This window comes from Neodiprion pinetum, chromosome 3 (genome assembly GCF_021155775.2).
Source record: "Neodiprion pinetum isolate iyNeoPine1 chromosome 3, iyNeoPine1.2, whole genome shotgun sequence".
In the NCBI taxonomy this organism is placed as follows: domain Eukaryota; kingdom Metazoa; phylum Arthropoda; class Insecta; order Hymenoptera; family Diprionidae; genus Neodiprion; species Neodiprion pinetum.
In genome coordinates, this window is record NC_060234.1 from 17627048 (window position 1) to 17743425 (window position 116378).

Here is a 116378-nt window from a genome sequence, read left to right on the forward strand (position 1 = left end):
CATTGTTTGAACAACTCCGGCCACCGTGCCTTGAATATCCTCATACTGCTGCATCATGTCGAGTTTCAAGGTCTCAATTTTTTGCTCAAGTTTAGCATCGAAGGCAATTGTAAGGTCAATTTTAAGTTTATCGATTTTTTTATCGAGTTTGGAGTCAAGGGCCACAGCATTAGCCTGTAGCTGGCACATCACATCGTCGATCGTAAAGCGACGTGCAGCAGTAGACCATATATGTAATACTCCTATATGGACAGTTTATATGGGAGAAAACGTCTTACCATTACGGTGCTGACAATATTTATTTTCTCTCTCGTCCATCATCCCTCGATCATGCTGCGCATGCTTGTGAATTCTCTAAAATATCAGTAGTGGGGAAAGAATTGAGGGGAATAATATTGTGGTTAGAATTGTGTTTACAAATGTATTTATTATTATAATTCAGAAAAGAAATTCTGAATTTTCAAAAATTTGTGTTTTTAATTTATTAATGTTTTATTTTCAACAACCAATTATTAAAAAATGGTGAAGTTGTGTTATTTATGTAATAGAAAAGCATCAAGAGCTGACAATATTTCATTGCATCAGTAAGTGCAAATTATTTCTAATTTTTTTAATTAACAACTTCTTTATATTCAAAATAATATTTAAGTTTTGACAATTATAGATTTCCTAAAAATTTGGAGATTCGTATGAAGTGGCTAAATGCTTGTGGATTAACTATAAATGATGATGTAAGGAGAACGTGCATGTGCTCCAGACATTTCAAAACTGATGATGTTTGTCAATCAAATGTTTTTGGAGCTGTTAAATCTTCTATAAAACGTAATGCAGTTCCTACACTTTATCTTACAAACCCACTCAGTCTTGATACGATTAATAAATCACCGCCAAACACACCATTGTCGGAACTATTTGAGGACAATGGAGTCTCGAATCAATCCTCGTCATTTTTTTCTGACAATAATATTGTCGACGACAATAATGTACTTAATATTTTGGAAAAAAGTAAGGAAATAATATTTATGTAAAAAACTAAAAAGATAGTACGAATAAAATATTTATTTATTATTTTTACTATTTTTTAGGTTCAGATAAATATTTGGAACCAGACAGTATCGAATTTCAAACGTCAAATAATAGCAGTATTAATTTTGGTAAGGCTATTATAAGCATTTTATTAAAAGTTAATTTTAAAAAATTGTTAAATATTTTAATTTTAGCTGACTCCTATAAACAATCTGATTCAAATGAATTTATGGAAAATGCAATCACAAATTCTGGCAACGATGACAAAAATACTGGTAAGGATAGAGATTTATGTTATTTAATTATTTCTCCGAGAAATTTTATACTGTTTTATATTTGTTTTAAGTTCCAGACGAAAATACTTCTCCAAGTCAATGTCGAAAGCGTAGATTTTTCGAGCCCCGTCATGTGTGTGAAATATCGGAATTAGATTTTGCAACACCCAAAAGGGCTAACAGAACCATTTCTTTGATAAAAAATACTGATCAGAAAAGAAGAGAAAAAATAAGACAGCTACAGAGGCAAACAAGGAATCTCGAAAGAAAAATTAAATCTTTGAAAGATTTAGTAAATCATCTTAAGGGGTAACGCCACTGTAACGGTCCAAAAAAAAAGGTTTTTTCACGAATTTTTTGCTTCCAAAATTGAAAGTAATTGAAAAAAAACTTTTAAGGGTGTTATCGGGCATACATTAAACTTTATTATCAAATTTTTTTACAGCAAAAAAAAACAAAATGGCGGTTCCACAGCTATCTTCCCGGGGCATGTTTTGCTTGCAGGGCTCCGCGGCACGCAGCACCACTGGTGCACTTTTGAATCTAGAACAAAAAAAAAAAAAACCATCAATCTAGAGGGTTATAGCTAGAGAATGTCGATCGGATTTTAAAAATTATCAATTTTTGTGGATTTGGCGTGCGTTTGAAAAAAAAAATTGATTTTTGACGAAAAAACGGTTAGTTTTTTGTTAATAAAAAATCAATAAATAAAGTTATTGAAAATCCCGATCGACATTCTGAAGATAATGTTAATGTTCACATCTGGTCAAAATTTCAAGTAAAAAAAATGAAAATTGTTCGAGTGATGCTGCGTGACATTTTGAAAAACCGTGTTTCGAGAAAAACGCGTTTAAAGTTTTGCGAATAGTTTTTTATTGGAAAAAATGAAAAAAAGAAGGTAAAAAAAAATTTTACCGTTAGTCTGCAATCCCAGCACCATACATTTGTCCTTCGATGGCCAAATTTTCGTCTTCTTCGTTTTTCCTGGTGGATTTTTGGAGCGCGCGCGCACTTTTTTCCGCGTCGCTCGGAGATGTCTCCGCGTGCGTAATGCGTTTGGCGTTGGCTTCGATGCAGAAATTATATAACTGTACACCAATTTCCACCTCCAACATCTTGAATATTTAAAGATATAAATTTGAAAAACTGGTAAATTCGAAAAATGAACGACGGAGCCAGGAATCGAACCTGGTATCTAGCGATGCCTTACCGGAGCCTTACTCCACTAGACCACCTAGCCGCCCTGACTCTGATGTCGTTAATTCCTCTCATCACCAGTTAGTTCAAATTTGTTTTCTTGTGCTGTTGTATGTGAATATCTTGTATGTATATCTTGAATATTTGCAAGACGTTGGTAAGGCCGCCATTGAATGTGCAAACAGCGATATCCATCGCGATATCTAGGACAGTTTTTCCGCTTGAAGATGATTTGGGGGCCAAAAAAAAATTTTTCTCGCACGGGACCTTTTTTTCCTTATTCTAGAGGGTTTAAACTATTTTTGAAGCCAATAAAAAAAAAATCGATTTTTCAAAAAATTTACAGTGGCCATACCCCTTAAGGAGAACCGTATGTTAACTGATGAAAGTGGTGATGCTCTGATGGTATAGTATATTCTAACTAATATAAATTGTATAAATATAAAATTGTATATATTTTACACAAATGTTATCGACGACGAATTTTATTCATAATATTGTTTATTGATATTTACATGATAGTGTGTTTATTATCTAAGATTTGAAACAATTGTATATATATTTTCTTTTAACTTTTATTGACGGGTTTCGGTACAATATTTTCATTAATATTAATTAATTCACTTATCAATAATTACACGTGACGTGTTTTTTTTTTTTTTCATTTTTAAATGGAAAGATCGCAAAATGAAAAAAAATCTCAAAGTTTTTCTTCGGTCATATACTTCATAATATTTCTTTCTACGTAGAGTATGATGTCAGAAGATATAACAAGTATAACAAGTATGAAAGTTAAAGATGGAAGAGGATACACACCGCAAGTTCGTTCTTTTGCATTATCTTTACATTTTTATTCGCCCAAGGCTTACAAATACGTTCGAGAAAAATTCAATAAACATTTACCATCTGTGTCAACTATAAAATCGTGGTACAGAGTAGTGGATGGCTCACCTGGGTTTACAGATGAATCGTTTAAAGCTATTGAATTGCGATGTAAAGAGAAGAGTGGCATAGTTAATTTGGTTCTGGATGAAATGTCAATAAAAGAAGAAATAATTTATGACAAAAAAGAATTTCACGGAGGTATAAACTTCGGGACAATACAAAATACAGACTCCGCTTACTCTGATAACGACAATCCGATCACAGCAAAAAATGCATTGGTTTTAATGGCTGTTTCCTTGAATGAAAACTGGAAAATTCCAATTGGTTATTTTTTAGTTAGATCATTGAATGCTGAAGAGCGCGCAAGTATTTTGAGATTGGCATTCGAATTATTACAAAAAGCTAATTGCAAAGTTTACTCAGTAACTTTCGATGGAGCTGCATCGAATGTAAGTATGTGCAATTCTTTAGGTGCTAATTTGAATTTTGGACCGAATTTTAAACCTTACTTTACAAATCCGGCGACATCTGAAAAATGTTACATATTTTATGATTTTTGTCACATGATTAAATTAATTCGGAATACTTTAGGAGATCACAAAATAATAAAAACTGTTGACAATAAATCTATTTCATGGTCATACATAGAGAAATTGCACGATTTACAATGCAAAGAAGGATTAAGAGTAGCAAATAAGTTAACTAAAAAACACGTTCATTATCAAAATAACAAAATGAATGTAAAATTAGCCATACAAACACTTAGCGAAAGCGTCTCAAAAGCTTTAAACTTTTTACAAATGATAGATAATACAGAAATCCAAAAAGACTTTCAAGACAGTTCAGAAACAGCTTTATTTTGCTTAAATTTTAACAATATGGGTGATATGCTAAATTGTAAAAATAAATTTTCTAAAGGAGAATTTAATACCCCGCTGACTGATGATACCTATTCCAAAATGAAAGAGCATGCTCTGAAATTTGAAAACTATATTATTAATTTATGTAATGACAAGGGGACACCTTTAATTAATTCTCAACGAAAAACTGGATTCATTGGAATGATTATAGCTTTAAGGAATATATTTCCTCTTTATGATAAATTAAAACAGGAAGGGATGAGTTATTTATTAACTTATAAGTTGTCTTAGGATTATATTGAAACATTTTTTAGCGCCATCAGAAGTCGTGGAGGTTTCAATAATAATCCAAATGTTTTACAATTTAAAAGTGCGTATAAGCGTTTATTAGTAAAGCACGAGTTAAAACAATTTGAAAATGGTAATTGTGCTTTTGACAATGTAGATATTTTACATGTATCATCTAACACTAAAAATTGTCACGATCAAATTGGGCATGCAGATTTGCTTCGAGCTACTGAAAATCCTGATATTTCAGATCATGATCATATTCGTTATTGTTGGGAACTAACGCCATTCGTCGAAAATATCGTTTTGTACATAGCTGGTTATGTTTCACACAGAGTTTCTAAAATCATATTCTGTTCTGTATGCCAAAACCAGTTAATTTCAGATGAATCACGAGAAACCATGCCTCTATTATCTCTAATAAAAAATAGAGGACCATTTAAAATACCATCAAAAGATGTTATTAGTATTTGTAAGATTTCAGAAAAAATAATTAGACAATATTCGCATGAATTACTGAACAAAAATATTAAAACTACTGTTACAAATCAAATATGTCAAAAAATTGGAATAATGTTTGATAATAAAGAGATGAACGAACATGTTTTACTCCAAAATTTTTCTGATAATCATCGTCATCAGTTATGTAAATGGATTATTGAAGTATATTTAAACACGAGATTTTTCTACGAAGCTAAAAAATTGTCGGTTGAAGATAATTATGTTCGGCAAAAGTATAATAAACTCATTTTATTTTATAATCAATAAAAAATTAACAAACTACATTATATAATTTTTTGTGTTTAATAAAATTGTATTAGCTGAATTTATTTTTATTTCCAATTTTACTAAATTGTTACGTCCAAGTACTTGATATATGTTTATTAACTTGTCATTTTTCAGAAGCATTTGCGAAAAACAAAAGGAATATGAATAAGGTTTGTTTGATTCTATTTTTTAAGAATACTTCTAGAATTTAATAAAAATAAATTATTTTTTTACATTCTTCCAATCAATAAGAACTTGAATATTTATTATCATTTTATATTATCATTTATATTTCAAGAAAAAAATTTTTTTCTTTAAAAATCATAAAAAAATTATTGCCACGATATATCTCATTTGAATAACTTGCCTTTTTCCCCTTTGCGCACAAAAGAATGCGCAGAACTGAGTTGGGTCCACGGAGGATAGAGAAAGTGATATCATCTGTTTCACTTTCTCGAAACAGCTTCCACTTATAGAAACTGTCCATATAGGAGTATTACATATATGCAGTAGACACTGCAGTCGCAGTGGTGGCCATTGCAATTGCAGTAGTTGGCGCTGCAGTCGCTTGCATCAAAGTGGGAAGCTCCAGATTCAAACGGTCAGGTGATGGTGGGGGCGAACGCTCGAGTATGGTCGACCGACGTCGCATGCATTGTTCGCATTTGAATGTTGACGAGCCGAATTCCGAGGGGTCGAAATTATATGCAGATTTAATGCATGAAAGGTGAAAGTCGCGCGAACAAACACCCGTACAAGAGGCAGAAGGCTCTTTGCGTTTGATAGCGACATTGCAGATCGCACAATTAGGAGCCATGGTAATGTGAAAGAGAAATACTCAATCGATCGATCAGCGATCGATAAAAGTGTTCGCAAGTAGGTGATTTGAATTCTTGTAGTCCCAGATGATAAGAGAATGATCCGATAATCGACAGAGCTCGTTATCGATAATTGCTCGTAAAATGAATCCCAGCAGATGACGTCACGGTCTCACTCAGTGTGGCGCAAGTGATAGAAGGATCCCGACAGATGGCGCCACCAATCCACAATGGAGAAAAGGCGAGATTGACAGGTGAGCAAAAAAGCGCGCCAACGAGCAATCCAAAGATTGAGGTTAGGAAAACCGTCAAATCCAAAACCAAAAAGCGCCGTGCAGAGGAAGAAAAAATGCCGATTTCAACAGTGCAGTTTGAAAAAGGCAGAAAAAGAGCGTGCCATACAATCTGTAACCAAAAAGCCCGGAGGCAAAAAGCGGCAGAATTTGAGCTTGAAAGACGAGCCGAAGAGACACACACAGGCTGTACTTACAGTTTGGAGAGAGAGAGAGGTGATCTTTGGTGATCTTTGGAGATGTTAATTCCTCTTATTTCTTTAGCGAAGGACCAAGAATCTTTAACGTAATATCCAGTTTTGCCCATAATATTGGATAAGATTCCTGCACATACTTTAGATATCTTATATGTGGGAGACTTTATGATTAACACAATCGGTCTGAGAGGATGATCTTTTTTGTGTACCTTAGGTTAAAAATAAATTTTTGGTGGTAATGCGTTATGTGTTTTAAGCATTTTACATGTCTGGTCACTTACACCCCCCCCTTTTTCGCTATGTTATTGATTATGTCGTTAGTTTGTTTCTCTATTATATTGGTCATGTCCTTACATTTTTTATACGTACTGGTATCATTGAGTATTTCATTAGTTTTTTGGTTATACTTTTCTCTGTCCATAATGACAGCAATGTTACCTTTGTCTGCCTTTGTGATAATGTCTTGGTGTGTCTCTAGGAATACATGTGCTTTTTTATATTCAGCATTGCAATCTCTACAACAAAAATCATGTAGACAAATGTATGACATAATATCATTGTTATTATAACTAACATTAAGCAGGTCAAAATGACAGACGGATAGTCACTTCCTTCTGTATCACCATGTAAGCAACAACTGTTAAGGTGCCGCTGACCTGGATCTAAAAGTTGTAATCGATCGAAGCGCCCTCTGCGTAAGTTTTCTCGGTTCCAAACCATTCGAAAGTGGTACTCTCCACCGGGGAGTAGCGCAACACAATATTAGACAAAACGCGGTCGGTAAAAGGCCTGAATCTGAGTCGGTAACCATACCACCAGGATTGACCCGAATTTTGCATGCAAATGATGACGTCATGTGTGTAGCGATTGCATCACGACCGAACTGATTATTTTGATAGTTTTACGGTGAATATAGCAAATTCAATTTATTGTTCCGTGAAACACCCTTGAATATGGGACATTCTTTGACGAATCGGAGAGATTTAGATAAAAATCGACCGACACAATTTTGATGTAGCTTAAAATTGTTTCACGGGTTCTATATCGAAAAAATAGGGATACGTATTCGAGGATTTTTTTATTTTACATATTTCGTAACATAGAGGAGATCGAAAATTTGATAATTTGGTGTTTTCTGGCACGGAGAACTCATTTTCAAAAATTCATAACGCCGGCTCTCTTTGAGCTGAAAAGTTCGTTTTTTCAACCCAAAGCGAATAAAATAAATTTTAATGCAACAATTGTTTCATTTACGAGTATTCCGAAATTTATATTGTTATAAATAATTAATATGTTTAAATCGATTTTTAGCTATTGCCTTCACCTCGTAGCGAGTTCTCAGCACGACCATCGTATTCTCCATCAATTCAAAATACGTTATGGATGAAAAATTTGACGTAGAATACGATGGTTGTGCTAAGAACTCGCTACGAGGTTGGGGCAATTGTTAAAGATCGATTAAAACATATTAATTGTTTATAACAGTATAAATTTCGGAATAATCGTTAATGAAAGAATTGTTGTAATAAAATTCATTTCATTAGCTTTGAGATGAAAAAAACGAACTTTCCAGCTCAAATAGAATCGGCGTTATGAATTTTTGAAAGTGAGTCTTCCAAGCCAAAAAACACCAAATTATAAAATTTTCGATCCCCTCTATTTTACGAAATATGTGAAATAAAAAATCCTCGAATACGTATCCCTATTTTTTCGGTATAGATCTCGTCAAAAAAAATTTCAGCTGAATCAAAAATGTGTCGGTCTCAAAGGTGTTTGGTTGTAAAAGAATGTCCCATATACATTAAAACATATCGCGCAATATTAATTTTACACAGCACGAAGTATTTTCAAAATGATTTCATAAATATCACCATTCACCATTTGTAAATATTTGGAAATATGTTCGAAAAATACTATTGAAAGAAAACGGGTACGAATCGTTGTGGTCTCGTTTTATGAAGTTACGCCATCGGTCGCCCCCCCCCCCCCCCGCCCAACTCCGCTTCTCCTTGTCGGCAAACTTGAATGGTCATGTTTATTTTCCGTCCGTGCATTACATTGTATTCGATTATTCGTTCAGTCTACGGATAGTGACTGTGCGCGAGAAAAAAAAATCTTTGTGTCGGCAGACGACTGTGCTCGAACATTTTCTATTTCCAAAATAAAGAGTATTTCTCATTCTTCTTCAGAGGTTTTCTATGAGGTACATACATGATTATCTCTGGTGAGTATTTATACATATATATATATATATATATATATATATATGTACACTATACAGTTGTATAAAACGTGCACCCCGACTTACGTTTTTTTCGACATACGCCGTCAATGCCGGAACGACCCATAGCGTAACTTCGGGGTATTACTGTATTGGAATCATTCTGGAATTGTACATCGCTTGTTACACACAACTCTACTGACAATAATGAAATAATTTTATGTTCGAAGCTATTTTACTAGTGAAAAGGGTTTCAAAAAATGATTATATATAATATTGTAACACTTTATTCATGTTACTATGGATATATGAAACAATTGTTGACATCGACGTTGAGGAGTATTTTTATACCCTCTGAGATATTAAATGCAAGGAAATAGTATCTGAGATTCGAGGTAACTATGAAGCTGCGGGTTGTACGAAACAGTTCCTTCTCCCGGTTGATGGGAGTTTCTAACATCCTTTGCGAAGTAATGTAATTCGAACATAGTTCACCACTCCACGAAGATCTCCTCGCGGCATGTGACATTGCGTCCGTCCAACGGTTACGACGGATTATCCTGTAAAATATAAGCGTGTTCATTTGGTTGTTTCGCTTTTTCAATGCAGAATCCATAACATGATTAGTACTTGTCGATAAAAATATACTTTGGCAGAGAATTCATGCTCTCCCCTCCTTATCATATAAAGACACATACAAATACATGGGTCCTCTTCTGTTCTCTTATAACCATGTGTCCGCGCCATCTCACTATACACAAAAATGTTGAAAGGGAGTGGTCGAATCTGATGAAATGGAATAGTGTGATTAAAAATTTTGATCATCTTGAATAATCCGAAAAGTTGAGATAATTCTTTTAAAATTAAGATATTCATTTTTTACGAATCACTCTAAATTTCACCGTGTTCAATATTTTACTACCGATAGCAGATATCTAACGTATGGTCGTTCGGAATGAATATGAATGGGAAATTCCTCGTCAAACCCGACGGATTATTTGTAATCGGAAAGATTTTTTACAGAATGTATAAAATGGTAGAAGCCTCGCCAAAAAATGGTACCATTAAACAATTCGTTCGTTAATAACAATTACAATGTTCAATGTTTCCGGATAAACCAAAGTTTTCTACGAAAGCTTAGCCTCCCTGCTCGCGAATGTGCTGTGAATCATTTTTCTACGTCAAATAGAACCGGAGATGAGATATTGATTCTTCAAGTTTACTGCGCGCCCATTTTGCAACAAAATTGAATGACTCGGCGCTTTCGGAAAAAAAAATCGTAGAAATAGGTTTTGACTTTTTATGCTCACATATCACTTCGAAAAAGCTTTCATTGTTTTGGAAAATACGCGGTCATTTTTTGTCAGAATGATATTTCTGATTCAAGAACCTAAATTTCGTTCCAACTGACTTTTTATGGTTTATATGATGAAATAATAACAGTCGTAATATTTATTTTCCTTAAGATTTGAAATTTCTCGCATATTTGCATCGTACTTAGGGTATATGTCAACACGTGTAAATTTCTCCTATTATCGGAAAAGAAAATTACCGTACGATTATAATAATTGAACTCTCCGAGCATTCGAATCTAGGCTCCGATAAAATTGTGGTATTCGCAACGAAGCATTCAGCAATTCTTATGTTCTGCACACTCCTAACGAAAAATCAAAATGATTATATATGAAGAGAACAGAGAAAAGAAAATTTGAAACACGTATACAATTTGGTTACTCAATATTTTGAAAAATGTATAACAGAACGACGATCGAAACAAATGTCAAAAAAACGACGATCTTTCGAACGCCACTCTTTCGAAGTAAACGTAAACAAGACGATTTGTTTTCTACATTTTTTTTCTATACTATGAAAATGCCGGAAGTCCCTCCCCACTCCTCAACGGTGTACATTTTCGTAGAAATACAATGAGCATCATGGGTACAGTGAGAACAATCTGGGGCGAGTGTTTCCATACTTATGAACGGTAGTGTATATTCATTTGAAGAAAAAAACGGCAATTTCTCAAATAATAAATTGCAAAATCTGAAAAAATTCACGCAGAGTACCTTTTAGTAGTACTTTGATTTAACCAATTATGGGTCGAAAAAAAAGTGGCCGAGTTGACGGAGAATCCTTCCTTTTCGGGTTAAATTCCGAAAATATTGATTTTTGGAAAAAAAGGTGAGAACCGAAGTTGTTCAGAATTTGATTATCAACAAGTTTGTTGCTATTCATTTATGCCATTAAGTTGAAAATAAACGAGATAATGGAAATATTTCGAATTTGCCGCTTTTTTCAGGTTTAATTCCAAAAATCTTGATCCTGGAAGAAAAACTGTAAGAACTAAACTTGTAGAGAATCAAAATTGATACAACTTTTGTTCCGACGGTTTTTCTGTAAAATCAAAACCGGCCGAGTTATTCAAGAAAAACCATTTTAACCTAAAAAAACCATTTTTCGAATATACGCATAAGCATGATTTGGTCGCCACTTTGAATTTACACTCCCAGTGACCCCCCCGAGACAGCTGTGAAAAAAAAATTTTCGTACAAATTATTTACAAATTAACCGGGGAATTTCGATATCAATTCTGACGATGACCCAAGAAATTAAAAGGTTGATCGAAACAGAAATCCGAAAAAATTAAATTTCCATTTCTTTGAATGAAAAAAGGCGTTTTCCCGAAAAATTTCTTAGGAACTTTCGACTCCAATTTTGACAAGGATTCGCCCTGTCAAGTATTTGCTGTGAATTACGAATCACCCTGCATAGCAAGTGCAGATTTGGCAGGATTCTTGTAAATGATATGTATAATTGCATAACAGAAATTTGCAGTATAAAACACTTACCATTGCAACGAACGATTCGTTCGTCGGTGCGTCAAATTTAACCTTTTTTCGGTTCAGCCGTGCGACGTAACTCATCCATTGTTGCACTCGCAAGATTATTGTTGTTTGTAACAAATATCTGTATACACACTGGCCGAGTGAAAATTTGCACGTGATTAGAACTTGTGACACGGCAAATTACCAAAACACTCGCGTTTGCTTCGTTCGCCGCGAAAAGTGAATGTGGACGGTACACGAGGAAACGCAGAAGTGACGGCCGCGCGGATAGTGGGGACAGTGGGGTGTGAGGGATAGTACTCGGAATCCGAAGAAGTTGATTCCTTCGAGAGTTCCAAATTTCTGTGAAATCTTATAGGATTGTGCCGGATTTGATGTACAACAGTAACACATACCCTGACTTTTCGTAGGTCGTATACGATGCAGAAACCAACCCAAAACTCGCTAGCGTATCCGTAGCGTATACCATCTACGAGAAGTCACGGTATGTAGTTTTATAACGATTTCCACCTAATGAGTAACTTTCAGGTAGTTCGTCTAATGTAAAAAAAAATTTTGGTAGCATCATTCAGAACTAGGCGTAATTGACAAATGAAACGAAGCAAATAAAGTATGAAATCCTTATTTGTTGAGAATTAAAAACAGAAAAAATTGGCAAGCAAATTCTTCATCAGAATTTTAACAAGGATCGGCCCTGTAAAATATTTGCCACGAATCTTGAACCGTTGTATGCAGTAATTTTATGTATGTACAATGACATAGATTTTTTGCGGGATGTATTTCTAGTATTGTTAAACACATCCGGTTCAGAAACAATTTCGCGTATGTATTAGGGTAATCTTTAAAACAGGCTCGGACGATTATCAACCGGCCCCCCCCCCCCCCCCCCCCCTCCATATTTGCTATAAATAAATAAATATTGGTCTGTTCAAGAGCACAATTTTTTATCTCAACCCTAAACACTCACGCCTATACTTGCGTGTTTCCTGCAATTTCGGTATTTATTTTACTGCCGCATCTAATCTTTCGGTCAATAATCTGTAAGTATGACAATTTTGCGGACATTGATGCTACTATTAGATGAGGATATCCGGAGCGTATATGGGGCATTCTATGTCAATTATTCGCCATTTATATCTGCCTTTTCGACGAACAGGAATTAAAGGATAGGTATTTTCGTTTTTGTTAATGATTTTCTATCAAATCGATGAAAAAAAGGTAGATTTAAGTGGTGCGTACTCGATGTAGAATGCCCCAAAACCCTTCAATAAAATAAAAAAGAATAATTTTCTTTGCGGAACTACGACTCAAAACGAGAAAAGAAACAGTATGTTATTTTAATTAATATCGGGTTTTGGAAAAGCCATGAGCATTTAAAAAAAAATTGTGCGATATTTTGATAAATTTATGGTGTTTGGATGGGTTGAGACAAACATCTAAAATATTTCAGAAAGACTGCTTTTGGCAGGTACAAGAAAGTGTAAAATTTTCAATAGAATAAAAATTGGTCGAGGTCACGGGTTGGTCGGTTTCGCATGGAATGCCCCGTTCACGTATAGTCGGGCTACGTGCGATTACGAATAGTTACCGCGATTGTGAACTGATGTTACCATTTCCCAACGATGCCTTATAATATGCACGAATTTCAAAATCTAACGGTTATTCTGAGTGAGTTGTACATTTTTTCGTATCCACCTAAAAGCCTATGCTCTCGTCGGCACTGCAGATTGTTGCTTTAGCAGAAACATAGGACGTGTGCGTATTACCATGTCATTTTACCATCTGGTACCGCTTCGGTCGACTACAGCGCTTCTGGAGGTTCAACGTTGAACTAAATTACAGACTTCTCGTGCATCAGAACGGGCGCCTGTCACCTGAAAATCGCCCGCACAAATCGTGCCATATTTATAGAAAACTGACTGGTGCTATAGGTTTTCCCGGATTACGTGTGTGTTTTTGTACGTCGGTATCTCCTTGGCAAAAGTGAAAGAAATTCTGATATCGTACAAACGGTGAATATTCAACAAGTCGCTAGCCCGATCGGCCATGTTTGACGCGACGTGATTTTATTGAGTTCATCATTATTTTTATTAGACGTTATCAATGATCTGCGATAGTAGTGACTGAGATACAGACGTACAATTTTATTCAAGCTATCTTTTAAAAATTTTCCCAGTCAGATTCATATCCCCGTTTTATCAGGATTTGTGCGGGCGATTTCCCCGCTTCTGACGTCACGAAATATATATAGGACATGCCAGGTCAGCGGCACCTTAAGCTAAGAAATGTCTAGAAATGTGAGTTTGTAATATTTTATTATCTTATGACAACCTAATAACTATAACTGATGGTGGCATTTATGTATAATAATTTTAATTGAAAGCTTCAATTGTAAAATGTGTTTAATTTAAATTAGTCAATTTTTTATTTTTATTTATAATATTTATTAAGAAATCTGATGATGGCAGGTGGGGTCCTGCCGAAACGTCGTAATAAAAGCATCATTCTATGAATTGTATCTTGTCATTATTAACTGTTTCAACCAACGAAAATTTAATCATACAACAAACACAATCACGAACTTCAAACATCATAAAAATAGGACGTAATAACATCACGGCTGGATGTGGATGCGGTCATCGATAGCCGCACATCGTGATCACTATGATCCACCCCGTAACAACTCTACCAATTATCGTTAGAAATTGTATAAACTCAAAAAATTGCTATTTATAATATCATATAATGTATCAGGAATTCAGTTTTTTAGAAGTCACATAATAAAGGTAATGCTTTTGGGTGATTTATAGTTTATTAGTCGATTGCTGTCAAATTGTTCACTTTAAAAAAGAAGAAAAAAAAAAAAGAAAATTGCATACCAGTAAAAACCAGTTTGGACCACTGCCACTGATCCAAAAACTTCACCCACCGTCAGTCGACCCTGTGTCAGGATTAGCCCAATGATAGACTAATAATGAGCTGATTGTTTACTTATACATCGAATCTTCTTTGATAGCGTCCCTGGTTGAGAAAGACGATACGAAAGGAAGGATAATAATGGAACCATTGGGTTTATTCACTCTTGTTTATTCAAGTCAACACTGCTCAATTTCAACGTGTGATCGTAAAATGAGCATGTTCCAATCAGCACTCTTGTATCTATAGTACAATCCGCAATCCCCAGACGTTTAATTTCACTACTGCTCAAAGATGACCAATCGCTGCCATAAGATATGCTTTCATGTTCCGTGTATTGGGCGATAACATTAGGTGCTCCTTTATCAAGACAATCGATTATCTTGAACCCGCCATACATACATGCAGCCAACAAACATGTATGATGCTTGGGTTCCCATTTCAAACGCCAGATACCACCGTTGAGATTCAGCTCGGAAACTGGATTACGCAATTTTCGCACATCCCATAATCTCAAGATTTCGTCGTAGCTGCAAGTACAAAATAGATATTGATTAGAACAATAATGCATTTTCTCTCCGACCTTATCCAACCTACATATATGAGTGAATATAGAAAGTGTTCTTCCTCTTCGAGACACAAATTTGTAAGAATGTCTGTAAGTGTTTACATTTTGGTATCTTACGCTTCTTGGTGCGAAGCTCGTAAGACAGTCAATGACCGTCTAATATTGAAATGCGGATATGCATCATCAACATTAATATTAATCACGAGGCAATATTCATTTTGTGAATCGTATATAATTTTTGAACTACTGGTAAATTCGAAAAATTAACGACGGAGCCAGGAATCGAACCTGGTATCTAGCGATGCTTTACCGGAGCCTTACTCCACTAGGCCACCTAGCCGCCCTTATATACATATATGAGTGTAGATTCTTGATATCTTAAGTCCAAATGAAAAAACTGTCCATTACTTGACGTTTCGGCCCTATAAGAGGGGTCCTCCGCAGAAACTACATGTATATTGTATAGATATAAGTATACAGATTATAACACATATACACACACACACAATTTTACAATCAAATACTGACATCAATTATAAGAAAGTATCGAAAAAATCATCATAGAATTCCTAAATGGAAAAAGCTATCAGGTAAGTAGAAAAAGAATTTAAGAATAGTCAAGTTAAAAAAACAGCAAAAGGGAATCAATCTGTAACGGCAAACAAGGTTAGGAGCTGTTTCAAAAGAACACTGCACTACAAAAAGAAGGAAAACTAATACTACTTGCAATAAAAAAACCGTGAGAGTATGCTTATGCTTTATCTGGCTTCTTGGGAAACATATTAATTAGATTTGCTAATCGCGAGTACAATTAAATCTGTAAAAAAGCGGGATCGAAACTTGGTCGTGCAGAAGCCGGGAACAAGTGGTCACCTGAGCAGTGCGCATAAGAGAGTGGCAACTCATAACCCCTAAAAGCATGGTATCACTGTCATGGCGTTAACAAATCTAACAAGTCATAATAGTTAGGTCGCTTACCATTGAAGAAATTATCTACTAGTCTTATTCAAAATCAAATTATGAAATTACTTAAATTGTTAATGTCAGATCTAAGATTAACGCTACTATTATCACTAACAATTTTACACATCACTACAATCAGTCTCTTTCTTAATCCTTTTCATGGCAAATCCTTTCCTGATGTCTTTTCCCATGTTGGAATTCTATGACGACTTTTTTTTATATTTTCTCGTAATTGATGCGAGTATTTGATTGTCAAAACTCTTTCCTTTCCTTTGGTTATATATATTATTTTATGTATAACTTATATCTATATTATAATATATATTGTCACGTTCACGGGTTTTTCACGGCAGGTTGCCTTGGCAAAACGCCGTGCCCGTGAGTTTCCTGTCCTTATTCAGGTGATAATTGAGTTACATTAAATTTATTTGAAAAAGAGCTCTGTTCAGATTCGGAAGAGGGTTGGTTAGTTCCCTGTGTTACAATCCGGTAGCAATCTGGCTTAGTTTAAAAATGAAGAATTACAAAAGGTGGAACTCATGCCCGAATTTATGCGATAACAAATGTTCTTAGTGCTACTTGCCTACTTATTAATTGGAACAAAAGAATAATTCAAATAATAATTTTCACGTAATTAGCTGGTTATGCTCCTGCAGTGTTATGATTCTACATGGTTTTCTAAACTCTTCTATCATCTTTCTTTTACATTGAGGCACATTAGCCACTTTTTCTCATTACCTGCATCTGAATGTGATTGTATAGAACTAGGCGCTTTGCTAAGATTTTGCTAAGCTGAACTTACGTTAGAGAGTGAACTCTCGAAATAAGCATCACCTCTTCAGGTAATAATGAGTCAGCCTGGCGCTATGCGCAGGATTTGTTCTTCAACAGAGTTTTGTAAATAACGAGTCAGTGGGGCGTTATGCAACAGATCTGTTAGCTGTCCATTGGAATCCTGCCTGGGTTAAATGATTTCTGTGGTATTGTCATCGTGAACGCGTCAGCGATGTTCCTCTGCCTGGCGGTATGTCTGCGTCACTACGTCCTTACGTCGATGTGCCGGCATCTCTGTTGCGTGATGCCGTTTGTGTCGTCGCGTCGATATGCTAGCATTCGTATGAACGGTGTTCGGTCCCCGGTAAGATAACCAAATTCGTTACCATGTGTAACTTCTAAGGAGGGCCCTCCTCAAAGGGCCTGGACCGCAAATAATTGACAGTTTTTTCATTTGGATCTAAGACACTGAGAACCTAGATTCATTGATAAAAACACGTAGTATACATGTTCCAGCTTTCCATATCAAATCAAACGACCGATTCACCCGATCTCTCTCTATTTTTTTGCTATTTCATGTGATTCAAATACGTATCGAAAGATTTAACCATGATTTTTTTTTCGATTTTTCGGATCTAATGTGTTCCCATGGCACCCGTGCGAAAGATCGGATTTCAGCAATTTAATTACTTGTGTGGATAAAGTTAGTGAAGTTGTCTTAACGATGCATCTTTAAGAAAAATTGTTACTCCACGCCCTTGGCTATCTCTGAAATTTAGTAAACCATAACAAACAACATAGGATCTTCTTTTGAAAAGCCAACTCCTTCAAAGCCATTCTAAAATTGAGTAATAATGATGTTTTCTCTGATGTTACGTCAACGTTACTAACTTTAGCCTCATAATTACGTTCCAGATCCATGTAGCTCCAAATCTAGGTGACCTATGAAAATAGTTTACTTGCAAAAGTTTTTCTATTTTGTATGAATTTTTGGCTTGTCACTTAAGAAAAATGTCTTCTCCGTTAAAGTGTGCCGAAAATCGGCGTAAATCATTCGTAATACAAAACTATCTAACAAATCGCGCTAACTGAAATTTATAGATATCATGCAAAATATTCGTTTTTTGCTAGGATCCCAAGTATTTTTGTATACACTTGTTTATTTAATGAAGTCATGTCAAAAATAAGTTTAAATAATAATTTCTGTATTATTAAGGGATCTGGTCATATCTCACGAAAGTGCCGAGCTACGCGCACACCACTAGTGCCAACGCATGGACAAGTTTTCTTTGGTAACATTTGTCTGCTACGCTTAGTTTACGTAAAAATTGTGCGTGTGTTGAAGACGTCTTAAGCTATCCATCAAATTTGGGCCCAACATTCTGCACGCCATTCTTTATCTTACTATGAAAGCTTTTCTTTTAAAAATCTTCATATTTTTTTAACGAAAAAGAGTACAAAATATAGGCGAAATTGGATAATTTTTTTCAAACCACCGCCATTTTGCTAAAAAAATCGTCCATAGGAGGATAGGAACATTCAGCATAATTAATGATCTTTTACGAATTTTGCTTCAGATAATATTTACGCCCACAACCTTGTACACCTTCGGGACTACTTTTTATTCGGTGACATTTTCAATCGTTTGAAAAAATGTAAAAAAGAAGTTAAAAAATTCATTTTCTGTTCTTCATGAGTGCTTTGATTTGACTTATTATCGTATCTTGACCATCGGTAGAAAATTACGAAAATCATCTATTTTTCGACCCATCACACTAGGATGATTCCCTAATGAAAAAAATTAGACATCCCCGGTTAAGAATGACAACATATTTTTGCAACTTTCTGGTCGATATATATACAGGGTGTCCCTAAATTGAGGGACACGGACCAGCCAGCGTGATACCTGACTGAAATGCAACCGAGAATTTCTTTACCGGAAGCTCGTCCGACGCATAGTTTTTGAATTATAAGCGATAGCGTTAGGCCAATCAGAGTGCACCATTTCATCTGGATTTGCCGCCACGGAAATTGCTGTTTTGTTCGTCTGGGTGAATTATTATTATTCGGTTACAAAGTAAATATCGGCACCTCCCCTCACTCGCTGTTGTACCCCTTCTCGAGCGCTGACCTCGGTATTGTTGCCGCGGCACACGCTGCCGGCCGCACACCCACGGACGCACACTCGTGTGTGTGAAAATAAGCGAATGCCCAGCTCCACAATACTACGAAACACACATACACGAGTGAAAATAAAAATAAATCTCGAAATAAATCAGCGGATTTAAGATTTAATGTTATAAAACACTTCCAATCATCGATGTATGCATAAAACTAGAGATTTTAGATGATTGATATGCCGTTAGGGTTCATAATTAGTCATTCAATCAATCTGAATTATGCTTTCCGAACATTTTTTGTGTCTTTGCAACATAATTTTTCCACTAGCTTTAAATTCATCGTTGACATCCGATTTTTCAATAATGCGAGGGAAAAATAACTCGCTGAATTGACGTGTCAATAGGTTTGTAAATCAATTACGATTCACCTGAGTTAACACAAAATAACTGAATAAATGAGAATTCACTGAATCACTAAAAATGATTACTGAAATCATGAGAATTATTTGAGATATAACTGAATTAGGAAGAGTTGTAATAAGTCAAGTTACTTTGAATTACTTTAGATTCGTGCCAAAATTTTGTGTTTGAAGAGAAAAATAATTAAATTCAAATAAAAAAGTAATTTTAAATCGAGAAGAAGGAAATTCCCAAATACCTGAATTCAAATGAAGCAATTTCAATTTAATAAATCTATCTGAATTTGAGGAAAAATAATTATTATTATTTGGAATAGAAAAATGAAGTCCAATTACATGAATAAATTCAATCAATTCAACTCAAAAAAATATGGTGTCATTCAAATTCCTAGTTATTTCCTCGTCGATTCAATGTGGGTCTGGAGCCGCTTGTTTACTCACACGAACGATGCAATACAGTATCGATGTATGTGATTTAAGTATCAATTACTCAAAATTTATCAAACTTAAAAATATTTTGCATAAGACTATGAATTATCGAAATATCTCTTCTGATATTAAGACTACACGCAGAAATTTACCAAATTGATTAATTTTTACAATTTAATCGAGCCGTGTCCGATTATTTTGTTGAAATCGATTAATCGATACATCGATTATTCTCAGATAAGTGGCCATCACTAGCATTGATCTCAACAGTTTCAACGTTACTTGCTACTCCAGACCCACATTGAATCGACGAGGAAATAACTAGGAATTTGAATGACACCATATTTTTTTGAGTTGAATTGATTGAATTTATTCATGTAATTGGACTTCATTTTTCTATTTTCGGCCGGACACCTGTATATATATCTTTTATTAAACGTGAAACAATTGCATGCATTCGCGGTAATTTGTAACCCGATTGCTCAATTTATGGGTATATTACGCAGTATTTTGTATTTTAGATACAATCGTGAAACTGTTTTATATTTCGATTACAGTCGTTAGAGCATAATTTTACCTAACTCTAGACACAAGTGTCATAAATGATAATAATTGCGCTAAACCAGGTAAGCTAAATTGGACACTCAAAAGCATAGAGAAACCTATTGAAATCGATAGTAGGGATTATCGCATTTGCGAGATACTTAATTGTAACAGTTGGTTTGAGGTTACTGAAGAAGGCTAGTAAATATAATACGATAATTCTGGGACACAGTAGCGGCATACCGACAAGATCATCCCCGATTCCTTCCGTACCGACAGTCAGTATGTTACCCCGCGATGGTAAGCCTTACCTACGGTGGTGTTATAGACAGGAGCGTTATCATAGGTAGCGCCACCGGTGTTTTTGCTCGATTTCACTGACACAGTTCAATAACGAGATTTTAGTATTGTCAGATGAGCAACTATTTTTTAATTTTTGCCGTCAGATGAGCAGACATTTCGAATTTTTGCTGTTAGATGGCAAACATTTTACCGACGGAAGTCCTACCTATAAGAACATCAATCCAGATGGCACCACTAGTCACTTTTTTACCGATCAGGTCTGTTGTGCGCCCAATACCCACGGCAAGATGGTGTTATCTCCAGTCTTACCGACAGTCGGTGTTACTGGCAAAAGTGTTACCGCAGGTGTTGTCACAGGTAGCGCCCCCTTCATAGATTAACCGATGTTCGATCGATCGACTTTGATTTGTTTCCAATGTCCACCGCAAGATAGCTACTTTTTAACGTCCTGGTAGCTGCACCAGACAAATCAGTCCACTAAAAAAAAATCAAACGGGAGATTTTCTTACGTTTTATTACTAAATTATTACTGCAACACTAAATTTATTACCCCTACCAGTTCAGCGTAATCGTCTTGTGGCGTAGCATTGGTCAAAGTTGCACCAGCAATATCGTAAATTACCTATATTTAACACCATCAAGGTGTACCCAAGGTCAACATTTTTTACTTTTTCATGACTTTTTGAGGATGTCAACCTAACATAAGGAATATTAACCCATAAGGGGGTAAACAACCCTTATTCCCTAATTCTATGTATAAATCATCTTTCAGGCTGAGAACTGACCGAAATAGATTACATTCGACGTTTATTCACACCTGCAGACATACATTTATGCCCTGAAGCATTTTCAGACATTAGGGGTGCAGTAGGATGCGGTAATAAACAAACATGCCCCGACAATGTCCGTTTTCACCGAATTCCGTTGACATTTCGCGCGACTAATAATTTTTACCCACCTCTTAGGATCTTTCAAGTTTCAAAAACCAGAGCACCTTTTGTCTGGGAGTAAGTAGTTGTATCGGGATGCATTTTCGGACGTTTGGGCTGCAGTGGGGTGTGGTAATAAAATGACTGACCCCAAAAACATTCATTTTCACCCAATTCCGTCGACATCTCGCGCGACTGATATATTCACTCACCTATGGAGATTTCTCAAGTTTCAAAAACCAAAGCACCTTTTACCTAGAAGTATGTAGTTGTGTCGGGAATCATTTTCGCACGTTTGGGGTGCAGAGGGTAGCGGTAATAAAATGATTGACCCTAATAACATCTATTTTCACCCGATTTCTTCGAGACCATGTTTCAATCAAGAATTTGACAGATGAAAATGTTCAAATATCAAAAATATAAAAAAATTGTTAATTCAAAAACGCGTTTTTAAATTATAGGGAAATTGTTTGGAGGAAGGGTTTTTTTCCTGGAAATCATTGTGTTTACCGACGATGCGATTGTCAAGAATGAATTTTTGATGATGTCATAAACAATGCGTTTGTTTATAACAATTTTTTGAACAATCGAAACATTGGGAAAAAAGTTTTTGTTGGTAGCTCTATTTGATTTAATTTCGTTTCTTAAATTCTTGATTAAAACATGGTCTCGACGGAATTAGGTGTAATCGGAAGTTTTTGAGAAAAGCGTCATTTTATTACTACAATCCACTAAACCCAAAACGTTCAAGAATGCTTTCCAATACAACTACATATTGCTACGAAAAAGGTGCTTTGGGTTTTAAAACTTGAAAGATCTCCATAGGTGGGTAAAATATATCAGTCGCGCGAGATGTCGACGGAATCGGGTGAAAACGGATGTTATTGGGGTTAGTCATTTTATTACCACAACCAACTGCACTTCAAACGTGCAAAAATGCTTCCCGGCATAACTGAGTACTCTTGGCAAACAGTTGCTTTGGTTTTCAAAACTTAAAAGATTGTAAGAGGTGGGTAAAAAATATCAGTCGGGTGAGAAGTTGACGGAATTCGGTGAAAACGGACGTTGTCGGGCACGTTTTTTTAATACTACATCCTACTGGACCCCTAATGCCTGAAAAAGCTTCAGGGCACATAACTGTATGCCTGCAGATGCGACAAAACGTCGAATGCAATCAATTTCGGTCAGTTCTTAGCCTAAAAGATGATTTATCCATGGAATAAGGAAAAGGAAATATGAATATATAATGTTTACCTCATTATGGGTTAGGATTCGTTATGTTTGGTTGATATCCTCAAAAAGTAATAAACGCGTAAAAAATTATGACGTAGGGTACACCTTGATGGTGTGAAATTTAGGTAAGTTATGATATGACTGGTGCAGCTTCGACCAATGCTACGCCACAAGACGATTACGTTGAACTAGTAGGGGTGATAAATTTAGTATTGTGGTAATATATTAGTAATAAAAAAAGTTAGAAAATCTCCCGTTCGGTTTTTTTTAGTGGACCGATTTGGCTGGTCCAAGTACCGGGACGTTACTTTTTATTAGGTGGAGGTGGTAGTGGGTGAAATAGAACGTTTCAAAATAACGGTTGAATGCTTTGAACAGATCGTAAACATTGTTCACACGAAATGCATACGAAGACCTGTGGAGTAGGTTTGTAAAAAAATATTCCCACAAAATGCATGTCGAGACTTGTCCGGTGGAAAATCGGAGTAGGGATGGGTGGTATGTAACACGCGAGCTTATTTCGATGGTCACTCTGTTCTGATCGTCTCTTCACGTTGTGAACTGTTCTTACTTGTGAAAGAAGGAACTCTCATCGAAACACGATGGGTCTGACAAAAGTCAACCACGTCAGCCGCCTAGAGAATTTGCCGACCAAAAAGATGTCGGAACTCGAAATTGGGGAGATGTAAGACGTCACTGGGCTAAGACTGGTCAAAACGAAATACGGGGTACGCGTTCTGGCAACGATCAAGGGAAAATACAACGTCTTCTTGCCACCGAGAATCGCGAGGGTTCTACAAGAAGATTCTCATCAGCTGGCCGAAATGTGTAATATAGCTAAGGAAAATCATTTGCAATTGAAATGCCATGGTGAGGAATTCAACTGGTTTGAATTGTCATGCAGTTATGTACCATAAATAATCTATGTCATCCCCTCCACTTCTACGAAATTCATCCGCAACGAGATAAAAGCAGGTGCGGGAGGCTGAATAGCCAGTCTTCTACCTTCAGTATTTGAGAAAAATCGAGCGCAACATCCCTCTTCAACGTGGTGATGATCCTAGATGTGCAATGTTTCATCAGCCATGGCAAGAAGCTTGTACGAAATGAAGTCGCAGTCATCAACGCAAAACAGACGGGGCTTGGTTTACATCTTTATCAAGCCACCCTGTGATTTGGCTAACTTACCGCTTGAATGTGGAACCACTAATGCTTGGTTAACACTCAATCACCATGGAATACCATGGAATGCTGGCAATAAATCTCAGAAGGATGTATCGAAGATTGTGAGAAAAAAGGTGAGAAATGCGTGTTACGTATACGTCAAACGGGAGGAGAAAAAAGCATGGCTGAGGGAGATCCTCGATCGTACAACGAGGGGCATTAATATGAAAGATTTGCACATCACACCCCTGCACCGAAAAAATTTAAATGTATGGAAGCTGCACCCTGGCATGACTTAAACCATGGATACTTCCCATCGGATTGTATCTGGAAGCATGCGGGGGAACGATCGATTTGGTATGATGACAACCCTGAATACGTCCCGACATACAACTGCGCCTTTGAAAACGCGCAGCGGCTGAAGAGTTGGTATTTGAAGAAGTGTACCGGCTCTTTGGAGAAATCCTTCCGTTTGTACCAAGAATAGGGCGGTTTAAGGGCAATGAGGTCTGAGGATATCGCTTCATTGCCAAAAGAATTCATATACATGTTTGCATCAAACATTGTCAGTGGTGTATGGGATAAACTGCGGGAGAATATGGAAATGGACGACAACATTGCCAGTTGCCGCAGATGCCTCCTGCATTGTACACAAGAACCTGATGGTGATATAGCGGATGGAACAAACCCTCTGGTAAAAAACTGTCCTGAAGGCAACCGTCTGCCTAAAAAATACCCGCAATATGTACATAAATACCAATAGAATTCATTACAATTATTACGATTATATCCTGGTTTATACATAGAATTAAACTGAAAGATTCAATAAAATTATTTGCTTATCTAGATAATAGAATTTATTACAATTATATCCCGACTTATACGTAGAATTAGTGAGGAATATTAAATAAAATTATTTACCTATCTAGAAAATAGAATTTATTACAATTATATCCCGGCTTGTGCATAAAATTAAAATGAAGTATTCAATGAAATTATTCACATACTTGGAAAAATAGAATCTAACACAACTATACATATATCTTTATAGCTTTCACACGTTCTTGTAATATAAATTTATTTGAGGGAAAATGTAAAAATATTATAAATCTTATTTGCGGTAAAATACATGATGAGTAATTGTGAATTTTATGTAATTCATAGATTTATTCTTCAAAACATCCTTACACTTCCCCATTGCTTCGTTTCCAGCCAAGTGCCATTAACTAGCGTGAACATTGGTCTATAAGCACGTGTTTGAGGGTTCGAATTTCTCTGAATGGTTAGTTGTTAACTCTAGATTATGCGGATGTGACTTTTCCTCAAATGGTATGAACATGAATCACTCGGCCAAGAATCAAGAATAGCAAATTTTTTTCACGTCAGATATCGCTCACTACCTGCTTTTCGCTAGCCGATTTTTCCCGTGACATGGTCCTACGCTGATTAGGGTTGGGGGTGTGCAGACTCAAACGTGTTTGTCATAATTTTGTTTATTCTTTTTCGAAAGGTGGCAGAAAACTTGGACCCCCATCCCCCACACCTAAATTCTCACGATCAGCACATCCGATGCAGACTTCTCAGTATTACACGATACGTGCAAGTCAAACGTTTTGCAGGTTGAAAGTTCGAAATATATCGACATCATCGTTAAAATGATGGCCGCCGAAGCATACTCGAACCTCGTCAAGATGATGGATAATACATACAATTTGTTGAGCGAGCTACATCCTGAGTGAGAGAATGACGATATCTTCGAACATTCGATTGACGTTGGAATGCAAAATCTTTAATTGCTGTGTGATGTTTCCATGCGTCTGAGAACGAGCGTGGGTACGAAACTACAGATTCAACACACAATCTCACTCGTGCAATCCTGTGTGACGGAAGATCCAGCAACAGCTACGGCAGCAGCAGCAGCAGCAGCAGCAAGCTCTAGTGACGGGTGGTAATATCAGCAGTCCTGCGGATATACAGACGGATGATGTCGATAGTACTTTTGCCAACCGGATCCGAACAGGGGTTGTCACAAATCTGTACCACAAGAGTTTGGCGGCCTTTCTGAACGATGCCCAGCGGGTCATTGTTGAGTGATTGAGGATGGTACTGCGCAAGGAGGGAAATGGGAAAGTTAACCTCACATTATCGTGCAAATTTGAAAACACAAAGCTCGATGTGATTGCAAAAAAAATTGAAAGCTTCAACACCCCCAACGCAACAATCCTCCCCTCGAGCGATATACAGACGATTAGTGTACATGCGCACGGAATGATCTGCTTGTGAAGGTTGAAGATTTTGAAAAACGCGATTCATGGTGGAGCATAATCGAGATCCTCAATACTACCGTCAACACCAACCAGTACCAGCCTATCGCTGCGGGGCTTTCAACGTTCGTTGAGCTGCCCAAGGATATTCAGCTGCAGAAGGCTGCAGAAGGCTGTGAAAGATGTCTTCTCTGGTCCATCACTACAGCCCTTCACCCAGTCAACACCCACGCTGAGAGGACTCACCACATCGTCGGTATATTTCCGAGTTGGACTGTACAGGTATTAAATTCCCTGCTACTCTGCACGCCGTGAAAAAGTTTGAGAGATTGAATAATTTGCGAATTAATGTATACGGGATAAAGTCTCAAACTTTTTCACACCATGCAAAATCAGAAGACAGCGTCAACGTGCCAATTTATTTAAGTAAAAGTTTGCATATTGTAAACATTAACACGATTCATCTTCTGAAGCTTCAAAGTAATGATTGCCTCAGAAATTATATGACGCGCGAGTTCACACCAAGATTTCACTTTGCTTGGATTAAAGATTTCTCACGATTGGTGAGCAAGCAATTGTGTGATTCCAATGGCCACCTGTTTTTATGCGACAGTTGTTTGTGTCACTTTGCCGTGAAACACGCCTACGACAGCCATCGGCAAGATTGTATTATGTTAAATAAAGTGCGTATGGAATTTCCCGAGTCTAAAGATTTAGCATTTTAAAATTATCAAAACAAGCGCACCGTCCCATTTGTCGTTTATGCCGATCTCGAATGTATATTAAAGTCCGTACCGGTGGTGAATTCCAAAATCATGCCTCAAACCGTAGAACACATGAATTTTGAAAGCATGTCCCGCACAGTGTAGGATACTAAGTATGTACATTGCGCATACGATGAGACTTTATCAGAGTTCCATAGTAAACGCGGCGCTGATTGCATGGATTGATTCATGCAGTAGATTAAAGATTTATCAATTCAAGTAGAGTCACGCATCAAAATATAATTCCGATGGAGTCTCTTACCCAAGTGCAACGCGATTCTTACATGCGCGCAAAAAATTGCTATATTCGCGAAAAGCTATTCACCCCTGAGGAGAAAAACTGTCTCGATCACTGTCACTTCACAGGTAAATATCGCGGTCCTGCTCATAATCGATGTATTCTGAATTTGAGAGAGACGCATACAATTCCAATAGTTTTTTACAATTTATCTGATCACGATTCGCACTATTTACACTGCTACCCACAAATAAGGAAGAATATATATCCTTCACAAAGCGAGTTGATGGAAGAATGATGCGTTTGAGATTAATCTATCCATTTCAATTTATGGCTAGCAGTATCGATGAACTTTTGTCATATTTTGACGATGCAGATAAACTCACAACGCGTAAATTTTATAATAATCCTACAAAGTTCAGTTTCATAACCCGCAAAGGCGTTTTTCCCCATGAATACGTCGATTGTTGGGGGAAACTCTATGAAACGCAATTACACGCAGAGAAGCATTTCTACTCACACCTCTGCGATACAAATATTTCAGACGCCGATTATAAGCATGCTAAAAATGTTTGGGGGGGAATTTCATTTAGAGTAAAATGTGTATTAATCGTATGGGAAAATTGTATATTATTGTTATTATTATTATAATTTTTATAGTAATGGATGGTACACAGACGGGTCTAAAAATGAGATGGGCACCGGGGCCGGCTTCTGGTGAGGGGGACCAAGAACAAGCACTTTGCTCGCCCTGGGCCCACGGCCTCGGTGCTACAAGCTGAAATGTTTTCCCTTGATGACCTGTGCCAGGCATATCCTGAGTAACGGCTACAAAGGGAAACACATAGACATCTGCAGTTACAGTCGGACGGCACTTGAACACCTGGACGCATACGTCTTAAGGTCAGTGCTGACTTGGGACTGCATCACTCTTCTATCGCGGCTGGCAAAGAATAACCGCATAAGCTTTATATGGGTGCCAGGACATAGTGGCATCCAAGACAACGAGCTGGCACACAACCTAGCCAGAGAAGGAGCCTCTCCCGAACAAGCGATGAGGACTACCTCGCTGGCCTATCTCCAGGGTACGTAAAATGCCTATCTTGACAATGGACGGAGACTCGCTTTGCGGAACTCTGGGGCAGAGCACCGGGCGTGGATCATACTAGGGCCCTATTCCAGGAACCATTGCACGTACTAGCAGCGACATTCATCAATCTAAACAGGACCGAGCTGAGAACCGCGATGGGTCTCATTACCGGTCGCCGGTACACGGGCAGGCACCTCGTACACTTGGGGCTTAGAACAGAATCCCTGTGCCCCAGATGCGGGGAAGAGCAGAAGACTCCCCTCCACCTCATCACCCGGTATGGTGAGCTCGAGGGACGGCGTAAACAGGCCCTTGGAGCTAGCTACACCGGCAAGGAAGAAATTGAGGAAATAGGGGTGAGCAGGCTGCTTCAATTCGCCAAGCTGGCCGGCCTCACGTCGTTTCCTACATCTAGAGTGCGCCAACGGGCCCAGGCAGAATGGTCCAGCAGGACTGAGCGCCCAGTTACCCCCGTCTAACTACAATACAATACAATAGTAATGAATATGACTCATGTGTGTACAAAATCTTTTATTGTAATTCTGAAAATACATAAAAATCATGTTACATGTCTGGTTTATTTATCTGACTATTGTGTGAACTGTCAAACCCCAACCACTTCATATACAGCTGATTCCCACGTTTGCGCAATATTTTCTCCATAGTTTATGTTGCTGCTGTTGCTGCTTCGAAGTATCCATCAATTCTTGCAACGGTGTTTCTAAGGACTTAAATACTTCTCCCATACTGCTCAGTCGTGTCTTTGTTCAACTTAATCACCTCATGCTTCGGACGTATGGCAGCGCATGCTTCGGACGTATGGCAGCGCATGCTTTCGATATTTCACTCAACGTATCGCTATGCTTACGAATCTTGGTACTCTCCATGTTAGCAACCTAGTTTTCGCAATGAAACTGTACAAGTTTGCGTTAGTTTATGCTTATAAAGCAGTAAACCCCTTCCTGTATCTTCCGCCGTTGATTTCACTATCCTTGTCAATTACGGAAAAACTATAATTACCGTCATTCCAGCATTCGAAGCATGAGTCCTAAAATTGTCATGTCGGTGTTTACGTGATCATTTTAGATATGTTTCACATTCATTTCATCCTACCGAAATAGCATCAATAAGTTTGCATTGTCGTGCACGGTAATTGGTAGCAATTTTTCGTGACATTTTTTTATCTTCCTCTTTCCTCGCTGAACCAATTTATTGAAATTATCGACAGACAGTTCATCCGTCTGATATTGAAATCTCATGATGCTTGGTTAACGTGACAACGAGAACTAAGATGAGCGCATATAAATTCAACCTTTTATGCGACTCTCGTTAGTTGTTACTCAACTATGAAGACATGCACACCCAAGAGACGCGGCGGAGGTTTGCTAACTAAAATCATCAATCATCTCGCGGTTGAATTGCACGTGCCTGGGTATCAGTATTGCGGAGCGGAAAAGAAATTGACCAAGAGGTTGGCTCGTGGTGATCCGGGTATCAATCCACTGGACGCTGCATGTAAAGTCCACGACATTGCATACGCAGAATCAAGATATCGTAGCGACAAATCTGGCGAACGAAGTGCTCGCTGAGAATTTGTGGATCGCGTCCTGGCTAAGAACACTAGTGTGAGTAAGAAGTGGTAGCCTGGGGCGTCAACAGCACCATAAAAGATAAATCTAAACTCGGAATGGGTTTAGCGGTGAAGCTGTCACAACTTGGAGCGGGTACGAAGAAGAAATCCACAACGGTTAGGAAGAGTAAAAAGCGGAAGAAGACAATAAATCTTAAATCCATCCAGAGCTGCGAAGGCCTCCATGTGACCGGGTCATAAAGCTGTCGAATCGAGGTTGGCAGGTGCCCGTGCGGCCGCGCGTCAGGCAGGGAAGAATATCCGTGTGCCTCGCTTTATACTGTAATAAACTCGCGTATACCTGATAAAATTGGGACCATCCTTCCGCTCCGCATGCAAATTCTGGCTGGTCTAAGCGCTACTGGGGCTCCAGCGGCTGGTGCTGCGGGTATAGTTAGAACAGTCAACGAGGCTAGCACCAACAAACTCCACTTAAACGAAAACAAACAGCACAATGCAACAGTGAAGGCGGTTGCACAAGGAATTATACCTGAGCCCCTACCGGAGCAGCATGGGTCTGTATTTACGGCAGGCAAAAAACGAACAAAGCTATCACACCGAGCTTTCACGGATATTGTTTTACGCAAATATGCTAAAAATGCGAAAATTTCACATTTTCGTGGCGTGTTTATGCGGAATCATCTATCGCAATCAAGGCGAAAAATGCGAGAATCTGCAATTATTAATCTTAATGATAAAAACGGTCAGGGACACATTGCATTGTGTACAAGAAAAGTGACGATCATGTTGTGAATTTCGATAGTTTCGACGATTTCCAACCACTTAGGGATTTAATGAAGTATCTCGGGGTTGGTAGCGTAAAATACAATCATAATACGTATCAGGAATATGATACGTGATTTGCGGCTACTTATACCTCAAATTTCTCAGCATACATCTATAAAAAGACGAGTACCACATGAGCAAGCATTGTTCATCGTACAATCATTGACGGTGACACTGTTGAGCACATCCTTCGTGCTAGAGGCACAAAATTTTCCCGCAACCGCGTTATCGTCAGAGAAAAACTGTGTTCTCAGACTCGTCGAGTTCCTGACATTGAATTCGATACCCAATATGAAAGAGAGCTGTAATAAATTTTACCTGGAACGAGCGGACAACAGCAAGGAAGTCATCACGATACCCACTGGAAGCTACGAAATTGAGGATATTGAAAGTTTTTTGCAAAAGGAGCTACCCTCCAACATCACCCTCAGTCTGAGAGTCAATAACAATGACCTGAGCGGTGAAGTCACATGCGATCATGTAGCAGAATTCAAACCCAAAGATTCCATCGGTCGATTATTAGGATTTGAAGCGGTTGAGCTAGCACAAGACGTGACCTACTTATAAATCTGAATCACCGGTGGCCTTACTGAAGGTTGATACTTTGCACGTTAAGTGCAATATAACCACAGGGGCGTACGTAAACGAGCGTCGATCTCACACGATTCATGAATTTTTCGCTACCATTCCATCAGAATATAAGATTGTTGAAGTGCCTGCCAACATCATTTACCTGCCAATCGCCGTACAGTCGATACATCATTTACAGCTGAGAGTAATCGATCAAGACGACGAATTGATTAATTTTCGCGGAGAAAATAGAACTGTGCGTTTACATGTAAAATCTCTCAAATAATGAGAATCGTGTTCGAAACGAAAAAGTTGGGCAAGTTATAAAAGTGAGACGTCATAGCCAAAAATCATCAGCCGCCCCGCACCTTTGGCGGAGCTTATCTCCAACGAGGCTGACACCTCTGAAGTTCGGTTTCTCCAAAGCCTAGGTCTTCGATTATGTGGAGATTCTGGATAATAAGAATTCGTGTTCACTGCATCCTGTCCGTATTACCATGGAAGAAATAATAAGAATACAGAAACCCGTGACATTCGGCAAATCGGTCGCGCACTCTGAGATCCACACCATCAAGCGTTTACATCATCTACCTTCCAGAACAACGTTGAAATCCATATTACTGTTCAACATCAAGACTTGCGTCTACTGCCCGGTAAAAGCTCTCGGCGTATTCATGGAAAAATTACAAAGGATGATAGTATGACTGCGGGGGTGACTCCGAAATTGATCAATATGGCTGTTTGTCATTTGTTTGAGGAAGTTCGCTACGAGTTGTATGGTGTGGAGAGTGATCGGAATAAAAATGTTGGTATCACCAGCGTTATGCAGGGGCACTTATCCTTGAGTCCGGGCCAGCAATATAGTATGGAAAATACCGGTTGGTTGAGTGGAAATAATGAACTAACCGATGCTGTTGGAAATTTCGACTTTGTTGTACCGTTGAATGATGTCATGGGCTTCGCCGAGGATATTGTCGAGTCGTCGCCAATGCTAAACATGAATTGATTCTCACATGTTCCAACACTGATTTGAATGCTGTGATTCAAACCCCACCCGCGGAAAACTTTAAAATTACCCTAAATAAAATCGAATGGTTGTTGCTCTACATTAAACTAGCCGATAAACCGAAAATCCAGCTACTCAACTACAATGCCAAGGATCCGGCCATATACATGAGTTTTCGTTCTTGGGAAACGTACGTGTATCCGATGCTCCCGTCAACGACGCGGCATGTATGGGTGGTCAAGATATTGATACAGCTGGAGAAGCGGAGATATGTCGTTCTGGGATTCCAAACTGCAAGGAGAAACGATGTACAGAAAAATACTAGCGACTTTGATCTTTGCCGAATCAAAGATGTAAAACTCTTCCTCAAATCACAGTGTTATTCCTATGGAAATTTGAATCTGGATAAATCCAATAATCAAAAGGTCATTCTCTATGATATGTATGTCCGGTTTCAAACAGCCTGCTACGACAAAGAAGCTGAACCTTCGTCATCGGAGCATGAATTCATAAACTAAGCTCCCATCATCGTTATCAATTGCTCGAAACAGAATGAATCGTTACAAATCGGACCGGTGGATATTCGATTAGAATTTGAAGCGAGCGTGGAATTTCCTGCGAACACTGCAGTCTATTGCATGACCTTGCACGATCGTATTGTCGAGTACAGTCCGATTAGTGGCACGATAACGAAATTAGTCCAAGTTAATTTTGGAATAAGATGTTTAATTATTATTGCGTCAATAAAAAAAATATGTATAAGGTTATTTGTTCAATTCAAAATAATATGATTTATTATTATTGCGTTACACAAGCTGCATTCAGAATGTAATTGAAAAACATCTATTTAGAGTATCCAACCTTTATTTTGAAACGTTCTATGCTACCCACTACCACCTCTACCTAATAAAAAGTAGCCATCTTGCGGCGGACATTGGAAACAAAGCAGAGTCAATCGACAAAAATCGATTGATCGATAAAAGGGGCGCTACATGTAACAAAACCTGCGGTGACACTTCTGCAAATAACACCAACTGTAGGTAAGGCTGGAGGTAACACCATCTTACGGTGGATATTGGGCGTGCAACAGACCTGATCAGTAAAAGAGCGACTGGTGACGCCATCTATATCAATACTCTTATCGATAAGACTTCTTTCGGTAAAATGTCTCCCATCTAACGGCAAAAATTCGAAAATGGTTGCTCATCTGACAACACAAAAATCTCATTATCGAACCGTGTGCCGGTAAAATCGAGCAAAAATACAGCTGGCGCCACCTATGATAACGCTCCTGTCGGTAACATTACCGTCGGTAAAGCTCACCATCACGGGGTTACCTACGAACTGTCGGTAAGGCAAGAATCGAGGCTGACCCTGCCGGTACACCGCCATTGTCTCTCAGAACTCTTGTATTATATCTACCAAGGCCAGCAATGGGTGTTTGTTTAAAGCAAATGGAAGGTTGCTGAAAATGTGAAGTAATGGCAGTGACGTACATCCATTGTCACAGTATATACCGAGCAAATATCTTGAAAGATCGAACTCGGTCACCGCCGACTCGACACCACTCAAGTTCTTCGTCTGTTTCTCGCAGGCTGGCCATCCCCTCTTTAATTTTAAACTGTCAAAAGCCGTAAAATGATTGTATCGACAACAACGACGATTGTGTATTGACAAGGAATGCCCCATAAGTGAAATGAAAATATAATCGTCGTGGTCTTCGATGCAATCATTTTACGACCTTTGACAATTTAAAATTAAAGATGAGATGGCCAGCCTGCTAGAAGCAGACGAAGAACTTGAGTTTCGCTTTGTTTTCTAGCTACGGCGAGGTTCAACAGGCTCTATTTAGCTAGCTCTCTTTAGCAATCTTTTGTCAGTATTGTAATGAATCTATGAGACGTGCAATAATGTGTACATGTAAATACTGCTGTGAATATGAAAATATTCTTTTTTAAATCATCTTCTTGCCCTCAACTTTCAAAACTTCATTCAACGACCTTACAGAACGCACGGATGCGTTTGAACCAGTTCCAAACTCCATCAAAAACTGTTGTAACTTCATTTATTTTTGCTATTTTCTACTCGCCTCCTTCCCCTTCTTTTGTAGTGGAAGACAAAGTTTAGCTACACATTTTTTGTTAAGCATCTTATGTCTTGAACGCATTCTCTTATTTATAAAAATGATCTTTAACAATCCTAACAGCTGAATTTATAGTAATTCAACTTCCAGCAATATAATCTAACTCGACTTAGATTTATTTTGCATTATTGTACTCAATTACGTAGACTGAAATCTTCACCTTCCAGAAGCCAATGTAAATTCTTGAGCTGCATTACTATGGAGACTTGTAACCCCAGCGCCATGTATTCTATTATTTCCAGCTGGTTGTGTACCCATTCTTATGTCGAACCATTGAAGTCTACAATCGTCTCCACCTGTTTGGAATAAAAATGTTGTATAGAAACAATTGCATAGCTAATTAAATTAAATATTATCTAATCATCTACTTTTTCCATGGATCTGCTTTTTTTTTTTTTTTTTTTTTTTTTAATGAATAAACTATTTGAGAAAACAGCAAATGAAAGACGATCACCATAAACGTATTATTTGACCTAGCAACCAACAAATTGGCGGTTATGATAGACATTCTATTTTCTTTAAGATTAGAAAAGTGTAGCCACAATTGGACAGAGATCAGCGAGTTATCAGTGCTCGATAAGTTAGTGTCCAGGTGACGCTATAACAACTAGTCTTTCCTACTTGAGAAGAAAGTTTTTAGACTCATTTCATTATATCTATTAATTGCATTATTACACAGCTGACGTTCAGACCATAGAAAATGCATACATATTAAACGGCGCAGTTATTGAAGATTTCTAAAATCTCTGCTGCTTTTACGTCAATTAAACGTAAAACACCATCAAATTCAAAAAAAGACATCCGTAAAGCTGGCCCCCCACTTGCTCGAAAAATTTTCAAAAAATCATGTATTAAAGAGCTATTTATGTGCTCTACAATGCCGCAAACCACGATTTTTGAGCTCATTTCTGTTACGAGAAAATCAATTTTGAAAAGTGACGGGGGGGGAGGCAGGGGGGGAAGCTTACCGGAAAGGTAGCCCCGCGAAGTGAAATATTTTTTTAAAATTATTTTGAAAACGTGACAATTAAGAGCTAATTAGGAGCTCCTCATCAGGGTTGCAAATAATGCATTACTTTTTTAATTGCATTAGTGTTTTCATTAAAACATTAAATTAAATTAAATATTTTAGTGGTAATTATTTCCATTATGAATTGAAAAAGTAATGGTTAATGAATTACTTTTTCATTAAAAAATTTGCAACCCTGCTCCTGATATACGTTGAAAACAATGTCGTAAAAATAACCCCTATGGATATATCCACGCCCGATCACGACGAAAGACAAAAAAAATAAAAAATTCCAAATCATAAGTACTGGCATGTTACGTGAATTGGGAGCTTTTACATATCAACGATGACAATTTTTGATATTCAACCCTTGATGAAAAACGAAAAAAAGACACCCTTGAAATTCATCGCAGCGAATTCTTTCTTACGACAAAATTTCCAGCGATTTCAGAACTAACAGGATATGCTGTAACGCTAAATTCTGTTACCCTCGGATGAGGACTTACCGTTGACACTTTGGCGCGATTCTCTACTTATCCGCAATATCAAACTATAATAAAATAATTACGTTGGGCGCCAGACGCGTTAGCGTCAATTTTCAAACAATAATGTAAATCAATAAAGTTAACACAAAACCGTACAAAAGAGATAAATAGAGAACCCGTTGTATGGCTGGCTAGGCACAGGTACGATCGCGTACAGTACCCGTCAAACTTCTTGGCCATCGCGCGAGGTGGTGGGGGAAAGTTTGCGCATCGTACACTTACGTCCAAAAATAATATGTCAATGAAAAACACAATTTTTCATGATTGCGTTAGCTAATATAATAACGTTTACAGTAATTGGTATTAGTAAAGTGAGGAGAGTATTGTAATGATAAAAAAATGGGTAAGAACAGAACATAATATTTATTAAAAACTTATAGTACTGTAAGGACTCCAACCCCCTCCTAATCAAATTACTGCTAATCATCGTCATCAACTGGGAGGATAGATATGCCTTCCATTATGTCGAAACCAGCCGAAGCCGAGCTGGTGCCAGGGGTTGGTTTAGTTGTTTCATCATCATCATCAATTTCATCATCATCATCGTCGCTGTCACTTTCACTGTCGTCATCAGCGAAAATAATAAACTGTTCAGTGACCACGTCCACCACATGATCACTTTTAATATACTCATCTTCAATTTCTTTCACTTTTTTACAGAGTTTTGCCCATTCGCTAGGACCCATTGCAGCAACTTTCTCGTTCACCAGCTCTTTCACCTTTTCAAAATTCCACGTCACATTTTTACTGCTGACATATCCTTTTATATTTGCCCATGCCATCTCAATAGGATTCAGATCAGGATGATATGGCGGCAAACGGAGAACGGAATGGTTATTTTCAGCCAGAATGTTGTCCACGCTGAATTTTTTGTGCAGGTCTTTATTTAATTTTATTAAATTATATAACTCCGGTTTTAACATATTTTCGCGATATTGAATGTCTCTATCTCGGAGCCACTTCTGCATATCTGATTTTTTCGTATTGGATGTGGGGGCCAACTCACTCTGTTTATTGTGATACGAGGCGTTATCGACGATCACAACCGAATTCGGTGGCAGATTTGGCATAAGTTGGGAACGCAGCCATTTTTCATAATTTTCATAATTCATATTATCATGATAATCTCCAGACTTCGTGCCGGCTTTAAATAAAAGCAGTGCATTAGGCACGAAGCCGTTCTCGGATCCTGCGTGGACAATAACAAGGCGCTGCCCTTTTGATATTGGTTTTTTCAAACCTTGGGTTGATCCATCTGTCCAAGCCTTGGTGCTAGCATGAGATGAGTCCACATAAGACTCATCGGTGTATATGATGGGCCTACCTTCTTCCCTGAACTTTTTAATTTTTTGTAGGAATTCAATCCTAAGGAACCGAATATTAGTTTTTTCAATTAGCAGCTTTCGATTATTTTCTGTTTTCTTCCATCGAAAGCCCAACTGTTTTAAAACTCGTCGTAAGCTGCTTTCAGATCCGGTAAAATGAATGTCTTGTTTTAATTTTTCTCATAGCTTTTCTACGGTCGGAAGCTCCTTATTTGTAAGATGGTAATTGTGGACGCATCTCCTTATTACCGTTTGGTCAAAACTGTCAATGTCAGTCACCTTTTTTTTCCCCGATCTTTTTTTACCGGGAGTCCGGAATACGGCTAGCAAGCCAGACTTCTTTACTTCGTCCACAATTCGTCGCACTGTGCGAACAGAAGTTTTCGTGGCTTCTGAAGTCCGCTCCAACGCTTCTTTATCACTCTTTGCATCTTTTTTAAAAAAACAATAAACTTCGTAGACCATTTTTCTACTTTGTCTTTTCAAAACAATGTTCGTTTTTCGTGGCATCATGGAGTAACAAAAATCACAAAAGTCAACTAATGAAATAACAAAAACAAATTAACAACAACAAAGTCAACGAATTATAACAAAAAACTCAACTAAATTAGAACAAAAAAAACGACGAGTCAACAAAAATAACCTTAATCACTGAACGCGAGTGTACACAAGAGACCAGCGGGACGTTACAAACTAATCAGAGCGCGCCCCGCCTCCGCGTCCCGCACCGCACCGCCAAAGAGACCTATTTTTCGTTTCTGCGCATTCAAGGTCGTTTGTCCAAGAAGTTTGACGGATACTGTACATCCCGGTAGAGTGGCGGAATTCAAGGCAGCTAACAGTAATTCCAGAATTGAAGAAAATAACAAAATAAAGAATAAACTCCAGTCAAAAGGGAAGATGAACAGGTCAATCGATCATATATTGTCGAGAAGGTTACATGAGTGAGACAGGCAAATAAGATGATATCGACAACGGTAGTTAATAAAATAAATAATCGTTGTTCACAAAAATATCGGTAGAATAGCAGTAAATGGTAGCTTTAACACGAGAGACGGTAGCTAACAGAGAAAAATAGACGTAGGTCGAGAGATGCGATATAATGCAAGAGTTGACTTAAAACTACACGTCACTGGGCGACGTGATCTTACCCAAGTTGCAAATGACGCTACGAAAATTATTATTCTGTCAATTAGAACGAGAGAACTTTACTGCGATCGGTATAAAACAGCGTGACGATAGTTCGGTAGATGATACGACAAATTTACCATAAATTATATCCAGTAAGAGAGATTGACATTCGGTAACAATTTACCAAGTCGGCAAACGATCGACTAGATAGCCCTCGGTAGAATTATTCAGAAACGGTAGATTCGACAATTTAGAGTTATTACGTACTTGAGGAATTAAATAATGAATTCCTAAATATAACTTTTGAGAGAATACCAAAATACAAAGTTATGAGAGTGAGAGAATTTCGGAGAGTTTACAAAATAGAGAAATATACTAAAATACACCGCAATACAAAAGAATAATTCACAGAACTTAATTTAACAAAATACGGAGAAATAAATAACAGGCAAAAATAATATAAAATGGTCAATAGTAACAAAGAAAAATGTGGTAATATCTAGAGGTGATTCTACGCTCGCTTGTACTCCAAGGAACTCGATATACGATACAATAGGCACAAAAATAAATAAAAATATAGTAAGCGATAAGAGAAATAAAATATAAAGCACACTACTATTACAAAAAGAGTATGGAATAAACTATGAAGCCAATAGGGCTCAAAATACGATAGAAAATACAGAAGCAGGATAATAGAGATTCACAAATAATCAGAAAAATGATAAATACAAGAGAAATAATTATTTGGCAGCTACGAGGTCGCTCAGATACGAAAATAACAAATTACTGAAATCATGCAGTCACACGGCGGCTTACTGCAACTTTAAGTCGTGGACCATGATTCACACAAAACTGGCATCACACGATGCAACCAAGAAACAATAAATATAATATTAATGACCGAAATCATGCAGCCACACGGCGGCTTACTGCAACTTTAAGCCGTGGACCATGATTCACGCAAAGTCGATAAATACCATGAGAACGAATAGAATTTATGAGCAACTTCGTAACGGTACAATTCAAAGGCAGAAGCCTTACCTTAACGGTTGACCTCAGGCACACAAACTGACTCTATTTTAAATTAAACTTAGAATAATAAAATGAAAGTAGAAAGAAAGGAAAGGACTTGAATTTATAGGAAGAAGTTAACGGTAGTACAATGATCGAGAGTATGGAAAAACGGTAGATACAATAATGGTAGAATGAAAGGAAGAAGGATCGGTAGCTGAAATCGAGAGAATAATCGGAAGGATGCGGAAGAACGATGCTGTCACTCAGCAGGTCAAGCGTAGAATAGGAGGTCGTAGTTCGTCTCGCCGATCTCGCGGTTGTCGTGAGGTGATTCTTCTTTGATTGGTGGGTTGACCCCACCGCAAATAGGCCATCCCCCTGTGGCGAATATTGGTTACTGCGTGGTCATACGTTTTCCAAAAATTACCGCTAGATGTGGTGTAATGCGCTGCTCGCGATTTCGTCGTTGACACCAACTCGTACGATTTTGTAGTCGCTTCAATTTACGGTCCAGGCTGCCTATCATCGGGGACTTCTTTGACAGAGGCATACAGAGGGTGCCTCTCGGTCAAAGTTACCGGGTGGAGAGTGACGCCTCATTGTTCACCTCCACCGGCTTTTGTATAGGCAGTAGCTAGCTGCCTATACCTGAGGTCGTGCAGTCAGACGGTTGGCCAAACCGTGGACCACGACCCACACAATTAGTCCCTGCCGATAGGGAGGCAGCGTCGATCCTCAGAATGATGGCTTTATCAACCTGGACGTAGTGGTTTGGGGTCGGTCCGGCACCAGGCCGGTAAGTCGGAGGATGGCAGGCTACGGTCTGCCCTTCACGCCATCCTTACGGCATCCGATAGAGTTGGCGGCTGGTTCCTCTTCGAGGAATGATGACAAATGATAATTTTTATTGATTTTTTTTAGGTAAGTAAATATTTTTCGCTAAAAATCAATAAAAATTATCATTTGTCAAATTATTAATAATTTCGGATCTGCATTCCGTCAAATATATGCATATATTTATTGTTCAGTTGATGATTCTGGGTTTATAATACATATAAATTAATTTTTGTTGTATTTACGAAAAAAAAAGCATAATTTTAAACAGTCCGAAGTTTGAGGCTCGATATTTTTGAAACGGCTGGATTTACGCAAAATGTCAATCAGACCTTTTTTGTAGAGCATCAAATTTCCTATAAGACCTGATTTTGTCATACTTATGAAGTAGCTCGTTATCCCATCACAAAATTCCAAAGTTCAAAAAAAAATTTTCCCATGTTATTTAAATGGGAAATAGAAAATTACAAATCGCCACCTCTAAATATTAATATTAAGAGCTTATATTTTCACAGGGTCATTTTCTAGAGATACTCTGACGATTTTTCAATGTTCTTTGAAAAAAAAAAAATAGTCGGTTTTTTTGGGACACTCTAATGTGCATGGCAGTTAGTTGTTTTGTTACGTGCGGAGCGGTCTCGCACACGACGACTTAACCCTCTAGATAACCGTAGAGGTTTATATTTAATTTTGTGTGGGTAGGTTGGTGATCGTCCTCTACAGGGCGATCCTTGTGAATAGGGTGGAGGATTTATTATTAAAATTTTAGAAATGTTTACGATAGAATGCAAGCTTTTTAATGATCAAATAAAATTGGAAAGCAAGAAAATTGGTGACGAGGAAGCTTACAGGAAACGTTCTTAACCTAATGTTTCATTCATTCGTCTACTCACTCTTGGGTGGTTTCTACTCACTCTCTCACTTGATTATGATTACACTTATCACTACACGGCTCGACTGAGTTCGTGGCACAGCTTTAAACACTTATTCCAGCTTCAAGGACTAACGCCACGACGCGAGACGCTTTTGAGTACCGCTTCTAGATTTAGAGGGGCTCCCACTCTAATCGTCGGTGACTCTAAGTCTGATTCTCTTTACACAACAGCTTTGAAGGAGCCGGGTTCCGTAGATGTCGTTATTAGGCTGTTTCTAACGGGACTAACTTCGCTCGCTCGTCCAACACTCCTTGGAGCGTCAGACAGCGAGCGAGGTTTTTGCTGATTTTACAATGCAGAACAAAAGCTCGCCTCGCGATGATCATTCTAGAAGCGCGTGATCTCGCGCTCGCCTCATCCCGGTGTTGATTACACCCGGAATCTGGCGGGCGCGGGAACGCTGACGGTGCATCGGTCAACTGCGCCGCTGCGGTTTCGTCGTGCCACGAACTGAATTATAAGATGGTTGAATTATATGTATTTAATTGTGAAATTAAGGCTATGCTTCCTCGTCTATTTTAAAAGCGAATTAATAATTAATGATATGGTTATACAATGTTATACTTGGGTATATGCAGCGTTCGTGACAGTTTCAATTTTTATTTTTGTTCATTCTTTGATCGTTGGCCAACGAATTGCAGATTGCATGAGGCACGTGCAAGTACAAACAGACAAACGAGTTTCAAATAATAATAAATAATGATAAAAATAAAAAATATTTCAATTCCGTATCTGAGTGACTTCGTAACTATCGAATAAATAATTCTTTCGTATTTGTGTATTTCTTTGCTTATTTGTAAATCTCTATTAGTCTACTTCTGTAATTTCTACCGTATCTTGAGCCATATTGGCTTCATCTTCCTTTTCTTAATTTTTTGTGCTAGTACTGCTTATTATATTTTATTTATATTGCGCTTATTGTATCGTAAATTGAGTTCCTTGGAGTATAACCGAGCGTAAAGTTAGTCGCTAAATACTGCCGAACCTTTCCTATTGCCATTGACAATCTTATATTATTTTTTCTTGTTATTCTTTTCTTTGTATCTTTCCGCAGTACCGTATTTCTGTGTTGAATTAAGTTCTGTGTATTATCCCTGATTTTATTGTACTCAGGTGTATTTAATGTATTTCTTTATTTTGCAAACTCTCTGAATTGCTCACTCTCTCGAAATTATATTGTAAGGTTTCTGGATGTAATTTCTCGAATTTTCAAATATTGTAAATTATTAATTCTCTCGTCTGCGCTACCACTTTTGTAAACCCTTAATGAGTGTCAATTCTTCATACCAGTTAAAATCTATGGTAAAGTTTGTCTTATTCTTCCGCTATTATCTCTCGCTATTGACCCGTTCATTTTCCCTGACTTGAGTTTATTCTTTATTTTTTTGTTTCTTTAATTCTTTAGTTATCGTAAGCCGCCTTGATTACTGCCACTCTACCAGTTCGTGTGAGTACCTTAGCCTAGCCAGCCATACAACGGGTTCTCTAGTTATTTTTCGTATTGTTTCGTATTGTCTCATATTGATTCCAATTATTGTTTGAAATTCGACGCTAAAGCGTATGACGCCCAACATTTGATTTTGTTATAGTTTAGTAATTTCGAGTTATTGGAGAATCGCGCCAAAGTGTCAAGTAAGTAAGTTTTGAAGATAGAGTAGAGATATGCACAGTAGGTAGCTTAGGAAACTAAGAATGATTTATTACCGACGTACAGATATTCCTGAGATGTTCAATATCTTGACGTAAATTAACTGCAAGAGGATGTGCAACAATATTACACATCGCAAGAAGAAGACGTTTGTAATACACCGGTTCCACAGCTAAGACGCTAGCACGTTCATAACTAGAAACATGGTCTAGTTCAATAGTGTTTGGTTATAGCAGTGTAGTTTTCATCTAGGCCATGAATGTTCCGTTTGTGCTCCTTAATTTTAGTGTGTAGTTTTTTAGACGTACTAATCATCAACGATAATCAGTTCATCAAAACTGTCTAGTACCACAAATCCACGTGGTCACCAAGGTATTCACATTATCGTTCGCACCACCCTAGATCATACAAGACCGGTACGATCAACTGCTTGGTGGACAGAGCCATTAGATTGTCTAGCTGAGAATTTCATAATAAGAATCTTTCTTTGATCTATGACGTATTACGCAAGAACGACTATCCTTTAAACATATACAGAAGAGGCACCTCTTGATCTTGTCATCTAATGACCCCAACAACAATGATCTTGATGACGTTCCAATCATTCCAAAAAATTTTGTGTCTATTCCTTATGTTGCTGCCTTTTTTGAGTCGTTAAATAGAATTTTCGCTAGGTACAACATCCAATTTGTTGGAAAAAACAAGCATGACTTATGTCCATTTTTTGACTCAGGCAAAGACCGTTTACGTATTAAGAATTTTCGTCTCTTCAAGCACCAGTAAGAATATAATGTGTAGGTGAAATGTTGTAGGGCGGCTGGATGGTGTAGTAAAGTAAAACTCCGACTAAGCATCTCTAATCGCCAGGTTCGATTCCTGGCTCCGTCGTTAATTTTTCGAGATCACCAAATTTTCGAATTTACACTCCTTCAAAGACCGTTTACCTTTGGACAAGCGTTTTTGTGTGGTTCACAAAATTCCCTGCAAAAACTGCGATAAGATATACATTGGGCAAACAAGTAGGCAATTACATACTAAAATTAAGGAGCACAAACGCAACATTCACGGCCAAGATGAAAATTACACTGCTTTAACCAGACACTCCATTGAACTAGACCATGTTTTTAATTATGAACGTGCTAGCGTCTTAGCCGTGGAACCGGTATATTACAAACGTCTTCTTCTTGAGATGTGTAATATTGTTGCACATCCTCTTGCAGTTAATTTACGTCAAGATATTGAACATCTCAGTAATATCAATACGTCGGTAATACATTATTCTTAGTTTCCTAAGCTACCTATTGTGCATATCTCTATCATCAAAACTATCTTGTTTCGCTTCTATCTTCCTAAATCATATCTGTGTCTGTTACTAGCCGGTAATCCTTTCTTCTAGTCCGACCGTTGTTGTCTCAGCGTCTCTAACGGTTATCTAATTTCAATGTCTGTCCTTCCTTGCTAGTAAATTTGCTCCAAGATGCGAGCTTGGGAGTTTCGTATTGCACTGTATAATTGTAATGTAGCAGTGTATTTTGAAATTTTATTCTGTGAATCTGCTTCATCGTTATGTCCACATCAAGTTTTATTATCCAAAAAATTCTCGCACCAGGTGGATATAACCCCTTTTCTCTGTTAAATTAAATCGCATTTACTTGGTGATGTGCTTTTTATGCTATTTTAAGCTATTTTTTAAGTTGTATATCTTTATTCATTATTTATCTATTGATTGATTTATTTTTTTGTTTTTATTTTTTCTATGTATGATGTTTTTTTTTCTCCTTTCTCTCTTTCTGTAGAGAACCTCGGCTTGTTATTGTGACAGATTATTTAAAAAAATTCGTTCTAAGGAGGGCCTGCACTCAGGCCGACACGTGAACAAGTTGGAGATTTTTCACTGACCTGCATATCTAAGAATCAAATAATTATTCGTCAGTATCGAGGTCAAGAAAATCATATTCGTACAATAATTTTATTTAACAGTATCGTAACCAGGATGATATATTTGCCAGAAATGCGGGACCGTTCTTGTAGATGCTTCTGCGCAGTAACACGAATCGTACACCCTCGCCATCCGCACAGTATGATAATTTTGTAGCCAATTTTGAAGTATCAAAACGTTTTGTGTTGCACAGATTGCGTTGGGTACTATATGCACGTCACATCTTAGAGACACAGCTGAAGTTTTTTGCAAGGTTTGAAGCGATGGACAGCGAAAGTCCGGCAAATCGATGATTTGAACTTTAAGGACAATTTTAGGCGACCAATCTCGTTTTTCTTCTCCTTTCACGTACTCGGTTTCAGCTTTGCACAGCCTGTCTGATGGTCAATTGAACTTCCTCAAACGGTATGTTTCCACAGCTCCAAGGTAAGCCGTGAAAATCGCGTTCCAATCAAGAATTTTGGCTTTTGTGTTTAACGTCCATAAAATCACATCCGTAAGGTGGCTTGAAGAAAAAAGTTGATAGAGGTACTTCCGAGTAGATTGGAATTATAGCAAATTATTTCAATATGAAGGTATCATTGTAAGGTCTATGGAAGACTTTTATGTCAAAGATAAGCTTCACCTTTAAATTGTGCGAGATAGTGGAACCGGGTCAGCTTTTATACGAACTTTTTCACCCCGCCACTGAGTGGGTTGTATTCGACAATACGATCGCGAACAATCAAGCAATGCGCCGATGTTTCAGCGGGAAAGTTGGCTTTAGCTTCAAATTCAAGACGGATGTCGACAGGTCCGTACTTCAGAGATTCGTTTTGTTTTGAACAGTCGATAACGAATGGGGGGCGTCTCGAAGAAATTCACTCTTTATCAGCAGCGGCTCGGGGTTCTTGTCGTAGTAGGTAGCTTGGAAATTTGCGTACATCTCGTACAGGAGCGCGTACAGACTATGACCCATGTTGAGGTTCAGGTTACCGTACGGATAAGATTAAAAGTTTGAAAACAGCTTGACGTCCGTGATATTACAATGATCGAAATGACTTGCGTTCTTGCCAGTCTTGTTCTTTCGACTTGTTTGGAAACCCAAAATGACGTATCGAGGTTTTTCAAGCTAAGTGGAAGTTTTCACAGTCCAAACGTGTTTCGATGTTGTGGGAAGTAAGGGATATTCGTACAATTCCCAACTGCGGAAGCTCATCGAAATAGGCGGATTTTTCTGAATGAAATTTAGTAGATCAACTTTTTTCTGATCCGCGAGTTTCAAGTACGGTATTAGCCATTCCACTGCATTGATCATGATTTTGAATTCCTCCTTTTGAGTCTGCACGATTGCGTTGACGTCAGTTTTTGATCTTGTCAAAATTAACTCACGTTTAGCGTTGACAACGATCTTGCGGTAGTCTTCAGCGAAACACAATATCATACTGAGCGGTATTAGTACGTCAAAATTACCCTCGGCATCGGTTAATTTTTTCTTCTCTTCTACATCAAGCCATCCAGCGTTCTCCATCAGCCAAGTCTGGCCAGGGTGCAGGGAAGCGTAACCCTTGATAAGACTTGTCAAGCCAACGATCTTGCTTCTATCAATCTCAACTACATCAATTTCAGAGCGAATTTCTTCAAATAAATGACAGATCGCGTTGTTTACGAGCTGTGTGTTCACAGTAGCTGTACCATCAGGTTTGAGGAGTCGTCCATGGATATGTACCGAACTTTTGCTGGGTAATATGCATAAATCCTAGTACTGAACGGTAGGTCGAATTTGATCGCTGTTGTTGAAAGTTGACGAAGCGTAAGGTTTGTGAGCGTAAATCTCGTAATGCGCAACGGATTCGTCAAAAATGACTGATGTTTGAATGTTCAAGATTTCTTCCTCCATGATACGTAGCAGATGATAAAACAGCAAAATCGGATTTTTAGTTGTCGGAAATTCTTCTTCCAAAAGGTGTCAGTTCCGGACCCAGAGCTATCAGGAACTCCACGTTTCGAGGTGTTGAGGGTTTGAGAATCGATCGATGACTGACTTAATCGGGGCATGTCGATTTATTGATATACCTACTCTTTGACAGTCTGTTATATACAATTCCCATCGTTTATTGCGATCTGATATGTAGTCTCACGGTAATAACTTCTCTACGAAAATCAACCAGGTCTCCGTCTTGATCAACCAACCGGATTTGAACGTAATCTATGGTCCTGACGGCGATCCGAAGGTAAATGACGTGCGACGGTAGGTACTTCCACGATCTTATATCCTGGTGGGATAGTCGGGAAAAACTCGTGAATAGTGTGTACTTTGTGTCCATTGACGTAGGCGCCTGTTGAAATGCTACACTCGACTCGCAACGCGTTGACCTTGAGTATAGTTACAGGCACGTCTGATTCGTGAGTTTTATCAACCTCCAATACACGTGGTGTAAATCCCAAAACTTGAGCGATGGAATCGTTCGGCTCAAAATTGATCGTGTGGTTGCATGTGATTTCGCTGCGTAATGTATTATTGTTGGGATTGATGCTGAGCCTGATATCTGTATTTTTTAGCACGTTTTGAAGATACTTCTGTATGTCCTCGATCTCGTAGCTGCCGGTAGGTATGGTGATCACTTTATCAGCTACGTAAATTTTATTGTGACCAACATCAACGTTGGGAATCGAATTAAAGGTTAACAATTCTACCAAGCTAAGAGCATAACTTTTATCACGAGCAAGTTCGATCGGTGGGAAACATTGTGCCTCGAGAATCGAAGAGGTTCCCGAAATCGTTAACGTTGATGAATCATCCATGACTGCGAGTGGTAAACTAACTTTGATGAATCATGCACCATATTTATACAGCTCACCACTCAGAAATTTCAGACACAAGTGTCCGCATTCAAATGTATCATAATCCTGGTACCTTTCATGATTGTATTTAACACTACCAACGCCGAGGTATTTCATGAGGTCTGAGGGTGCTTGAAGGTTGACGAAACTGTCAAATTGAATTTATTGTCGCGTTTCTTGTATGCAACCCAGTGTGTTCCCGGACCGTCTTTGTCGTCAAGCTTGATTATAGCTGACTCGTTTTTCGTGGACCGTTTTTGGGCATTTCATTACGCATGAAAACACCGCGTAAATGCGGAACTTTGAAGATTTTTGCATATTTTAACAAGTCCCAATCAGTCAGAGCCCGACGTGGTAGCATCGCATCTAGTTTTTTGAAAGATGGAGACCAAGACCTGTTTTGTACGGTTTCATATCAAGCCCTTCGCCCAACGCGATAGCTTCCATAGTTGTGTCGTTTGCTCTCTTCCTGTTCTCGTTTAGCAGCATTTGCATAGTTCACAGCTTTTGCTATACCTGCCACACCACCGGCTAACGCGCCTGTAGCACTGAGTACAGCGAAAATAGGAATCAGAAACGGTAGAAAACCACCGACTTTTGACGATACTGGTAGGACGCGAGGTGTTCGCACTTTACATTTACCACCCGCTTTTTTAACGGCGTTTTCAGCTTCCTTTAGCGCAGATTCGATAGCTACTTTTGCATCGTTGCTTGGAACCATAGAACGTTTTGCAGCATTTATAATTTTTCTCAAGGTCACATTTTTTGGTCTTCGAATTCTCATTCCAAGTTTTGATTTTACTTTCATTGTATTAGCTATTGCCCATACGGCTGCTTTTTCACCCAAATTGGCGTTCGTCGCGAAAACCTATTTCCAAGCTTTCTCAGCCCACACCCTATCAGCCTCGTTTTCAACCTCAAGATTTTCGCGATTCTGCGAGCAAGCAATGTCGTGGTCCTTGCAACCTGCGTCGAGAAGATTGATTCCCGGATCACCCCGCACGAGTCTCTTTGTTAATTTTGTACCAGGACCACAGTACTGATAACCAGGTACATGCAATTCGACTGGAAGGCTGTTGATGATTTCATTCACCAGACCCGTGCCACGATGTTGCCGCCTGCTACTTCGTTTACCTCTACACACGATCATGTTCGTGCGTTGACTGAAGAAAACTGCTTCAAAACGGAATATTTATAGCAAATCCGATCAGTCATGTCCGAGATGCGGTTTGAGAAACAACCTACTAAGCTTTCCGTGATGAATTTTGACGAACTTTCGGAGCAAAATGTCGAAACGCACAAACGGCACGGTGAATTACTCCCGAACAGTGTACGTGCAAGATTCCTTGGACCGTCGAATCGTGGTAAAGCTAATCTGTTGCTCACACTTATAACCCATCCCAACGGACTTAGATTTGAAAATATATATATCTACTCAAAATCTCTCAACCAACCGAAATACCAATTATTGAAGCAATTGTTGGACAATGTTCGGAATATGGATTATTTTGCGTTTACCGAGCGTGAGCAAGTAATTACACTGGGAGAAACACGACCCAAGTCAATAATCGTATTTGACGATGTAGCGTGCGAGAAGCAGGTCAATATTAGAGCCTACTTTTGCATGGGTAGACATCACGACGTTGACTGTTTCTATCTCTGTCAGACGTACACGCGTATTCCCAAACATCTCGTGCGCGACAACGTAAACTTATTCGTGTTATTCAAACAAGACGATATGAACCTGAGACACGTATACAACGATCATGTAAACACCGATATGTCTTACACAGAGTTTAAAAGTGTGTGCTCTGCATGCTGGAACGGTGAGAAGTACGTGTTTCTGGCGATCGACAAAGACAGTGAGCTTAACGAAGGACGATACAGGAAGGGATTCGATTCTTTTGCTAGCCTGGAAAAGAAATGAAATCTAACGTTTTCGAGCAAGAGACGCAGTAGCATTGCAGACTCAGTTGCGTCAACATGCAGACCTCAGAAATTTCCAAGGAAAAAGATGTCCTACATCAAATCGCTCAAGCAAGTGCTGCGATCCGTCGAAAACACAGATTGCTCATATCGGGCAAGGAATCTACGGTTCAGAAATTGAGAGACGTTTTCAAACCAGTAGTGACTCCGTTTCAAGAACTGGTGAATCGTACAAAAGATACTAAACCTGTGAAACAAAAGGTGGAAGAAATTAAAGAAGAAATGAAGCAGATGAAAAATGAAACCAAAAATGAAACTGTCTCGGAAATGGACGATTCCTTTGCTTCGGCAGGAGATGAAACAATCGTAGAAACACCGGTCGAGAAAATCGAGGATGACTATTTTGCACTGATGAGAGATGCGAAGACGAAAGGTGAATTGGACAACGTGTACGGTGTACGCAACCTCTCAAACGGACTTATGATTGGTGATTCGTTGATATCTCTCGAGAGTGACTACATCTGTATTGGCGATACGCTTTACCCGAAAACAAAGGGTGTGCTGGAACTTTTGTTCAAAAAGAAGCCTGACGGGTCTTATGGGAACGCCGAAGATCGGGAAAAATTTCAAAAACATAATCCTCGCAACGAACGCGCATAAAAAGTATTACTCATCAGATGGGGCTGTTCGGAACGATAACAGTTAGAAATTCATAAATGTCAATGCCGAATTGATGGATTATTCCCCATCACCTCGGCGAAAGGGTAAAGGTCTACTTTCGCAAGCTATGATCACTCGACAAGGTGTTGAAACGGAATACGTTTTCTGGGATGATCCAAACGAGTTCGTGGAGCGTCTTCGTTTACTCCTGGCATCTCAGGCAGCAGGAAATCCGAGTCACAATAACAAAATAATCTCCATTATCGAAGAACTACGCGACGCAGGAATCATTTATTAAGCAGCTCCCATCGCTTTAGCATTCATTTCCGAGATGAGCGTCGCGGTGTTTGGACGGCATCTGGATAAAAACACGGGTACAAGCATTCGCGGTCCTCTGGGTGTCGGATTTCAAATAACAGTGGACGGGAATTACGATATACAGAATAAAAGACTGTGCAATGTCTCCGATTTCGTAGAGCAAACCAATGCTGTGACTTTAAAAATCTCACGTCGAAAATTCAACGTGCTGCAAAAACTAATCAACTACCTCGATCAAATGATCAAAGCTTTAGAGATCACATCGGAGAAAGCCTTGGATACCTTTTACACAGACTTTAAACAGGCAGAGACCTGTCGATTCGAAACGCTGAAATCAATTCCAAATTGGACACCAGACTAAGAGCGATAATATATGAACGAGAAAAAGCTAGCGCTGGTGACGGAACTGCATGAGCCGGCGCGTCGGAATTACCCGCGTCGCCGCGTAGACGTGCGCGGCATCGACGAGACCTGGCATGCAGATCTTGTTGATACGACTTCTTACGCTGGACAAAACAAAGGCTTCAAGTATATGCTCACAGTCATTGATATTTTTTCAAAGTACGCGTGGGCTGTACCGATAAATAGTAAGTCCGGGGATGATGTTACAAAGGCGATGGAATTTGTGCTAACGCAAGAACGTATACCAAAAAAATTACACGTGGATAGAGAAACGGAATTTCGCAACTCAAAATTTGAAACCCTTATGTCACGCCACAGAACTGAACTTTACTCTACGTACAGTAACTTGAAGGCTTCGATCTGCGAACGCTTCAATTGCACGCTCAAAAGTCAAATGTGGAAACTGTTCAGTATGCAAAGAAGCTATAAGTGGCTCGATATCTTATCTGATTTGGTATCGGTTGACAACAACGCTAAATACCGAACTATAAGAATAAAACCAACTGATGTCACCGTTGAGAACGGAAGGTTGGTATTACGTCAGACATACGGAGGGTTTCGAACGAAAGGTACCAAACTGGCAAAGTTTAAACTGGTGACAAAGTTCCAACCAGCAAATTCGAAAACATCTTTGAAAAAGGTTACACTACCAATTGGACAACGGAGATATTCACAATCAGCCAAGTGGAAAATACTCATCCTGTGACGTACAAGCTCAAAGACTATCAAGATCAACCCATCGCTGGTGGTTTCTACCAACAGGAGCTCCTTAAAATTGAACAACCGGACATCTATCTCGTGGAGAAGGTGCTCAAGAAGCGTGTAAATAAATTATACGTTAAGTGGTTTTGACGATGCGCACAACAATTGGATAAATTAATCTGATATGTAATATTGAATAAGGACACGAAATTTTTTTCAAGCATCTGTCCTTATTTCACAGCCTACATGTACATATATATATATAATATGTTCTTCTCGAATTAGGAATTAATGGCGAGTAAATAAACGGATGGTTTCTCTGTAAAACAAAGATTTTCTTTCATCACGTTTTCTCTACAATCTTACAAACTTGATAATCAACAATATCTTATATTCTAGCTTTTAACCATTACCTGTAAAACAAAGAAACAACATTCAATGTTTATTTTCCACGCTGTTCTTTCTTTATTTCACTTCTTGGAGGTTATATTATTTTATGGAGCTCTTCTTCGACCAACTTTTCTCCCCACGTCTCTCCTTACGTAATGCCTCTCTGTCGCACAATCAGATGCCTGTTTTATCTACCCGCACTTCGTGCGGGAGATTTTGAATTAAGAGATTGAGGGAGTGCAATGCGTCTACCTTACATCTCCCTCCACCGTGGAAGAAAAAAAAAAAAAAAAATTTCGTTTACTTTTTTTTTTTTTTTTTTTCGTTCGGTCTCTCCGTATCTTGTTATGCTGGGATCAACTTCGCAATGTGGAACAAGTTCGATTCCGATTTTTTGTGACCTGTGTCCACGCTATATATTGAATTCGACACTTTTTCTAAAACTCGGAAAGGACCGATTCTTAGTTCGTCTAACTTTTTCCTGTTTAGGCGATTACCATTTTCGACATACACATATTCTCCTACTTGAATTGTGTAGTCTTTCCTATTTTTGTCGTAAATTTTCTTGTTGTATGCGTGATACTTAATGCTATTTTCTAGAGCGGTTTTTCGATCTCTTTCTAGATCTTCGTTTATTGTTGGTCGTCTTAATTCTAATGGTAGTGTTGTCGTATCGGATCCTTCTAATAGGTGTTTTGGGCTAAACTTGGTGACCGTGTGTTCCGTTTCGTTGTATCTTCCTATGCATTCATGTGCTATGGTCGTCCATGCCTTTCTTTTGTTCTCTTCTTCATTTATATGACATCTTATTTTGTTTACTATCGTCTGGTTTAGTCTTTCGTTTAACCCATTCGAGAATGCTGTATTCACTGCCGTGAATACGATTGGTATGTTTTCCCCGTTTAAAAATTGTTTGAACTCTTTGGAGTTTATACCAGGGTATTGGTCCGATAGTATCATGCCAATGTTATTATTCTTTAATACTTTCTGAGTTAATTTGATAAAGTCGTTCGAGTTTTGTGTCTTTGATGTTAATATATACCCAAATCGTGTGAAATGGTCTACCAATAGATGTGAGTATTTTTTTGTAGATCGTGAACCACCGAAGCCCCCGATAGTGTCGATTGAAACTATTTCAAACGGATGTTTTGCGGGGCCTAATTGAAACATTAGGCCAATTTTTTTCTGCCCTCTTGACTTATTTTTTATACAAATCTCGCAGCATTTACATATCTCTTTTATATTTTTTTTCAAGTTCTTAGCTGTATAGTGTTTTGCGATTTTGTTCTCCAGCTGGTTTATTCCTAAGTGGGCGAAGTTCCGGTGTGTTTTTTTTATCAGTTCCTTACTAAAGTCTTCGGATAGTACAATTTTTTCTCTTTTTTGACTTTTTTTGTAATATATTTCATTTTTTATTTCTAGTCTTTTGTCGTTTGGCAGTAAATCTTGGTTTTGTTTTTGATCTTTAATAATTTCTTGTAATGTTATTAGATTGACAACTTTTAGAATTTCTTCGTCGTTTTCATGTGTGTCTAGCACTGGATTTCTGCTTAGACAGTCCGCTTCTAAATTCTCTTTGCCCGGGCGGTATATTATTTCCATATCGTATTGTGATAAGTAGTAAGTCAGATCTCCTAATTCTTCGTCCGTTCTTGCCTTTATATTCAGTTTTTCCAGTGGTTTGTGGTCTGAAAATACTTTAAACGATCTTCCCATCAACCAGTGCTGCCAATATTTTACTGCCTCTTTAATTCCTAGACATTCTAGGTATACTGCTTTTCTTTTCTTTTGGGCTTCGTTAAGTTTTTTTTGAAAAATACGCTACCGGTTTTTCTATCTCTTTTCTCATTTCGTTCGCGGGTTGTGGTTGTTTTAGTACCGCTCCTACCCCTTTTATTGATGCGTCTGTGTAAATGTGTATTGGCAGATTTGGGTCGAATATGGCGAGAACTGGCTGCGTGCAGAGGTATTGTTTTATTTTTCCGAAGGCTTCTTGGCAGTCCTTTAACCAAATGAATTTTTGTCCCTTTCTTAATAGGTTGTGGAGCGGATCCAGAATGGTCGATATGTTGGGCACGTATTCATTGTAAAAATTGATTTTGCCTAGAAATTGACGAACGTTTTTTTGTGTTTGTGGCACAGGGAAGTTTCGTATTGCAATCAGATTATCTTTAATTGGGGCAATAGAGTTGTTTTTTATGATGTGGCCCAAATATGTGACCGACACTTCTGCAAATGTGCATTTTGCAAATTTCAATCTGAATCCTTCGATTTTGATGGCTTCTAATAGTAGCGATATTTGCTTCACGTGTTCCTCAAATGATTGTGAAAAAACTAAAATGTCGTCTATGTAGTTGACAGTGAAGTCTGAAAGTTTATGTTTTCGAATGATATTACTCAGTATTCTTTGAAAAATAGCCGGTGAAGTTTTTAATCCGAAAGGTAAACACGTCCACTGAAAGTGGCCCTCTTGAGTTATAAACCCTGTTTTCGATCTATCTTCAATTCTTAGTGGGATTGACCAAAACGCCGAATTGATATCGAGTTTCGAAAAGTATCTGCTATTTCTTGTTTTTGCCACTAAATCCTCGATTAATGGAAACGGCTGTTTCTGGGGTATTACAATTTTATTCAAATCCCTGAAATCTATGCATAATCTTGATCTCTTATTTTCGTCTCTTTTGTATGCCAGTGTCACTGGGGCCGCGAAAGGGCTATATGACTCTTCTATTAGATTTCTTTTCAATAGTTCCGAAATTTGTGATTCTATTTCTTTTTTATCCTCTATTGTGCATCTGTATGGTCTTTTGCTACAGTATTTCTCCGTCGTTAATTCTATTCTTGCTTCATAATCCCTCACCGAGCCGATGTCGTATTTGTCTTTGGCAAACAATGTTTTGTATTTTTCTAAAAGGTTTTCTATTACAAATTTCTGGTGGTGGTTCAAGTGATTTATCGAAATGTTGAACTTGTCTACATTTAAATGTTCATTGAAATTAATCTGTCTTGTCTCGTTGCTTATTGCTTTTGGGGTTTCCCTGTCTTTCTGAGAGTCGACTTGTAATTTTTCTGTTTTGCCGGCAGTGTCCGGGGTTTGTTGTTCTATTTCTAATTTTTCATTTTGTTTTAGGTTGAATTTTTGGATGCAATCTAAACCGATCAAAAATTCGTAGTTGAAGTTATCGTTATTCACTACAAAAACGTCCATTTCTCTCTCTATTTTTAGAATTTTTATTTTTACTCCGATCGTGCCTTCAGTCTGATTCACACCATTAATCGTTCTAAGGTTAATCTTTTTTTCATATGCGCTGTTGCTGTCTTTTAAATTCAGTATTTTTGCATTTATCAATGATACATTTGAGCCTGAGTCATATATTCCAGTTACTTCTAATGTGTCATTCAGTAATATTTTGAGTTTGATTAATGGTGGGATTCTGAGTTTTTTGGCTCGTAATTGAGCTCTGTTTCTAGCGTCGCGTTATTCACCATTTTTATTTTGTTCTCCCTGAACCAACAGGATGATTCAGGGTGAAAACGTATACCTTTGTTTCTGTCTTTGCAGATTTTGCACGGCGTTTTATCTGCTTTTTCTTTGGTGTCGGGAGTTTTGTTTTTTCTTTCGAACTTATTTTTTTGAACTAGGTGTTCCAATTTCCCTATGTCGTTATACAGGTCTTCGGTTTCGGTCAGGGTCTCTCTGTCGATTCTGTCGGCTACAAAGTTTGGCAGGCCACTTGCGATGAGGTCTATCAAAGTACCCGTATCTATCGTTTTTATCACTTCTAGCAATAATTTTTCTTTTTTTATCGCGTATTCTAGTAGAGAGCCTGTCTGATATTTAAATGAAAGCGCGTATCTGATAGGGGACCATCCCTTACTTCCAAAGGTTTCGCAAAAGTTTTTTTTCCATTTTTCCCATTCTGATTCTACTGTGAGTTTCATCAACATGCAACTGTACCAGTCCGTGCTCGGTTTTTCAATGAAGAATTTCAAAATTTCGATTTTTTTTCTGTCTTGACCTATCTCAAAGCGCTGGCATTCTTTTTCGAATTCGTTGATCCATTGGTGCGCATTGGAGTTTTTTCCCGTGAACTTTTCGAGTGTAAAATCTTTCGATATTTTTCCCAAATTTTGGATTTCAGATTTTGCCGTTTTTTCTTACAGTATTTTCTCTAGCAGAGCCATCATCTTTCCGTCCGAGTCTTTCGGCTGGGGTGCGGCTGTAGCCTTCTCTTCTTTGATCTCCTCCAGGAAATATTCTCCGAATTGTACATTGTCATCTTCGTCTAGATATGTTGCTTTTAATTCTTCTGATAAAGTGATCCAAACCTGTCGTGATTGGTGTCTCTTCTTCAGCGTATTCTTTACCTTAGCAAACGTCTGTGTTTTGGCTAACTCGGTGTGTAGAGTGGTTGGCTGGTGTTCGTCTGGAACTCCGAATGAGCGGCCGTCCGGTGTCTCGATTGAGGTTAGGCACAGCACGTTCGTTTTCCCATCCGAAGTCCCTCTTATCGTGAACCCGAATCTCAATTTATCCATCGCGGGTTTTCTTTACGAGAATGTTGTTTTATAATATGTTCTTCTCGAATTAGGAATTAATGGCGAGTAAATAAACGGATGGTTTCTCTGTAAAACAAAGATTTTCTCTCATCACGTTTTCTCTACAATCTTACAAACTTGATAATCAACAATATCTTATATTTTAGCTTTTAACCATTACCTGTAAAACAAAGAAACAACATTCAATGTTTATTTTCCACGCTGTTCTTTCTTTATTTCACTTCTTGGAGGTTATATTATTTTATGGAGCTCTTCTTCGACCAACTTTTCTCCCCACGTCTCTCCTTACGTAATGCCTCTCTGTCGCACAATCAGATGCCTGTTTTATCTACCCGCACTTCGTGCGGGAGATTTTGAATTAAGAGATTGAGGGAGTGCAATGCGTCTACCTTACATATATACATACAATTCTATTTCACACCGTAACTGCTATAAGATTCAGTTTATCTGCAGGTCTTGTAGCCCCACGGAAGCGTATCGGTCGTGTTTGGAAATACCGCTTATCGTCGTTCCAGCTCAGTGCTATCTTCTTCTAGTCTATGGTACAGAGCTGATGCTTTTGACTTTGACCAAATTTTGATGTTGAAAAGCGCACATTAAGTAATCATCAAAAGTTATTGTTTTTAATAGCGATTCTTCAACACCCTTGGCCCGATTTTTATCTTTTTTCCTCCCCTAACACTCTAAATGAATACAATTTCGCTCTCGATCCTATAAATTCTGCTATTATTTTCCCGTTACACTCGTCTTTCATCACACCGAGGACTTTTTTGTTAACCAACGGCATTCCGTAGACATTATCAGGCGGATAGTTGGAGTCGTCAAATTTATTCAAGTCCTGTATGATGCAGTCGTACATGTCAGGGACGGTAAAGTGATATATCAAACTGTCCGTGTCAGTATACATTAATTATGCCTGATGTCCAAATTTCTTTTCAACATAATTGTAGTGGAAATCATGAATGAAGTTTTTCGAAAGATCTAGAATGGAGAAGCCTGCATATAATGGTTTGTTGAGTTTGACTTCAGTTTTACGCGATTCAACTATTATCATAAGTTTACCAAAAATGGTGCAATTGTGGAAACTCGGTTTGGCAATAGTAGCTCTAGCACCATATCTACCATGCCATTTTGTGATCAATCTGACATCTCTGTACTTTCTAACATTATCCATGTTCTTACCGAAAACTGCATTATTCGTTAATTTATAAAAGTTTTTTTCGAATTCGTTGCTCGATTTTTTTCTCAAATCGGTATTCAAATCCATGTACTTTTTAAGCCACGGGGTCTGCCTAAATTTAAGAACTCTGTGGATTTTAACTAATTTTAAACCTAGCTCTAAACGCTGTTACAAAACGCGGTAATGAATAACATAGTTTTGCTTGGTAAGTAATGTGGTCGTGAATGTCGGCTGCTTGCTATTCGAAATCGGAGGTATGTAGTGCTGCGGACACAGTGGCATATCCTTGTGCATTTCATGCAGTTCCTCAGGATATTCCAAATCCACCTCTAATACATAGCCAAACTCCGCTTCGTCCAAGATGGAGAAAACATCAAATTTTTCGAAATCTGGCATCCATTCAAAGGAACTGCATGGTAGAGTAAAGCTCATAGCAGCACCGTATAAATTGTTCACATCGAAGTATATGAAATACGACTCTTCTAGTTCTGAATTGAAAGCTTCTCCCATGTATCTATTATTAGCCTTTGCATATCAATTAGAGCATTCGGACACGCCACCTCGAATACCTTTTTCAATAAACATAACCATATCAACATCGGTGAGAAGCTCGAGTTTAATACCAGTACATTTCAGCATCGCTTCAAATGAAAGACCGGGCGCTGTGTAATAATGTAAAGGGTCCAAATTGTACGTTGCCCAACAACTCTGCCGAAAGTTTTCAAAAAAGTCTGCCAATAGAAAAACGTCAGTTTGCAAATATAAGTCTGAGTACTCTCCTAACGTTTTAATCTTGAAAGCGTGCCAAACTTTGCATGCGTGCTCGTAATCTTCATCCGAAATATCTGGGTTGTTCAATTTTGAATAAAATCTCGCTTTAGTCGGCGACTTGACGTCCTCGAGCTTCTCCCAACCATCCATGTACTCATACGGGAAAACACCTTTTCTGGTTAATAAAAAATGTGGCCAATGCTTTATTCAGCAAATGCGAATCGTAACTTGACTGATTATGGAATATCACCGAGATAGTATGTGAGTTCTTATAATTTATATTACAGTCTCGGCGAGCAGCACGACGATACTTTCCAGTGAAATGACAGTGATCACGATGTTTGATGTCTTCGAGCGTGAACGGTTTTTCGCAAATGTGACATACCGTTGATAAATCAAATTCGTTAAGCTGATTGCAATTGAGCGGTTCTAGGGGTACAACAGTTGTAAAATATGCTTGTCACGAATGTGCCAATTTCTCCAACTCATTCACAAACTATTGGATGCAAGTCTCTCCACGGTTAATTTTGAACGTTGAAATAAAATCGTCGAAGACGCAATGGAGGTAATATGCTACGCTATAAGAAACATGGTCTGGTGAATTGTTCTATTTTCTGACACTTGAATATGAGTAGGTTGCAGCAAACATTCAAGATCCGCGTAAATGCAGAATGGAACAGTTACTTTGTGCTTAAAAATTTTTGAATTTCAGAATCTTTTCCTCCTCTGTGGGTAATTCAACTTTGGTCTCATTCAAACTCATGCGATAAACTTGATGCTTTGTTAAACATGTTTCAGATTGAAAGTCAGTCAAACATTTATCACACAAGCAAATACGACCATTACGGTTAGAAATTTGAGAACTTGTTAATCGAAACAGATTTCGAATACAAGTAAAATGAAAGATTCTATTGTTTTCATAATTTTCCATATCAACATCATCGTCATCGTCAGTGATTTCAGTTTCCATGGCTAAAAGATGAATTACAGGTTTATCAGACTCATTCTGACTCAGGTGAATCGGTACTATTTCACTTTTTCTCCGATCACCTTGATCTATACCATAAACGTTGGTGGAAAGTCCGTTAAGTTTCTCAAATTTTGAAACGGTGTTTTTGTCTAGAGACATAGGAAACTTTATATCATCAAACCGTAGCACTGAACTGAAATGCGGGTACAAGCTGGTCGCGTTGGGATTGTTGTTGTCGGCTGGAAACAGAGCTGCGGTGACCGACCAAATAAAGTAGTAGGAGTCGTTGTTTCTGATATTTACCACAGCCTCCTTATCACTGATATGTTTAGGTAACGAGGTGTGGGTATACAGACCACCTCGTAGTGGTGTATACTTGTTAACCCTTTCGGCCCGATCGGTGACTATAGTCACCCAACGCCTGACGCTAGCTCTGTACGAGCGGTGACCATGGTAACCCAACATTTGACGCTCATTATGTACGAACGGTGACCATTAGGGTGGTCCTTATTTGGGGTGTTGATGAATTTCGACAAGTGCGCCCCCTAGACACGTTCGAAATAAATGAACAAAAAATGTGTGCGAAAACGGAGCGCTGTAGTCCAATTAGAAGACGTGCCTCTAAGCTCGTTTTGTTTTTCATTTGAATAACATGGGATTTTTAGACTACTTCAATCATTATGTTTTAAAAAATTCTTTTTTCACATAAATCTATTGTTCATGGGTACAACTACGCGTATATTTTTCCACAAGTCGTTATCACAACCTTTACGCCCCCCATCCCTCTGATATTATACACGACGGCAAATTGATCAACGTGAGGATACCTCTTTTTAGCCGCTTGGTGCTTGACAGTATTTCACCAATTAAAAGGCAGTCTTATTTACGTCATAAGTTTGTAAAAAAAAATAATTGTACATGTGGGAAAAAATATGTATTTCAATTAGTGTATTTAAAAACACATCGTTTATACTTTATACTTTTTTAAAAAGTAATAATTAAAATTAAAATGTTTTGATCGCCGTCTGTTTTTTTGGATCGGGAAAGATTTTACGATATTCCGAGATCCATGAACAACAGATTTATGTGAAAAAAGAATTTTTTGCGTTCATGGGGACAACTCAAAAACATAATGACTGAAGTAGTCTGAAAATCCCATGTTATTTAAATGAAAAACAAAACGAGCTTATAGGCACGTCTTCTAATTGGACTACAGCGCTCCGTTTTCGCACACATTTTTTTAAATTTATTTCAAACGTGTCTAGGGGGCGCACTTATCGGAATTCGTCAACACCCCAAATAAGGACCACCCTAGTGACCATGGTAACCCAACATTATGTTATAATTTTTTAAGCATTTTTTTACGAGCGACTGCACTCGCTCTGCGTAAGATGGCGTGGTATTGTGCGTCTGACGGGCGCTTGCAGTTGTTCCGCAAGTACGGACGCCTGCCGCGACTGCTCGGTCAGCGGGGACGGCGCGACGTAGAATGCGTCCGTACCGAAAGGGTTAATGTTGACGGCAAGATTTATAATTTCAAGTAACGACCAGCCTGAATCCTTTTCCTGGAGATCTTCCACCGTTTTCAACAAACACCCTGTCTCGTTTTCGATGAACCATTCGTTAATATTCGTTGTCTGGAAGATGATTTCATTTCTTGTATTAAAAAATTTCATCTCTTCCACCGTGTGATCATCTTTTCGAACTTCAAATTTACAAGCCAGGATAACATTGGCTTTCAAGCTCCTCGCTTTCTTTAAAGCGTTTTTTAGTCTTGTCACAGCAAGTACCTTTGCGTCTTATAGAAATCTCTCCACATTTTTATGTGTCAAATTGACGATGGATCCAGTTCGAATTCTCTCCTCAAAAGCTGATTCCAAATCTTCCCAGTGAACTCGATCGCTTCTTCTTCCTTTCCGCGTACCTCCACCCGTTTTCTGAAGACGTTTGAATTTTTCCGCGCGCGCTTTCAACAGTCCGATCGTTGTGATAATTCTTGTCTTTTCTCCAATCGTTGAAGCCTTTCGCAAAATTTTGTTGAGAAGCCGAATATTTTGACTTCCGACTTTTATCCATTTTCGAATATCTACTGTTGATGATGATGATTTGCCCAAGATTTTGTACTGCGATTCCATAATATCGATCAATCTCAAACATTTTGTGGATTCCATCTTTAGCTTTTTCCTCATGTATGCTTGACAAGTTGATACTGAATGATCATTTGAAGTGATGAGCGTCCTTTTTATGAGGCAGCTGTACATATGTTTGTGTGTGCGCGCGAAGCCGTCCGTGTGCGTGGAACAGTACGCACTAGCACAATTACATGAATCGAGGTAATTACATTCGGCGAACACGGAGACCACCCTGCGATATCGCATTTTTTCGTTTGCAAAACATCAACACACTATATAAGACTGTGGATCCTGGACCTGATCATTGTGAGTCGAGTTGAGCTACGTTATTGTGCTTCAATTCTCTTAGAACGTAACCGGTAAGTACTTCAATCCTACTATTGTTACCATCAACATTTCGAAAATCTATTTTTCGTTAGACAGTTACCCAAATCACTGTAGTAAAAATATTTCCAATTAGTTTTAAAACCCTCGAGTGGGATTTGTTTGCCATATGTATCCAATACGGTATAGCTCCTTCTGATTTTTTTCTTCTAGTTTTAATGTCACTTATGATTGGGAGTATTCAACTTTCAAATTTCACTAAATGAAATCAAATAACTCCGAATTTCTTTTCAGACCATGGTTCCTGAGATGCGGCGTGAATATTCTTTACCCACAACCCCGGAACCTCTATTTCTGGATCTGGATTTACCGAACATCCAAATAATTTACATTCACGAAGAAAGACAGACCCGACTAAACGATGAGCAAATCGGAAAATCTCCGTCTTTGCTGATTGGTGTTCAGAATAGCACTTTCTTAGATTGTAAAACTCGATTCGAATTACTATTACAAAAATTTGTTGGGTTACAGGTGGACAGGATGGCTCAGCGCTCAGTGACAAATACATATAATTTTTGATATTTTTTATATAATATCGAATGTCGTACTATTAAATGGTAAAAAATATGTGTATGTGATACTTAGATTACACATAACCAAATTCGAATTGATTATATGGCCTACCAGATAGCGTAGACTCGACCAAGTGTCGTTACTTGCTATCACCATCTTCTGAAATATATCTTCATCTTCTTGAAGAGCTTTCGTCAATCGATTTGGTAGAAAAATCGTAAACGAGTCCTCCAAATCCAGAACGATTTTATCACCAAATTTCGTTTTAACCCGACGAACACCGCTGACTCTGTATTCGAAGTAGGCTTCAAGATCCGAAACTTTTTTCAACGGCAGAAACGTCTCCAGCCGCGCGATTTCGTTCAGTTTTGAGAAGTCCACGATCGTCACTGTTAATTCGTGGTTGCTCAAAATCTTTGTGAGTTGATTTAGTTGAGTTCTAATTTGCAGTAGGTGTTGAGCTTCTTCAATGTTCTTGATTTCACGTTGTTGTTGTAGAGTACTTTTCATTTGCAGGAAGAACAGCTTCAGACTGACGTTGAAGTTTTCACTTTTGACTTTTATAACGTTCTCCCACCACATAAATTTGAAATTTGGTGGGGAAAAAAATATCACGTGATTGATATCAAACCGGCATCCGGGTAAGTGGATTAATTTTGAAATGTCACGTGGTTGATATCGTGAAAAAGATTGTGGGGTGGTTGATATCAACCCGGCATCCGGGTTAGTGAGAAACAATTCTCAAAACCATTAATTTTGGAATGTCGCGTGGTTAGTAACGTGGGAAAAGAATATGAGATGGTTGATGTTACACATCAGCAGTCCTATCATGGGAAAAGAATTTTCAACGAAAGAATGTCACGTCGATGAGAACGTATCGATATCCGAGTGGGTAAAAAACAATTCTCAGAACCATTAATTTTGGAATGTCGCATAGTTGGTAACGTGGGTGTGACGGGTTTTGAGTCCGCACGAATAATATGGGTGGGGAAGACAATTAGAGACGGGGCGGATATGATCGGTAAAACTTAGTGTGTGTATTTTTTTTCTTTTGCACCAGGGCTCGACTTAAATTAAGATTTACAAAAGGGTTGTAGACGTAAGCGGTGGCTGATCACGCCTCAGCCCTTAGCGTTGCTTAATACTAACTTACAGATACGCGCGCAGGGGGGGGGGGAGAAGGAGAGTGGGAGGTGACGGGGAATGTGGGGTCGGAAGGGTTGATATGGCGAGGGGAGGGTGGTGTAGAGTGACGGGGAGTGTGTGGTAGACAGGGTTGGTATTGCGAGGGGAGGAGCAGATCGGCGATAGAAGGCAGGCTAACCTGGTTACGTCGACGTGTGTGTGTGGAGGTCTTGAGGTGCGGTGGAGGGTAGCTGGGTGGTCGGTGTGTGTGTGTGTGTGTGTCGGTGACTCTCTCTCTTTCTTTCTCTCTCTCTCTCTCGCTTTCGCTCTTGGGTTTCGTCTACGCCGGTGTGGCTGCTGCTACGGCCGTGCTCGTACTGAATCTCGCGCTCGGCTCTGCCGAGCGTCGGGGGGCTTCGATGATGTTCGGGTCTTTTCCGACGGGACAGGGCTCACCCGTTCGGCTCTTCCCCGCGGGTTTGGGGTTTGTTGTGACTTGCACTCTAGGTGCAACGTCACAACTCCCCCCTCCCCACGCGGGGCGAGGCCTATAGGGTGAGCCGGTTTCGGTGACGGATTTTGTGGTCCTTTCGTCTGTGTATTCTCTTTTTGTTATTTTTGTTGTTTCTGTGTTGTCTGCTCCGATCTGTCGGGGTTAAGGGATGGAGGTTGGGTTGTATTTGCGGGGTGTGTGTTTGGTGTGGGTTGTGGGTCGTCTTATATCTACTTATTCTACTTAGTCTCGTGTGTCTTAATCAAAATCATGTTATATTATTTTGTACTTGAATTTTTGGTTTTGGTACGGTGGCTCTCGTCGGTGTGGGTCTTGGTGAGTTTTTGCGTTGTTCTTTGTACCTCGTGGCTCGTGGTTTCTTCTCCCTTCTCTTCACTCTTTTTGGGTTGTGTTCTGTTTCTTTGGCCTCCGTCTGTCGTTGTTCGTCCGTCGGTTTGGTGTTGTTAGTGTATTTGGTGTTTTCTGTTTTGTCCCTTTTTTTTTTTTTTTTGTATCGTATTGCGTCCCGTGTTGTGTGTGCGTCGTTGTTCGTCCGTCCGTTTGGTGTTGTTAGTTTGTCTAGTGTTTCCTGTTTTGTTCTTTTTTCTGTTTCCGTATTGATTTTCGTTTTTTGTATCGTTTTGAGTCTCGTGTGGTGTGTGTGGCTGGTTGGGGTGTTGGTGTATGTTCGACTGTGTCCGTGAGTGAGGTGGTGTCGGTGTTACTGTCTGTGTCGTTGTCCGTCGTTTGTGTTTGTAGCGTGTCTGTGTGTGTGGTTTCGATGTGTATCACTGTCTCTGCGGTGGAGGTGGTGGAATCTGTGTCGCTGTCGGTGTCTGGTGTGTTGGGGGGTTGTGTTTTGTGTGGTGCTGTTTGATGTGTGGTGTGTGGTTGGTGTGTTGAGGTGCTGGCTTCTGTTTCGTCAGTGTCTGTGCGTTCGTGTGCCCGTCTGGTCATGTATCTTTCTTTTTGTGCTCGTAATTCGTCGTGTAGGGTGCTTGCTGGTTCTAAACTTGCGATTATGGCTATTATCTCGGGGTGTGGTCCTGTGTATTGTTTGCATGTTTGTTTTGTCTGTGTCGATTCTGTGTGTCTGTCCATGTTAGCGAATGTCTGTAAAATCCTGTCCTCTGTCGTCTGTGGTGGTCTCGCGAATCTGGTGCGTGTCCATTGGGGGGTTGGTGTGGGGGGTGGTGTGTACCGTGGTGTTGGTGTGGGTGTGGGGCGTGTGGTTGTATGGGGTGTTTGTTTCTTGGTGGGTGGGTGTGTAGTCGTGTGTGTGGCCGTGGTTCGTGTGGTGTGGAGAACTGTTGGTGGGTGTGTGATAATTTGTGGTGGGTGTGGTGTGTCTGTGTTAGTTTGTGTGCATGTTTGTATGTGTTCTGTGTATTTGGTGCCCCGGACCAGCCCGTTGCATTTCGGGCATTGCCTTGGTCCGGAGGGTGTAATTGTGTGTGTGGTCATCGTTGTGTGTGTTTGTGAGTGTCTCTGTGTGGCTGTGGGTGCAGTGGTTGTTAAGTGTGTTGTCGTCGTGGTGGTCAGTATTACCTTTCTGTATGTGGGGGGTGTCGGTAGTAGGGTTTGTCGGGTCTCCGTCAGGTGTGTGCCGTCGCGTCCGTATTTGTGTGGGTGTGGGGCCTGTCCTGGTGTTTGTAATAGTGGTGTTTTTTCTGTTGGTGTCGTCGTTGTCGTCGGTCTCGTCAGTCGCAGCGTCATCAGGGCCGGTATTTTTGTTTGTTGGTTTTCCATGTTGTGTTTCTGTGGAGTGAATACACATGTTAGTTTATTTTCGGGGCGTGTTATTGGGCGTGGTTGTTTTGTTGCTTATTTGATTATGTATATAATTTTAGGTCTTCTATGTGACATTTTCCTATATTTTTACCGCTCTCAGTTGTTAATTCGTATATTGTGGGTGAGACTTTTCTAGTGATTATGTATGGGCCTATGAATTTTTTATTTAACTTAGCTGTCGTTCGTTCTGGTCCGGATGAGAGTGTGTGGTTCTTTTTTAGTACTCGGTCTCCCTCCTTGAATTGAATGTCTCGTCTTCGTAGGTTGTAGTAGTGTGCTTGTTTTTCGTTTGCTTCTATCAAGTGCCTCTGTACTTCGTCTCTAAGTATTTGTAGTCGTCTCAAGTGGTCTGTCCATCTGTCTGTGTCTTGTAATTCTACTTCGTCGTGGTTCTCTAACTGATTTCTTAGACATTGTGTGGGATTTAATTCCCTTCCTAGGTTTAAAAAGGCTGGTGTGTGTTTAGTTGATGTGTGTGTACATGTATTGATTGCAAATTGTAAGTCTTGTAAGTGTATGTCCCATTCTGTGTGGTCGTTGTTTACGTAGGCTTGGATCATTGTTTTAGCGGTTCTGTTGACTCGCTCTACGGGGTTGGCTTGTGCGTGGTATGGGGGGATTGTTGCGTGTCTTATGTTGAATTTTTGTGTCAGTTCGCGTATGAGTTTGTTTATGTATGGTGTGCCGTTGTCTGTCAGTAGTATGCGTGGTGTACCCCATCGTGATATTACGTGTGAGTGGAATGTCTGTTCTACTGTTTTGGCGTTTGCTTTGCGTGTCGGTATGATTTCCACCCATTTAGTGTATAGGTCTTCGAACACTATGATGTATTGGTTTCCTTTTTTTGATCGTGGGAGTGGGCCCATGATGTCGGAGGCTACTACTGTCCATGGTTCTTCGATAATTCTCATGCCCATTAGTCCTGCCGGTCGCGCTTGTATTGTTTTTGTTCTTTGGCATGTGTCACATTTTTTTATGTAGTTTACTGTGTCTCTGTACATCCCTGGCCAATAATATGTTTTTGCTACTCGTTGGTATGTTTTTTCGATCCCTAAGTGTCCTGCTTGTGTTACGTCGTGGTTTTCGTGTAGTATGTGTGTTATTTTGTCTTTGGGTATGACTAGTTTCCATGGGTTTGTGTCTGGTAGGAGGTTTGAGTGTAGGGGGTTAGGGCGGTGGAAGTATAGTTGGTTGTTTCTGATTCGCCACGACTCGTTTTTCTCTGGGCGTGTTTGTACTTGTGTTTTTTTTGTATGTGTACCACTTGTCTGTCGTGTCTTCTATTGTGTCTATGTGTTCTTCGTCTTCGTGTCGTCTTGAAAGTGCGTCTGGCACGTCGTGCATTGTACCTTTTCTGTGTGTAATGTCAAAGTCGTATTCTAATAGTTCTAGTGCCCATCGTGCAAGTCGGCCTGTGGGGTTTTTTAATTGTCTAAGCCACTTCAGTGCGTGGTGATCTGTAATGACTTTGAAGTGGTAACCTTCCACGTAGGGTCTGAATTTTTTGATGGACCAGAGTACCGCCAAACACTCTCTCTCAGTTGTTGAGTATTTACGTTCTGCCTCGCTTAGCGCACGGCTAGCGTAGGCTATGACATGCTCTTCGTCATCGAGAGATTGTGTTAGTACGGCACCTATCCCTGTTCCGCTAGCGTCTGTTTGTAGTGTGAATGTTTGTGTGTAGTCTGGGCATGCGAGTGTGGGTGGTGATGTGAGTGCGTGTTTGATTGTGTTCATTGCGTTTTCTTGTTCTTCCCCCCAGTGCCATTTCTGGTCTTTTTTCAGTAGTCGTGTTAGTGGTTCTGTAATGTGTGCGAAGTTAGGTATGAAGCGTCTGTACCATGATGCCATCCCAATTAGTCTCCGTAATTGTTTTATTGTTTTTGGGCTTGGGTAGTTTTCTATGGGTTGTGTTTTGTCGGGGTCTACGTGTAGTCCGTGTCTGTCTACTATGTATCCGAGATATTTTACTTGTGCGCATCCGAACTCGCACTTCTCTGGGTTTATTGTCAGTCCTGCGTCTGTAATTTTTTTTAGTATTTGCTCTAGTCTTTGTAAGTGTTCGTCGAATGTTTGTGTTACTATTATTATGTCGTCTAGGTATGCGAATGCATATGGTTCGCATTCTGGGCCTATGAGTCTGTCTAGTAGTCTTTGGAATGTCGCTGGTGCGCCTGTCAGTCCGTATGGCATTCTTTTAAATTGAAATAAGCCCATTCCCGGGACTGTAAAGGCTGTTATGTGTTTGCTGTCTTTGTCGAGTGGTATTTGGAAGTATGCTTGGCTTAAGTCGATTTTTGATATGTACTGTGCTGTCCGTAGTTTGTCTAATATTGCTGTCATGTATGGTAGTGGGTATGCGTCTTTTTTTAATACTGAGTTAACCTTCCTAAAGTCTAGGCAGAAGCGATATGTGTTATTTGGTTTTCTTATCATGACAATTGGGCTCGACCATTCGCTTTCTGATGGTTCTATCACGTCTTCTCTCAGCATTTTGTGTATTTCTGTGTGGATGGCTTCTCTAATTTTTGGTGATACCATATAGTATCTTTGTTTTATGGGTGCGTGTCCTTGTGTGTCTATTTTGTGTTTAATTAGGTGTGTTAGCCCGAGTTGGCCTGGTAGTGTTGAGGTTTTCTGCTGTATTATCGTCTGTAGTTGTGTGTGTTGTGATTGTGTGAGTTCTTGTATTCCTGCGCATATCTGTGGTTCGGTTTCTTTGTCGGTTTGTGTGTCGTCTGTTGTTTGTGTGTTTGTGGGTATGATTTTTTGATTTGTGATTTGTGTGTTCTGTGGGTTGTCTTTTTGGGGGGTGTTTTCCGGTGGTGTCTTTGTGTTGGGTAGTGTTGGTGTTAGTGGTTTTTGTTTTATGGTTGTTTTTTTTTTGTGTTTTCCTGTCTTTCTGTTGTTTTCGGGTTTGTTTGTTGTTTCGTTGCTTCTAATTTTTCTGCTGCTTTTGCTTGTTTTGTGTGTGTTTGTGTTGATTGGTGTCGTGATTCTCGTGTTTGATGTATTTGTGTGTATTCTTTGAGTGGTGTTGGTAGTTCTTGTGGTCTAGTTTGCATGTGGTAGTGTGTCTGTGGGTCGTCTATCAGTGACCATGTGTTTTTTCCATAATTTATTAATATTCCAAATCTTATTAAGTCGCTGTTACCAATGATACATTGCGAGCCTAAGTTTGATATTAATCCGAACTTAATTTCTTTTGTTATGTTGCCGAGGCGTATTGGGAGTGTTACTGCTCCTTCTATCGTCACCTGTGTTCCGTTTCCCATTGTAGCTGTTCTGTCGGGTGTGTTGTTTATTTGTGTGTCTGTGTTGTGTAGTATTTGTATTACTTCTGCGCCTAGGTATGAGTGTGTTGCGCCTGTGTCTATTAGTGCGTTAAATTCGTGACCGTGTATTTCGATTCTGATGTGGAATCTACTTTCCGTTATGTTGTTGTCTGTCGTAGGTGCTACTGTTTCGGGTGTGTTTGTGTTGTTTGTGGGGTTGCCCTCCACCCTTGCTGGGTCAACCCTTACTCGTTTCCCTGGTTCTGTGTTTGTGTGCATTGCCATCTGAAGTGTCCGGGTTGGTTGCAGTTAAAGCATCTGCGTGGTGTTGTGCCTGTGTTTGGGTTCGTTTGCGTTTGTTGCTGAGTGTAGTGTGGTGAGTTATACGTGATTGCGGGGTATCGAGTCTGTTGTGTGTTTTGGTTTGTTTGGTTTCGTCGTATGTTGTATGTGAGTGCCGGTGGTATATTTGGTGTTGGGAGTATTGCTGGGCGGGGTTGTGTTTGTGTGTACTTGTATGGGATGTATTGTGTGTGGTGTGTTTGGTGTGTGTAGGTTTCTCGCGGTTGTGTGTAGTTGTTTAATATTGTTTGTCTCGTGTTTTCCCATTCGATATTTGCTTCCCATTCTTTTGCGGCCATTTCCAGTTGGTCGAAGTTCGCGAAATCGTATGGTTTTATGTATGCCTTGTATTCTATTTTCATGTTTCTGTATGCCAGGTCTAATTGTGTTCGTGGGTGGTATGGTGGTTTTAGTTGTGATAGTAGTGTTCTAAATTGTATTAGGAATTGTGTGATTTTTTGTGTTGGTCCTTGTACGTAGTTTCTGATTTTTTGTTCCAGTCTGTCCCTATGTTGTATGTCTTGAAATGCATGTGTAATATCTCTCTCGAATTCTTCCAGTGTTCGCCATTTGCCTCTGTTTAATCTGTACCAGTTTTTTGCGTCACCTTCGAGTATCGGGCTGAGGTTGTTGATTAATTGTGTATCGTGTATTTCATAACCCGTTTGGTAGTCGCAGAGATTTTGTAAAAATTCGTCTATGTCTTCGTTTGTGTTTCCTGAGTATTTTATGTTCCATGTTTGTATTGTTTTCATTGCCATTGCTGGCTGGTTCCAGTATGTACTGTTTGGGTTTGATGTGTGGTTTGTGTTTGTGGGGTGTATTGACTGTGTGCTGTATATGTGTGGATCTTCGTATACGTTTCTGTCGCTTGGTGATGCTTCGAGGTCTATTAGGTTTTGCATAAGTCGTGTGTTACGTGTGTTGGTGGCTAAAAATGTGTCTGTTCCTGTGAAGTGTCGGTTCGTTTGATTGGTGGTTACCGTGTTAGTTTGCGTGTGTGTAGGTGTTGGGATTGTATTGTATGTTTGTGTGGGATTTGTTGGTTCTGGGCTTTCTTGGTGTTGAATTTGTGTACTGTGTAAATTGTGTGTATTCTCTATGATAGCTGCATCGATTATATTTATTGTGTTTGGTGAATTTATCGTGCATCGTCTATTTATTTCCTGCCGTTGGGTCGGTGTTTGTTGATCTCGTGTCGCGCGCGGCTCGCTCTGTGTCGAGTTGTTTTGGTTGCGTTCGGGTGTGTGTATGTCCATGTGTTCGCGCGCTAGGCCTTGCGGTTCCCTGTGTCCTTGGTCTGCCATTGTGTGTATCGTGTTTGGTAGTGTGTGTGTTCAACTGTCTTTATTTGAATTTTCGTCACTGTGTAGTTTTGTTTCGTGAGTCTATGTGTACTTTGTTAGCGTTTATTCCTGTGTTTTGTCTCTTAATTGTTTGGATTTGGGGTAAAAATGTGGGTAATTTACGTTGGGCGCCAATTTGTGACGGGTTTTGAGTCCGCACGAATAATATGGGTGGGGAAGACAATTAGAGACGGGGCGGATATGATCGGTAAAACTTAGTGTGTGTATTTTTTTTCTTTTGCACCAGGGCTCGACTTAAATTAAGATTTACAAAAGGGTTGTAGACGTAAGCGGTGGCTGATCACGCCTCAGCCCTTAGCGTTGCTTAATACTAACTTACAGATACGCGCGCAGGGGGGGGGGGGGAGAAGGAGAGTGGGAGGGGACGGGGAATGTGGGGTCGGAAGGGTTGATATGGCGAGGGGAGGGTGGTGTAGAGTGACGGGGAGTGTGTGGTAGACAGGGTTGGTATTGCGAGGGGAGGAGCAGATCGGCGATAGAAGGCAGGCTAACCTGGTTACGTCGACGTGTGTGTGTGGAGGTCTTGAGGTGCGGTGGAGGGTAGCTGGGTGGTCGGTGTGTGTGTGTGTGTGTGTCGGTGACTCTCTCTCTTTCTTTCTCTCTCTCTCTCTCGCTTTCGCTTCTGGGTTTCGTCTACGCCGGTGTGGCTGCTGCTACGGCCGTGCTCGTACTGAATCTCGCGCTCGGCTCTGCCGAGCGTCGGGGGGCTTCGATGATGTTCGGGTCTTTTCCGACGGGACAGGGCTCACCCGTTCGGCTCTTCCCCGCGGGTTTGGGGTTTGTTGTGACTTGCACTCTAGGTGCAACGTCACATGGGAAAGGAATGTGACGTAGTTGATGTTACACAACAGCAGTTCTATCGCTGGAAAAGAATTTGAGGTGGTTGATGTTACGCATCAGCAGTCCTATCGTGGAAAAAGAATGCGGGACGGTAACCGACATCCAGGTCGGTAGAAAAGTTCACCCCCCCGCCCCGCGCTGCACCCTCTACCATTGGCAGGCGAGCACAACATAGAATCCTTAACCTTCGGTCGATAAGATTGTAAGTAAAGCAGCACGATTTTGACCCTTGATCGATAAGAATTGACAGTAAAGCCGTGCGATTTTAACTGACGACCGATAAAATTGTCGATAAGGTAGCACGTTTTTGACCTCAAGTCGGTACGGCAGACTGTGTCGTCATCGCGGAGAAGGGTTTGAGTCTGAGGAGGATGTCGGTAAGTGTCAGTAACAGGAATCTACAAGTAGAACTCTCCTTGTATTGCTACTAACAATTATCGCATTTTTCGGGGAAAGATTGTTCTACGCGTCGAACAAGTTTCAGGACATTGCAGTAATCATTGACCGAATTACTTACAATAAAGAAAACAATAGATTCTTTTGTTCACTTGCGATTTACGGTTAAAGTACCTATGCTACGTGATTTTTGTAAAGAACTTATTTTGTAGAAGACAACATGGCGCACAACTTTTTGGGAAACGTTTTTCACTAAAACTTACAGAAAAAAAAAGTCGCTGATTTGGCACTTTTTCAATTTTAAATAACTTTCAGCGACCAAACCCGGACTTAACTTTTGTGGATAATTTCAGGATAACTTCCTGGCCGCCCAATTTAGCTATACACAAAGTTTCAGCGATGCCCTCTTTTTCGATGAAAGTCAGGTACTTCCTACTGGAATATTATTTTTCTGACCTTACTTAGACCGATCACAATTATACTCACCCTACGGGGTAAAAGGCGAGCGGTAAGCGTGAAAGCACTTCGCTCACCATAAATTATTTACTTGCACTATGTTCGCGCAACTTTATTATTATTATGTTAGTTTGTAAATTTATCACAGCAAATACTTTAGTTTCGTTATATTCGTATGTTGTACCTATTTACCACGTATAAAGTGACTAAAGGGTCACAACAGTAGATTTACTTTCTTATTCCACATGACAAGTAGTTCAACGTTATAGTAATTCAAATTACGTACTTATTGTCCACGCCAGAAATTCGTGGGCCGATACTCGAATCGGCAGTTACGTACGTTCGCTTGGCCGGTGAGGGCGCAGCGCAAGTTAGTTAGTCTCGAGCGCTCGAATAGGTAGGACGTGTTAGGTTTTCCTTAGACACGCGCGTCGATTATTTCGTTTCGCGTAGTTTTAAGAATTATCCGTTCAAGTTGGTTGGGGGAGACGCGGTTCACCCTCCAGTTGGACCGGAGGTGCCCGTCTCCCGGGCGAGCGTCATCGCGGCGACATACATTGTCGCCCGAGCACTTCAGCGTTGGTTCCCGAGACGTCGAGACCGCTGTTTGCACGGCATTGGGCCACCCTGACGCTCCCCATTCCCTGCTTCCACGTTAGCGTTGGAAGTTGCGGAGCACGGTTTCTCATGGAGACTTAGATAAGTTGGCTTAAGATTATTGAATGATCATTCAATCTAGTTGACAAGGAACGCACCAGCGACTATATTATCCTGTATTATGATAATCTGATTTGCAGTTAATAAACACTTGTCTTGCTTCGGCTTTTCCCTCTGCACCGCGAGGGTTTTTATGCCGAAGCAAGCGTCTCGTCTTTCCCGCGAAATCGTGTTATTTATTTATTCACCCTCTCACTCACTCATCCCATCCCGATTGAAGTTAGAGAAGAACTCTGGTCAAACGATCTAAACACACTATATTACTTGCTGGTCGTTCAAACGATCATTATTCATTAACTTACCAGTGTATATGATATTAGTATTCCAATAATCGAACGCTGCAATCCATGCTTCGTAGCCATGAGCATTCCACAAATACTTGTTCACTAAACTTTCGCCACGAAATTCGAAGATTGAAATAGAACCATGCGAATCACTGACCACAGCCTTCACATCTTGATCCGCGTTGTTACATAATACTCCGGATGACCAGTCCAAAGACAATGCTAATATTTCACCATGATCTGGGTTGATTTTTTGTTCTGTGAATAATTTCAATGATATATTATTCACATCCGACAGTTCATAGATTTGTATGCAGCCCGATGCATTGGCAACACCGAGTAGTATTTTGTGATTCATTTTTACGTGCATCCACTTCATATCTAACACAGCTGGAACATTCAAATGCTGTAACAAGTTCAGTTTTCCGCTATTTTTCACACGGAATAGATAAATCCTTCCAAGACGGTTCGGGCACTTTGTATTTTCCGTATCACCTCCAACTTCAGTATTGGAGAATTGATATGTACCGCATACAAACACATCGGTAAACGGTTCGATGGGACACCATTCCACAGAATCTGCAGAAAATTCTGTATCAAACGTATCCAGCGTCGTAAAACACATTGAAAACATATTTCTGAAACAGAGAAAATTATATCATTTATATTATATTAGGTGTTGATTAGATATATGAAAATATTGATGTGGCCGCCATTTCGCTACCAGCAAGCCGGCAGCTTTCTTAGAATATTTCATTTTTTCTATTTCTGTCTTCAACAACTTTGTCTTTTACAATTAACTTTCAAGTGTCCAGGCCTCGCCTCGCTAGCTGAGAGTCAAGGGTTTATGTGTGGGGAACACACATCTAGCAAGTTAAGGTTAAAATTTATATTAATTTATCATTTATTTGCGAGGGTGAATCTTCGCGTCCTCTAACGAAACTTATACCGCTATTTTGGGGGTAAAGAAAGGAACGATTCTGAAGTTCTTCAGATTTCTAAAACTCTTCAGATTCGCAGGCCATGGTTCCGAACTTGGAAATTCAATTTTCTGATGAAGGAAATAACAGTTAGACAATAAGGCTAAGCTAGGTTAGGCTAGATATAGCAGTAAAAAAAATGCACTTAATAAGAATCAAAATCACACAGAAACACAGAAAAGTACGTAAGAAAAGGTGCCGAGTGTATCTTGCAGAGAGAGAAAGAGAGACGTAGTAATAGCTTTTCGCTCGCTGGGACTCACACAAGTGCGCGCGCAAGTATCCCCACCCGGCATTTAAAGGGAGGGCTCCACCACGAGCTCTGACACAGCCGGCCTGCCTCGTATAGTAGCAACATAACAAATATACGACGAGAACATTTGTTTTCCCATGTGAATGATACTTTTATTTCTTACTTGCTGCAAGTCATACTTATCACGTGAATTTTATTCGTTCCTATTATTTCTCCGTCGTTGGAATTGGTTTCCACATCACTTTACATTGTAAAAATCTACGTCGTTTCATTACCGTTCAGCGATTATTGACATTGTTTTTTACTCATAAAGTTGTTTTCCGATCAGGATTATCATTATTTATCAAGTATTAAACTTGACGTACACCTATTTGCATGCCCGAATGCATGCACCATGCATTTCATTCATGTGATATCCTACTACTTTCGTACTATTCTGTGATCAGCTTTAAAAGTCAAACAGGAATTACGTCATATGTTATCTAACAACGAGCGATTAGCTCAAGCCCGGGTGATTTTTTGCCAGGAAAGTGGCGAGCTAGATGCATATTTATTGCAATTGTTACGAATCGAGTCGTATAAAAAAGAAGGCTGCATTTGGTTCGACATCTGCCGAAAAATCATCGGCGAAACATGCTGTGATAAAACTGTTAAAAAATGTGTGCCACGATGGTACAAAAGATTCCTGAGAAATTATGATTGTATTAGACTGGTATTGCTTGCAAATTTTAAATGCAAGCATGATATATCCGTCAACGGTGTGGAAACTGTTTAGTGTTATCGAGGAAAATTACCCCGGCCCACAAAAAAAATGTGGTCTGTACATTTGAACAGACCCACCTACCTTTATGTATTTAGACGCGCTGAATCCGAATCTGAAGTCCGTTTGGTCCGGAAACGCCCTCAAAATTTTGAGAAAAGTGCAAAAAACCGTACAAAATGGAAAAAACTGCAGTTTTGGTGAAAAAAAAATTTCTAAATATAAATCATATAAGTTTTACATGAGATTCGATCCGCTGAGTATAAATGTGAAGTTTATTTTGCCTGTAGGAGCTTGAAAATATAAATAAATTGCAAAAAAATCCGTGAAATTTGCTATAAATTGTATTTACAGTAATAAAAAAATTGATTCAACATGATTAAATTTATTTCTCACCTATTGTGATGCACTAAATCCAAATAAAAAATCTGTTAATGTGAATCAGTTAGAAATTTACCAAAAATCGTTCAAAAAAGCATAGAAAGATAAGGTAAGAAACGAGCTTTATCGATTTGCAGCTGTTCTTCGTTTGTGTCGAACTCTTTTGTCTTCAAATGACCTACGCAACGAGTTTCTTTTTCGTTTTTTATTGTCCTTCGTAACTTCTTTCTTCAGCGTCCAGCAAAAATCTGCCATCATGTTGACATTCCACTTCCCTTGATATCGACTCTCCATTTCACTTATGTCTTGATGGAATCTTTTTCCCTGTTCTTCACTGTACTCTCCAAGATTTCCAGGGAAGTAGTCAAGGTGAGAATGTAAAAAGTGCAACTTAAGATTCATCAAGCAATCCAAATCTTCATAATTTTCCAGCAGCTCTTTCACTAAAGCCTCGTATTTCTCACTTTTATTATTTCCCAAAAAGTGTTGTGAAACATTAACCAGACACATGCCCAGATGCCGATACGGGGTTTCCGAATCCCTGCATCGTAAAGCATTTATCGCTTGTGCCTGCCATGACGTCATACACGCCGTTATCCCATGGACTCTACCAGACGGTTCTGTTGCCCACCATCACCACGTGGAGGTGCCCTGGTTACAGGCGCAAGCAATCATTGTGTCCAAATTACTACTCATTGGAATACAAACTAAAAATAAAATCCAATATGCCAACGTTCCATTAATTGTAAAACCAGAAAAAAATGTAACCTTCAAAAAACTATAAATTCCCCGCTATAAGTGATGCTAATTTGAAAGAGGGAATTTTTGATGGACCCCAAATTCAGAGTTTATTTCAGAACGGTGAATTCGTTGAAAAAATAAACGACAATGAGAGAGTAGCTTGGCTAAGTCTTAAAAATATTTCCCAAAACTTTTTGGGAAATGACAAAAGTGAGAATTACGAGGCTTTAGATGAAGAGCTGCTGGAAAAATCCGAAAATTTAGGTTGCTTGATGAATCTTAAGTGACACTTTTTACATTCTCACCTTGACTACTTCCCTGAAAATCTTGGAGAGTGCAGTGAAGAACAGGGAGAAAGATTCCATCAAGACATAAGTGAAATGGAGAGTCGATATCAAGGGAAGTGGAATGTCAACATGATGGCAGATTTTTGCTGGACGCTGAAGCAAGAAGTAACGAAGGACAATAAAAAACGAAAAGAAACCCGTTGCGTAGGTGATTTGAAGACAAAAGAGTTCGACACAGACGAAGAACAGCTACAAATCGATAAAGCTCGTTCCATACCTTATCTTTCTATGCTTTGTTACGTCCAGCATACCACTTCTCTCTAATTTTTCCTACTCGCTAACTTTCTCACAGTTCTTATATGAATCTCATGGTCTCTGTCCTGTCCTCTTATCTCTACCTAGTCTCGCGCTATTCACTATCGCGCTTACTCATCTAATTTTCCATTTTTTTTACTCATCACCTTTTCTGCACCCCGTACGTTTCAAGTCTCTAGCGACATTCCTTTTCTAACTCTCGACAACTTCACATCCAGACTATCAGCTTTCTGAAATAAATATATAAGCAAGACATAGCTTCATACAGTACACTTCGTATTTTATTAATCCTCATACTGATTTCCAGTTGACCTGGAACGTAAAAGTGAAGCGAACCGGTTTATTCCTACCGCTCAGGAGTAAACTCTACTCACGGACGTAACAACTACAATTACGAGAAAAACTTAAACATTTTCTATTAAGAAACATTACTATCATATGCCCCGCGATTACCTAAAAAATAAGTTTTACGAACCTGAAATAACCTACATTTTTCGACTATTTCTGAAGAAAAATTTGTAAATATAAGTAAAACATTCATCTGAAACAACACCCACCTGGGGGTCAGGCCTCAAATCAGACCGGCTCTGATGTTTTGTACATACTTGTCAATCGGTTACATAATATATGGTCAATGTGCAATTGCTGCGAGCCAAATGATCGACGAAGAGTTGGTAGCGGAAGACACGCCAACCGAAGACACGATAACAGATAATGTTATCGAGTTTGACGAGGTCAGATCTCCAACAGAATTCGTCGCAGTCGATCTGTTTTGCTCGGAGGTGATACCCAACTCTCCGATTTCTATAACGGGAGCCCATAAGGAGACGGCAGTTGTAGGTACAAGCACATCCGTAAGTTTTTCGCCCACAACCAATAATAATGTGGTAGAAGACCATGAGTTACGATTTGAAAGGATAATGGATCAATCTAAGATCGTGTGATAGAGCTGGAACATTTCTAATAAAATGTAACAGTTTTATATCCTCTCGTAGGAACATGCCGGGGATCATTTAAATGAGTACGAAATTCATCGTGCAGCGTAGCCCGCCTTGTGCGCTTGGCTTCCTTATCGGCAGCAGTGCTCAAATTACGCGATTATGCACTTTGTATGCACTGTCGCCGAGCCCGGCGAGAGGCCGTGTGAGCAGTCTCAATACTGCTTCCAGGCGTAACGCACGCCTAATTAAATTTTAATATAACGTTAACGCCCGCACTCACCATTTGTTGTTATCAATTAGAACTCAATTCTCTGTTTGAATAAACATATAAATACAAATATAATCGTTGCGTAATATTCGCATGACAATCGAATCCACTCCACCATTCGAGTTGGCCGGCAGAAGAATAGTGGATATAAATCACTTCCTGAGCAGTATCAAAAAATTAGCTTTTCATCCACCTTATGATTGTACGTTTGCTGACATGGAACACGTACGTTAACTTAGCACAACGACTTACAAAAATCGAAATAGTATCTCTTGGATAATTTGCCGTTAATTAGCCGCTAATTAGCCGTGAAAAAATTTATTTTGTCGCGTGTCAAATTTTCGAAAAAATCGATGGCCCTGCAAACTTCACAAAAAGATAGCACAACCACGAGTAAAAAAACTACGACGGGTTAGTGATTGGTGATTTTGAATGGAACTGTAATTTGCCGCTAATTAGCCGCTGATGATCAGTTGTAGTCATAATTAGGTTGGAGCCCAAATTTTCGAAAAAACTTGAGGGTTATGGCAACTTCACACTAAGGCAGCATAACCACACGAAGAATAACTACTCAGGGTTGATTGTAGGGTATTGTGAAAAGCACCGAAATTTGCCGCTAATTAGCCGCTACTGACCCATGGAATTTTGAAATTTGTCGGAACATGATTTTTTTTAAAAAATCGATGGCAGTGCTGACTTCTCTCGGAAACAGTACAACCGTGTGCTGATTCTGCACGGAGGGTTGATCGTAAAAAAGTTTCCAAAGCACCGAAATTGGCCGCTAATTAGCCGCTACTGACCCATCGAATTTTGAAATTTGTCGGAACCTGAATTTTTTTAAAAAATCGATGGCAGTGCTGACTTCTCTCGGAAACAGCACAACCGTGTGCTAATTCTGCATGGAGGGTTGATCGTAAAAAAGTTTCCAAAGCACTGAAATTTGCCGCTAATTAGCCGCTACCGACCCATGGAATTTTGAAATTTGTCGGAACCTGAATTTTTTTAAAAAATCGATGGCAGTGCTGACTTCTCTCGGAAACAGCACAACCGTGTGCTAATTCTGCATGGAGGGTTGATCGTAAAAAAGTTTCCAAAGCACTGAAATTTGCCGCTAATTAGCCGCTACCGACCCATGGAATTTTGAAATTTGTCGGAACTTGAATTTAAAAAAAAAAAACTGACGACAGTGTTGACTTCTCTCAACCTGAAACTCTGTCGAACCGTCCCCTCGCCTCTCGCCGCTGTTTCAGCCGCCAAACTGTCAGCTGTGAGTTTTTCCGTGTGAAAAATAATACTGTACATTTGTGCCCTACAACAAAAGACCACGCCCTGTAAAAGGACTAATAGGTGAAATAATATGAACATCGCGGTCTGATTATATCTCGAATAAAATTCTATTTCCACGTCCATATTTTCTGCCATCGTATGTATTAATCAACCAGGATAACAAAACCAAAATTCCAATTTCACACGTCTGAACTCACTCGCAACTTCTTTATTCTCAATAAACAATGAATTTCTTTTTAAAATTATAGGTCATAGTAAATGACCACAAAAGATATCAATTGGAGAGAGAAAGAGAAATGTGATATAAATGATATAAAATTGTAAAATTCAGTTTGGGCGAAAAAAATTAAGTTTCATTATTCTGTCCTGTGTCCCCCGAAACGGTTATTTTTTAAAAATCGTTCGTGGTCGTTTGATGGTGTTTGGTAGTATATTTTTCAAGTTTGGTGGCGAATAGTTCTTCAAAATTCGAGAAACTCAATTTTCAGCGTGAAGTTAGCCGCCCCACTTCAAGTCTTTACAAATTTTTTTCGCATAGAGGGTATTATTGCCAATAAAAAAACGTCAGTGAAGCAGCCCCCAAAAGTGTACTGTTAGGGAGTTACAAATTTCTGGAATTTAATTGTTTTTTTTTCTTTTAAATTCACAACTTCTCAACAGTGCAGTTTTTGGTGATACTTCACAGAAGGTTTTTTATCAACAATTATGTTCTTTCGTCTGAAAAAAGATGTAAAAAGTCAAATTGCAGTGGCTAACTTTACGCTGAAGATTTTGTTTCTCGAATTTGGAAACAGCTACCCATCACCAAATCTCAATATTTGCTTACCAAACAGCACCAAACGATCACTAAATGATTCCAAAAAAAGGATAAGTTTCAAAATTCGCAGTGGTAGGGTCAACTTCACATAGGTCGTGGAGGCTGGTTTCCGCACGCGTGTATCATGTGTCGCATCAGTTATCCCTATGATGTGCAGCCCTGACTACGTCACTTAAGCAAGGGAGAGGAAATTGACATTATCTCTGCCAATTAAAGGTTATTGCCGGATAAGCATAGTAATTTGGCGTGTGTGTGTGTGTGTGTGTGTGTGTGTGTTTGTGCGTGTGTGAAATCGGGAAATACATTGTCAATTGACATGAAAAAGTCAGTATGCAATAATTTCTTGTCATGTATTTCAAAACATACATATATATGTGCGATCGATCGTATAAGTATTATATTGGGTAGAAAATATTTGGTTCCATGTTTTTTCTTGTTGAAAAACTTGTTTTTCCTCATTCAAAGTAAAACAAAGTGTAGAAACAGCCAAAACTGACGAAAATAACAGTATTTCATAATTTTCAGTGTGTTCCACCATTTTGTAAAATTTCAAAAAAATAGAGAGTGTTTTTCGAGTCAAAATACACTCAGAGTAGAAATTCAAAATCTGCTTCTACCTTAGTTATCGAGAAAAAAATGTTTAAACAATTTGGAAATTTTTTTTGAAGGGGGAGGGGGTGAAAAAAAATCTGTAAAAAATCAAGTTGAAAGAATTTTACTTTCTCTATACACCGTATTTTTTCATAAGGATTCGTTGACTTGGCGGTAAGTTAAGAAACAAAGCCGAAAAACTGGGTTTTCTGGGGTGGTAAGGTCAACAGAAGGGGGGAGTGGGTTTGGGGACAACATTCGTGTCGAGCACTTTTTTTTTGACTGTACCAACGTAATAAAACCATAATTAGCCCAAAAGGTTTCGTGGGCCAAATTACTATTCTTATCCGGCAATAGCCTTCAATTTATGCCATTGCCAATGTACTTATTGCATTCAACTCCAGTTTAAATATCTTCCTTCAAAATTCGCGCGCACTTTTGTTATTTCTTAATTGCGCCACCCACGTCGCACGGTCGTTTTGTACGCTTTGCATTTGTTAATTCTACACACTATTTCATTCAGTCGCCTGATGGTCTTTCCGAAAACAGTTAATATTTCTATTCTTACTAGTGTCCGAAACTATTTTTGAAGATGAATCCAGTAAAGAGACGCGGAAAACCGTCTATTGTTGATAAAAATGTTCTCACCGAAACAGTTTTACGCTACAAGGGACAAATACTTCGAGCCGATCGATCAATTGTCGAGGAAACAATTGCTGTCTGGGAAAGTATTCGACAAGAATTGAATAATTGCATTAAAACGTCAACAATTCATTCTTATGTTGTGAATAACCGCTTTGAATTGAAAGACAAACTTTTGTTTATTGAAAATGAAAATAAATCGTTAGATAATTCAACGTTTGGCAGTTTGACAGCAGGAGATGAAAGCATCGATTCCCCAGATTTTTTTGTCATATCTATACCTAAGACAGAGTTTAACGGAATGGTAACGGAAACGTTATCTCGGCGAAAAACAAATGGTAAAAAGAGTGTTCGATACCATACGATTTTGAAGCCTAACATGTGGACTGAGATGTTGTCTTCTTATATATGGAACACCGTACGTCTCCGCCATGCTTTATGCTTCAAAAATCATCATTTGAATCGATCTGCAACATCTGGAAGTATCAAAGGTAAATACAACCACACTACAAAGTAGTGTCGGAAACAGTAGACCCACGAAATATTGAGGCTTGATATGTCACATGAGCATTTTGAATTCCAATAATTTCAAAGTTTATATAAAAAAATACTGGCAATCTTCAGGACAATACGCAATATGAATCTGAGTTGCTGGAATTCCAGCCTGGTACATTTTTTTAAGAAAAAAATTAGTAACGATAAAAAAACAGCATATTTTTGCACCGCTGTCATTTTCTGCGCGAACGCTGCGAGAACGGATACAGGTAGAGCAAAAATGCATTTGACCAATTTTGTGGAGCATAAAATTTTACGGACAAAAGTCAGCGACAACACCCATTCAACAAATAGTTTAACAGTTAGAGTGACCCGAAAAGAAACCTCGAAAACACTCAGTTACTGCGGAACCACCGAAAGCCCGTCTTATTTTTTAATTCATTTCGGGTGTGTGAATGTTAATGAGAAACATCATCAATTGTTGCCGAGCAACGGCACACATGGAAGAAGAAATTTCATGCTCCAAAAAAAATTGGACTGCAAGATTTCGATTCCAGTTGGCTATTTGTTGCTCAGTTTTTATTCGGATATTTCGTATTTTCGTGAATGAGTTACCATGTAACTTTTCATCTAAAGATTGGAATTGAATGAATCAAATTAGAATCACTTTGCTTCTCAGAAAGTTCGAGATTCTGTGACTTCCTGTCGGTGATGCAAGTAAACAAATCTTTCTCATCGTTTTCAACAAAATCTATTGATTTTATTCAAACATTTTTTTCGAATATAAACCATTTTATCTAAAATGTGTTTTCTTATTTTTCTTCCTGAAGCTATTATTGTTAAATTGTTACAAACAACTTTAGTGAAAAATATTGAACATTTTAAATTGTTCTTATAATGTTTTCCCCTTTTTAGATATTGTCGTTGATAATTTTTATTTAAATGTCATATGTCAAAATCGCTTTTCTGCAGCAAAAATTATCTATGTCAATTTTCCGCATTCTGAAAATCATTTTTGAACTTAGTTTTTCAGCTTTGGAAGGTTTTATTCTTTGACAAAGTTTATTATCAATACTTATACAATTTCTTTATAACAGTTTATAAAAAAAAAACATTTGATAATCAACAGAATTCATTTTACATTTTGCAATCGATATTCAAAACATTCATTCAATGGCTCATTTTTTCCAAATTGCCAGATTCAGTTATCAATTTTTTTTTACTTTTATTTTTCTTACCGAAAAATTCAATTTCATGCAGCATAATTTGTTGTTCTAGATTATTCTAAAGTGTTCATCAAGGGGTTCACTGTTTTATCTCTTGACACAGCTTTTTTGTACCAATATACTGAACAGAAAAATTTAGTCCAGGCGCCAGAGAGGGGTCTCGTATACATTTGAGGTCCCCTCGGTAACTTGATGTGACTTTATGTTTTTGGGTGTGCTGAATCAAATTTTCGAGGTTTACTAGGCCCAATTATGGTTAGCTTTCGATGTATGGCTCATTTTTGGCCAAACTTAATTCTTCCTAACTTTTCGGGAAGGTAATGAAATTTTGATTTGGCACTCTGACTTTATCCAATAAATGTTCAAATTTCAAATACTTATTGTCTGTTGTATATTTTTCGGAAAGTTGATATTTTAAGTGCAAATCGCAGAAAACATCAAAAAGTCGTACTTATGGTCCACGTAATATATCGCTAGTAATACCGTGCTTCAATGCTTGGCGGTCATCGGTTATGATTTTCAACGACTTTTAAAAATACTTGTTTCACACATATTTACATATTTCCAATTGGAATAAAGTACTAAACTGTTTTTTGAACATTTTTTAATTGACAACATTTGTAAATGGCATTCATCTTGAAATTCAATGAACGTTAGCGGCTCGGCTTATTTTGAATAGCTCGTTACAGATGATATTATTAGTTATAACGATTGTCACAATAATTTGATGAACAACAAACGCAGAAAGAAATGCATGGCACTCCCGCTGATATACAAACACAAAATTTTTGCACAAAGTTTTGACATTTACAATTAGGTATGAGTTCGTCGATTGCAATGAACAATGAAGTTATTTTATTAGGGAGTAAAATTTCGTCGAGAGAACGAAATGTAGAGAACCCATAATCTAACGGGTTTAGCTTCACACGATTGGGTTCTAATGACTTGATTTGTTCATGTGCTACGTTAAGAGCTTTGAGAATATAAAGTCGAATTGAATTGCAGGTAGGTGGAAGGTTTGAAAATGAAACGGTATTATTGTAATGATACATCCAATACCGCAACTAATCAAACGTCACTCATTTATTTTTTTGCCTCAAAACTTGAACAAGACATGTTTTGGCATCAATGAAAGAAATTTCAACTTTGTAGTTTGAACCACTGAAATAAAAATAGAACTTTCACAATATTTCTAAATATCAACTTTGAAGTTTGTCTTTATTCTACATGACCATTATTGGTTCTGATAACCTCGAAAATTCGATTCAGCACACTGAAAAACATAAATTTACATCAAATTACCGAGGGGACATAAAAAAGTGCACGAGACCCCGCTCTGACACCCGGACGATGATGCGCTGGTCTTATTTATATTTTTCGAAGCTAGAGTGCACGGCTTTAACCCGGTCAGCCATGTTATGGCCGTATAAAATATGTAGAAGACTAATTTCAAGAGTCGTCCTAGTATTAGTATTTGATGCTTTCAGGAAAATGCAAGTGTGGTAGCAGGATCGAATGCAAAATTGACAATTTTTCCAACGATCAGAACACGATGATTGAATGTTCTTTGTCTAAAGGCGATGGAAAATGTGGTAAGCGTCAGCTTCGCAATCCCAAGCGAACAACAATATCTAAAGAACTATGTCATAAGTCGGCAGATGCTCATAGAGCAGAAATCGCAAGAAATGTAATGCGCGAGGGTGACCCCGAACCTCCCATTTTGTACAAAAATTCGGTACTAAGACGAGCAAAATATGAATATATTGCCTCCCAGTATTTTGATAAAAATTCCGTGAAAGCACTTCAGATAATGTAGCACAGTACATTGGGAGAAAATACCATACAAAACATCGGGACAGATCCTTTTTATGTACACTTCTTTTCGAAACGTCAGATACGATTATGGAATCAATATGCTGATGATGTACCATTAATAATATAATTGATGCAACATCTGGCATAACGTCAAAAATCGAACATGTACCAGGGAAAAAGTCTAAATCGATATTTTTATATATATGTGTCATAAGACCACCCGCCGGACAATTTTCAGTAGCTCAAATGCTGTCTGAAAGTCAGGATACTGCATCAATCCAAAACTGGCTACAACAAATGATCAAGTATAGGGCTAAATTTCCAAAACAAGTAGTAAATAAATGAACTTCATGTAGGTACAAATATACAGTGGACCCTCTCAATAAACCCCCTCTCAATAGTGCCGCTTCTCCTAATCCGTGCTCGGGCGCTTCCCCCACTTCAGGGCACATAAGCCGCGCGCTCGAATTTCATACGCTGCCCTCTGAATATGCCCGCTCGGGGAAGAAGCATTTTTAGTATATTCGGGGGCGTCAGTAGTAGGTTATTAATGATTCGATTGGAAATATTGACTAATCAACGTTTATTCTATTATTTATTTTAACGTTTATGCTTCCAATATGTATGTGATATGTGTATACAATATTATCAATAAATCTTCGCAAAAAATTAGCTCGAAAAATATGAAAAGGAAATCGATTAGTTCAGAATTCGATAATGAACTGCATGCTTGGGTTGTTGACCCAGCAGCGAAAGAATTACCGATATCAGGACCTATTACATATCAAGAAGCAAGTTTTGGTATTACTACACAATAGAATGCAGCACACAATACGTAAACAAACATCGTGCGTAACGTAAGAGTAGGATGCCGGCTCTTAGGAGAGGGCAGCGCACAAATTTCGCCGGCGAGCGTGGTGACGCATAGTGGGGGAACCCGAATTCCGAGAAAAACGCTACCCCTTTCCGCATTGCCCGGGTTTATTCGGAGGGTCCACTGTATACTGAAATGAAAAAATTTCTTATTGGTCTTCTTTGAGGTTGACGTGACTTGGGTGCCCCCAATACGAAATTATTTGTTTTTGCTACATCTGCTTCCAAGGTTCGATTTTCGAAGTCTGTGAAGCAAGCGTAAGGTGCTCCATTTCCGAAGAGTGCGGTATAACAATGTTAGCGTACACGCACAACTGGACTGCTGTATTTTACATAGTGAGGCTTTTTTTGGCGCTTGCGCACTTTCGAATAAATTCATTTGTAACTCCTTTTTTGTAGCTTTTTATTTATTAAACTATTTTTTTGGTAATAACTGCCGAGTCTTTTGGATCCACGCGGTCCCTATAATATTTCTAAGTCTAAAAAAAATATAAAATTTATTTATTCACTGCGAAAATAGCATATATAAACAAATGGTCAAAATTCGTACTTTCCCATGAAAAAATCTTTTTCTGCCAATTTACCACGAAACTCTGAATGCCAACTTTTAAATAAACTTAGTATACACCCAAAAATTGTACAGAAGTCTTAAATTTGTTTTTGGTTGTTTCTGTCTATCCGTCATATTGGATCCGACATTTTGAATCTTCGAATTTCGAGTTCAAATTCATAAGCAGTGACCCCAAAAAGCATGTAACATAAAGTTTTATCAAAATGAAATAGCTTTTTGAATTTACGTCCGACATTTTGGATCCGCCATTGTGAATTTTTAAATCTCGAACTCAGATGTGTAATCAGCGCCCCCAAAAGCCCATGTATGCAAAATTTAAAGTAAATCGCGTGTAAGGAAAAATGTATGCATGAAAGAGTTAAGTGTAAATTATTGGATGTCAATCATACTTCAACGTCGTACGTAAGTTTGACATATTACTTTCAGATCTGTGACTCTTCCAGAGCATTACTTACGGCTTGCGTGTGGACATTCACTAATTTTAAAACTATCGAACAATTTTGTGATGCATGTAAAACGGCAGCTGTCCTTGACACACACATATGTATCGACGTTGCTCATTATATCAAGCTCTGGGAGAATTTTCTTAAAGATGACAATCCTTCAATTAAAACCTTTTATCTGGCAAGTATCGGGTGACTAATTTTGTGTGACAGCGAAGAATCTGCACGAGAACTGATAAAAGCTCTTCTCGTCGTTTCACTAAGCCCAACAGATGGCAAAATATTGAATAAAAACGATGACACTTTGTGTGAAACGTATAGAAAAAGTTTGCAAAATTTAATAACTGGTAAAACGACAGAGTTTGACGTTGAGGATTTGCTAGCCGAAAAAGACGAGTCTGATAAAAAAAAATGTGAAACCTACGAAGCTGAATCTGAAGAAGCTGAAACCGAAGAAGTAGTCAAGAATGAAGAAAATGTCGCCATCAATTTATGGGACCATTGGGTGCTGAATCTCAAACAGAAAGTTGATGTGATCGTAGCCTCAGAAACTGGAGAAAGAGTCAATGCATATTATCACGCAAAATTTGCACAACGGCTAATAAAAGAAGTGAAACACATTCCGATGTGGTCAAAAATATGTAGCGATAAATGGAAAGTTAGCAATAAACGTCCAGGGTCTAGTGCACCAGTGGAAAGCGAATTTAAATTAATAAAAAATGAGATACTTGGTTTCGAAAGAAGACGTTTGAGGGTCGATGCATTAACCGAGAGGTTGATCAAATACAAATGTACAATTATAGACAGAAATGCGACGGAAGACACTGGGGTCTCTGTGCTATCCATTAAGAACCACCGGAGTTATAATGAAGATGTCGAAAACACGGATGAAACTATTGACGAAAATATGTTAAGCACTGTTAGGTCAACTGAGAATGAAGATGAGGACACGAAAAGTAATATGAATGGTCTTGATATTAATATCGTTGATGAATTATTTGTAAATAGTACAATGATTGATGAAGACATTAGGATAAATCCGACAAAAGAGTTTTCATTGATTGATAATGATAACAGAGAGTATATAAAGAAAATATTCCACCAAATGTCACAAATTCGAATGACGTGAGCTGCAGAAAACGTAAGCATAAAAGTGCCCCTTTAAAGGAACATAATGAAAATGCAACAAAGATTGATGCAACTTGTAAAAAGTGCAACAGAGGTGAAGAACCAAGCGATCTATACCATTGTGTTGTATGTAAGAAAAAAGTTCATGCTCACCCAGGCTGCTCTTTACCGTTAGAAAATGAAAGCGACAGTTATAATCGAAGGCGAATTTGTGAAGCCTGTCATCAATCTGACCGAATTGCGGAAAAAATTGCGTACACTGAATTAGAAAATCACAAAGGTCTAGCTGAGAAAGATGCCAAAGACGAATGTAAAAAAAAGAAACGAACAGCTTGTACTTGGGTGACGGTGAACAAAAAATTCTTGATACTCTTTCATCTGCCTCAAAATCAAAAAACCTTCCTATACTTAAAAATGGCACTTCCATGATGTTAGAGTATACTGAAATAAACGGAGGTCATTTCTCGTTCAACAATACATGTGCGTTTGATAGTATTTATCAAGTGCTTTTATCTGCGGTTTATGATCATACCAATTTCGGGAATTACGTTGTAGCCAACAGAAAAAGTAATGATCTTTTTTAACATTATCACGGACACAATGGAGAAAAAATTTCGAAAGCACACTTATAAATTAGGGGCACAGATTTTATTAAAATTTAAGAAAATTGAGCCAAAAAAAATGTGTCTCAATTGGTGGACTGCGTTACTAGCGTCGATACCTTATACGCTGAACTGATGAGCGAAATGCCGAGTTTTCAAGAGAAACTGATTTGTCCAAAGGAATGTAAGCCACGTAATGTAAAATTGGTCACAGCTGGTGTCAATATCAAACACATGGCGAATAAAGAAAATTTTTTTAACGTGATTGATGACCATGTCCGTATCCACAGGAAACGGCATTGCGATTTATGTGGAAGCGAAGTAGAGGTCGAGTTCACGAATGGTAAGATGATATACAGAATTTGACTTCAAAAATATCGAGGTACACTCAGAGAAATGAGTTACTTATCGTAACAAAATATTTTCGGGAATCCCTCCATTCAATCTGAAATGAAAATGTGTTCAAACTAAATAAAGTTTAGTGTAATTTCACAAAATGCAAAATATAGATTTTTTCGTGATAGGAACGTATTTTTGTAGAATCTGTTTGATTAAATATAGTGTATTGTGCATCAATTGCTGATTTGTCTGGGAATTCGCGTGCGCGTGGTAAGCAAAGACCATTTTTAATTCCTAGGACTTGAAAGTGGTCTCTTGTGTACTCTGCGCGTGCGCATTCGCAAACTCACCGTAACTTCGTAAAGACGGGTACTTTGGGTATATAAAACACGGATGAAAAAACGCATAAGACACGCTTGCGTTACATGAAAACATTTTTTAGATTCAGCAACGTAGATTGTCCTCCGAAATGAAAGCTTTGGTAAAATGCATATTGATCGTATTGCTAATGGAGATAACAGATTTATTCATGTGGAATAAGCAAAGTAAACAACAGATTACTTCAAGTTGAATAAAAATTTGTTCAACCGTATATCAATGCACAAATTCGTTGAATTTTAAGAAATTTTACTCAATTTATACAAGCTTCTCTGACATGCAAGGAAGGTATCCCAGGTCGATCTCTCAGATTTAATTTCTTTTGTAATATGTTATGGTAAAATAAAAACTAAGTGACGTGATTTTTTTTCATCTGCCATTAAAGACTTCAATGTGGTGAAACTACCCTCCAAAGTAAGGTACGTCAAGAAGCGTTTTGGCAGTTTCACCCACAAGAACGTAATATTTTTTCTACAATCCTACTGGAAAAGTTTTCTTACAACGAGAAATGAAAAATGTAACTTTCTCAATGACAAAACAAAAAACTGGAAGGTGGCTTCACCCCCTTGAAGCGTTTAACGGCTGATGAAAAATAATACGTGTCGCTTAGGTTTTAGTCTACTATAACAATAATCTTATCTTCATGTGGAAAATAATACTAATTATCTCATTGCCTACAAGTCAGGAGCTGAAAATTTAATAAATAGAAAACAGTTATTCGTCCGATTTATTCTGAAGTGATTTAAGGGGGTGCCCTGGTCGATTTCGACGTTGACGTATATATCTCCAAATATCGAAGTCCATGTATCTCAAACGCGAAAAAGGGCTCAACAACTCATTCTATACACAATTTTGAGCAAAAATATTCAAACACATTTTCATTTAACGCAGAAATAAAGAGATGGCACGGATTCTATGAAATTGCAATAGTAAATTCAAGGACTGAAGGTGTAGTCCCCCCCCTTAATTGTCGATGGTGTCTTTTATTTATCCCTTTCTATCAAGGTTGTAATATTCTGTTTTCTCCTTCTTTTATAAATTTTCCAGAGATGCTGGTTTGCATAGATATTTATACCGTGACCGAAAACCCAGAAATTGCGTTGGGAAAGATATGCACAAGAATTCGTGGTACTGACCAATCTACGTATAAGCTTGCAGGCATCATCGTATACTCTGGCCCCGCGACAACGACGAGACAGAAAATAGGGTATTACATTGCAATTTGCAGAAGAAGAGACTGCACTTGGATTGAGTACAACGACACAAGTACTAAGCCTCAAGTTTTAGGCACCAACCATCGAGTGAAACCGAAGCTGCTCATATATGTTAAAGAAGTTGACTAAAATTTTTTAAAACATCTTTTTACTGCGATACAATTCGAAAAAATATATTTACTTCAATTGTTACAGATATCAGTCCCTGTAGACACCTTATTCATTATGTAACTCTGTATACATATCCGTACTACTCGTACTATTCGCTCATGTATTTTATCTTTGCCTTACTCTTTACACCTGTGTGTTGTATTTTCTAACTTCACGCTGAAAATTGAGTTTCTCGAATTTTGAAGAACTATTCGCCACCAAACTTGAAAAATATACTACCAAACACCACCAAACGACCACGAACGATTTTTAAAAAATAACCGTTTCGGGGGACACAGGACAGAATAATGAAACTTAATTTTTTTCGCCCAAACTGAATTTTACAATTTTATATCATTTATATTACATTTCTCTTTCTCTCTCCAATTGATATCTTTTGTGGTCATTTACTATGACCTATAATTTTAAAAAGAAATTCATTGTTTATTGAGAATAAAGAAGTTGCGAGTGAGTTCAGACGTGTGAAATTGGAATTTTGGTTTTGTTATCCTGGTTGATTAATACATACGATGGCAGAAAATATGGACGTGGAAATAGAATTTTATTCGAGATATAATCAGACCGCGATGTTCATATTATTTCACCTATTAGTCCTTTTACAGGGCGTGGTCTTTTGGTGTAGGGCAGAAATGTACAGTATTATTTTTCACACGGAAAAACTCACAGCTGACAGTTTGGCGGCTGAAACAGCGGTGAGAGGCGAGGGGACGGTTCGACAGAGTTTCAGGTCGAGAGAAGTCAACACTGTCATCGGTTTTTTTTTTTTTTTAAATTCAGGTTCCGACAAATTTCAAAATTCCATGGGTCGGTAGCGGCTAATTAGCGGCAAATTTCGGTGCTTTGGAAACTTTTTTACGATCAACCCTCCATGCAGAATTAGCACACGGTTATGCTGTTTCCGAGAAAAGTCAGCACTGCCATCGATTTTTTAAAAAAATTCATGTCCCGACAAATTTCAAAATTCGATGGGTCAGTAGCGGCTAATTAGCGGCAAATTTCGGTGCTTTGGAAACGTTTTTACGATCAACCCTCCGTGCAGAATTAGCACACGGTTGTGCTGTTTCCGAGAAAAGTCAGCACTGCTATCAATTTTTTAAAAAAATTCAGGTACAGACAAATTTCAAAATTCCATGGGTCGGTAGCGGCTAATTATCGGCAAATTTCTGTGCTTTTCACAATACCCTACAATCAACCCTGAGTAGTTATTCTTCGTGTGGTTATGCTGCCTTAGTGTGAAGTTGCCATAACCCTCAAGTTTTTTCGAAAATTTGGGCTCCAACCTAATTATGACTACAACTGATCATCAGCGGCTAATTAGCGGCAAATTACAGTTCCATTCAAAATCACCAATCACTAACCCGTCGTAGTTTTTTTACTCGTGGTTGTGCTATCTTTTTGTGAAGTTTGCAGGGCCATCGATTTTTTCGAAAATTTGACACGCGGCAAAATAAATTTTTTCACGGCTAATTAGCGGCTAATTAACGGCAAATTATCCAAGAGATACTATTTCGATTTTTGTAAGTGGTTGTGCTAAGTTAACGTACGTACATGGAACCTATATCCGAAAGTCGGACAGGATTCATTTCAACCATCACCTTCAAATGTAAATTTTGTAATAAGATCGAATCAATAGACTCAGAAGACCGTAAATCAGATTCCTCATCTTTAAACTCAGCCATAGTATCAGGAATTGTGTCCACAGGTGGTGGTTTTTCTCAACTCAAAGAAATTAGCGCTGCTATAGATATGCCTTGCATGGCTAAGAAAACATGGAATAAATTTCACGAAATTGTCAGTGATGCCTATTATGATATTGCTCGGGAAGAGATGATCAAGGCTGGGAAGGAAGAGGCGAGATTGGCTCGTGAGGCAGATGACGTTGACGAAGACGGGTACCCTTGCGTAGCGGTTGTTGCGGATGGGTCTTGGGCCAAACGATCTTACCGTACAAAATATGATTCTCTTTCGGGTGTAACAGCAATAGTAGGGTATAGGACGAAGAAAGTTTTGTTTATCGGGGTTCGAAACAAGTATTGTTTCATTTGTAATAGGTCGAAATAAGGGGAGTCAAAATCAGTCGTGGATCATAAGTGCGCCAAAAACTGGGGGGGTTCTAGTACCGCGATGGAATCTGACATAATAGTAGAGGGATTCAAATGTAGCTTAGAAATGCACGGCCTAAAATATAACAAATTGATAGGAGATGGAGATAGTAGCGTCCACCGGAATCTTATCGATGCTATGCCGTATGGACCGGGGGTAGAGTCGTAAAAATTGAATGTCGCAACCATGTGCTCCAAAACTATGGTACTTGACTGCAAGATCTCTGTGTCAACCGTAAGGTCGGTACAGTGATTCTGCGAAATTCTTTGCGAAAAAACTTGAAACGCCTACGTTATGTAGTAACTTCTGCTGTTCGTCACCGGAAAGCAGAAATTAATAAGCCGCGATACGTTCGGGTCGAGGAATTGCGTAAAGATATAAAAAACGGTCCGAATCATGTTTTCGGAGACCATCGGTTGTGTAAAGACCGTGGTTATTTCTGCGAGAATAATCCGAAGCCGGATGAAATAAACAATGTGCAGAATATGAAAGCGACTGGTATCTTCCAAGAGATCCTTTCGGCAATGAATCGACTCACTGAGCATGTCTCTAGCCTGATATGGGACGTCGACAACAACGTGGCCGAGTTGTACATCGCACATGTTGCTATGGCTATAGGGGGCAAGAATGTCAATTTTACCCTTCGCGGTTCATATCAAGCAAGATGCGAATCTGCCGTAGTGAGGATGAATGCCGGTGGACAGTTCCATGCGTTAGTCAGTCAGAAATTAGGAATGGGTGGGCCGGGGAAATTCACCGTCAAGTACTGTACAAATAAATCGCGATCTCTTCACTCTCGAAAACCGGCTTTCAAATCGAAATCAAAATCTTTCGTCACCCAATCCGCTGACACCGACTACGGCCCGGACGCTGCATGTCCGTCGCAACCAAACATGTCCGAAGAGAAATTGGCTGCCGCTAATGATTTCGTGCAAGCCTTGTATTCGGTGGATACACTGATAATCCAACGGCAAAGTAGAGGACAAAGCACGTCTGACGAATGGTACGATGAGCGTAGAAAGCGGTTAACTACCTCGATATTTAGTGAAATTTGCAAACGACCGCCACAAACATCTTGCGTGAAATTAGTTGAACGAATTCGCTATACCGATTTCCATGGTAACGCGAGTACAAGGTGGGGTATCGAAAAGGAGCCTTTGGTGATCAGTCAGTTTGCTTCGGAATATAGAGTTACGGTGGAATCCAATGGTCTAGTGGTAGACAAGGAGCTACCGTTCCTCGCGGCGTCACCTGATGGATTGGTGGACGAGGAGGCCATTATCGGAGTGAAATGTCCCGTTTCTGCCAAAGAGCCGACTCCAATGAAGGGCATAGAGTCGAAAAAAATAAAATTTATGTCCATTACGAATGGTGAAGTCAAGTTGATAACGTCACACAATTATTTTTATCAGCTTGAGGGTCTTCTCCACATTACGAAAAGGAAGTGGTGCCATTTCGTAGTTTGGACGCCGAAAGGACTGATCTTTGACAAAATTGTTCGCGACGACAATTTTGGGAAATTTACAATGGAAAATAAATTAGCCGACTTTTTTCATTTCTGCCTTTTGCCAGAAATAGTAGACTCCAGACATGCTCGACGGCTTTAACAATTTGATCCAAGAATATTTTATTTCTGCAATCAAGAATATGCTATTTTTTGAATCAAAAATATCACATATTCTTGAATGAAGAATATTCAGCACTTGATTCGAGAATATTTTTATCCTTGATTCAAGGATTGTTTTCTTCGTATGTAGACCATTTTTTAATTTTATATATTAAAAATCAATCCTTGGATGTATATCCTGCTTGTTAAATTTTCATTTTTTAGTTACAGCCCATTCGAAATTTTGCACGGATACAACTTGATTTCACATTATGTTTTCAAGTTGAGAAATGCATGAATTTCCGAATAATGATCTTTCGTATTCGTTTGCTGAATGTTTTCGGAATGTTTGCGTCTTTCAGTCCATAATATTCACTAAAACAGTTTATTTTGAAGATTCGGTTTTTTTTCTATAATAATTACTTGTTACACCAAAGAAACGTCATAACGGAAAACAAAAAGTATGGTATTCCACGCAATCGCATGTATATAATTTATTTATTGACGCGCCATTACTTTTGATTATGTTTCGTACCATAGATTTTGCTGATTTTTCAATACGCCTTATCTATCAATTTCTAATATACTCCTGCATGTCTAACTCAATATTTTTGATTTACTAATTTTCTTTTGAATATCTATCGATGTATGTAACACTTTTAATTTTTCCTGGCATGGTAGAATAACATATATAAATTTCATCAAAATCGAAGGATGTCAGCGGAAAGACTTTCTTTGTAAGCTAAATTGCATCTCCTATTGTTATCATGCAGTGGTAGGCGCCATTTGCGGTGTGAGGAATAAATCTCTTAAATCGTAACGGTAGTGAAGCCGACGCGACGTTGTGAACTTTTGCCGCATTTTTGCCGCTAGTGAGGGGGAGATCAATGCACTCGTAGTGGTAGGCATACTTATAGGCCAGTCAAATTAGACCGAAAAGTAGCTAATATCTACAACACGGATTGAAAAGCCAAATTTTTTAGGACAAGTAGAGGGTCATCTGAGATGCTCAAAAACACCAAAATCTAACAAAATTTCCTTGTGCATCGGCCGCCATCTCGAAAAACAAGTAATGTTCGATATCTCGGCTCCCATTGGTCGGATATTCGATTTTTTTTTAGTTTTTCAGACAAAAATATTGTATACAACTTTCATTAGAAGTATTTTTTGATGGCTGTGAATGAAAACGTTTTACGATAAAAAAATGCCATAAGTTGATGTCTAATAATGTTTATTGTCAATTATATTGCCCGCTTTCGATGTTATCAATAAATTTTTCATATAAAAGTTGTAGAGGACTCAATTCTGAATAATTTTTGTGTATACGATTTTGCGATTGCTCGAATATTACCTGATATAGAGAGCGTCAAATTTGTCTCTGTCCGCATTCGACCTGTAAAGCTTACTGACACAATAGGCAACGGAGCAGCTGCATATAATCGTCGATATCTTGGCTTCTACTGTTTCAATTTTATTCATTATTTTTCAGTTTTCCAGAGAAAAATATTTTCTACATCTTTTATTGAAATGATTTTTTGATAATTGGGAAGGAAAAAAGGTTACGAATAAAATAGTGCCATGATTTTATGATAAAAAATATTTATGGAATGAAATTTAATCGCATAATCATGCGTATTTGGTCTTTTTTGTCGACGAGCCAGGCATATTGACGTCGTCTACGTCATCGTCATCATCCTCTCGACTTTCTCGGATTTCGTCTTCTTCGGTTTGTGAATCGTAGATCAATCCTTGGTTGCATTCAATTGCAAGTGAATCCAAATTATTGCAATCGTCTTCGTCTGCAATAATTTGTTGCAACTGTACGATGTTAGTACATAGTTCGCCACTGCAATGTGCACATACCATGAAGCATTGAAGCCCAGCTTTGCGGCAACTACAGGCTTTTCCACACTTAATCTTACATTTGCACGATATCGATTCTGGCAATATAATTGACAATAAACATTATTAGACATTAATTTATGGCACTTTTTTTTATCGTAAAACGTTTTCATTCACAGCTATCAAGAAATGCTTCTAATAAAAGTTGTAGACAATATTTTTCTCTAAAAAAACTAAAAAAAAATCGAACATCCGACCAATGGGAGCTGAGATATTGACGATTTCCTGTTTTTCAAGATGGCTGCCGATGCACAAGGAAATTTTGTTGGATTTTGGTGTTTTTGGGCATCTCAGATGACCCTCTACTTGTCCTAAAAAATTTGGCTTTTCAATCAGTTTTGCCATTTTCAAGTTCTATTTGACTGGCCTATTATTAGGCATGCATTTATAGTCCAGGATAGTTTGTTTGAAAATGACAAAATGGATTATGTGAAAATTGTTGGAAATTGAGTCCTCGTTTTATTTAAAAAAAATTTTCGATAAAATTAAAAGGGGGCAATATGACAATAAACAGTCGTAACCATGAATTAAGGTGCCGCTGACCTGGCATGTCCTATATATATTTCGTGACGTCAGAAGCGGGGAAATCGCCCGCACAAATCCTGATAAAACGGGGATATGAATCTGACTGGGAAAATTTTTAAAAGATAGCTTGAATAAAATTGTACGTCTGTATCTCAGTCACTACTATCGCAGATCATTGATAACGTCTAATAAAAATAATGATGAACTCAATAAAATCACGTCGCGTCAAACATGGCCGATCGGGCTAGCGACTTGTTGAATATTCACCGTTTGTACGATATCAGAATTTCTTTCACTTTTGCCAAGGAGATACCGACGTACAAAAACACACACGTAATCCGGGAAAACCTATAGCACCAGTCAGTTTTCTATAAATATGGCACGATTTGTGCGGGCGATTTTCAGGTGACAGGCGCCCGTTCTGATGCACGAGAAGTCTGTAATTTAGTTCAACGTTGAACCTCCAGAAGCGCTGTAGTCGACCGAAGCGGTACCAGATGGTAAAATGACATGGTAATACGCACACGTCCTATGTTTCTGCTAAAGCAACAATCTGCAGTGCCGACGAGAGCATAGGCTTTTAGGTGGATACGAAAAAATGTACAACTCACTCAGAATAACCGTTAGATTTTGAAATTCGTGCATATTATAAGGCATCGTTGGGAAATGGTAACATCAGTTCACAATCGCGGTAACTATTCGTAATCGCACGTAGCCCGACTATACGTGAACGGGGCATTCCATGCGAAACCGACCAACCCGTGACCTCGACCAATTTTTATTCTATTGAAAATTTTACACTTTCTTGTACCTGCCAAAAGCAGTCTTTCTGAAATATTTTAGATGTTTGTCTCAACCCATCCAAACACCATAAATTTATCAAAATATCGCACAATTTTTTTTTAAATGCTCATGGCTTTTCCAAAACCCGATATTAATTAAAATAACATACTGTTTCTTTTCTCGTTTTGAGTCGTAGTTCCGCAAAGAAAATTATTCTTTTTTATTTTATTGAAGGGTTTTGGGGCATTCTACATCGAGTACGCACCACTTAAATCTACCTTTTTTTCATCGATTTGATAGAAAATCATTAACAAAAACGAAAATACCTATCCTTTAATTCCTGTTCGTCGAAAAGGCAGATATAAATGGCGAATAATTGACATAGAATGCCCCATATACGCTCCGGATATCCTCATCTAATAGTAGCATCAATGTCCGCAAAATTGTCATACTTACAGATTATTGACCGAAAGATTAGATGCGGCAGTAAAATAAATACCGAAATTGCAGGAAACACGCAAGTATAGGCGTGAGTGTTTAGGGTTGAGATAAAAAATTGTGCTCTTGAACAGACCAATATTTATTTATTTATAGCAAATATGGAGGGGGGGGGGGGGGGGGGGGCCGGTTGATAATCGTCCGAGCCTGTTTTAAAGATTACCCTAATACATACGCGAAATTGTTTCTGAACCGGATGTGTTTAACAATACTAGAAATACATCCCGCAAAAAATCTATGTCATTGTACATACATAAAATTACTGCATACAACGGTTCAAGATTCGTGGCAAATATTTTACAGGGCCGATCCTTGTTAAAATTCTGATGAAGAATTTGCTTGCCAATTTTTTCTGTTTTTAATTCTCAACAAATAAGGATTTCATACTTTATTTGCTTCGTTTCATTTGTCAATTACGCCTAGTTCTGAATGATGCTACCAAAATTTTTTTTTACATTAGACGAACTACCTGAAAGTTACTCATTAGGTGGAAATCGTTATAAAACTACATACCGTGACTTCTCGTAGATGGTATACGCTACGGATACGCTAGCGAGTTTTGGGTTGGTTTCTGCATCGTATACGACCTACGAAAAGTCAGGGTATGTGTTACTGTTGTACATCAAATCCGGCACAATCCTATAAGATTTCACAGAAATTTGGAACTCTCGAAGGAATCAACTTCTTCGGATTCCGAGTACTATCCCTCACACCCCACTGTCCCCACTATCCGCGCGGCCGTCACTTCTGCGTTTCCTCGTGTACCGTCCACATTCACTTTTCGCGGCGAACGAAGCAAACGCGAGTGTTTTGGTAATTTGCCGTGTCACAAGTTCTAATCACGTGCAAATTTTCACTCGGCCAGTGTGTATACAGATATTTGTTACAAACAACAATAATCTTGCGAGTGCAACAATGGATGAGTTACGTCGCACGGCTGAACCGAAAAAAGGTTAAATTTGACGCACCGACGAACGAATCGTTCGTTGCAATGGTAAGTGTTTTATACTGCAAATTTCTGTTATGCAATTATACATATCATTTACAAGAATCCTGCCAAATCTGCACTTGCTATGCAGGGTGATTCGTAATTCACAGCAAATACTTGACAGGGCGAATCCTTGTCAAAATTGGAGTCGAAAGTTCCTAAGAAATTTTTCGGGAAAACGCCTTTTTTCATTCAAAGAAATGGAAATTTAATTTTTTCGGATTTCTGTTTCGATCAACCTTTTAATTTCTTGGGTCATCGTCAGAATTGATATCGAAATTCCCCGGTTAATTTGTAAATAATTTGTACGAAAATTTTTTTTTCACAGCTGTCTCGGGGGGGTCACTGGGAGTGTAAATTCAAAGTGGCGACCAAATCATGCTTATGCGTATATTCGAAAAATGGTTTTTTTAGGTTAAAATGGTTTTTCTTGAATAACTCGGCCGGTTTTGATTTTACAGAAAAACCGTCGGAACAAAAGTTGTATCAATTTTGATTCTCTACAAGTTTAGTTCTTACAGTTTTTCTTCCAGGATCAAGATTTTTGGAATTAAACCTGAAAAAAGCGGCAAATTCGAAATATTTCCATTATCTCGTTTATTTTCAACTTAATGGCATAAATGAATAGCAACAAACTTGTTGATAATCAAATTCTGAACAACTTCGGTTCTCACCTTTTTTTCCAAAAATCAATATTTTCGGAATTTAACCCGAAAAGGAAGGATTCTCCGTCAACTCGGCCACTTTTTTTTCGACCCATAATTGGTTAAATCAAAGTACTACTAAAAGGTACTCTGCGTGAATTTTTTCAGATTTTGCAATTTATTATTTGAGAAATTGCCGTTTTTTTCTTCAAATGAATATACACTACCGTTCATAAGTATGGAAACACTCGCCCCAGATTGTTCTCACTGTACCCATGATGCTCATTGTATTTCTACGAAAATGTACACCGTTGAGGAGTGGGGAGGGACTTCCGGCATTTTCATAGTATAGAAAAAAAATGTAGAAAACAAATCGTCTTGTTTACGTTTACTTCGAAAGAGTGGCGTTCGAAAGATCGTCGTTTTTTTGACATTTGTTTCGATCGTCGTTCTGTTATACATTTTTCAAAATATTGAGTAACCAAATTGTATACGTGTTTCAAATTTTCTTTTCTCTGTTCTCTTCATATATAATCATTTTGATTTTTCGTTAGGAGTGTGCAGAACATAAGAATTGCTGAATGCTTCGTTGCGAATACCACAATTTTATCGGAGCCTAGATTCGAATGCTCGGAGAGTTCAATTATTATAATCGTACGGTAATTTTCTTTTCCGATAATAGGAGAAATTTACACGTGTTGACATATACCCTAAGTACGATGCAAATATGCGAGAAATTTCAAATCTTAAGGAAAATAAATATTACGACTGTTATTATTTCATCATATAAACCATAAAAAGTCAGTTGGAACGAAATTTAGGTTCTTGAATCAGAAATATCATTCTGACAAAAAATGACCGCGTATTTTCCAAAACAATGAAAGCTTTTTCGAAGTGATATGTGAGCATAAAAAGTCAAAACCTATTTCTACGATTTTTTTTTCCGAAAGCGCCGAGTCATTCAATTTTGTTGCAAAATGGGCGCGCAGTAAACTTGAAGAATCAATATCTCATCTCCGGTTCTATTTGACGTAGAAAAATGATTCACAGCACATTCGCGAGCAGGGAGGCTAAGCTTTCGTAGAAAACTTTGGTTTATCCGGAAACATTGAACATTGTAATTGTTATTAACGAACGAATTGTTTAATGGTACCATTTTTTGGCGAGGCTTCTACCATTTTATACATTCTGTAAAAAATCTTTCCGATTACAAATAATCCGTCGGGTTTGACGAGGAATTTCCCATTCATATTCATTCCGAACGACCATACGTTAGATATCTGCTATCGGTAGTAAAATATTGAACACGGTGAAATTTAGAGTGATTCGTAAAAAATGAATATCTTAATTTTAAAAGAATTATCTCAACTTTTCGGATTATTCAAGATGATCAAAATTTTTAATCACACTATTCCATTTCATCAGATTCGACCACTCCCTTTCAACATTTTTGTGTATAGTGAGATGGCGCGGACACATGGTTATAAGAGAACAGAAGAGGACCCATGTATTTGTATGTGTCTTTATATGATAAGGAGGGGAGAGCATGAATTCTCTGCCAAAGTATATTTTTATCGACAAGTACTAATCATGTTATGGATTCTGCATTGAAAAAGCGAAACAACCAAATGAACACGCTTATATTTTACAGGATAATCCGTCGTAACCGTTGGACGGACGCAATGTCACATGCCGCGAGGAGATCTTCGTGGAGTGGTGAACTATGTTCGAATTACATTACTTCGCAAAGGATGTTAGAAACTCCCATCAACCGGGAGAAGGAACTGTTTCGTACAACCCGCAGCTTCATAGTTACCTCGAATCTCAGATACTATTTCCTTGCATTTAATATCTCAGAGGGTATAAAAATACTCCTCAACGTCGATGTCAACAATTGTTTCATATATCCATAGTAACATGAATAAAGTGTTACAATATTATATATAATCATTTTTTGAAACCCTTTTCACTAGTAAAATAGCTTCGAACATAAAATTATTTCATTATTGTCAGTAGAGTTGTGTGTAACAAGCGATGTACAATTCCAGAATGATTCCAATACAGTAATACCCCGAAGTTACGCTATGGGTCGTTCCGGCATTGACGGCGTATGTCGAAAAAAACGTAAGTCGGGGTGCACGTTTTATACAACTGTATAGTGTACATATATATATATATATATATATATATATATGTATAAATACTCACCAGAGATAATCATGTATGTACCTCATAGAAAACCTCTGAAGAAGAATGAGAAATACTCTTTATTTTGGAAATAGAAAATGTTCGAGCACAGTCGTCTGCCGACACAAAGATTTTTTTTTCTCGCGCACAGTCACTATCCGTAGACTGAACGAATAATCGAATACAATGTAATGCACGGACGGAAAATAAACATGACCATTCAAGTTTGCCGACAAGGAGAAGCGGAGTTGGGCGGGGGGGGGGGGGGGCGACCGATGGCGTAACTTCATAAAACGAGACCACAACGATTCGTACCCGTTTTCTTTCAATAGTATTTTTCGAACATATTTCCAAATATTTACAAATGGTGAATGGTGATATTTATGAAATCATTTTGAAAATACTTCGTGCTGTGTAAAATTAATATTGCGCGATATGTTTTAATGTATATGGGACATTCTTTTACAACCAAACACCTTTGAGACCGACACATTTTTGATTCAGCTGAAATTTTTTTTGACGAGATCTATACCGAAAAAATAGGGATACGTATTCGAGGATTTTTTATTTCACATATTTCGTAAAATAGAGGGGATCGAAAATTTTATAATTTGGTGTTTTTTGGCTTGGAAGACTCACTTTCAAAAATTCATAACGCCGATTCTATTTGAGCTGGAAAGTTCGTTTTTTTCATCTCAAAGCTAATGAAATGAATTTTATTACAACAATTCTTTCATTAACGATTATTCCGAAATTTATACTGTTATAAACAATTAATATGTTTTAATCGATCTTTAACAATTGCCCCAACCTCGTAGCGAGTTCTTAGCACAACCATCGTATTCTACGTCAAATTTTTCATCCATAACGTATTTTGAATTGATGGAGAATACGATGGTCGTGCTGAGAACTCGCTACGAGGTGAAGGCAATAGCTAAAAATCGATTTAAACATATTAATTATTTATAACAATATAAATTTCGGAATACTCGTAAATGAAACAATTGTTGCATTAAAATTTATTTTATTCGCTTTGGGTTGAAAAAACGAACTTTTCAGCTCAAAGAGAGCCGGCGTTATGAATTTTTGAAAATGAGTTCTCCGTGCCAGAAAACACCAAATTATCAAATTTTCGATCTCCTCTATGTTACGAAATATGTAAAATAAAAAAATCCTCGAATACGTATCCCTATTTTTTCGATATAGAACCCGTGAAACAATTTTAAGCTACATCAAAATTGTGTCGGTCGATTTTTATCTAAATCTCTCCGATTCGTCAAAGAATGTCCCATATTCAAGGGTGTTTCACGGAACAATAAATTGAATTTGCTATATTCACCGTAAAACTATCAAAATAATCAGTTCGGTCGTGATGCAATCGCTACACACATGACGTCATCATTTGCATGCAAAATTCGGGTCAATCCTGGTGGTATGGTTACCGACTCAGATTCAGGCCTTTTACCGACCGCGTTTTGTCTAATATTGTGTTGCGCTACTCCCCGGTGGAGAGTACCACTTTCGAATGGTTTGGAACCGAGAAAACTTACGCAGAGGGCGCTTCGATCGATTACAACTTTTAGATCCAGGTCAGCGGCACCTTAATGGTACTTTTTTTATTGTAACGTTTTTTCTTTTGCAGATATTAAGAAATTCTTCAATCAAAAGTTATGGACAATATTTTTCGTACAACAAAAAAAAAAACCCAAATCCAACTAGTAGGAGCCGAGATATCGATTTCTTATTTTTCAAGATAGCGAACGAAGTACCAGGAAATTTTATTGGATGTTGGCGGATTTAGGCATCTTTAATGACCCTGTACTTACCCTAAAAAATTTGGCTTGCCCATCCGTTTTGTAGATATTTTGTACTTTTCGAGTTAACTATCCTGGAATATTATAGTAACTGGCCTCCGAGGTTGCAACGCTCGAGTCAAACTAAGAAACACAGGCTTCACGTCAGTTACACGGCGTTCAATGATAAAGGGATAGGAGTACTCAGACTTGTGTATAAGCCCATGGTATGGAGGGTAGAGGTAAGGAGAAGTATCTCATGAGTTTTCAACTGGAAAACTGTCCGCCAAAAAGCAGCAAATATTGGTTCAATAAGTCACCAGAAAGGCGCTGATAAGCAACAAGGGTTCAATCTGAACTTGTCCGTTATAGATGAAGTGAAGGACAAATGGAAGTCGGAAAATATAAAAGTAGTTGTAGACTAAATTAGTTCGTAAAAGTACCCTAAATGCATGGTGAACTGCTGACGTAGTGAAATGAAAATGTACTCAATATAACCTGAAAACTTGCCACAAGACCCACAAGACGTTATTGTATGGAGTATGCAGGTTATGGACGTGCTCTATTTTTCATATGTGGATTAATATGATTAGAGTTTGTGTTATAAAAAGTTACTGTTTTTTAATTAAAAATTTTTATCTGTATGTAAATATTTCAATCCAGAAGTTCAAATTTTCTAGCGATACATTTTATTAATGGATCTATATTTCTCCGTCTGATTCTGTCCTGCTCTAATTCTTCGCACTTTCTTTAAATGCGTCCCTTTTGCTACAGCAACGCTATCTCATATGTACTCTACGGACATTTTCTATAGACGGAGATTGTCCTCCTTAACTTTACCCTCCATAGTGAAAGGTTTGAAGCTTGGCTTATGAAGAAACAATATCCTAAAGGTTGCATCAAGAATGCTGAATTGCCGCTGTAATTTTATCTCACTTTGTCTTTCAATTTCACAGGTATCATTAGATTTGATTATATTGTCGCATGACTCAGATAAATTTATCCTGTAATTACTTTCTTTTTATGGCAGTAGGTATTTTTCAATGTATCCCTACACGTGAGTTAGCGTACACATGTGATCTTCAGCTGATTTGATTTTGCACAAGCTAATTCGCCAAGCCTTGTTTGTTTTTAAACCACGCTGAGCATCAAACTTTCAACAATACGATCTGCAAAAGTGACGCCATTATCGTTTACTTGGCATAATATAATCATAGAGCTCTACATGGGGAGACCACCTATTATTCTGATTCGGTGGGGCTACTTGTGAAAGATATACTCGAAAATGTTTTTCATCTACCGAAGCCCTCTCTTCTCTTCTTTTGAAGTATTCTAAAACATGAAAACAAATACATTCTTACTTGATAATATTTCACCTTGGCTGTCAGCAACCATTAAAAAAAAACCAATAAATGTTAAAATTGTGGCTTTTGAATAATTTTGGTAAATTGAAGTAATTACTTCAGTAGCTTGCAAGTTTCTATGTAATATACCCAAAGTATTAAACGATTAAGTTTGGTCAAAAAGTCTTTTTATGAATAACAACCCAGTAAAATACAATATTTTTAACTTTTATTAACTCTACAAAAATTTATATTTGGTTCTCAATAATTTGAAATTTGACCAAAATTGATTCATCCAAGCTGCAACTACATTCTATTTATATTGAATGGAAATCATAATACTCACAGCTAATCAGCTACCACAGAGGCATATGATAAACTTTTTCCTAGCTTTCATCCTCCCTTTCGCTTCACATTGCTGCTCGCTCTTGAGCGAAACGATGTGCTACCTAATCGTCTTTTCTGTATCATTTTAGGCTTGGTACAGCCAGATTCTTTATTCAATCCTATGTTACAAGTCTGTACAATAAACTATCTGCAAGTATAACACGGAGTGTATCATTTTTCTAATACCTAGTGATAACTTTGAGGTAGTTACTGGCAAAACCATGAATTAAGGAGATTGGTGAGCGCTTCTTGGGTAGGCAGTAAGAGGGGTAAGCCTATGCTTATACACAGGCCTGACCAATGGTTCTCAACATTAGTCTTAACTAATAAAATACAAAAAAAACTTCAAACGAAAGGTTTCTGTCAACTTACTTAATGTAATCGCTTCTTCTAAATGAACTGAATTGTATTTCGCTATTGTATAATTCCAAAAAAGTATTTTGTGAGCATTTGCTCAAGGATTATGTGTGAAACCTCATGCAAAACACTTAACATTTTTTACTGTTATTCACAAACGATATGGACAAAGATCCTTATACTTTACAAACATCTTTTTAAGAATAATATTTACCATTTAGATAGTTTTTCGTTGAGATGACTATGTTTTTTGTCTGTGATTTTCAAGGTAAGCAGCATTTCACTGCATACCCATCACATACCGGCATAAGCGCAACGCATTTATAAGAAATACAACTTCCACTATTGAATACTTGGAATTTATGTACGTCGTCCATCTGAGGTTTTGTATAGTAACATAAATAATATTAATCAATATTGTGCACAAACTTGAGTTGCGATTCCACCTTCTAATTTTCCTTACCAATCTCCTCACATAAAATGCACAACTTTGATTTTTTGCAACACAATACTGGTCTCTGAAAGTAATCTATATCTAGATTACTTTTTAATTTTTCACTTCAAGCTTTATGGAGACATTCTTCAACTCACAAACTTCAAAAAAATATCTAGTTAAAAAATCAATTTCTTTCATCCAAATGGTACAGAACTTTCTAAACATTAATTTTAAGACCAATCTGTGTGCAGGTTACTGGAATTCGAATTTCGTAATTCCTACAAATCTTTTCAGTACAGTTGAAGAAAGCCATTGGTGCAAGATTAAACTATTTGCCTGAATAATAATCACAGAATTGTATACAAAGATTTGATCCATCTTTCATATATAACTTTCACAATAAAAATCTTAGATCACATTTGATTCATCGAATGATAACCCTCGTAAGTATCACACAGTCATTAGGGGCTGGTCTGTGGGATTGCTATCAGCTTTTCAGTGAAATCTGAACAGTTAAATAGCAATTATAATTCCGACCGAGTTTCAAACGCTATTCGAATAAACGTAACGAATTATCAAGACGAATACTTTGAGGAACAATATACTTAAATAATAAAAAATACGATGACACACAGACAATTGCCATTACGAATACATTAACGGAAAATGATTGTTTAGGAGGCCATAGAGTGTCGTAAGGAGAAAATGTTTCGGTGATGATCTAACCGATGAGGATTACTGGCCGAAGAATAAGCTAGGTTAGTTTTGCGTTGTAACTATTAGGTTAGGTAACTAATGGAAAAAATTTCATGTATAGCACAGATAGTATTATTGTGACATTACCTTATACACGAAAAGTTTCAAACGTGACAATTTCATACGTCCAAGACGATTCGTAAGATAATTCTTTAACAGATTTCATCTATCCACGAAACCCGGGAATGAGAAGGCAAGGTACTACGCACAGCAATACACAAGTAAATATCCAAAATCGGATAGCAATAATAAATTACCAGAAATGAACATGAATATTCACAATCTCAAGCAAGGTTGTATTATATTCTTCATAACACGTCGCGACATTCGAATTTTGGACTGGAAAACTAGCAGACGTATAATTTACAGAAGTTAGAGCATGTACTACTGGAGGTAGCCTCACGTGTAAATAGAAGTGTGGTGGATGCGTACGAGACAGCCGGGGTGGGGGGGGGGGGGTATATATCTGTGTGACGTCAGAACGGCAATTCCCGAAATTTCCAGAGGCTAGTCACTGGAAATCGTTGGTAAAAATACAGCTAGACACACAATCAGTAGTTTGGGTCGCCAAGTACCGATTATGCATTAAAATGCGATGGACAACCTGATTCAATCACCCATTTTGAATAAACTGGATTTTATTCTTAATAAGTAATTTAATAATGTTGTGCACCCTTTTGATGTGCCCAAGCAGCCCCAGTTTAGGATTCACAATTTGTCTGACATGTCAAATAAATAATCGTTATAACCCTACACGCATTTCGTTCGTAAAGAGAAATATTAGGTTTTAATGAACATTGCACTTATTTTTGACTGATTGAAAGTATTGTTTACAAACGCATTTTGTCATAGCACGTACAGCTGTTCAAAGCTAGGCTCCGCATACTTGGCAGGTAAATAAAACTATCTTGATTTTTTATCAATGCAGTTGTTTGGAAATTGTTTGGGCAAGTTTAGGAATGTATTTTTATAGCTTAGGAAATGATAGTTTATTCTTGATTAATAGAAGTCTGTTGAGCGTATAGTTAGCAGGCTTAGTTAAAACAAGAAAAAATAATTTTTATCTGCATTTAAGTGGAAATCGTTTGGGAAACACGTCTGTAGTAATCTCAACATTTGGTAAATTTTATTATATATTAAAAACATTAATTTACCATCGAATAATTCAGAACGAAATGCATGCGTTACCGGATGCGTGCGCATTTTTCTACTCTATCGACTGTACTCACTGTACCGATTGAATTATGGAACGTTATTTCCAATTCCTTTTATTACTATTACTTCCAACCATTTTGGAGCATTGGAGCTGATTAGAGCTTTCGGAAGTAATATTGTCACACATACAGTCAAGTAAAATGTCAAATAAAATTGTTTCTATCCGTTTATTACCTGTAAACAGATATTTAAAATGGTTTGTATAAATGTTACAATTGTTGATTTTACACCACATCAACAAAGTCGCTATTACAGCATTGTTATAGTTCAACGTCTTCATCACCAATGCCCTTTATACATTGCAGGATGGTAAAGGATCTGTACAGAACATTGACATATAGTATGGACTACGCTTAGGCCAGTAGAATACGGCCAGTTGGTAGAAAGAGATAGCCACTGGTGGCGGTCAACTTCCGTCTCTTTCTTTTCGTAAGCGTAGCAATATGATAGAGAGAGAAGGCAATTGACCCCCACCTCATTCCCTCTGTCTAAATCTAGCGGACACTTTTCGAAGGCCTTCATGTTGGGATTGCATAGCCATGCTACATGTCGATGGTACAGAGTCATCTGGCTTGCAGCAATCGTCGATCCATTTCACGAGGTAGATCAATTAATTTTGTAAAGTGAAGACTACCTGTTTATTTTTGACTTTGTCGGCATTATTTACCTGACATCTTGATTTTCTAATCATATTGTTATATTTTGATAATTCTTTTACTATTTTTGTTTACAGATAATACTTCGACTAAATGTGAAATTGCTGTTAATTGGAAACAGAATCTAAAGATTAAGTGGCAAGGGTGGTGAAAAGGAGAAAATGGTCTTGGCAAAGTTGGGTGGTACTGTTGCCAACAAGACTTTTGAGTCGCTGGTCAAATCTATAAATTCTGGCAGAAAGTAACTCCAGTAAAGACTTACAGAGCAAGCGAGTCAATGAGTCCGAAACTGAGCGTCAAGGATGGATAGTCAAAATTAAAGCACGTTTAAGTGTGTTAGCGGATGAGTATTTAGAAAAAGAAGAAAATGATTCTCTCGACAAATGATGCCGATAAGTAGCCCTGTATTTTTATACAAAAAATAAAAAAATTAACAATCAACTGGAATAAAATAATCTTCAGCAGAGTGTTTGATCAGAAAAACAATCAATCCAGTGAAGTAGCTATTTCAATATGTCATATTGGAAATTGTACATTGCATATACGAAGTTAATTGAAGCAATTGTCTTTCGATATTTTCCAGATACTGCGTCACGTCGCTGGATCAGCATATTTTTTGCAGTTGACACAAATTGACAGGGGGAAGTTCAGAACATTAACACAATGAGATATCACAAATAAAATTGTCTAATTAAAGACTCAAATGTTGTAAAAACAGTAAAATACGATGTATAATTATTAGGGTGGTCCTTATTTGGGGTGCTGATGAATTTCGACAAGTGCACCCCCTAGACACGTTCGAAATAAATGAAAAAAAAATGTGTGCGAAAACGGAGCGCTGTAGTCCAATTAGAAGACGTGCCTCTAAGCTCGTTTTGTTTTTCATTTGAATAACATGGAATTTTTAGACTACTTCAATCATTATGTTTTAAAAAATTCTTTTTTCACATAAATCTGTTGTTCATGGGTACAACTACGCGTATATTTTTCCACAAGTCGTTATCACAACCTTTACGCCCCCCCATCCCCCTGATATTATACACGACGGCAAATTGATCAACGTGAGGATACCTCTTTTTAGCCGCTTGGTGCTTGACAGTATTTCACCAATTAAAAGGCAGTCTTATCTACGTCATAAGTTTGTAAAAAAAAATAATTGTACATGTGGGAAAAAATATGTATTTCAATTAGTGTATTTCAAAACACATCGTTTATACTTTATACTTTTTTAAAAAGTAATAATTAAAATTAAAATGTTTTGATCGCCGTCTGTTTTTTTGGATCGGGAAAGATTTTACGATATTCCGAGATCCATGAACAACAGATTTATGTGAAAAAAGAATTTTTTGCGTTCATGGGGACAACTCAAAAACATAATGACTGAAGTAGTCTGAAAATCCCATGTTATTCAAATGAAAAACAAAACGAGCTTATAGGCACGTCTTCTAATTGGACTACAGCGCTCCGTTTTCGCACACATTTTTTTTAATTTATTTCAAACGTGTCTAGGGGGCGCACTTATCGGAATTCGTCAACACCCCAAATAAGGACCACCCTAATAATTATCTGTAATACCAAAAGTTTCAATTTTAATATCAGGATAACACAGTTTTCTTGCACATATTTTGTGGCATTAACGTTTCAAACTTGAACCACATATAAATTGTACGTTTTGTGAAATTTCATGAATTTCTGGGATCTCACGGCTAATGGCGTTCCTTTCTAAGTAGGGAAGATTTCTTTCAAACGTTTGACAATAACTGTACCTACCTGTCTGTTGTCTGAGTCCTGTTGTTGAAAATTTCTGTATCAAATTTCCTACACTGCGTTGGAAATTTTATGCAGATACGGAATAATGAATTTACAATACATTTACTGTTTAATCAAATCATAAATACACTAAATTTACTGCAAAAATTATTAAATTCAAAATACATCTTTGTGTTTTTCTAAAAATTTTAGTAAAATCAAAAATTTTAATTTGAAGACAAATATATAGTTATTCAAGTTGCAACAACGAATTTGTGAATTCACAACCAGAATTCGTAAATTTGCATTTCTTTTGTATAGTAAATATATTGAAAATTAAAAATCGTTTTTAACAGTGATGTCCTGTCCAGGTTTGAAATTGTTGAGAAAGTTAATTTGGTATATTTATATTTTTCCCCTACCTCTGTGTTTTCTTGTAGCTTCTATTCAATAAAAGCACAAAACTTTCCACCTTGAGACCGTTGACTGAGGATATTCAGTAACAATTGTCACTCGGACTGCATCGGCATCTTTTTGTTTCGGATGCAATATCGAATCACCCGCCCGTCTGCATGACCTACGGAGCATACGCTGCGGTTTTTTCCAGTTTTTTTGATAATTAGGCAGGATCAAATCTCTAAATTGTCGGAATCCTCATAAACAATCAAGAAGTAATGAGAAGCGATTATCACTCGAACCGCATCGGCATCTTTTTGACTCTGATAAAATTTCGAATTCATCCAGCGTTGCCAGATTGAGCGATAAATCGCGATTTGGGCTACGTGGAGCGCCACTATGCGACCAAATTTGGAGGTATTGCGATTGTCGCAATTTAGGCGATTTAGATTTTTTTTTCAAGCGATATTTGGGCGACCCGGAGCCGTACCTTATGACCAGATTTGGAGGTTATGCAATTGGCGTAATTGGGTGGTTTAAATATTTTTTTGCAAATTTACAAATTTGTATCAACCACGGGTCGAACGGTTGGGAGAACACTAGGCATATAATATAATAATTTTAAAAACGTACCTGAATCGTATGTATGTATTGATTATCAAAGTAATGTGTGCGCTTCCTGCAATTTGTACTCCAAATTTACAATGTTGCTAATTTATAAATTTGTATCAACTATATTTCGAACGGTTGGGAGGACACTACGCATGTAATATAATAATTTGAAGAAAAATTGTTTTTCATAAGAGCAAAATCTTATTTTTTGTGTCTTATTCTTTTCAAATTCTTGGCACTTCGGTTTGTGCGATTTTGGGCGACCTCGAGCGCTATCTCGTAATTGTGATTTTGTGTGGGTGGTGAAGGTAGTGAAGTTGTCCACTTAGTTGATAGCAGGCCCACTCCTGCTGTGCTCAATGAGAAGGTGTACTCACATAATTAACACTTTGATTAATAGTAACAAAGGAATTTATTAAAGATATAAAGAGTACAAGAGATGTGTAAAGCTTAAGCGTCGACACGTAATTGCCGCGCCAGAGTCACCATCTTCCCCTCTCGCCTTCTTGGCTTTCTCCTACTTCGCCGCTACTCCCACTCTAGCGCTTAGAGAGAGACAGAGTATCTATACCCCACATACTCCCCCCCGAGTGTTAACGACAATAAACAATCTTTGTTATTTATTACAAGTGGAGAAAATATGTTAATCTTTTAATATATAACGCTTTACGTTTTATACAAGATTTCTTAAATCTAAGTATAGAAAAATATAATAGAAAACTTAAAATTACGTTATTCTATTTTACATTTGGTGTGAAGCTAACCTTTGGTTTGCGCGCGTAGGTTCGAATAGCAGGTACCTGCTCCGGCGCTAAGAGATTTTCGATATCCTCTCTTACAAAATACGCAGGTTTTACATTTTCGATGCTCACGCTACGAGTTGTTCCGTTCACATCAATGTCGAAAATTCGATCGGACACGCGTTTAACAACTTTGTGCGGACCTGTGTACGGGTGCTCGAGCGACTTTTTTATCGTGCTATTAACTCTAAGCCATACATGTGAGCAAGTGCTCAAATCTTTGTGAACAAAAATACGCTTCTTGTGGCGATGCTCGATCGGAACAGGCTTAACCGCGCGCATGTGCTCGCGGAATTCTTCGAGAAAGATTTGCGGGTTCGGCGTGAAATCGTCAGAGAGAACGAATTCGCCAGGAATACGCAGTGTTGTTCCATAAACATATTCTGCCGGTGACGCGCCAGTGTCAAGAACATTTGATCGAAGACCAAGCATTACAGTGGACAAAACGCGTGTCCAATTGCTTGTCTTGTGACACATTATGGCTGCTTTTAGGCATCTGTGCCAGCGCTCGATAAGGCCATTTGCGGCAGGATGATACGGAGTCGTGCGAATTTTCCTACAACCGGATAATTGCATAAGTGCAGTAAAAAGTTGACCTTCGAATTGGCCGCCCTGGTCACTTGTTACCGTTTCTGGCGCTCCAAAACGAGTGATCCAATGATCTATAAAAGCACGACAAACTGTTTTAGCTTCTATGTCTTTTAGCGGAACGGCTTCCGTCCACCGCGAAAAACGATCGATCATGGTCAGGAGATACCTGTAGCCATCGCTAATTGGCAAGGGTCCTACAATATCTATATGCACGTGTTTAAATCTACCGTCTGGCGCTACAAATTCAGCGGGTGCGACATGCGTATGTCGTGAAACTTTCGACTGCTGACATTCTAAACATTCTTTACACCACGTTGCGATATCTTTATGCATTTCAGGCCAAACGTAGCGTTTGCGAATAACACGATCAGTTACCTTTGCACCCGGGTGCGCCTGAGTGTGGAAAAGATCGAAAACTTGTTTTCGTAAAGCTTTCGGTATTACCGGTCTTAACGTTTCGCCTGCTAAATCGTAGAGAAGTGACGTGTGTGTTGGGCCCCACTGAATTCGCTTGAGATTAAGGGAAGATTCAGTGGATTCCAGAAGTTCTTTCAACTCTTCGTCGTTTTCTTGCAATTTTGCAAGTTCTTGCAAACTAAATTCAGTAGCAAGAGCGAGAGAGTCAACGCGCGATAACGAATCGGCAACGACGTTTTCTGGGCCTGGCAAATACAAAATTTTTGTCGAGAATTGCGAAAGAAACGAAAGCTGTCGAATTTGACGAGGCGATTTCTTATCAGTACGTTGCTGAAAAGCAAACGTAAGTGGTTTGTGATCTGTCACAAAAGTGAAGTCCCGAGCATCAAGAAAATACTTGAAGTACTTGGTGGCTTCAAAAAGGGCTGTTAGTTCTCGATCGTACGCGCTGTAATTACGTTGCGCTGGCGTGAACTTGCGTGAAAAGAAAGCAAGGGGTTTCCACGCGCCGTCGATCTTTTGCTCCAACGCGGCACCCATACCGACGTCGGATGCATCAGAGACTAATCTTGTTTCAGCTCCGTCTGAAGGATGAAACAAGAGAGTAGCGTTTGCAATACTGTTTTTAACATCGTTAAATGCTTTTTCTGACTCAGGCGTCCAAGCAATTGGTCGCTTGTCGTTCTTTTTAGAGTCTTTGAGAAAGTCATTTAACGGTGCTTGAATCTGTGCAGCGTGTGGGATGTTGCGTCTATAAAAATTCGCAATCCCGAGGAAGCGTCTTAATTCTAATCTATTTTCCGGTTTGGGAAAATCGAGAATGGCACGAACTTTCTCTTCGGTTGGCTTGCAACCATTGCTGTTAATTAGATGTCCCAAAAATTCGATTTCTTCTTTTCCGAATTCGCATTTTGAGACGTTAATGAGCGCGCCTATGTCTTTAAGTCGACTACAAACTATGCGCAAGTGCTCTCCATGCTGTTCGGCATTGTCAGAGGCGATGAGAATATCATCAATGTAAGCAAATACGAAATCTAAATCGCCAAGAGCACGAAAAATGTGACGTTGAAACGTTTGACTTGCATTTTTCAAGCCAAACGTCATACGCGTAAACTCGAATAATCCGAACGGTGTAATTACTGCCGTTTTTGGGATATCTTTTTCGGCTATACGTATTTGATTGTACGCTTTATACAAATCAATTTTTGAAAATATGCGTTTACCGTGTAAATTTGCTGAAAAGTCATGCAAATGCGGTACCGAAAAGTTATCGGGCTCCGTAATTGCATTTAATCTACGATAGTCGCCGCAGATACGCCATGTCTTGTCTTTTTTTACAGTCATGTGAACTGGACTTGCATACTTGCTTTCAGAAATACGACAATGACCAAGTTTTAAAAGACGTTTAAAATCAGCTTTTGCGATTTTTAATTTTTCCGGCGATAAACGACGCAGGCGTTCGGCTACAGGCCTACCATTGGTTACGATGTGGTGGACAATGTCCTCCTCATCGTTGCCTGTTTGTGGGAGAGGTTTTGGTTCTGCTTTGCCTGTGATTTCAGGGAAATCAGACAAAACTTTAGCGTACACGTCCGCGATTTCAACAACGTTAAATGAAAGTGCTGCAACTTTTTTAACAACTCCGCGGGTAAACGCATTTGTTTTTGGATCTATGAGCCTACTGTTTTTTAAATCGGGAAGTAAGCCATAGTGTTTTAGAAGATCGGCTCCTATAATTGGATGCGATACATCTGCAACGCAAAAGTTCCACGTAATCGGTCGTATTCCGAGATGAAGAGTACGAAATTCGTTACCGTAAGTATCTATACGCGTGTTGTTTGCAGCAAAAAGTTTAAAAGAATTCGGATTTTTATCAGCTGGGTTTCCAGCGGGTAAAAGCGATATTTCCGCGCCCGTGTCGATCAAGAAAGTCTCTGCAGTCGTTTGATCGAAAACGTGAAGTCGCGCGGAAAGTTGTTGTTGTTGAGTGATGACTTCTGAGGCAGATAGTCATTGCCCATTTTCTGGGTTGTCTACCCATTTGCATGGCTTTTTGTTGGTGCCACGACAGAATTTCGCCTTCTTTCCGAATTTCTGGTGTGTCCAACACAAATCTTTGTTGCTATTGCGATTTTTGGAAGGAGCACGATCGCGACTTTTTGAGCGAAACGTTTTTTCGAGAGAATTAACTTTCGTCGCGAGATTCGCTAAATCTTTGCGAATTTGTTCAAGCGTACTTGTAAGATCATTCGTTTGCGGAACTGATTGCGCTGTTGATGCCGCGGAAACAAACTGAGGCGAGTTATACATAATTTCGTTAGCCAAATCAGCGGCTTTGGCTAAATCATCGTTGCTTTCGTAAGTGTTTGTAACTAATATGCCTCGAATTGTTG

At 38.4% G+C, this 116378-nt stretch overlaps 3 protein-coding genes and 2 long non-coding RNA genes across 8 annotated transcripts; all 5 read right to left on the bottom strand.

Moving 5' to 3' along the window:
* Nucleotides 1–1763: 1763 nt before the first annotated feature.
* LOC138190649 (uncharacterized) lies at nt 1764–2851 on the bottom strand. The gene is made up of 3 exons (XR_011176655.1): nt 2512–2851; nt 2217–2416; nt 1764–1844 (listed from the first exon to the last, which is right to left on the bottom strand). It is a non-coding gene; the product is annotated as an uncharacterized lncRNA (long non-coding RNA).
* A 6225-nt stretch (nt 2852–9076) lies between these two features.
* LOC124213617 (uncharacterized) lies at nt 9077–12127 on the bottom strand. Its single transcript, XR_006881918.2, has 3 exons — nt 11678–12127; nt 9527–9579; nt 9077–9388 (listed from the first exon to the last, which is right to left on the bottom strand). It is a non-coding gene; the product is annotated as an uncharacterized lncRNA (long non-coding RNA).
* A 2618-nt stretch (nt 12128–14745) lies between these two features.
* On the bottom strand, nt 14746–107948 carry LOC124213602 (diphthine methyltransferase). 4 transcript variants are annotated; one of them, XM_046615055.1, is made up of 5 exons: nt 107637–107948; nt 82345–82462; nt 73742–74361; nt 34687–34822; nt 14746–15120 (listed from the first exon to the last, which is right to left on the bottom strand). In XM_046615055.1, exons 3-5 carry the CDS (start codon nt 74355–74357, stop codon nt 14751–14753), a joined length of 1122 nt encoding a protein of 373 aa, XP_046471011.1. In that variant the 5' UTR covers nt 74358–74361; nt 82345–82462; nt 107637–107948; the 3' UTR covers nt 14746–14750. The 4 variants fall into 4 exon arrangements, with proteins under 4 accessions (XP_046471011.1, XP_046471009.1, XP_068990303.1 ...); XM_046615053.1 differs by lacking the exon at nt 82345–82462 and adding an exon at nt 104304–104414; XM_069134202.1 differs by lacking the exon at nt 82345–82462 and having other exon boundaries at nt 107807–107948.
* Nucleotides 36352–37870, bottom strand: LOC124213606 (uncharacterized). The gene is made up of 2 exons (XM_069134841.1): nt 37655–37870; nt 36352–37519 (listed from the first exon to the last, which is right to left on the bottom strand). Exons 1-2 carry the CDS (start codon nt 37868–37870, stop codon nt 36500–36502), a joined length of 1236 nt encoding a protein of 411 aa, XP_068990942.1. The 3' UTR covers nt 36352–36499.
* On the bottom strand, nt 64724–66142 carry LOC138190544 (mucin-2-like). The gene is made up of 2 exons (XM_069134203.1): nt 65804–66142; nt 64724–65751 (listed from the first exon to the last, which is right to left on the bottom strand). Exons 1-2 carry the CDS (start codon nt 66030–66032, stop codon nt 64835–64837), a joined length of 1146 nt encoding a protein of 381 aa, XP_068990304.1. The 5' UTR covers nt 66033–66142; the 3' UTR covers nt 64724–64834.
* Nucleotides 107949–116378: the final 8430 nt, after the last annotated feature.

What these genes read in the sequence shown, in the direction of transcription:
- LOC124213606 (XM_069134841.1), bottom strand. Translation starts at nt 37,870, where the DNA reads ATGGTCTACGAAGTTTATTGTTTTTTTAAAAAAGATGCAAAGAGTGAT. An exon ending in TTGACAGTTTTGACCAAACG is followed by an intron (nt 37,520 to 37,654) that starts GTAATAAGGAGA and finishes GTTTTAAAACAG; the next exon opens with TTGGGCTTTCGATGGAAGAA.
- LOC138190544 (XM_069134203.1), bottom strand. Translation starts at nt 66,032, where the DNA reads ATGTGTATTCACTCCACAGAAACACAACATGGAAAACCAACAAACAAA. An exon ending in CACCCCCCACATACAGAAAG is followed by an intron (nt 65,752 to 65,803) that starts GTAATACTGACC and finishes CTGCACCCACAG; the next exon opens with CCACACAGAGACACTCACAA.
- LOC124213602 (XM_046615053.1), bottom strand. Translation starts at nt 104,326, where the DNA reads ATGGGCAAGCCAAATTTTTTAGG. An exon ending in GGCAAGCCAAATTTTTTAGG is followed by an intron (nt 74,362 to 104,303) that starts GTAAGTACAGGG and finishes TCTCTGTTTCAG; the next exon opens with AAATATGTTTTCAATGTGTT. An exon ending in TTTACATTGGCTTCTGGAAG is followed by an intron (nt 15,121 to 34,686) that starts GTGAAGATTTCA and finishes TTGTACTTGCAG; the next exon opens with CTACGACGAAATCTTGAGAT.